Source organism: Dipodomys merriami, unplaced genomic scaffold (assembly GCF_024711535.1).
Source record: "Dipodomys merriami isolate MVZ:Mamm:240054 unplaced genomic scaffold, mDipMer1.0.p SCAF_10, whole genome shotgun sequence".
NCBI classification, from domain to species: Eukaryota; Metazoa; Chordata; class Mammalia; order Rodentia; family Heteromyidae; genus Dipodomys; species Dipodomys merriami.
Window position 1 is genome coordinate 11,584,026 of NW_027202271.1, and position 144,179 is coordinate 11,728,204.

Here is a 144,179-nt window from a genome sequence, read left to right on the forward strand (position 1 = left end):
TGATGTGACCTCAGGGTCTGGGACCCTCCTAAGTTCAGACGGGAGGCATGTGACCAGAGGTGGCCCAGGATGTGACCTAGCAGGAGAGGAAGGTGACTGCTTCCAGGTCTGCCAGTTACCTAGGTAACAGATACTGGGTGGAAACTTAGCCAAGAGGTAGGGAGGTGTCCCCGTGCAGACCTTACATTCCAGCCTTTTGATAATTATGAAAAAGGGCGAAGATTCTCTCTGGCTACTTCCTGCTGGCCAGGGGCATCGACAGTAAGGGTAAAAGGCTGAGATGTGGTCCCCTCTGGGAGAAGGCAGCAGGCAGCAGCTGTCACTTGGGCGTTGAGTCCTTAGATGAAGTCTGGAGGAGGCAAGTCTCTTGGATGAGGTCTGGAGAAATCTCATGAGGCAGAGAGGGGTTGAGCAAAAACAAACAAAAAACTAGAGAACAAACAAATAGCAAGAGGAAAGGTTTGGGACAGAAAATTACCTCCTGCATTCCAGGCTGTCCTGGAGTTGGTGGAAATGTCCCTAGCTACTTCTGACATCTGGTGACTAGGTAGAGAAGTCAGGTAACAAAGGCAAGAATATAAATTCCTGTCCAGTTAATAGGTAGACAGGTATGGACATTAGATGGGCAGGCTTCTTACTTCTATTGACTTATATTGGCTCTGGTTAATTTTGAAAGGGCAGGCACAAAGTGGCTGATGTGACATCATCTCCTCTTACTCCTTTCCATGGTCCCTTGTTCCTCAGACTGGCTGAGTCTAGGTGCTCGTTGCTGGGATGGCTTGTCCCAGTTGGTATTCAAGGAGGATTGAACTCAAGGCCTGGGCACTGTCCCTGAGCACTTCTGCTCAAGGCTAGTGCTTTGAGTTATAGTACCACTTCTAGTGTTTGCTGGTTAATTAGAGATAAGAGTCTTGAGCCATGCTTCCAGCCTGGCTCTTTGCAGGTTAGTTGGGAGATAGAGTCTTAGGGATTTTTCAGCCCAGGCTGGCTTTCAACTGCAATCTTTGCCACAAAAACCCTTTATTATTTCCAATGAAAGCAACAAGGAGACCAAGTAGAATAAGTAGCGCTTACCTGGTTCAAGAATTGACCAACTAATATTCTGAAATGACAAAATTCATTAGATGTGATGAGAATTTTAGCACAGATATCGTATTGATTTCTTTCTGGTAACCCTAACAGTGCTTAAGTTAACCAAAGTCACAGAAAGAGCCTTAGCTTTTGCAAATCCAAAGCAATCTTTCACCAGGAAATCAGCAGCAAGTGATAGAGCCAAGCGAGACTCCAGTCTACTTTTACCATGATGGAGGTAGTCAGGATGGTCTAGGCAGGAGTGAGGCTTGTGGTCCAGATTGGAAGAGATGCACTGGATCTGGACTGCATGTAGACTGGCTGGCACTGAACTACAAATCCAAACTGAACAAACTTCAGGAATCTCAGACTATTTAAGCCAAATAACTTGATTACAATGCCAGATAACAAGTTTACACACACACACACACACACACACACTGTACACATTAAGTTTTACAGCACCCCAAAATGAATGGCCATAGACTCTTGAATTCCAGCATGACATACTGAATTCCAGATGATATATTTTGCCCAATATCTAGAACCATGTGGTCAGTAGTAGAATACACACCACCAAACACAAAAGGCAAAACTCAAAACCTAAAATTTTTTGACAACAATGTTTAGACATCTTTGCTAACAAAGCACATCAGGTGGTTGGGCCTCAGTTACCAGGGCCTGTGAAGAGGTAGCAAAAAATGGGCAGAGGAGTAGTAAGCTCGTGGAAGGTTAAGGGTCAGATGAGACCAAACCCTTAACCCACCATGTGGCCAAGATGGTGAATTTCTGAAAAAGTGCAAAGAAAACCTGAGCAAATGGAAACTCTGACCATTTTCAAACCTAGAGTGGCTAGCCTTTGGGGGGAGGGTCCCCGGGACCCAGCCTGCATCGCACTCTTCAGGGCACAAGCCAAAATGTTGTACAAAAGAGAAAGAGGGAAAGTTGGACATGATTGGCAGAGAGAGAGCAAAGAGAGCCTGAAAGTCAACAGACTTCTGACCATTTACCATTGCAGTGGTAAAAACTGTCTACATCTGAGAATGGCATAAAAATGAAGCGCTCTGGCTTTCGAAGGGGGCGCAGGAGGCATTTCAAAGGGGTTTCACGGCTCAGGCGTGACTCGAAGCACCCCATTAAATGTGTACAAGAGTCAGTGTGGTGAGTGAAGGAGAGCTGACCAGGCAGAAGCCGGGTCCCGACGACACCAGAGCCCTCTAGAAAGAAATGGCCAAGCCCCCAAAACCAGAAGTGACCGGCCTTTTGGCTAAAGGCCATAAGAGCTCTCTGGCGCATGTCTGGAGCATGGACAGAGACGGAGCAACAGAGAAGCGTAGAGAGTAGTTTCACTCATCAGAATAGAGAAGTGGTGTGGACGTGGATGTAAAGTTTAGCAATGGTATTGGTGAAAAGTCTCACGTGGTGTCTCAAGGCAGTTCAGTTCACAGTAAAGGGGTGGTTAGGAAATTCTATCATTTCCATATCAAAAACCCCATCCGAGTCATGGCACCATATGTAAGGTATATTAAATAGGTAGGTTTCATTAGGTAGCTGATGAAGAGAACACCACACACTATTCATGCAGGAAAAGAAGTTTATTACCAAACTACTGCCCCCGCCGATCATGGTGGAGAGGCATGGCTGAAAAAGAAAAGGGAGCAACCCACCCCTGGGCCAGGACTTATCTAGGCCAGGGACAGGAAGAGGTGTGGCCAGGTGGGGAAAAGTTGTGGCCACACTGGGTCTGGATGTGACCTCAGGGTCTGGGACCCTCCTAAGTTCAGACGGGAGGCTTGTGACCAGAGGTGGCCCAGGATGTGACCTAGCAGGAGGGGAAGGTGACTGCTTCCAAGTCTGCCAGTTACCTAGGTAACAGATACTGGGTGGAAACTTAGTCAAGAGGTAGAGAGGTATCCCTGTGCTGACCTTACAAAAACAAAAAGAGTTGGACATGTGGCTCAAGTGGATGAGCACTTGCTTAAAAAGTGTGAGGGCCGAAGGTGAAGTCTATCAACAAAGTAAAGAGTCCTCAAAAATCAGTAAATGGCTGAGCACCAGTGGCTCATGTCTATAATCTTAGCTACTCAGGAGGCTGAGGCCTCAGGATAATGGTTCAAAGCCAGCCAAAGCAGGAAAGACTGTAAGACTCTTATTTCCAATTAACCAGCTAAATGCTGGAAATGGAGGCATGGAAACAGCTATGAATGAAAAGACTATGGTTCAAGTGATAGAGCAACAGCCTTGAACAGAAAAGCTAAGTTCAAGTCCCAGTACTGGCATACGAAGGAAGGAAGGAAGGAAGGAAGGAAGGAAGGAAGGAAGGAAGGAAGGAAGGAAGGAAGGAAGGAAGGAAGGAAGGAAGGAAGGGAGGAAGGAAGGGAGGGAGGAAGGGAGGGAGGAAGGGAGGGAGGAAGGGAGGGAGGGAGGGAGGGAGGTAAAAGTCTCTAAAAGCCGAGCTGTGAGATCCAGCTCAAGTGGTAGAGCGCTCACCTTGAGCTGACGAGCTGAGAGACAGTGCTTAGGCCCAGAGTTCAAGCCCCACGACCAACAAAAAAAAAAAAAAGAATTTCATGGGCCAAAAGGGATGGAGATTGGAAGCCATTCTCCAACAAGAACTCTGAGAATGCTGAAAGTTTCCCTGGAGGCATCAATCTATTTTGGCAGAACAGAATTTCAGATTTCTATCTGACCCCAAACTGTCTGGGACCATAAGATAAAGGATTACGCAGATTTTAAGTTGTTTACTGTTTACCTCCACTTCCTAAGATAAGGAAGTCATTTTATCACTTGTATACAAAATTGTATCCCATGTTGGTGTTTGTCACTTCAAAGATATTGATACTTTACTTTCTGCACTACTCAATTAAAAAAAAAAAAAACCTTGTTAATGGGACCTTGAGGATCTGAAGTTGGCAGATTGCTTCAGGTCTCCTAGTGCCCCCAAACCTCATTTCCATGGCTGGTTTCTGTGGTGCTTGGCCACAAGGAAGGCAGGCAGGCAGGAAGAAAAACAGGAAGGAAGGAAAGAAGGAAATAGGGAAGGAAGGGAGGGAGGGAAACAGACAAGAAACAAAAGTGGGCCTTTGGATTTTTATAAAAATTTCCCTATGCCCTACTCAATCTCTGCCCTTCAGTTAAGTCCAGCTAAGTCCTCTATTCATGGCTACATGCGTCAATCATCCTGACAAATCTTCTAGCAGTTTCTTTCCCCATTGCCAGTACCTGTGGGGCAGCACAGAGCTCTCTGCATCGACTTGTTACCTGATGGAAAGGAAGTGTGGAAAACATAGCTTGCAAATTGATTTTTCTTTAAAGGACAGCTAGTGGTTCTCCTTTGCTGATAATCAGATGTGATCATGTTGTCAATTTTTTTTTAATCACTCACAATAGCTCACAATAGCATCCAACAAAAAATAGCAAATGTAGCCCAGTGCTGGTGGCTCAAACCTGTAAACCTAGATACTCAAGAAGCTGAGATCTGAGGTATTGAAGTTTGAGGCCAGCCTGAACAGGAAAGTCCACGAGACTCTAATTTGCCAGCAAGAAGCTGGAAGTGGTGCAGGAGCTCAAGTGATAGAGCACTAGACTTGAGTGAAAAGCTAAGAGAGAGTGTTCAGGTCCTAAGTTAAAGCATCAGGAAGATTGAGGGGGAAGAGGAGGGAGAGATAGAGAGAGAGAGAAAGGGAGGGAGGGCAGGGAAGAGAGAATATTGTGGAAAGGTGATGAAGGACAATGAAGGAAGGAGTAACATTGATGAAGATGCATTGTAGTCAAAACCTGACTTGTGGAATTGAAATCCCTTGGTCCAACTACTTAATTACAGATAGACTGAAAGATTTTTTTTTTGGGGGGGGGGTCTGGTAGTGGGGCCTGAACTCTGGGCCTGGGCACTGTCCCTCAGCTCTTCAGCTCAAGGCTAGCGCTCTACCACTTGAGCCACAGCGCCACTTCCGGCTTTTTTCTTCTTGCTTATGTGGTGCTGAGGAATCAAACCCAGGGCCTTGAGCATGCAAGGCAAGCGCTCTACCACTGAACCACCTTCTCAGCCCAGATTGAAAGATTATTATGGCCATTTCTATTGATTGATATATTTCAAAGTAGCTTCCATAAAGTAGGTAAGCATTTTTTTAATTACAAGGAGCTATTGTGAGTGTGCTTCAACTGGATTCCATTCTGGAAAATCAAGTTTTATTCATTACCAGATAATTCACATTCATATATCATAAAAGCTTTGGAGATTGATTTATTGATTTTGTTTGGCAATAAAAAAAATAAAGTAACCTAAAACAAATCCAGTATTGCCTTGGTGAAATATTCTATTAATAATTCTGTTTTATTGGGAGTTGGTGGCTCATACCTCCTAGCTAGCTACTTGGAGTCTGAAATATGAGGATCACCATCCGATGCCAGCTCAGGAAGAAAGTCCCTTGGATGCTCATCTCCAACTAACCACCAGAAAGCCAGAAGTGGAAATGTGGCTCAAGCAATAGAGCACCAGCCTTAAGCAGAAAAGCCAAGCTTGAGGTTGTAAGTTTAAGCCTCAATAGTGGCACACATGCACACACGCATACACACACACACACACACACACACACACACACACACACACACACACACACACGTCAGTTTTGTAAATAATGCCACGGGAACATACCAAGCAACAAAATATTTATTAGGGTAATGGGAGGGGGAAGTTAAATCAGCCCTCAAGGCTCTCCCAGCCAGGCTTTGAAGGAAAACCTTAAGTTGGGTGTTGTGTTACAACAGTACATTTCACCTAACAAAAATGGGAGACAGTAGACAGTATGCTTGGTTATTCTACAGAACACTAAGCATAGTTGTGAATGAAAACTTCAACATAGTAGTACTTTTTTCTCATTAATAAATACAATTGCATCATTGATAGAAATATGTATGAGACTCACAATAGTTGATTTCCAAGATCTTGCACTTCAGTGAGCTGCAGGGTGAGTGGCTGCCTCGTGCATTTACACTGAAACCCAAGCTTGCAAGAACTCTGTACTTGCTCTCATGTTCTGCTCTCACTGTCTGAAGATCCTATTCCTTCCTTCCTTCCTTCCTTCCTTCCTTCCTTCCTTCCTTCTTTCCTTCCTTCCTTCCTTCCTTCCTTCCTTCCTTCCTTCCTTCCTTCCTTCCTTCCTTCCTTCCTTCCTTCCTTCCTTCTTCCCACCCTCCTCTCTCCTCTTTTCTCTCCTTCCTTCCTGAGACAGTTCTCTGATACAAACTAACACTCTGAAACAATTTTCCTTGAATGCTAACACCACCACAGCACCATGCACTCTTCTACAAATTCTCCCTCCGCCAGGCCTCAGCTTCTTTACAATGATCTCTCAGAACATAACTTGTATGACTAACATTGTTTCTGTCATGAGCGCTAGTGAAATGGCTCCTGATTTTAAATGCTGCTAAAATGCATTGATTTCATCGGGACACATTAGGCCTCTCAATGTATTAAGTCAAGTGTATTTTGGGTTATAATGACACCTCCAGATTGGCTTTTTTTTCTTTTTTCTTTTTTTAATTGCTGCTAAGGCATCTCCACAAACTAGACCCACAGGTTTGCTTTCAACAACAACAAAAATATTCATTTGTTCATTTTTCTTGGTAGAAGCAACACTCTACCGACTTTTCTTTGTGTTTGCCATTTGTAGGCAGTCAAATCACTTAAGATAACTATCCAGCATGCCTGTCACCAGTGACACAATTATTTTATACCTAATATTTGTTAGTTATATCCTTCTCTTTGATCAAAATTGCCAGAATGTATGATCTTTTCAAATAAGTTTTGGTGTTGGTCATCTCTATAGATTGTATTTTATTAACTTATCAATTTATCATTATTATTTCCTTTGTTTTACCATATTGGGTATCATTTGGGGATTTTTTTCCGCTAGATACTTGAGTTTGAAACCTAAAGGCCATTCTTTCTCTATTATAGATTTTTTTAATTTTATTTTTAATTGTTATTATAAAAGTGAGGTACAGAGGAGTTATAGTTACATAAGTCAGATAATGAGTATATTTCTTTTGGAACAATGTCATCCCTTCCTTCACTCTATTGTAGATATCTTACTATATACATATTAATGCCCACATACTGCTTTAGGTATAGTCCATTCATTTTCACAGTTGTTACTGAGCAGCAAGCAAGGACTCTTGATTCAGGGACGTGTGTGTGTGTGTGTGTGTGTGTGTGTGTGTGTGTGTGTGTGTGTGTGTGTGTGTGTGTGTGTGTGTCCATCTGTTTGAGTGTCAGCAAGGTGGGCAGTATGACTGGACCCCAGGCAGGGGATAAAGACACATATTAGTGAGACTAGGTAGGGCCAGGGAGACTATGGTAGAACATTCTTAACTATTATTTTGAGTAAAATGGGAAGATAGAGGATTTTGAGCAAAGAAAAGGCATCATCTGACTTGCTTTAATAATCACTAGATGAGTTGATCACATACACAAATGTTACAGTAAAAACTAATAAAGAGCCAGGCACTGGTGGCTCATGCCTGTAATCCTAGCTACTGAGGAGGCTAAGATATTAGGATTATAGCTCAAAGCCAGCTCAGGCGGGAAAGTCTCTAAGACTCTCCTCTCTAATTAAGCATCCAAAGGCTGGAAGTGGAGCTGTGGCTCAAGTGGTAGAGTATTAGCCCTGCACAGAAAAGCTCAGGGACCTCAGATATATACATTCAGCCCCTGGGTTCAAGTCCCAGAACCAGAGCCAAAAAAAAAAAAAAAAAAAAAAAAGAAGACTAATAAAGATAAGAGAGCAGGTGCTGGTGGTTCATGCTTGTAATCCTAGCTACTCAGGAAATTGAGATATGAAGATCACAGTTCAAAGCCAGCCTGGGCAGAAAAATCCATGGGACTTTTATTTCTAATTAACCAACCCAAAGCCAGAAGTGGATATGTGACTCAAGTGGTAGAACTCCAGCCTTGAGCAAAAGAGCTTAGGGACAGTGGCCAGACTCTGAGTTCAAACTTAAAGCTCCAGTACTAGTATCAAAAAAAGAAAAAGAAAAAAAGAAAAGGTAAAAGAAGAAATAATCTCCGTCACTTTGTCAAACAGGCCCATCATACTCTAGTAGGTCCTTTTAAAAATGGATACCTTAAGGTCTATATGTCAGGTTTTTATATAATATATGTATCGATATTAAAACTTAATGTATAAATTAAGCACAATAAAAGATCAACAATCATGACATAGAAAAATATAATAATATACTATAAGCTTTAAGAGTATCATCTATCATTCTCTTTTTTTTGGGGGGGGGTCCGGTCATGGGGCCTGAACTCTGGGCCTGGGCGCTGTCCCTCAGCTCTTCAGCTCAAGGCTAGCACTCTACCACTTGAGCCACAGCGCCACTTCTGGCTTTTTTCTTTTTGCTTATGTGGTGCTGAGGAATCGAACCCAGGGCCTCATGCTTGCAAGGCAAGCGCTCTACCACTGAGCCATCTTCCCAGCTCCATCTATCATCCTCTTTCTCTCAAAATATCTTACTGTTCTGTGCTTGACTGTCCCCTTCTTGGGGATGTGATACCATGGCAGCCAAGTGGCTCACAAATAGCCCACACAGCACAGACAAGTTGTCCTGAGCAAGAAGGAGCTGGACATAAGAGACTTCATCAAACATTTTAAGCTTATGAACTGTTTGTTTCTGGAGTGTTCTGTGACAACCTTTCAGCCTGTTGCATGATTGTGGATAACTGAAGGCATGAAGAGCAAAATATTGAATCAAAGGAGAGTAACTGAATTTTCAACATCATCTACTTCACACGTGGGCTGTCTCTCAATCTGAGGACCAGTAGTTAATCATTCAAACTAGGACACTTCTGGGAATGAAAGAAGACACTATGGCTAAGTGGGCCAGAAAAACAAGTGTGAGACTCTCATCTCCAAATACACATCAGAAAAGCTGGAAATGAAGCTGTGGCTCAAGTGGTAGAGTATTAGCCTTACACAGAAAAGCTCAGGGAGAGATTGCCCTAGGATTACAGCCTTACCTTCTCAATTGAGCAACCACTGTAGTTGGCCATGCACCACTGGACTGGGCCACAGAGCTCCCACTGAGGAGAGGAAGGGACCTTTAGCTGGGTGCTGGTGGCTGACACCTATAATCCTAGCTAATAGAGGCTGAGATCTGAGGATCATGGTTGGAAGCCAGCCTGGGAAAGACCATGAGTCTCTTTATCTCCAATAAACCACCTCCAAAAATCCAGAAGTAGAGCTATAGTTCAAGTGGCAGAGCACTGGTCTTGAGCTACAAAGGACAAGGATAGTACCCAGGTCCCAGGTTCATTGGTTTTGCTGCATATAAAACAATCTGTTTTCTTGCTGTAAAATTTACTGAAACATTATGAAGTCCGTGTTTGATTTTTTTCCCAAGTAGTTCAGTTACCTTTGGTACTTCAAGAGCATAAAAATAGTCTTGCATTCAGTGACTTGCATAGTTGGTTTCCACGAGTTCACATTGATAACTTTCTATGAGCCTCTGGATACTCGGCACATCCAGCAGCCCTTCCTTTTGTGGTAGATTAGCTTTCCAAGGACGTTTGCGCAGAGAAAAACCTTGACAAATAGAAGTGATGCTTCCCTCTGAAGCACAGACCAGGCACGTGTGCAGCAGAGGACAATACACTGACATGACTGTAATGTCTCTGTGGAGCCAGCAAGCCTACTGTGCCCATGTGAGGTAAGCATGCCTACCACCCATTTTGAAAGATTAACATCAAATTTTCGGTTTAGCTAACTCATTGTATGTTCTAGTATCATCTGCTGGAGGCTTGAAGATCTGAATATTAAATATTAACATGAACCATTTGTTTCTGACCTCCTTTGTTTCTCCTATTAGTATACATGAGGTCAGGTCAGGTCAAGCAGTTAGTTTAAAGGTAATGAAATGTCAGCCCTTTGCACCTTTGCAGTGTGTGTGTGTGTGTGTGTGTGTGTGTGTGTGTGTGTGTGTGTGTGTGTGTGTGTGTGTGTGTGTGTGTGTGTACTGGGATTTAGATCCTGGGCACTGTCCCTAAACTTTTTCAATTCAAAGGTGATGCTCTATCACTTGATCCACAGCTCCACTTCCATCTTTTAGTGGTTAACTGGAAATAGTAGTCTCACGGACTTTCCTTTCCAGGCTGGCTTCAAAGCTCGAACCTAAGATCTCAGCCTCCTGTGTAGCTAGGATTACAGGCACAAGCCACTGGTGCTGGGCAGTTCTTGACACATACATGCAACTTGTATTTGACCACTCCCAGAGGAGCTAAGGAAAGACGTATCATCCTAATAAAATTCATGGGAATCGTGGGATGCTCTTTAATTCATTTAGCTAAATTCACACTGGGAGAAATGTCTCCTATCTATTTTTTTTAATGCACAAGACCTTGGCATAAAGCCAGGAAGAAAGAAACATGTAGCAAAAAAGTCACCTTTTTATAAGGAGCTCTCTGCACATGGATCTGGAAATTTGGGGCCTTAGATTCCAATTCCAGCTCTGCAAAAGGAGCCTTGAATAAGTAATTTAGCCACACAGCAATGGAAAGAACTGTGTGTGTGTGTGTGTGTGTGTGTTGGTCCTGAGGATTGAACCCAGGGCCTGGGTATTGTTCCTGAGCATTTCTGCTCAAGGCTAATGCTCTACCATTGAGCCAAGCTCCATGACAAGCTTTTTGATTGCATGTAAGAGCCTCATCAGCTTTCCTGCTCAGACTGGCTTTGGACCACAGTTCTCAGGGCCTCAGCCTCCTGAGTAGCTAGGATTACAGGTGTGAGCCATCCACTCCCCACTTGAGTGACATAACTTTTAAGGTCCCTTACAAGTGCTGAAATCTGCGATGATAACTGTCCATCTCCATGCTCTTGGACCCCTGGCTCCCTCTCATCTCCCAACATGCATGTTCCTTGTCTGTACTGTGGTTGAGCTTGATGCTCTGTGCATCTTTGGTGGCTTATCTTTCCCCACCAGATGATAAGGTCCAAGAGCAAAGTCATGTGGTTGGTTAAACTTCTCCTAAGCAACCTCATACACAGGGCCCAGTGTGCCCCCCAAACTCCTTCTTCCTACAGCATGCATTTGAATTTACAGAATGTTTTCACTGATTTATCTCATGGTTGGTTTTGCAACTAGAAGGCCAATATTTCTGACTTTATGATACATGAATGTTTGGATGAGCTGCTGAACACTGAGCAAAGCAAATATTTCCTTTTCTGTAAGTCTTGTCAGATCACAAAGGGAAAACTGTTGTCTTTCCTTCCTAAAAAACCCTACAGGGTCCTTTTTTAAAAAGTTTTTTTTTTTAATTTTTAATTTTTTCTAATTTTTTAAAAATTTTAAATTTTATTTCTGTGTTTGCATCACAAGCCTAGTGCAATGGCATTTCCTTTCATGTGTGTTAGTACTGGGTCTTGAACTCAGAGTCTGGATGCTACCCTTTAACCTTTTGCTTAAGCCACACCTCCACTTCTGGCATTTGGGTAGTTAATTGGAGATAAGAGTCTCATAGATGTTCCAACCCAGGCTGGTTTTGACCATGGTCCTCAGATCTCAGCCTCTTGAGTAGCTGGGATTACAGGCATGAGCCACATCACCCAGCTAATTAACCTAAAGTCTTTTGTTCACTCATCCTTGCATCACAGTGCTTTGGGGAAACTCCAAGCCTGTATGTCTTACTGCTAATGGGTCTCTTTCTCTACTCCTATACCCATACTCCTGGGCACTCCTCGGGGGTAGATAGGGGAGGCAGGAAAATTACACAAATGTGTGTGGTGTTGTCTCTACCAGGAAAACCCTTGACATTCATTGCTTTCAATATATCAAAACTTCAGGACCTCCTGCTGCCTCTCCCCATTTTCCTATTGTGTTGAAAAGCTGGGTGCTCAGGGAAAGGTCCCCAACATCCAACCCTATCCTCCAAGTCCTGCCATGTCTATGTGCATCTTCTTTCTCCCAGAAAGGAAAGCTGGTCCTTTTCTTTTCCCATTGGCTCCTGCCCTTCTTCCTTCTGATTGGATAAGGCCTTTGCTTCCTTCCTTAGGCCCTGTATTTGCTTGCCCTCCTTATTCTTCTCTATTGGATTATCAGGGTTAGTGTGAGCGACGCCCAGATCTCCCAAAATCCAAGAGCCCTCTCTGTGTTCTGCTTCTCTCCTCATACTTCTGGCTCTAGCCCGTATTTCCTGGCTTCCTTCCTTCTCGTGCATTCCTCAGCCCACTGCCATCTGCCAAGGTCACCTGTTCCTAAATCTAGGGACCATGTTTCTAGGTTTGCTCTTCTTTAATCTCTCTCTGAAGTATTTGGCCCTGGTTGACATGTGATTCTCTTCTCCTGTACTTTTCCTCTTGTCTATTTTGGCTTCTCTGTGTCCAGATCCTGAGCTTCCAATTGCTTAAACATTGCTGTCTCTCTCCTCGTCTCCTCCTTTTCCCTTTCCTCCTCTCCCCTGCCCTCCTCTGCTTTGCTCCTGTTCTATGGGCATATATTCTCTGATTTATTTGACCACTCCAAGGGAATTCATTGATCAAAATCTCCATTTCTAGCTCAGCTGTTTCTTCAGAGCCTTGGAGAACTTCTTTACCTTGGTGCTAGATGTTTCTTCCTTGATGACCTATGATTTGTTCAAACTCAACATGTCCAAAAAAGGAAACTCACTTTTTCCTTTCTCTAATATACTCCCCATCTTGGAACATGGTTCCAACCGTTGCTGAATTGCCCAAGCAATGAGTCACGTGAGCCCTTTTCTGTGTTCTACCTTCGCAGGCATCTATCCTGTCACACTGAGTGTGTGATTTCCATGTATGACCCACCCTCCTCCATCTCCCACATCGCAGCTCCGGCCTTTGTGATTGCTTCTTTGATTACTTTCTCCAATTCTTTCACTCGCCTGCCTCTTTCTTCTCATCACGGAAACTCTTTCAAGATTATTCATGTAAGCCAGGCACCCGTGGCTCACACCTGTAATCTAGCTACTCAGGAGGCTGAGATCTGAGGATCACGATTCAAAGCCAGCCTGGGAAAGTCTATGAGACTCTGATCTCCAATTAGCCACCAAAAAAAAAAAAAGTTAGAAGCGGTACTGTGGCTCAAATGAGAAAGCCCTAGACCTGAGTACAAAAGCTCAGGGACAGCGCCTAGGCCCTGAGTTCAAGTCCCAAGACCCGCACACATGCACACACACACACACACACACACACACCTCAGATAATTTGCCCATCTGAAAATAGGTCTCCCTTACAGGGATGGCACACTTCTTGACAATTATTTAAGCAAAGAGGGTGGCTCTGTGCCAGGCACACAAATGAAATCTCCAGGGCCAAAAGTAATCACTCTTAGTCATTCCACAATACTGCTGCTCAGATACTAACTGGCTGTGTGTGTCCATAGTGGGACTTGAACTCAAAGACTTTCATGCTCACTTGGCTCATAGCTGTGCTCTCCACTCGAGCCACAGCTCCACTTCTGGCTCTTTGGTGGTTCGATGGAGACAAGAGTCTCACAGACTTTCCTGCGCAGGCTAGTTTCAAGCCACAATGTTCAGATCTCAGCCTCCTGTCGTGAGGAGTAGCCTGGAGCCACCAACACTTGGTGGTTGTATTTCTTAATGAAGCTAAAAGTGACAGGATCTCTCCCCAGCACAGAGTAGGATCGGGACGCCTGCATCTGGAAATAGTAAATGATGAATTCCCAATGTAGAATATTAATAATGAATCACAAGCCAGTAGGCTTTCCCCAAGAATCGCAGCGAAGCTCTTTGAAGCCAGACACACTGGGGCTCTGATCTTCATGTCCTACTTCCTCAACCACGGGGCCTTGAGTGACTAATTAATTTCTTTCTATTTTCTTGGATGCAAATTGGGCAATAGGTCTTACTTCGGTATGTCATTGTTGACAATCTTGAGATTAAAGGAAGCATCTCATGTGAATCCCAGCTCTGTTGTTTCCCAGCTGTGTAATGGTTGACCCATTGCTAAATCTCTCTGGGCTCAGTTTGCTCTAATGTAACATATCTGCAGAAATCCTTACTCAGTGTTGTTCTGAGACATACAAAGGTTAGTTCGTGGAATACATTTGAAGCAGTAGCTAGTATGTAGTAAGTGCTCAATAAATGTTAACCACTCATTGTCACTGTCATGTTATCTGTGGCTTAATTGTTAGTGGTCAGAAATTTAGAAGTCAAGAAGTGGTGGTTCACACCTGTGATCCTAGCTTCTCTAGAGGCTGAGATTTGAGGATCCTAGTTCAAAGCCAACCCAGGAAGGAAAATCCATGTGGTTCTTATCTCCATTTTCACCAGCAAAAAGCCAGAAGTGGAGGTATGACTCAAGTGGTAGAGGACCAGCCTTGTGCAGAAATAACCAAGAGAAAATTGAGACCCTGAGTTAAAGCCCAGATACCAGGCATAAAAAAATTAAAATCTAAAATTAATTTGATGAATACAATGATAATAAATGCAATATTGATGATAAATACAACGGTACTGGGATTTGAACTCAGGGCCTTGTTCTTGCCAGGCAAGTAGTCTACAGCATGAAGCACACCTCCAACCCCAAAAGTGCATTTTGTTTCTGTGCTGGTACTAGGACCTCAACTCGGGGCCTAATCACTGTCCCTTAGCTTTTCTGCTCAAAGATGATCCTATGCTACTTGAGCCATAGCTCCACTTTTGGTTTTTTTGCTGGTTAATTGAAGATTAAGAATCTCATGAACTTTCCTGCCCAGGCTGACTTTGAATCATGATCTTCAAATCTCATCCTCCTGAATAGTAAGGATTAAAGGTATGAGCTACCAGTGCCTGAGAAAAATGCATGTTTTAACAATATGGAGCATAGTTTGCTTTAAATTTTTTTAAAAAAGCCTCTCCTCCCTCTGAAGAATCTTCTACATGGACTGTTATGGAAAGCAAAGGGATGTGGAGGTGAGGGCTGGAACAGTAGCAGCTCTGTAGAACCACTTCATAGGGACAGCTACCACCTGCCACCAAAGCTGACCCCAAACTTAAGACTGCCTCTCAGTCCTTCTTTCCCATGTTGTCCCAAGGAGATAGCAGTCATGAGAGTCCCCACCCTCTTATCACACACCCCGCCCTCCACCTGGCTTCCTTCTTTCTCTAGGATAATGTAACTTTCTCCTCTGAGCTGAGAAAACACGTTGCCATGGAAGTTGCTGGAAGTTTCCACACATTGGCGGGGTGAAGGGTTAATTGGTCTGCCAGACCACACAGCCTCCTCCACAGCGGTGACCTCTGGGGGAACCATCCCCATGGCGGAGTGAACAGCAAATCTCAGCTGTTGATTCAAAGAAGCAGACAGAATCCAGCTCCTGTCAGAGCTAGATGCCAACAGACTGGCTCCAAAGGATGCAGACGGCTTATTAAATCTGTGTCAGGCCTACTTACGGCCTGACAGCATTTCAAACCCTGTCTGGATCCTACTCAGGCCCTTGACAGGCGCTAATTGGCATCATTCTGTGGGTAGAGGCTGGCAGGGGCCAGACCCGGGGCTCCCTGCGTCTCCTGCAGCCATGCTGACACTATTTCACAAACACCAAGTGGGATGCCTTAAACAAGCAGGGGACAGAGGTGCCAGCCAGACACTCAGGTGTGTTGAGAAGGTTTATTCACCCCTCAGAATGGAAGACCTATCCGTCAGCTCTTGGCGGGGGGGAGGGGAAGGGGGGCAGGGGCTGGAGGAGCATGTCACTAATAGGAGGGCAGAGCAGAAAACATGTCCCTTGGAAGTCAACCAAGCTTGGGCCTTGGGGCCTGACCTCACCTCAATGTTCACACCAGCAGGCAAGCTCACGGCTCCTAACACGCGTTCATTCCCTGATAAATAGTTATTATTCACTGGGCCCATGTTCTACTTTCAACACTGGGAATGAGAGGCAAATAAAGTGTAGAAATCCTTGCCCTTGCTGGGCACTGGTGGCTCATGCCTGTAATCCTAGCTACTCAGGAGGCTGACATTTGAGGATTACAGTTCGAAAGCAGCCCAGGTAGACAGTCTGTGAGACTCTTTATTTCTAATTAACCAGCAAAATGTCAGAAGTGGAGCTATGACTCAAGTGGTAGCACTCTAGACTTTAGTGACAAATGTTAACGGATAGCTCTAGGCCCTGAATTCAAGTTCCATTACCAACACACACACACACACACACACACACACACACACACACACACACACACACACACACACACACACACACGAAAGAAAAAGAAAGAAAGACAGAAAGAAAGACAGACAGACAGAAAGGAAGAAAGAAAGAAAGAAAGAAAGAAAGAAAGAAAGAGAGAAAGAAAGAGAGAGAGAAAGGGAGGGAGGGAGGGAGGGAAGAAGGGAGGGAGGGAGGAAAGAAGGAAGGAAGGAAGGAAGGAAGGACAAAAGAAAGAAGGAAGGAAGGAAGCTACTATTTGGCTGAGATGAGAAAGGTCATGGGAAAGATTGAGAAGGCATTTTGGGATCAACTATAACGAAACAGTTAGCAGGACTCTTGGTGAAGTGCTTAGTTGCTGGCATTTTGAAAAGGCTCACAATGCTTTGAAGAGAGAACGTGGGGTGGGCTGGAGGGCCAGGGTCTGTAGCTGAGCATCATTAAGGTAGTTTCATAACAAACAATAAGCATGAGGCAGGTGTTCCCATCATTTTTCAGAAATAAGCAGAGGAAATGAAGATAAAGCCTGCGAAAACTTCCCAGGAATATCTCTGCCTATATCTCCTCCAAAGCTTATGAACCTGTGGAAAGAGGCTTCATTGCCTGGCAGGAATCATATTCCTAAATTCAAAAAAAAAAAAAAATGTATGGAAACAGGAGCCAGTGGCTCACACCTGTAATCCTAGCTACTCAGAAGGCTGAGATCTGAGGATCAAAGCCAGAATGGGCAGGAAAGTCTCTTATTTCCAATTAACCATCAAAAAGCCAGAAGTGGAGCTAAGGCTCAAGTGATAGTGCACCAGCCCTGAGCAAAAAAGGGATTCTTGATCAAGTGGGCGGCACTCATACCTCCTCCAGTATGCAATATGTGTGTGTGGTTGTGTGTGTGTGTGTGTGTGTGTGTGTGTGTGTGTGTGTGTGTGTGTGTGTGAGAGAGAGAGAGAGAGAGAGAGAGAGGGGCGGGGCAGGGAAGAACCAGGGCTTGAACTCAGAGCCAGGACACTGTCCTTTAACGTTTTTGTTCAAGGCTGTCATTCATTCTACCACTTGAGCCACAGCTCTATTTCCAGTTTTGAGGAATGAGTAATTGGAGATGAGAGTCTTGTGGATTTGCCTTTCTGGACTGGCTTTGAATCTCAATCCTCAGATCTGAGTCTCTCAGTAACCAAGGTTACAGTCATGACTACCATTATCCTGCTCCATGTACGATACTTAAAACCAAATACTCTGAGGAACAAATAGCAGAGGTGTTGAGCATCAAGCTCATCATTAATAGTTGAGAATCCATGCTGGGCACTGGTGGCTCATACCTGTAATCCTAGCTACTCAGAAGGCTGAGATCTGAGGATCCCATTTCAAAGCCAGTCTGGGCAGGAAAGTCTGTGAGACTAATCTCTAACTAATCATAGAAAAAAGCCAGAAGTGGCACTGTGTCTCCAATGGTAGAGTACTAACCTTGAGCAAAAATAAGCTCAGGGACAGCACCTAGGCCCTGAGTTAAAGCCCCAGTACTGGGGGGGGAGGTGGGGGGGCGTTGAGAATCTCTAGAGAGCAGCAAAGAGTGACTTGGGTCTTTGCATGAAGAATCTGAGAGCCTGTACAGGGCTATAAATTATTTCATTTTCAAAAACCTGCCAAATTCTTAAATGTTGACCAATTAAATAAGAAAAAAGTGACCTATTTGTCACTCAAATCACTGTATACTATAGCTAATTAAGGTCCTATTTACAGGTGATCTAAGATAATTAATGGTAGGCCTTTCCAACCGAATCCTAAAATGAGTAAGATTTATTAACACAAAGACCTCCTGACAAACTTGGCCAAGGACCCAGCTCTCTATTTCCTCTGGGTTTGGGGAAAAGTCAAAGTTATTATAAATGATTGCCAAGGGGAGCAACTTTCTATGTTCTCCACTGAGGATTGAAGTAGGTCAGAATGAAAGCTGAGGGCCTCCCTAAGGTTGTAATTAAATATGAATATTAAAAACTTAGAATAAGTTAAAAAAAGCCACAAACAATTTCCTTTAGGTTTTCACATCACAGATACTTCATTGTGTTTCTGCCCCTGGCAAGGTATTTTCTTTGGCAAAATGGAATGCAGTTTAAAAAATTGATTTTTTTTTCAAGTGTGCAATAGCTCTACAAGATGAGACTGAAAAAGATTTGCTCAAGCACAAATTCTTTGGAGAATGTGTGTGTGTGTGTGTGTGTGTGTGTGTGTGTGTGTGTGTGTGTGTGTGTGTGTGTGTGTGTGTGTGTGTGTGTGACATATGTGTGCTGATACTGGAGTTTGAACTCCTGGCCTTGGCACTGTCCCTTGGCTTTTTTTCACTCAAGGCTGGTGCTCTACTACTTGAGCCACAGTTCCACCTCTGGCTTTGTCATGGTAAATTGCAGGTGATAGACCCACAGACTTTCCTGCTTGGGCTGGCTTTGAACCATGATTCTCAGCTCTCATCCTCCTGAGTTGCTAGGATTATAGATGTGAGCCACTGGTGCCCATCTACTTTGGAGACTATTTAGCAAGATCAAGTTTAGAAAAAATGCATCCAAATCTTTAGTATAACGTCCCATATTGTGATTCAATTCTGTCTATCAGTGTGATATTTTTCCCCTTTGGGGGAAAAGAAAATCACACATTTCTCTCTCTTTCCATCCAAATCATTCATTCTTACAAATTGGCCTAGGCAAGTCAATGTCTGGCCTAGTAATATAAATTTAATTATAGTGAGGCTTGAGTACACTTTCACTCTAAGACATTTCTTGGTCCATAGATAACTGAATTAAAGAAGGATTATTTCATCATTACTGGGCTAATAGGCACATTGCCGCACAAGATGAGCTAATATTTCTAACTCTTTTTTTTTAGCCTAACAAAAATATACTGCATTCATTTGTTTATTGAGGCCAATATTTCTTCCTTGAAGAGCCATGAAGTGGGAATAGAAGTCACATTGTCAGGGCCGGGGACAGAGGAACGAGAAATGGGGGAGTTTTACATTGGAGCACATTCAAAGGGCCCAGTTAATACAAGCCACAGCTGTGGACACCTGTTCCCTGCTGTCAGCCATGGTAGCCTGGATCCTGCTACACAATGACTGACCCCTGGTATACCTGCCTGTTGAGCTGTGCAAAGCAACAGGGCTGTTGTCAATGAACCGCCCTCCTCTGAGCCTCTGCTGTAGCATTTTTTTTTTCCAGAGGTTTGGGTTTGTTTTGTTTTGGTATGTGTGTCGATACTTGGGCTTGAACTCAGGACCTGCGTGCTATCCCTTAGCTTTTCTTTTTTTCTACTCAAGCCTGGCACTCTACCACTGAATCCCAAATTCTACTTCTGGCTTTTTTGTTACTTAATTGGAGAAAAGAGTCTCACAGTCTTTCTTCCATAGGCTGGCTCTGAAACATGATCCTAAGATCTTGGCCTCCTGAGTAGCTAGGATTACAAGTGTGAGCCACTGGTACCAGATGCAAGGATATACTTCTTGATCTCCTTATCTGAGCATTTCTATGCTAGGGTATTTTCTTTGTGATGAAACTATATTTCTGTCTCTCTTCAAATCTTGGGATCAGATTAATCATGGAGGATCTTTGGGCCAAGCCACAAGGACTGGCACAATATACTAAGTATTCAATACTGCTGGCTGAAGGAATAAATGAATGAGCGAATGACTACTATGTTCTAGGATCTGGATAAAGAAATAGAAGGCATGTATTCTCTACAAGTGGAGGGGCTACGGAGGGGGACTATAAGGAGAAGCCAAAGATTGGGAGTGTGGCTCAAGTGATAGAACAGCTGCTTAGCAAGTATATGACTCTGAGTTCAAATCCTGGTACTGAAAAACAAAGATAAAGATAAAAACAAAAAATAAAAGCCAGTACTGCTGGGAACTGGTGACTCATGCCTGTAATCCTAGCTACTCAGGGGGCTGAGCTATGAGGACTGCAGTTCAAAGCTAGCCTGGGCAGGCAAGTCCATGAGACTCTTATCTCTACTAGACTACCAAAATAAACAGAAGTGGAGTGGTGATTCAAATGGCAGAGCACCAGCCTTGAGCAAAAGAAGCTTAGGCACAGTGCCCAGGCACTAAGTTCAAGCCCCAAGCCTGGCACCAAGACAGACAGACAGACAGACAGACAGACAGACAGACAGACAGACAGATAGATAGATAGATAGATAGATAGATAGATAGATAGATATGCCAGTGCTGATTGAAAGGGCCAAAGCAGTGAGCTGCCAGGTCTGGGAAACACTATGATGACAAAGCGTAGTGTAATCCTGAAAACAAAGCCAGACTTCTGAAAGAAAGGCAGCCTCAAGCGAGATAAACGGAGAGGAAAGAGTGGACACCTAAGCAGTGCTCTCTTGTGGAAATAAGAGAACTGGGTTCTAGATCCAGACAAAAATGGGGTTCAAATCTTACCTCCTTTGCCATAGGTTCCTTTGGGACACTCATTAACTTTTTTTGTGCGTCTATACTGGTACTGTGGAGTTGAGCTCAGGGCCTGGACACTATGCTTTAGCTTTTTTTGCTCAAGGCTGACACCCTTCCACTTGAGTTACAGCTCTACTTCCAGCTTTTTGGTGATTAATTGGAGATACACGTCTCATGGACTTTCCTGCTCAGGCTAGCTTCAAACCACAATCCTCAGATCTTAGCCTCCTGAGTAGCTAGTAATTACAGACGTAAACTTCTAGTGCCCGGAAGCAAATCAACTCTTAATCACAGTTGAATTGCTTTAGGTTTGTTTGACTACTCTTTCAAGTGATCAAACTTAGGTCTATAAAAGATAGACATCATTTATGGTCTCCATAACTGTTCAATAAACTTCTTCTGACCACTTCCAGCCATTTATTACCAGACAGTAGTAGCTCTTCATCCCTTCATTCTGTAAATATACTTGAAATTTTGCTAACATATTACTTTATAATTTGAATCAAATAAGCTAGTCAGGCTTCTTTGTAGAATAATTCTAAATTACTCTGAGAAATCAAGTTTTAAATTTATTTGGAAAAATCTCCCACGAGCTTTTAATTCGCAACCAGCCTTCTGGAAATTTAAAACTGTGCTTCTAATCAACCCTAGATAAAACATTTTGCCCTGTAAATTTAGCGAATTTCTTAACTTGAAAAATATAGTAGTTCTAGCTACTCAGGAGGCTAGATCTGAGAACTGAAGTTCAAAGTCAGACTAGACAGGAAAATCTGTGAGACTTTTATCTCCAATGAGCTAACAAAAAGCCAGATGTAGAGGTGTGGCTCAAGTGGTACAGCTATGAGCAAAAAGAGCCCAGGGACAGTGCCCAGGCCTTGGGTTCAGGATCAGCACACACACACACACACACACACACACACACACACACACACATAAATTTAATTTAAACTAATCCTCACTACTCAGGAGATTGAGATCTGAGGATCATAGTTTTAAGCCAGCCAGGCAGGAAAGACTGTGAGACTCTTAGCTCCAATTAACCACCTAAAAGGTGGAAGTAGAAATGTGACTCAAGTGGTAGAGTATCAGTACTTTTTTTAAAAAAAAGGTAAGAGCTCAAGGCCCTGAGTTCAAGCCCCAGCACAAATATCTCCTACCAAAAAAAAAAAAAAAAAAATCAAGTAACAGTATTCAAATATATTGAGAAACAAAGAAATTTGGTTCTCTATAGAAGGAATCTGCCCTCAAAATCCTTAGAATACTTCCTTATCATACTATGATCTAATCAAATTTAAATATTTCAAAGTTCATTGTCATAAACCTAGCTATCCAGGAGGATGTGATCTGAGTGAGGGCCGCCATTTGAAGCCAACCCAGGCAGAAAAGTCCACATGACACTCTTATCTCCAATTAATCACTCAAAAACTGGAAGTGGAGCTACGGCTCAAAGTGGCAGAACACTAGTGTTGAGCTGAGAGAGAGAGAGAGAAACTTCAGGGACAGTACCCAGGCCCTAGGTTCAAGCCCACAATCACCAAAAAACAAAAAAATAAAAACTAAATAAACCTGATCTGTTGTAGCCACTTTCAAACTAAAAGACGAAAGAATGAGAGATGCAGTCATCTCAAAGTAACAGATTTCATAATTTAGAAAAGTACAAATCACACATTATAACCAATAATTTTCTCTGGGTTCCTTTTGTGTCAATATACCATTCTGTTTAAATGAAATAGAAAAAAAATGTAGAGAACTAAAATCCTTCTTTTCATGCATAAATCCATAAGCAAGTAAGATTGATGTACTTTGACACTGCCTCAAACTATGAAATCCTCCACAGTCCTACTTTTAGCAGGTGCTTCACCAAACAGAATCCGAAATACACGGTAAAACATCACATCTGAAGTGCCTGGCGAATTTTAGGGGCTCTGCCAAAACTTCCAGAATTCTAGTCTCTGGTTACGAGCATATGGACAGCTGGCTGGTGAAAACCCTGTTTTATCATGCCTTGGTTTTAGGCCTGCTTACTATCGGATCCCCAGGTAAATCAGATTATACTGGAAGGTAACAAATAATCTAGCAGTGGGAATGTACCGAGAAACACCTAGAATACTGGAGGATGTTGGGCTGCATTTTATTTTAGGTGTTTATGGTGGTAGTGTTGGCTTTGGGCCTTGAACTCAGGTCCTCGAGCTTCAGAGAAAGGCAAGCACTCATCACTAAGCCATACATGCCTCCAGCCCTGCATTGTGTTTCAACAGAACTTATCAAGATGATTCCAATGTCTTTTCAGAATCTGGAGTGACAGTGTATCTGACACTTCCTCTTAGGTCTCTACACACACTAAAAAAATTCACCTACATCCCTTTCTGATGAACATTTGGAAGGGGGGAATGTTTATTTACAAAAACAGAAATAATTTTTCTGTGTAAATAATTCGAACAATTACAGCTGAAACTAAATATATTGGAGTACACTTCAGCCAGCAGTTAAAGGAGTCAGGGAGAAGTTGAGCAAAAATATGAAAATCTTGCTGGGCACCATTGGCTCATACCTATAATCGGGCGGCTGAAATCTGAGAAGCATGGTTCAAAGCCAATTCAGACAGGAGCAGTTCATGAAATGCTTATCTCTAATTTACAAACAAAAAGCTGGAAGTGGAGGTATAGCTCAAGTGCAAAACCTAAGGCACAGTGTCCAAGCCCTGAGTAAAGCTCCAGTATTGTCCCAGGTAAGAAGGAAGGAAGGAAGGAAGGAAGGAAGGAAGGAAGGAAGGAAGGAAGGAAGGAAGGGAGGAAGGGAGGAAGGGAGGGAGGGAGGAAGGGAGGAAGGGAGGAAGGGAGGAAGGGAGGAAGGGAGGAAGGGAGGAAGGGAAGAAGGGAGGAAGGGAGGGAAGGGAGGGAGGGAGGGAGGGAAGGAGGGAGGGAAGTTTAGGTCATCCTTTCAGTGTAAATCTTAACTATGTAATATTAATTCCGACTCAAAATTAATTGGAGAATATGTTATAAACATACAGAAAATAGCAATCTTGGCTTCTTCCTGATGGTGGAAAAGTTCTCTAAGCCTGGGGAAATTTTGTACATGTGATCATTTCTTGATTTCTCCAATGTGTCTTCCTCCTCTCACTGCTAGGTAATAAAAAATACAGAGCGGCTTAGAACAACTCAGTTACATAAACCCAGGTTAGTGCATGGAAGTAAAATTATATAAAAGTTTAAAGTAAGAGAAATTTATAAAGCACAAACTAATTGTGGTTCCTCTATTTAAAATACGTGCAATCAGGCTCATACTAAAAATCTGATAAGAACTGAAGAATTCCAAACCATAACATTCAGTTCTGGGGCGGGGAGAGGGGGAGGGTTTCCACCATTTTTCCTTCCTGCATTTGCTCTACAATTGTATTTTGAGTATTCTCCTGTTTTGTTTTGATTTCAAGGATCTTAGTTTCTATCTCAGCTCATCCTGTCCTTTCACCAGAGTGTTTAGGACCAGCCCTGCTAAAACTACTACCTTGCCAGTGGTTCATGGCCACTGCTCCTCAAGAGGCTGAAATCTGAGGATGACGGTTCAAAGCCAGCCCAGGCAGAAAGTCTGTGAGACTACTATCTCCAATTAACCAGCAAATAAAACAGAAAAGAGCTGTGGCTTAAGGGGTCAAGCACTGGGCTTCAGCCAAAAAGCTCAAGAGACAGCATCCAGGTCGAGTTTAAGCCCCAGGATTGGCACCAAAAACAAAAGAAAACAAAACAAAAAACCCTCCTTTACTACAACCCTGAATCAACCAGTGCCTGAATTTCCCTAGCAAAGGCCATCATCATTTCCTCAGATCAAGGACTGGGAGGGCTTTTAAGATCCTATCCAGAGACGAAGCAAATCAGGGACCCCACTTAACAACCGCTTTTCTAAGACACGGTCTCAGCTCCATCACACTTCCAAAGTCATGGTGAAGGCAGCCATTCTCATTGCCCAAAAGCCTTCCTGATACAAGCTTTTCCTTGAGTCCAGAGATCCTGGGAAAATCACAGCCTCTGAGTCTGTCTATGATGACACTTCCAGAGGAGATACGAACTGCTGAGCTCTACCTCATCATGTCAATGACAGTAGCTAGGATACCATGCTTGTTAACACCTTTCTTTGGCTCTCAGGAGGATCCTGTCTAAGGGATGAGGGTCCAGGTAGAGGCAGACAATTTTATTTATGTATTTTTGTGCCGATACTGGGGTTTGGACTTGGGGCTTCATTCATGTTTGCTTGGCTTTTTTTTCCATTCACAGCCAATGCTCTACTACTTGAGTCACAACTGCCACTTCTGGCGTTTTGCTCGTTAATCCGAAATAGTCTCATGGATTTTTCTCCCCCAGCTAGCTTTGAACTGGGATCTTCAGATCTCAGCCTTCTGAGGAGCTAGGATTGCAGACCTGAGCCACCAGCACCAGATGAGTCACTTTTAACACCATACAATAAGGAAATAATCTAGGACTAGGATAAGCAATTCTGTAGCCCATTTCCTAAAAGACCATTTCTAATCATTTGGTCCAGAACCCCTTGCTGACCAGAGTCTCCCACAAAGCCCAGGGAACTCTCACCACAGAGCCACAATTTTTATTACTGACAGTGTTCCCAGCATTCAAACCAGCATTGCCAAAGTCAGTGATTTATCCTATCACTTACAATGTGTGTCACTCCCGCCATTCCCATCTTTTAAGCATCCTGCCTTCACCCCATGCAGTGCATCCTTGACTCTCCCTTGCCATTGTTTGATTACTCTTGTCTGATTACTCTTATCTGAGTACTCTGGTTCCTTCTCCGTGCCCACCTAGGCTTCTGCTAATTCTCCATAGGCCTCTTCTCCACGGCAAATATTAAACATGGGCTTTCCTTCTATCTCTGCCACTGATTGTTCTTCTTTAGCCTATCCACAACTCTCTCTGAGCCTCACTCATCGATGAGAAAGGGGAAGACACAGGGATAGGAAACATAGCAATGTCTCTTTGAGCTCTACAATGCCTGGCTCTCCTGTCTATCCTTATCCCAACCCAGGGTTGCCTCAGCAAACAACACCAATGAAGAAGTTGTAACGACTCTCAAAAGACCAGGAACACATCCATTCCAGCATGGGAAGGAACTTTAAACATTCCTGGATCTGAAACCAAGAATGTCCAGCTATTGTGCAATGACAGAAAGTTCAGTCAGTACACTGGACTTGATCAATTCCCATCAGAGACGGGAATATCTTAAGGGGTTGAAGGGCCTAATGATATCAGAGTAAAATGTGATGAAATATGAATTGTTCTAGAATAGAACAAAGCCTCCTTTCCCTCCCTCTAAAACTCTACTGTAGCAACAAGAATTTTGGAGAGGATGTAGAGCTGTGGCTCAAGTGGTAAAACACCAGCCATAAGCAAAAAAAAAAATCAAAGGCAGAGTGTGAGGACCTAAGTTCAAGTCCCCACACCAAAATGAAAGCAATAAAAAAGAATTTTGGAGATATAATTTGCTATAGTGGATGCTTGACACAAAATAGCACAATCTAATCACATAAAACATCTTAGATTTATGGATTTTTAAGTAGTCAAAACAGAACATCAAGTCACGGATAACTACAAATATTTGCATTGATTTAAATATCTAAAGCCACAATACACTTGGGTCTATTTCATAGTTCATGTAATTTAAGATTTACAAATGAACAAGTATCAGTCAGCTAGAAGTTACTAGACATTCTGATGTTGACACTTACATATCTTGACTGCAAATAATGACGACTTTGTCTTCCATGAGATATTTTGTACAAGCATACAGAGTAAAAAATAAGACAAACCCATGTACATTTCCGCATTAACACCATGAAGAACACAAAAATTATCCAATAAATTTTATCAGTGAAGTTTGTTTAAACTGGTCTGAGGAATTCCCAAATCTAACTTTAGGCTCTATAAATCATCACTGCTCAACTCTTTCTCCCTAAATCTTATAAAAATAAAATCAGGCACTACTAATACTTTTTCTTTTAAAAATAACTCCCAACTTTTGTCCTTGTAAGTTAGCAAAATCTCTATTTTAAACAACATGAATAATATGTGGATTTTTTTTCTTTTATGAGTTCTGAATAAAAGGATAGTATCAGTCACATCCCCTTCCAGGTCAGCTCTGAAATCATCAGTGATATTAAATACTAACTACTGAATTAAAACATTCAATAATGAAATAATAATAATAATAACCCTAAGCATTCAATAATGAAATAATAATAATAACCCTAAACATTCAATAATGAAATAATAATAATAATAATAATAATAATAATAATAATAATAATAATAACCCTGGTTGGGCACCAGTGCCTTACACCTGTAATTCTACCTACTCAGAAGGCTGAGATCTAAGGATACCAGTTCAAAGCCAGCCCAGGGACAAACATCTGTGAAATTCTTATCTCCAATTAACCAACAAAAAGTCAAAAATGAAAGTGTGGCTCAAGTGATAGAGTACCAGGCTTGAGAAAAAAAAAAAAAAGATAAGGGGAAATTATAAGGCCCTGAGTAAAAGACCCAGGCTGGGCACCAAAAATAAATAAAGAGAAAAATAACCTTACCTTTGTCCCACACCTAAAGAACCAAAGTAATTTACTTCATTTCATATCAACCATGTGAAGATAGCATTTGGTTTTCCTCTCAAAAACAACAACAAAAAAAAAAATAGCCAAGTGCTGGTAGTGCAAACCTGTAATCCTAGCTACTCAGGAGGCTGATACCTCAGGATCATGGTTCAAAGCCAGCCAAGGCAGGAAAAACTATGAGATACTTATCTCCAATTATGCATCAAAAAAAAAAAAAGTGGGAAGTGGAGCTGTGGCTCATGTTGGTAGAGTGCTAGCCTTGAGTGGAAAAGCTCAGGGACAAGACCCTGAGTTCAACCCCCAGGACTGCCACACACATGCACAAACACACACACACACACACACACACACACACACACACACACACACACACACACACACACACACACACACACACTCTATCCTGTGATTTATTTTTTGTTTATTTCTACGCTGCAGGACAAGTGAAATACAGATAGATTAGACTACAATGGCACACAAATACAGGCTCACAATTAATTGGCTGCCACAAAGGGTGTGTCTGAGAAAACAGAATTGACAGAATCGGAATCAGATTTCACTCTGGCTGACTTTAGGATGCCCTCGGCAGCGATCACTGTCTCACTGGGGAAGAGCCTGACTTTCCCATTCTGCCCTGCTGCAGTTTCTTTCAGCGGCTCCAAAAACACTACTCTTTTACCTGCCTTGCGATCCTCTGCCGAGTTATCACTAGCCGGACCAGGACTGAGAATAGAGGAATGAACATGGCTTTGGTTTAGCATAGCTTTCTGTCTCTTGGTTTTACAATTGCACGGACATGGTGTGAGATACAGGTACAATAGGACCAAAACAATACTGGCCACACAGGCGGCGAGAGTGGTGAATGCAGTGTTAAATGCTTCGTGAGCATGGGATCTGTTGACAGTGAAATTGCTCACGTGGATGGTGATATCCACTGTTTCGTTTAACAGGCGCTGCCTGTTCATCGCAATGCAAGAATAAACCCCAGCATCCTCCAATCGGGGGCTTTCGATCACCAGACTTCCATTGTACAACACGTGAAAGTTTTCCACCTCTTTCTGGGGCTCCAGCAATCTGTTATCCGGACTGACCCAGATGAAATCCATATGCCCATTACCAATCTTGCTGTCACAGTTGACAATCAGCCTTTCTCCGACATGAGCCTCATGAATAAAGCCAAGGACATGGAAGGAGCTATTGACGATGCTGTCAGAGCAATTCATAGTGCTCTCTTGGATCAGAAGCAGCTGGCGGGAGTGCCTGGAGTCAGACCCCAGGTGGCAGGTGTAATCGTTCTTAAAATCCATCACGGAGCTAAAGTGCCGGTGATACCAAAAGATCAGCAAAGAGTAGAGGGAGCAGTCACAGACAAATGGGTTCCCATGAAGGTAGAGGCCCCTCAGCTGTTTTCCTGGCACTCGACTTAGTTGGTGTATGGGTAGGGATGGGATCCGGTTATAAGAGACATCTAGAAACACGAGTTCTGCCAGCTTGTACCTTCCAACATACAAATCCACAGGAAACTGTGTGAGAAAGTTTCCACTTAGGTAGAGTTTTTGTAGTTGGGAGAGGCCACCGAAGGCTGAAGGATCAAGACAGGAAATGTGATTGTTGTAAAGCAGGAGCACTTCTAGAACCTTCAGTTCATGAAACACTGAGCTTTTCACCGATTCCAACTTATTGGATGATAAATCGAGACACTTCAAATTGGGAGTGGTGGCGAAACTGCCCGTGGACACGTTTGTGATGTTGTTCTGGCGTATAATTAGTGTGTTCAGCTGGATAAATGACACTGGTAGCCACTCAGAATCCAGGAGCCCAATTCTGTTATAACTCAGATCCAGTCTCTTAATCAGTCTGAAAAGGTTCCCTGGCACCTTGGAGAGGTTTTTGTTGGTGCAGCTGACAATATCTGTGGCACAAATGCAAGCAGTGGGGCACACCCATGAGGTACCCCGGCTCACCGCCAGTGTGATCACCAACAAACACAACAGCTCTCTGCACCCGGGTCTGACGGCTCCAAGAAGGGTGGGCGGTGTGTGTGACCTCACAGACATTATGGTCGCCTGGAGTCTCTTCCAGGAGCCTTCTCACCAGCTCAGCCTCCCACCAACCTGGCAAACAATATATTTAAGGGTGGAAAAGACATACATATTTAATCAGTTAACCTTTACAACTCATACCGTATTTCCCTCTTCCTCTCTCCCCAGGAACTTTTGAAATGGCTTTCACGACACCCTGTGAAGCTCCAGATTGTCGTTTTACAGCGAAAAGCATTTTGTGCGCCTAGATCACTCCTGCTCACGGACATTTAGGGTGCATTCTCTCTCTCTCTCATTAAAAAAATACATCCATAAAAAGTGGGCATCCCGCCTGGCACCAATGGCTCACACCTGTAATCCTAGCTACTCAGGAGGCTGAGATGGGAGGATTGCAGTTCGAAGCCAGCAAGCCCCAGCCAAAAAAATGTCCAACAGACTCTTCTCACCAATTAACCACCAAAAGTCTGGACGTGGAGCTGTGACTCAAGTGGTAGAGCGCCAACCTTGAGTGGGAAGGAAAACAAAAAGCTCAGGGACAGCACCCAGGTCCTAAGTTCAAGACTCGGTCCTGGCACCAGGCAAAGCAAAGGAGCAACAGAAACAAGCCAACCACAGGCGTGCGTCCGGTGCGAGCTCTCTCCAAGGAACACGAAAATAGACAAACGCATGCTATAAACAACTAAACGGAAATGCTGAAGAAGTCCTCAGTCTTAAGAACAACTCACGGAGCGGGGAGGCTCCGGGGGCTCCGGGAATGGGCGGTGGCGGCGGCGCGTCCCGCGGGTCCGTCGGTCTGTCCGGGTCCGTCCCCCCAGCTCCGGCCGCGCTCCTGTCCCCCGGGTTCCCGGCGGGCGGCAGCCTCCCGCTGCCTCTCAACTTCGGGGAGTTTCAAGCCGCCGCGGCGATCGCAGCGAGCCGGGGCGCAGCCACCCCCCTCGGCGGGCTCCCCGCGGCTCCTCGCATGGCACGGCTGAAGGTAAATCAGGGGCGCGCGGGGCGCCTGGAGCTCTCGGAGCCCAGCCCGAGGGGCGGCGAGGGTGTGTGTGTGGGGGGGGGTGCGGGCTGGTGGGTCCGAATCGGCCCCGCCTCTCTGCGATCGGGAGGCTCCGGGGTGGGGTGGGACCCCGGGGTTCCCGCGCCCGCCGTCTGCCTGGGATCCCCCGCGCTCCCCGGGGATCGGGTGCGGGCCGGGGAGGCGGGTCCCGCCCCAGCGCGTCCCCGGTCTGGTGGGCACCGCCGCGGGGAAGCAGGAGACGGGGAGGGGGCCGCGCGGCCCGGGAGGGGGCCGCTGGAGCAGCCAATCGGAGCGGCGGCCGGCACTCCCCCCCACCTCGCTCCCACCCGCCGCCTTCCTCCTTCTGCGGCAGCTGGGGTCCGCGCTCCGAGGCCCCCCCGGCCTGGCGCACAGGGCCAGGACGCATCCACCCCCTCTCCTGCCAGTCACGTCCGTTTGCCCAGCCCCAAACAGGTTGGGGGTGGGGTGGGGTGGAGATTGAAGGCTCAGGGGGTGACGCCCAGCCTGGGAGGGAGGGAGCGAGGGAGGAAGGGAGCGCACCCCTGGAGGGACCCACTTTGCATCTCTGTCCAACCCACCTACAAGCCCCCAGCCTCTCCGAGCTTGGCTTTGGCAGGGAGTGGGCCGAGGGGCTTTCTGGATGCTAAGTGCAGCTGTCCTCCAACGTTTACGAAACTAGCCCAGTGCTGCAGCCCTGTCGTCTCCGCCTACATTTGGGGAGGGGGGTAGTGGGGGAGAGGGGGAAGGGAAGTTGGGCATGATTCCTCCAGGCCTGACCAGGATCTCTGCTGGAGGGAAGGGAAGAGCAGACAAGGCCTAGTGGAGACAGCCCGTCTGGTCCCTGAAAAAGTTCTATGCCTCAAAAGGTAGAATTAGGATGGTGCACCAAGTCAAGAAGCAAAAAGTCCCAGTGCTGGTGACACATGAACACAGACACACTGACACATGAATGTTGTGATCTGAGGATCAAGGTTCAAAGCCAGACCAGGGAGGAGACACAGTGAGACTCTTATCTCCAGTTAATCAGCAAAAAGCCAGAAGTGGAGTTGTGGCTCAAGTGGTAGAGCACTAGCCTTGATCAGGAAAAAACTAAGATGGTAGCGCCCCGGGCCCTGAGTTCAAGCCCCAGTATAGGCACCAACAAAGAAGAAAGAGGAAGTAGAGGAGGAAGAGGAGGATAGGAAAGGCTAGTAGCTCATCGCTGGAATGCAAAGATAAAGTTATTCACCTTTTAGGGGTGGGAGGATGTTGGGGAGGGGGGGTCTACCCCTGGATTAAGACTAATCCCAGAAAGGGGATGTCCCCATAGGCCAGGTGGCTCCCATCTTTCAGTTGACTTTGGTCCATCAGGCACAGGAAGGTACAAGCTGGGTAAAGCCACATCAAAATGAGGGGAGCTGATGAGGTTTTCCATTAAAAATCCATTTTTTGTTTAATTCCAAGATTTAGCGATGGGGTCTGATTGCGCCAAATGACCCATTTGGCCATTATATCCGGATTAAAGAAATAAATTACTGTCCTAACAAAAGATGTGAGCCAGAGCAGAACAGATAGGGAGACGAATGAAAGCCAGACTAAATTGAGAAAAAAACAGTTGGACTCATCATTTGAAATATTACTTAATAAATAAAATGATGACAATGGCAACCAGTTCTTATCCCTCACTCTCTCTCTTTCACACACACACACACACACACACACACACACACACACACACTCAAGCAACTCTGAATTTATTTAAAGTGGATTCTAATACCGATCTATTAGACCAGGGCCTACTTTAAATGCAGCTGTGTGCACTGACAGTCTTCCAGTTGTAGAATCAATATTGCATTAAAAATGGTAAATCTGGATGATTTCAGATGAGGGCAATGGATCAGATAATTTGTGCATTCCTGCAAAGCTGAATTTGAAGCAGGGAGCTGGTGGTACATACCTGTGATCATAGCTACTCAGGAGCCTGAGATCTGAGGACCCAAGCTCTGTTCAAAGCCAGGCCAGGCAGATAAATTGAAAAGACTCTTATTTCCAATTAACCAGCAGAAAAACTGAAAGTGGATGTGTGGATCAAGTGGTAGAGAGGGAGATCAAGTGGTAGAGAGCCAGCCTTGAAAGGGAAAAAAGTCAAGCAAGAGAAAGGCCCTGAGTTCAAGCCCCACTACTGGACACACACACACACACACACACACACACACACACACACACACACACACACACACACACACTGTATATGATCATAAACATACAGTCTAAAATGATTCATGAAAACATTCCCTCCCTGGAGATAAATTTTTCTCATATTGGGCCACATCTCCTGGGATTACAAAAACGTTGGTCTCTAGGCTTTCACTCGCATGAAGGTTAACACAGCAAAACAGAATTAAAGTTACTGAGAGGAGTAGTTTTTAAATGAGTCACAAATTACCAGGTTTTTGCAGGATTTTACTAAGTAACTAGCATCCTCCTTGGAAGGAAGCCATAGAGGAAAGTGCTATTTTTTTAAATCTCAAAATACTCTTGAAAAGAAGAAGAAGAAGAAGAAGAAGAAGAAATTACTTAAAAAATAGAAGGCTAGACTATGACTCTAGTATTGGAGTATTGTCTAGAAAGGGAAAGGTCCTGAATCCTCCCCTAATCCTGCAGGAACAAAATGCCAGAAAGTTGTAACAGCAGACATATCACAAAAACGTATACAAAAATGATTATATAAATAGGTAAGCTCCATGCATTCCAAATCCAAAGATTAAGATATTTATCCATGTGCAGACCTGAGGTTTGGGTTCCCTGTATAAGGAAAGAAAGGTAAACTAGGTAAAACTACTTGCTTGGTGATGAGAAAGGTTTCTTGATTGAAATTATGGTATAAAATGTGACCTAAGTTTGTAGAAGAGCATTTTCTTCCTTCCTTCCTTCCTTCCTTCCTTCCTTCCTTCCTTCCTTCCCTCCTTCCTTTCCTTTTCCTCGTTCTTTTCTTCTGTGCTAAAGCATGAATTCAAAAGACTGGGCACTGTCCCTTAAAGGCTGGTGCTCTACCACATAAGCCATAGCTCTCCTTCTGGCTTTTGCATGGTTAATTGGAGATACGAGTCTCGCAGACTTTCCTGCCCATGCTGACTTTCAACCCTCAGATCTCAGCCTCCTGAAGTAGCTAGGATTATAGCCAGGAGCCTCCAGTACCTGGTCTCCAAGGAGAACATTTTTATCTTTCTGAAGTCCATTTAACATTCTTCATCTTCTGAAAGATCCCTTCCATATTAGTGCCATTTGTGTGGCTGTAATAAAATACTTGAGGCCTTTTACCTTATTTTTTAAAAAAAAGGCTGATTAAGTTTGAAACTTTGGAGACTGAAAGCCTTAAGACTGGGTGGTCCCATCAGTTCTGTCTCTGGTGAGGACCTCTCCTCCCTTTTGGCTGTTCAAAACATGGTGGGTGGCCCTAGGACATGAATAAGAAAAGCTGAGGTCATGTGATAGTACAGTATATCAGAGAGCATCAGAGTCCAGGCCTATTCAAGCACATGGGTCCTTCCAGAACTGCATGAATCCCTTCTCAGAGTGATCCCATCACAAACTAATTACCATATACAAAGCCTCATCTTGTGGGTTGTATGACCTGGACATTACCACATCTAGAACCCAGCTTTCAGCGCCTCAAGACATACCCAAGCCACAATACTCAATTTCCACCTGAAGGTAAATTCCACAAGGGTAGCAGTTTTGTCTGTGTTGGTCACTGCTTTATTCATGGCTCTAAAACCTTGCTTGACACTCAATAAAATTTTGATGAATGAACTGACTAGCAGGGAACCTACTCTAGGTAGCAAAGGTTTGTTTTTTCCCCCTCAAGGTCTGCTAATTATTATCTTGCCCATTATACTTTATGAAGCTTGTCTAAAAATAAAAAAATAAAATAAAACAGAACATTAAAGGGGGGTAATGGAAGAGCAGTCCTTTAAAGATCACTTAAGTCCTGGATCCAGTCATTCTTGAAAGCCACTACACATTTTTGCTTCTTTTTTCATTTGTCTGGTGGCATGGCTCAAGTGGTTGAGTGCCAGTCTAGCAAGTACAGATCTTGAGTTCAAGTCCCAGTAGTATCACTAAAAAAAAAATGTTTTAAGAAATAATATTATAATTAATGATATTCTCTTCCTGCTCCTCTCACTTTTTGCTTAAACTATTTTGAATCGTGTTTGTCATTTGTGACTGACAGAGGCCTAATACCTACAGTGTGGGATGTGTGTGCGTACATTGTTATCTGCCAGATACTGATATTTGACATGTGTTATTTCGTTTACTGTTTATCAAAGCCCTATGACTTGACCTAATGCTGTAATTCATATGGTAAACATCTGTGCACCACAGTCTTTGAAAATGGAATGCTCTAAAATGATCCAAGGGTCCGTTGGAAAGATGTAATCTAGGCAACATAAAGAAGTTCCTTCCTTGGGGCTGGGAAGGTGGCTTAGTGGTAGAGTGCTTGCCTAGCATGCATGAAGCTCTGGGTTTGATTCCTCAGTACCACATACACAGAAAAAGCCAGAAGTGGCACTGTGGTTCCAGTGATAGAGTGCTAGCCTTGAGCAAAAGAAGCTCAGGGACAATGCCCAGGCCCCAAGTTCAAGCCCCAGGACTGGAGTGGGGGTGGGAGAGAGAAGAACTGTCTTCCAGAATGGCTCCAACTTGGCATGAATACCAAAACAGATGGCTGAGTCGCCTTCTCATATAAAGTAAGACAGCGAGACGTGCCTTCAGTCCCTTCTATGAAGTGTTATCTGCTGGTATTTTTGATCATTTGATAATGACCAAAATGGGTAGAAGGAGGTAGTTTGTTCCTGGACAGGATTTTGAAGCTGGTGTGCTGAGATTAGGGTGGTCATGGGAGCATTTCTGGGTGTGAAAGCAACTCCCACGTGAGGTGGTGATTTGAGTAGCAGAGTCTCTGGACAATCATATGGCCTGCAAGTTCTAGAATCTCTTAGGTTGAATTCAAAGATGTACTATATTACCTGGGCACCAGTGGCTCATGCCTTTAATCCCATCTAATCAGGAGACTAACGTCTGAAGATTATGGCTCAAAGCTAGCCCACTCAGGAAAATTAATGAAACTCTGATCTCTAATTAATTACCCAAAAGCCCAAAGGCAAACTGTGGCCCAAGTGGTAGAGGACCAGCCTCATTGGGAAAACTCAAGGACAGCACCTAGGCCCTGAGTTCAAGCTCTAGTTTCAGCACTGTACATAAGCGTGTGCAGGTGCATTCGTACATACACACACACATACAGAGTTCAAAGCCAGCTAAGGCAGGAAGTGAGACTCTCTTATCTCCACTTAACCATCAAAAAGCTCAAGTTTCTCAAGTGGTAGAGCACTAGCCTTGAGTAAAAAAGCTTAAAGATAGCACATAGGCCCTGCATTCAAGCTCCAGTTTACGCACACATACACACACACACTCTCTCTCTAAAAATTTAAGATATTAGAACTATGAGACAATACATTGTTACAACACCATGCTGATGGTTCTGAGTCTATTTTATTAATATTTAACACTTTAGTGGCAGTTTCTACCCTAAAGAGGTTTTTCTTCAGTTTCTACATTTGACCTGAGCAAGTGTCTTGTAATCCAGTCTGACTTGAACACTGGCAGATATCTATTACTGCCTTTTATTTATTTTATTTTTTGAAACAGGACCCACTGGTGTGCTGTGGACATGGATGCATTACTGTCCTGAGTTCTGTACACAAAAACTTCTTGTGGCTAGCTCCCTGCTGGGTGGACAAAACTTTGGGTAGGGTTTTTACGTTGCGACTCTAAGCATGGGTCCACAGGAAACAGCTCTGGCCATGTCCCCAGCCTTGGAAGCCTGTCCTTCCCTTGGCCTGCTCCAGGCAGTCTTAGTATATTACCCTAGATTGGTGATGGAACCCTGGAACCACTTCTCTTAATCAGTAGGGACATGTTTTCAGGGAATCCTCAAACCTGGGGCCTTGATTCTCTGACTTTCTGGAAGTATACATCACCTGGCTTGTTTCTCTGGAATCTCCCTGTCTAGCAATGGTGAGGGTCTACCATCCCTCTCAGAAAGGGGGACCCACAGTGGAACAGTTCCAAGCAATCCCTACACCCATTTGCCTATTTATTCTCTACACTGTTGCCTTGTTGGGGTTTATTTCTATGTTTCATTTAACTGTGATAAGATACATCTAACACTAGGTGCTGGTGGTTCACGCCTGTAATCTTAGCTACTCGGGAGGCTGAGATCTGAGCATCATACTTTGAAGCCAGCCCCGGCAAGAAAGTCTGTGAGACTCTTATCTCCAGTTGACTGTCAAAAAGCTGGATGTGGCTAAAGTGGTAGAGTGCCAGCCTTGAGCAAAAAAACTCAAGGACAGTGCCCAAGATCAGCACCAAGAAAAATCCTCTAACATGATTTTAACCTTTTTAAGTGACCAATTTAGTGTGTTGTAATTACCTATCAATATTTTGGGATACTCATGTTTTGTGTAGCTGCCACCACAACCTAATCAAGTAGTCCAGTAAGTAGTCACTCCATTGTCATGCCAAATCCGTCCTCCTGACCCTGGCCACCTTTCCTGAGCTCTCTGTCTTTGGATTGGACTCCTTCTAACAGTAACAAATGAAATCACACGGTCTGTGGTATTGAGGGTATGGCTTCCTTCACTTGACTTTGTCAAAATATGGATGGACTTTTTAGCTAAGGTTTATTAAAGCAGTGGAGATCACCTGGTTGAAATCCCTTCTCGTTTCCATAGCTGCACTTGAACTTACCATGTGCCAGTGGGGCCCCAAAGTCCTAGTGACTCAGAGACTTCCATTGTAAAAGTATTAGACCATTGTGTGATTACAAAACCTACCAGGTATAATGAGGTAAGAAGATGTAAGTACTAGTCTTGATCAAAAATGCTTTTATCCCCAAGAGCTCACGGGGGGTATGTCATCTGATCATTTCTAAAGTTGCTTCTAAGTTCGAAACATTCACTTCATTTTTGGATAACTAGATGTCCTCAGCTATAAAGCCAGGGACACTGGCTGTTAGGCCTGGGTTGAGGTTTTTCATCTTGATCAGTGGTGGCAGCCCAGGCTGACTCCTCCCTTTTCTCTGCAGTGAGTGATGCAGTCCCATTCCTTCTTTAGGAAAGGCAAATTCAGGCACTTTCTCTACAGTGAAGAGATTGCCTTATCCTATTAAGTGTTCATGTGATTGGTTAAAGCACACCCATTGCAAAATCATTTTTAGCAAAAGTGAAAGGGGAGAGGGCATATTCATCCAGTGCTGGCAGCTTGTGCCTGTAATCCTAGCTGAGATACATTACAGCTTGAACTCAGCCCAGGCAGGAGCTGTGGTTCAAGTGGTAGAACACTAGCCTTAAGCAAAAAAGCTAAGGGACAGCACCCAGTTCCTGACATCAAGTCCCAGGATCAGAAAAAATAAAAAAATAAAAAAGGTGGAAAGCTATACAGAATAAAGAAAATATTAAGAGCCAGAGAATTCCATTCATGGTCTTGCTGGTAAATTATAGTTTCTGCTCAAATAATAAACCCACTGAAGTAAGAAAATTGAGATGTTTGTAAAAGGATCTTTTTTCTTTGCTATAATTATATAATGAGAGAAGACAGAAAAGCTTTTTCTTCTTTCCATTTATGTATGTATGTATGTATGTATGTATGTATTTATTTACTTGGTCAATCATGGAGTTTGAACTCTGGGCCTGGGTGTTGTCCCTGAGCTCTTCAACTCAAGGCCAGCACTTTACCACTTGAGTCACAGCACCACTTCCCATTTTCTGGTAGTTAATTGGAGGTAAGTGTCTCACAGACTTTCCTGCCTGGGCTGGCTTTGAACCTCCATCCTCAGATCTCAGCCTCCTCAGTAGCTAGGATTACAGGTGTGCGCCACTGGTACCTGGCTTCTTCTTTCCTTTTTCATTTTATGTTGTCATTGATTTTGTTGAGACAGAATTTTATTGTATAGCCCCAGATAACCTTGAACTCATAACCCTCCTTGCTTTGCCTTCCAGAGGCAAACATTATAGGTGTGAACCATCATGCATGGCCTAACCTTTTCCTTAATACTCCAAAATTCTCACCCTTCAGATTAAATGCCCAAATCAGAATTTGCTTTAAAGAAAAGAAGAAGAAGACTCAGAAGCCAGGTGCCAGTGGCTCATGCTTGTAATCCTAGCTACCCAGGAGGCTGAGATGTAAGGATCATGGTTCAAAGCAACCTGTGCAGAGAAAAGTCCTTGAGACTCTTCTCTCCAATTGACTACCAGAAAGTCAGAAGAGGAGCTGTGGATCAAAATGGTAGAAGGTAACCTTGAGCAAAGAAGCACAAGGACAGTGCCCAGGCCCTGAGTTCAAGCTTCACTTATCAATACACACATACACTCTCTCTCTCTTTCTCTCTCTCTCTCTCTCTCTCTCACACACACACACACACATCAGTAGGTTTAAAGCAGACCTTTAGCTATATGGTAAGATCTTGGTCATAAGTGGCAGGTGCTTTAATTTTCATTTTTCTCAGTATTAGCCTGAGGAGATCATCTAATTGAATTTCTAAATGCTATCATAACTCTCAAAACTGGGGTTAACTTTATCTCTCTGATAAATACAGAGAACATTTTAACAAACCTAGTTTAGAGAAACTACATTAAGCATTCAGACTCCTGTTTTATGTCCTTCGAAAATTTGATTTCCTGGAACAGTAATTAATTTATCATAGCTTTATAAAGGTAGATCTGATTATTCAAAGTAATATCTAATTTGAAACAATTCACCAATCAGCATTAACACAAAACTAAAAGAAGGCAGAATTGAGAAAGGAAAAAGCTTGCTCTATAACCAACCCGAGCACAAATCTTTCAGCAATTATTTTCAGCAAATGCAAAGCTTTTTGTGACAGATGCTGTATGGGTAATTTGCACTGGAACTTTGACCTTTCCATCTATCATAGTGAAAAGAGCGCATTCATCTAAAAGGAGGAAAGGGGGAATTCTGGAACAATCGCTGGAAGTGGCCTTGATAATTGCAAGTGGTCTGGCTGACATTGCCTTCACATTTCCTATCAGGGCCCTAAGAAGTGATTGTTAAGGTCCATATTGAAAGCCATGGGGCTCAGTGAGTCTGTGCAACTTTCTCAAGATAAGCTGTTTACTGCAAGAGCTGGATCTCTCCGTAAGGCTTCTCATTCTCCAGTTTCATGCTTAACCATTAGCTCCTAATGCTTCCCATTTAGGGAATAGTAAGGTCAGCCATAATTTAAATTCCATTCAGCAAATATTGTTAGCCTTGGCCCTACTCCCAGAGCCATAAGGTGGCTGCTCTTCTCTAGGAATTTGTAGTATGATTAGAAATAAGTATAGGATAAGACATTATAGAAATCAGTTCCAAAGTGGAAGGGCCAAAATATATGCAACAGAAGGCATGCATACTTTGGCTATTAAAAAATATATAAACAGTGTCAGGTGCTTACAGGCTTATGCTTATAATCCAAGCTATTCAGGAGGCTGAGATCTGAGCATTCAGAGTTTGAATCTGGCCCAGGTGGACAAGACAGACTTCAATCTCCACTTAACCAGCAAAAGTCTTAAGCGGAAGTGTGTCCTAAGTGGTAGCGTTCAAGCCCTACTTCTGGCACACACACACACACACACACACACACACACACACACACACACACACACACACACATCACTCAGAATGTCAAACAAGATCCTTTAGGATTATGGTAAAGTAGATCTTAGTCATAAATGGCAGGTGCTTTAATTTTCATTTTGCTCAATATTAGTCTGAGGAGATGACCTAATTGAATTCCCAAACACCTTGGGCAAAAATGTTAATCAAGAGCACAAGACTCTGAGTTCAGTGTCTGCACACACCATGCAAAATTCCAAATGCATGCAAAATTTTAGTTCTTGCTTAATTTACTGATCAAATATCTGATTCAACAGGGTGAGTTTTACACAAGAAAAGACACAATTTTGTGGAAACTATTAAGTGATCAGAGATGATATTGTTATCACTTAGACTTAAGCAGCGCTAACATGAACTATAGATTCATCTTTTCCATGGTATTCACAATGACGGATTATAAACAAGCAAAGTAGATCCTCCTGGTATACACCGATGGCCCGAAAACCCCTTTAATTAAATGCCAAATGGCAGTGTGGGGGAAAATATTGGAGATATGGTAAATAGAGTTTTAAATAATATATAATTAAATGAATAGATTTTGGTCCTTCTGTTTATTCTTTTATTTCTTTCCTTCCTTCTTTCCTTCCTTTCTTCCTTCCTTCCTTCCTTCCTTCCTTCCTTCCTTCCTTCCTTCCTTCCTTCCTTCCTTCCAACTTTCTGTACTAGGTCTTGGACTTAAGGCCTAGACATTGTTTCTTAGCTGTTTTGTTCAAGGCTGGCACTCTACTGCTTGAGCATAGCTTTACACGTGATTTTCTGATAGTTAATTGGAGAGAAGAGCCTCAAAGACTTTCCTGTCCAGGCTTGGCTTCAAACCTCAATCCACAGATCTCAGCCTCTTGAACAGATAGGATTACTGGCACGAACCACTAGTGCCCAGCTTAATCTATCTTTTTATTTGCATATTCTCTCAAACTACATACAACCATATGTATTAATGCTGGGATTTCAACTCAGGGCCTCATGCTTGCTAGGCTTGTGCTTTAATACTTGAGCCACTCTTCCGCTTGACTTCTGTTTATTTTCTGTGTGATATTCAGAAGAGAACTCTACCTTCTGGTTCTCGGCTTCTCCATTTGTAAAATGGAAATGCAGTACCAGTGTGTGGACTGTTTTACAAGGTTTGCTGAGTCAGAGGATGAAAGGGGCTTTGGGGAACTATCAGGCTATAGAAGAGCATTTCCTTATTGTCTTGGCCTTGGCCATGGCCTGATACTGCGCAGATGTTTAATAAATGTTTGTTGAAACTAATGGCTAGGTTTGTGTACAAAATAAACAGAGCTAGAGAGGTGTCTTGCCACAGTATGTTTATATTAATTATGTGTCTCCCCAGAGGCCTGCTGGACCAGAGTACAGCAGGTCCTCATTTGCTGTCCTGTCTCACCCTGCCTGCCTGGTGCTATCTCAGTTGCAACAGATGGAATGAATCTGCTGATCTGTGTGTGTGTCTTCTAAAGCCCCTTGGGACTTGAAGATGGCCTGATATGCATTTCTCAACCAGTATCTAGGTATGGTACCATGCACCTGTTATCCTAGCAAATGCACAAGCACAGTGGCTGGGTGCTCTGGCACATGCCTGTCATCCTTGTGACATTGGAAGAATGAAGATGGGCATTTTCAATATGTGCTGGATGAGTACCCGAATAAGTGCTGAACTACAAGGGGGAAAAAAAACAGAATAATAATACCACTGATCATAACAATCACACTCTGTAAAGAGCAAGGTGTTGGTTTTGTGTCTGTCCTGCGGCTTGAACTCAGGGCTTGGGTGTTGTCCTTGAGCTTCTTCTTTTTGGTCAAGACTGTACTACTTGAGTCCTATCTCCCCTTCTAGATTTTTTTGTGGTTAATTAGAGATAAGAGTGTCATGGACTTTCCTGCCTAGGCTGGCTTCAAATCATGATCCTCAGATTTCAGCCTCCTGAGAAGCTGGGATTACAGATGTGAGCCACCAGCACCTGGCTTTTAAATTTTATTTTTTAAATTATCTTTAAGTAGTTTAATAAAAGGGTTTCAATTCAACAAATCAGGTCATTAAATATAATGCATCTTGATCAATGTATCCTCTTCCATCCTTCCCATTTATATCTAGACCCTTACTTAAGATTTCCATCCCTTGTCAGGTAGTATTTATAGGAACCTTGTCTATATTAACTACCTTGATATAAAAGGATATTTGACAGTAACTGAGGATTCCTTATTTCAGAGCCATGCTTTATCTCAGCAAGACTCATATGGGGGGACAGGAAACAGAGAAGTCAGTTCCAGGACACCTCAAAGCAATATGCTTGTCCTTGACTCTCCTGCCTCCAAGACCCCTGTTTCTGTACAACCATTCCCCATCACTGGTCCAATTTTAGGCATAGCTATTGTCATTGCCATTTAGAGAGTCTATCACACATTGAAGATTGAAGAAGCATGACTCAGTAGAATAAACATTGTGTAGCTAATTAAGCTATCTTGTTTCAAAGATCTATTCATCTTTGAGATTGCTGTCACTTTATCCTTAGAACTAGCGGATGGATTGTTTTCTTAGTCAATATGTGTGCACAGTAATAGATTATAATACAATGTGTACTGCTATTCACATCAATTAATTCATCTATATTTATTTAACCTCCCCTGTATCTTGTCCTCTTTTAAACTCGTAGAGGATGAAGATAATTTTCTTTTCTTTTCTTTTTTTTGGGGGTCCGGTTGTGGGGCCTGAACTCTGGGCCTAGGCGCTGTCCCTCAGCTCTTCAGCTCAAGGCTAGCGCTCTATCACTTGAGCCACAGCGCCACTTCTGGCTTTTTTCTTTTTGCTTATGTGGTGCTGAGGAATAGCCACCTTCCCAGCCCGAAGATAATTTTCTTATACCTTGTTATTCTTTTCATCTTCTAACACAATACCTTACATAGTCTGGGCTCAACATGGATTGGATTTAATTGCAACCTCTATCCCTTGATTTAAGAAAAGGTACTATTTTAAAAATTAGACTTTTCACCAGGCATAAGGGCTCAAGCCTGTAATCCTAGCTTCTTGGGAGGCCAAGATGTGAGGATCTTCATTTGAAGTCAGCCTAGGCAAAATAAATAAATAAATAAAGTTTGCAAGACTCCATCTCAACCAGTATCTAGATATGATGCCATGCACCTGTCATCCTAGCAAATGCAGAAGCACAGTGGCTGGGTCCTCTGGCACACGCCTGCCATCCTTGTGACAAGGGAAAGCACAATAGGAGGATCACGGTCCCCGCTGACTGGGACAGTACCCAGGCCCTGAGTTTAAGCCCCAGGACTGGCACACCAAAAATCAAAAATCAAAAAAAAAAAAAAAAAAAAAAGGAAGAAAGAAACAGAAAAAAGAACAAAACCATGAGCTGCGTGCCAATGGCTCACACCTGTAATCCTAGCTACTCAAGAGGCTGATATCTGTGGATCTCAGTTCAAAGCCAGCCTGGACAAAGAAAATCACAAGACTCTTATCTCCAGCCAACCAGCAAAAATCCAAAAGTGGTGCTGTGGTTCAAGCGGTAGAGTACCATCCTTAAGCCAAAAAGCTCAGTGGAGGGCAGAGGTGGCATTGTCCAAAAAAGAAATGCACTCTTTATCTGACTTATGTAACTGTAACCTCTCTGTACATCATCTTTATAACAACAATTTTTAAAATTACCGAATAAAAGCTCAGGGACAGCATCCAAATCCCGAGTTCAAGCCCCAGCACTGACACAAAATTAATAATAATAATAATAATAATAATAACCAACACAAAAAGGACTGGTGGAGAATCTTGAATGAAAAGCACTGGTATAGTATGAGGCCCTAAAGCCAATCCCCAGTACCACAAGAAAGAAAACAAATCAGACTTTTTATTAAAATGGCATTATATTTATATATTTCTTACTTCGTTTAATAATTACCTGCTTTAAAGATGCATTTGCTTTTTAAAGAATGCTGTAATTGGTTTCTGTTACACATTTCAGAAAATAAACAGAGAACATAGCCACTTTATAAGTTAACTGTATTATTTTAAAATATATTTGAGATGAAATTTGGTTTTAAAGTTATCAAAAATGTAAGTTTGTTTAAGATAATTTTAGTACCAAGGCCAGGTCAGTAATAATGGTTTTTCAATACAGTACTGAATTTGTTCAGTCAAATGCAAACACTTTCTGCATAGTATTGTGTTGTTTTTAAAGATAGCTAATATTCAGCCTCCTGCTTTCCTTAATAACTTGATGAAGGAGGCAAAAAAAAAATACAGATAAGTAAAGGATCATCAGAGCCACTTTTTTTTTTTTTTTTTTTTTGTCGGTCGTGGGGCTTGAACTCTGGGCCTGAGCGCTGTCCCTCAGCTCTTCAGCTCAAGGCGAGCGCTCTACCACTTGAGCTACAGCGCCACTTCCGGTTTTCTGGTGGTTTATTGGAGATAGGAGTCTCACGGTCTCTCCTGCCCGGGCTGGCTTTGAACCGCGATCCTCAGATCTCAGCCTCCTGAGTAGCTAGGATTACAGGCGTGAGCCACCAGCGCCCGGCCAGAGCCACTTTTTATTGTGGAAATCAGGACTTAAACTCAAGTCCCCTGACATTTCTAGTATAAATCCTCTATCTGTAGCAACTAAAAGTATCTGAAATAACTCATACATTTATAAAGATGAATGTGCCTATAGAAAATACTTCCCTCAAAACATACAAGTTAATTACAACCTCTTTATCTGATCAGCCTCTTCCTTTTTCCTTGGGTTCCTTATCGCTAGATTTTCAAAAATCAAAACTCATATAAATATCTGCCTAGAGTAAACATAGAATTTCCTGGAAGCTTGCATTAACCCGTGGAGGAAGGGTAGGCCAGGCTGATAATGTTTTGTTTATTTTAGGCCTTCTGCTTAGGTTTTGTTTCCAAGCACTGGATTGAACTTAGCTCCCAGAGCCAGAAAAAAAAAAAAAAAAAAAAAGATATTGTTGTCTAGAACTTTAATTTATTGATACTTAGCTTTTAGAAAAATTTCAGTACAGTAGATTCCAGAAGTAGTTTTTAGGAACTTCTTACTGGTGACATTCAAATTGAGGCTCACTGGAAAGCCAAGAAGCAAGAACACAATAACACAATCGGTTAACAGACTTTGGGGATATGTAAGAGTCTAAATGTATGATGGTATAGATCCTTGCTAAAGTTAATTAAATGACATCACCAACTGTGACTGCACAATGCACCCAGAAGTTCTCTTAACTCCATTCATAGTATTGGCCTTGTCACCAGCAGCAGTGTGTGTGTGTGTGTGTGTGTGTGTGTGTGTGTGTGTGTGTGTGTGTGTGTGTGTGTGTGTGTGTGTGTGTGTGTGTGTGTGTGTGTGTGTGTGTGTGTGTGTGTGTGTGTGTGTGTGTGTGTGTGTGTGTGTGTGTGTGTGTAATAGAAGGATGAAGAACCAGACACCAAATACAAGTCCGTATTCAAAACATCTCCCTCTTTGGTTCTGTGGCTTAATAAACAGCGTCTAGGAATGCTTTGTCCCCTGTCACACTGCATTTGGCTTGGGAAAGTAGCTGATCCTCTTGGGGACATTTGTGCTACTTCAGCACCTCCCTTTTCTGAGCATTCCTGCTGTTGGCAACTCTGCTGGGAAGGATAGACCCTGTGTGGTCCAGATGCCTCCCTGAGTCCCTCCTTTCCTGTGCTGATGAGGTCAGGGGGAATCTATCAGTTTCTCTCCACAATTCTGAGCAATGTAGAGAAACTCTAGCCTGCTGTAGAAGAAAGCTAACAGCAAACCTTAAGGTTAGAGTCAGGGCAAGCCAAGGTTACATACAAAGCTGCTTGGGAGCTTTCCTAAAGTAGAAGTAATCAGGGAAGCCAAAAGGAAAATTCTTTCTTTTTCTTCCCTTCCTTCCTTCCTTCCTTCCTTCCTTCCTTCCTTCCTTCCTTCCTTCCTCTCTCTTTCTCTCTCTCTTTCTTTCCTTTCTTTTCTTTTTTTTTTTGGGGGTCCAGTTGTGGGGCCTGAACTCTGGGCCTGGGCGCTGTCCCTCACCTCTTCAGCTCAAGGCTAGCACTCATACCACTTGAGCCACAGCTTTTTTCTTTTTGCTTATGTGATGCTGAGGAATGGAACCCAGGGCCTCTGGCATGCAAGGCATGTGCTCTACCACTAAGCCACCTTCCCAGCCCCCTTCTTTTCTTTCTTTCTTTCTCTCTCTCTTTCTTTTATAGTAGTAGTAGTAGTAGTAGTAGTAGTAGTAGTAGTAGTAGTAGTAGTTCTGGGGCCTGGCAGATGTCCTTTTGCTTTTTTTGCTCAAGGCTAGGATCTAGCCCATGAACCAGAGCTCTACTTCTGGCTTTTTTTTGGTAGTTAATTGGAGATAAGAATCTCACAGGCTTACCTGCCTAGCCTGGCTTCAAATCAAAACCTCAGATCTCAGCCTCCCAAGTAGTTAGTAATACAAGCATGAACCACCAGCACCCGGCCTTGAATGCTCCCTTTTAAAACCAAATGAAACACACACACACACACCCCAAAAGAGGAAAATTTGAGTCAAAAGTAAAAGAGACAGAAAGAAACAGAGCAGAGACTAACTAATGAGTGTCTGCTCCTTTCTTCCCTTGTGTTGGTGGCTTAGAAAGTCAAGCTGGACTTTGTTTCATGCTCATGGAAGTCTGTAAAATCACTGTTTTTATCGTTACAGTGAGCTGCTCTTTTTTAATTTCAGTTTAGCGGAGTGAGATTTGATTCTTAGCAACCAACATGCTGTGACTAAGGGACTCCCGCTCTTGCCCGCACCTAGTGCTTTGTTTCAGGAAAGAATCTGAAAATGTCCACACGGTTAAGTCCCTCATTTGCTGACATGCCCAGTAGCATTCTTAAAGAATCTAACAAGGAGAAGACAATGTGAGATGCTGAGCACTATGAAGTCATGATACTTGCTTCAGGATATATTTCAGATGAAGCACAGAACACTTTTGCTTATCTCAGTAGGTTTCACTGCTCCAAAAGACCACTTGCAACTGGGCCCTGGTAGTTCATACCTGTAATCCTAATTATTCAGGAAACAGATCTGAGGATCACAGATCCAGCCAGCCCAAGCAGGAAAGTTAGTGAGACTCTTATCACCAATTAATCACCAAAGAGCTGGATTACAAAAGCCAAGTGAGGTAAGAGGCCCTAAGTTCAAGCCCCAGTACTGGCACCAAAAAAAACAAACAAACCAAAACTTACGGTCACCGTTTGACCTTTCCCTGCTCTTGACACTGTACTTGCCACATGCCCTGCAACAATTTTTATCCCTCATCAACTGCCTTAGAAACAGCCTGCTGTCTGCATTGTTTATTGTTGGATACTTAGTGTATTCCTGAGGTACCTGAGAGTGAACCATTTACTGGTGGGCTAAAGCACATCCTCTAACATGGCTATATCATATCTATAGAACTGGACTTGAATATTGTGAGAACTTTGAGCCTCATATTCAAAACCCCTTTTTCTCCATTTTGTTCTTTCTGAGCTTTGGTCTGCCCTTGAACTTTTGTGAGCTCTGTTAAGAGTGGGTTGCAGTGCATGAGGAAGGCAGGAAATCATTATTAACTTTCACTTGGAAAAATAATAATAATAATAATTAGACTTGGACCAGTGACTTTCTAAAAACTGATTAAAGGAAAGATGATCAGCCAGGGGCTGATGGTTCATGCCTGTAATCTTAGCTCCTCAGGAAGCTGAAAGCTACAGATTGGGGTTCCAAACCAGGAAAGCTTGTAAGATTTTTATCTCCAGTTAACCAACAAAAGGCCAGAAGTAGAACTGTGGCTTAAGTGGTAGAGTGCTAGCTTTGGATGAAAAGCTGAGAGACAGGGCCTAGGCCTGATTTCAAACCCCAATACCAGAAATTATCATCAACAATGGAAGGGATTTCTGAGCCAATACAACCTCCCACTTGAGCCCTACCAACCTCAGCTCTCCAGCCCTGAATCCATCATATCTTTCTGAGGAAACCATGGCGGGAAAAGAGTACCAGTGCAGGTGTGCAGCCCATTGACTCCAGAGGCCCTGGCTGTGCAATGCCTAATAACTCACTGGATACAGGACAAGAGCTCATTGCTGCCTAAGGTTAAGAAGGCTTCCTTAAAAGAAGCCCAGAGTTGAGCTGGGAAGGTGGCTCAGTGGTAGAGTGCTTGCCTCGCATGCATGTGGCTCTGGGTTCAAGTCCTTAGCACCAAATGAACAGAAAAAGCCAGAAGTGGCACTTTGGCTCAAGTGCTAGAGCGCTAGCCTTGAGCAGAAGAGCTCGGGGACAGCGCCCAGGCCCAGAGTTCAAACCCCACCACCACCACCACCAACAACAACAACAAAAAAGCCCAGAGCTATCCATAAATCCTGCTTTAGAAAAAGTTATTTTCCATTCATAAATGACTGCTTTTTCTGACATTCTCATGAACCTTTGTTTCCCTTTTCTATATGATCAGAGCCGAGAGTAATATTTACACCACTGAAAAGTCATATAGTGAAATAAAAGAAAATGATGTTCATGCCCTTGTCTTTTCTGATACAATAGTAGAATTTATTTTCCAAATATTCCAGTGTTACAGCGTGAGTCACTGTGAATGTAAAAACCAGCAGAATCACCCATCTATCAATCAATCCTCTTGTTTTCATTTTTCTACTATATACTTTTCCTTATACTGATAAAGACATTACAAGTTCTCCTATTTAAAGCACTCTTCCTTCTTCCATATTTTGTTTGCCTCACAGGTGATTCAGTAAAGCTATCATTAACCTTGTGCCAGTTCCAATACTATTTAAAATATTAGTTTGGAAGTCAGACGTCTGCAGCTCACGCCTGTAATCCTAGCTACTTAGGAGGCTGAGATCTGAGGATTATGGTTCAAAGCCAGCCTGGGCAGGAATGTCTGTGAGACTCCTATCTCCAATTAACCACCAGAAAACTGGAAATGGTGCTATGGTTCTAGTGCCTTGAGCTGAAGAACTGTGGGACAGAGTTCAGAGTTCAAGTCCTACGACTGACATTTAAAAAAAAATTAGTTTGGAAACTGGAGCTGAGAACAGTTTTCTAGTACATTGAATTCAGGGTCTTCCAGATGGGTGGCAAGCATTTAGAGAGTCTCATGATAAATCTGTAGCTTCTTTATTAAGTCTGTAAGTAAGCATCAACTTTACAAGCTATGTGAGTCAGGTACTTATCATTCTAGCTACTCAGGAGGCTGAGATCTGAGAAATATGGTTCGAAGCCAGCCTGGGCAGGAAAGTCTGTGAGAGTCTTATCTTCATTTAACTAGCAAAAAGCTGGAAGTGGTAGTATGGCTCAAGTGATAGAATGCCAGCCTTGAGCAAAAAAGCTAAGTTCAAGTCCCAGTACTGGGACACACACACACACACACACACACACACACACACACACGACTTTAGACTTGCTTTGCACTATGAATGATTAAGTGCTGCCACCAGTTATGTTTCTCTGAGCTTCAATTTCCTATTTATTAAAAATGAGATTCCTTCAATGCCTGATAGCTCATTCTAATGCACACAAACTGAAGCTCTTTCCTATTATTTATGATTTTCCCCCCAAACAAAGTATCAGTCATTCAATCAACCAATCATTCTGCATTTAACAGCCTAGTGTCCAGTAACCATTGAATATTATAAATTCAATACAATGATTATTATCAACTACCCCCCTTAATCTTTCCCATTCTATCAATGGAGAAAATGGAAGTGAAAGGGGATTGTGATTCTTATGTATGATTTCTGAAAAGAGCTCAAAATAATGTGTCTTGCATAGGAGCTTCTATCTAAAACACCCAAGGTCAAGAAACTAAATTGATCTTTCCAAGGTATCTTTTGTTATATACTTCTAGGCTACCTGCTCATCAAAATGTGGTAAGTTATTTCTTTATGTGTGCTCAGAGCCTCATGCTCTTGCTTGGCACTTTTGCTCAAGGCTGGCACTTTATCACTTGGACTACAGCTCCATTTCCAGTTTTTTTGGTGGGAAATAAGAGTCTCATAGACTCTGCCCCGGCTGACTTTGAACTTCAATCCTCAGATCTCAGCCTCTTGAGTAATTGGGATTACTGGTGTGAGCCACCAACACCTGGTTAAATGTATGTTTTGAAGCCTAAAAGGATATTTGGGCATCATTAGCTTTTAGTACTTGAAATCATTTCACTGCTTGTAAAAATAAAACAGTGTGCATGATTATATGAAGAAATATTCATACTTATGTAATTCCTCTGTATATCACCTTTATAATAACAATACAAAATGTTAGAATATATAGAAAATATCAAAACATAGATATATTAAAAAAAACCTTGGACATGCTTGGCCATTTTGGGGTGTTTGTAATAATAACATTAATTGATGTTGAGGTAATAAATTGCATTTCCATTCTTCACTCCACCCCTCACCCCATAACCAAATTCCCCAATTATCCAATCAGCATGAAGCCTGTCTGCATAGAATTTACAAGTGATACCAGAAGATTCTGAACTTCCTTTTAGGGTCAGCCCATTAAACTATTAGACTGAACCAGAAAATAGCCATTTGATGTAAGAAAAAATTGACTACTGGCAATTTTATTTGACTCGAGATAAAGAGCATGATTTGAGGGGCTGGGAAGGTGGCTCAGTGGTAGAGTGCTTGCCTTGCATACATGAGGCCCTGGGTTCGATTCCTCAGCACCACATTAGAGTACCACATAAGCAGAAAAACCTGAAAGTGGTGCTTTGGCTCAAGTGGTAGAGCGCTAGCCTTGAGCTGAAGAGTGGAGGGACAGCGCCCAGGCCCAGAGTTCAAGCCCCATGACTAGCAAAAAAAAAAAAAAAATATATATATATATATATATATATATGTGTGTTTATATATATAATTATTATATAATATATATAATATTATATATTATGTTATACATATATTATACATATAATATATATTATATATATATTTTAAAGACATGATTTGAATTCCAGCCTGGATGTTAATTGTTTGTCAGCTCAGGCAAGGTTTCTCAAGAGTTGATCTTCCTTTTTTTTTTTTTTTCTTTTCCTGTGTGGGCATAGAGACTTGAACTCAGGCCTTCCCATTCTGGTTTGTTTTTTTCGCTTAAAGATGATTCTCTACCACTTGAACCATGTTTCCACTTCTGGCTTTTTGGTGGTTGATTGGAGATGAGTCTCATGGATTTTTCTGCCTAGGCTGGCTTTGAACCAAGATCCTCAGAGCTCAACCTCCAGAATAGCTAGGATTACAGGCATGAGCCTCCAGTACCCAGCTTGAGATGGTTTGTGACTTACAGAGACCATTTATTTTGTAGAGCTGAGAGTTAGCAATGGCAGAGTGAAGAATTATGTCTAGAATAATAAGGGCCCAAGAAATAGCTCATTATACAACATTATTAGCAATATAAATAACTTAGAGGGTTCCCTTGCTTTTGTTCTAGCAATTTCTGCATATATGGTAAAGATGATGGTTACTGTAGTTGCAAGAAATAGAAAGTGTGAATCAAGTACAATCTTTAAAAACCCCATTAGCCTTTATAAGCCTTTCCATTCCTGAATTCTCTGGTATGTTCCAGAAAGGTTACAGATAAAGTATGACATACTTGGGTAGATGATCTAAATAGGAAATGTACTGAAACAAACCAAGAACAGAGTTTAAAAAAAAATCAGAGCACTGAGAAAACATTCTGACCTTTTGGCAGAGAAATAAGACTGCCTGAAACTGCATGACTCTCAAGAGTTATTAATAGTAATTCATTTTGCCATATTTTGAGTTGAGATATAGTTGTCTGTCAGGCACTATCAGTGTAGAGAGACTTTCAAGACTTGAGGGCCTTTTGAGCAATGTGTTGTCCTGGAAAAGAATGGAGCAAGAAGATGTCCTTTGTCATCTGAGGAGCTCCTTCTACCATGTGCTCATGATGAGATGCCCCAGGAGGATGGGGTACTGTGGAGATGCAGGAAACACAACTCCCTCCCATCCACTCAGACAGAAGCTGGGATGAAGTCATGAGTTACACAACAGTAGTAACACACAGCTATTTATGACAATTTAATAGCAAAGGTCTAGATTAGAAGGATATGTTTACATGCCACAAGGCAACATGACCCCGGTCACTAACATGTGGTCAAACCAATCAACTAAGCAGTTGGCTCTTGGATCTGTGATGAACAGATTAACAAATTAGTCTTTACTCTCCTAAAGCTCTTTTGCATATGAGATTAAATTGACTCCCACACCCTCCTTTCTCAGTCCTTCTTCAATGCCCTATGTCCTTTGTCAACTCAACCTCAAAATGCTCAGATATAAGCCAGGAGTGGTGGCTCATATAATCCCAGCTACTCAAGGAGGCTGAGATCTGAGGCTCATGGTTTGAAACAAGCCCAGGGCAAAAAAGTCTGTGAGACTCTTACCTCCAATTAACCAGCAAAAAGCTGACATGTAGTAAAGTGCCAGCCTTGAGTAGAAAAAAAGAAAGCCACACAAGAGCTCAGAGTCCTGAGTTCAAATCCTAATACTGGCACAAAACAACAGCAAAACAATAACAAAAAATCTCAGATGTCAGATAAATTGTTAAAAGCTCTGAAAACTTCAAGAAAGCCCACTGGTACATGTGATTCTATATTTTTAGCATGCATTTATTTTCTCATTTATGTGGCTTTGGTGAGTGACCCTGATAGCTCATTTGCATGAAGATCATTTGTCTGTTGAAACCGTCTCAGAAATTTTTGTTGATGATCATTTCCCGTCCGTCTGAAGGTCAGACTATTTCCTTTTGTTTTACTGGCTTTAATCCTCTCATTAAGGATAATGATTAATTCAACATGTGCCATTGTCATATTTCAGGTAACCAGAGGCCTTTAGATCTCAGAGGATGTCAGGAGAGACAAAGTCTACAAAGACTCTACTTCCTGCCAACATGAGGATTTCCATCTGGCCTCATGGTACGAAAGTATCAGCTATAGCTATTCTCTCTCTCTCTCTCTCTATATATATATATATATATATATATTTTTTTTTTTTTTTTTTTTTTTTTTTTTTTTTTGTCAGTCATGGGGCTTGAACTCTGGGCCTGGGTGCTGTCCCTCAGCTCTTCAGCTCAAGACTAGCACTCTACCACTTGAGCTACAGCACCACTTCCAGTTTTCTAGTGGTTTATTGGAGATAAGAGGTTCACGGACTTTCCTGCCCGGGGTTGGCTTTGAACCACAATCCTCAGATCTCAGCCTCCTGAGTAGCTAGGATTACAGGCATGAGCTACCGGCGCCCGGCTATAGCTATCCTAAAATGAAGCAAAAAATGATGCAGGTACTAGTTGGGGATGGTCTGTAGCTCACTAGCTGTGTGACATGGGGCCTGTATGACCCTCCCACAGGTTTTCTCTATTGTCCAGTGGGCATAACAGTGGTACAGCCTCTCACCAGTGCTGTAAATATCAAATGCAAGAATGAATGGATGGTCAGGCACTGGTGGTTCATGCCTGTGATTCTACCTACTCAGGAGGCTGAGATCTGAGGATTGAGGTTAAAAGACACTGAGGAAAGTCCAAGAGACTCTTCTCTCCAATTAACCACTAAAAAGCTGGAAGTGGTGCTATGGCTCAAGGAGGTAGAGCACTAGTCTTCAGTTAAAAAGCTAATGGATAGTGCCCAGGCCCTGAGTTCAACCCCAAGTACTGGCAAATTAATTTAAAAAAAAAAAAAAAAGACAATGCTTAGCACTGTGCCTACAACCCAGTCAGCAATCAATAAATATGAACTGCCTATTATCATTTCCATTATCATACAAGCCAGTACATCATCTGAGTGCTGTGGTTAACTGGCCCTCAGCCAAATACCCACCTGCACTTCACACTGATGTACCAGGATAAGGATTAAAGGTAAATTGTGATAGGCCCTAGAGAAAACTTCCATGTTTCCAGCCCATTAGGGAAGTCAACTTCTACCAAATCTCTTCCACTTACTCTCAAATGATTCATTGGAGGGTGGAGACTGTAGGAAGACCACAGCTGGTGAAGGAAGAATCCCCGCCACTGCAGCTTCCCATGCAGTATCGACAGTCCGGGTACCATGTTAGACTTCATCACCCTGCCCATCTCCCTGCCTCTCCCCAAGGCCAGCTCACCTGCACCTTCCCAGTCCTCTGCTGTGGGGACCAGTGAGGAGACCTACCTTTGTACTTTGATTCCTGATTCATCTGATGGTGTTTAGGGGACTCTTAAGCTAAGGCCACTTACAGTGGACTCAGAGGTGGGTGACGGTGACTCATGCCGGTAATCCTAGCTACTCAGGAGGCCGAGATCTGAGAATCACAGTTCAAAGCCACATCAGGTGGAAAAGCCCAAGAGACTCTTAACTCCAACTAATCACCAAAAAGCCAGAAGTGGAGCTGTGACTCCGATGGTAGAGTGCTAGTCTCCACACAAAAGTGAGGAGAGGTATAAAATAGAGTGAGTCTATGACTACTTACAAAATAGGTACTGAATCAGAACTGAATCTAAAAATTTGTTGGTTACTACTCAAAACAGTCAATCCTAGATTTTTTGTGGGAAAATATTTCACTTCTTTATAAAGTAAGTTTTAGTAAAAAGTAACTTTTAAAATGTTCCTATAGTCAAATGCTGCTAGCTCATGCCTATAATCCTAGCTACTGAGATGTAAGCACATAGGTTCGAAGCCAGCCTGGGCAAGGAAAATCTGTGATACACTTCTTTCCAATTAACCAGTAAAAAAATCAGAAGTGAAGGTGTGGTTCAAGTGGTAGCATGCCAGCATTGGGCAGAAAAAGTGAAGCTACAGTACAAGGCCCTGAGTTCTAGCCCCAGTCACAACACAAAAATAAAAAGTGTTATTATAAGAATGAAAGTCACAGGGAAAGAATGAACAGAATGTCAATGACTAAAAGTGAAGGCATCTTTCAAATAACTCAAAAGTGAATTGATGGTTGAAATGACAAGGGCAGGTTGTGTTTCCTGCTCTCATCAATATGAGAAAGTCATTTCTAGATTTCTAGATCTTCCCATAGGAAAATGCAATATTCTCATGATGCAGTTTAGCCAAGTGTATAATATTTAACTGGAGAAAAAAAAAAACCTTTATATCAGAAAACTAAATGTGGAAGATAATGTAAACATCATCCTATCATTTTCCAGGGGAATGAACATGACAGATGAGTAAAGATCTCACCCAAAAGCCACCTGGCTGATGTGTGTTGAACCCAAAGGTAAGTCCAACTTGGACTCTAGTCTAGTGCTTTTTCTGCTTGGTGACAAGACTATATCCAGAAAGACGATGTCAAAATTAGGGCTGGGAAGGTGGCTCAGTGGTAGAGTGCTTGCCTTGCATGCATGAGGCCCTGGGTTCGATTCCTCAACACCACATAAGCGAAAAGAAAAATCAAGCCGGAAGTGGTGCTGTGGCTCAAGTGGTAGAGCGCTAGTCTTGAGCTGAAGAGCTGAGGGACAGCGCCCAGGCCCAGAGTTCAGGCCCCACGACCAGATCCAAAAAAAAAACTAGAGGAGGCTGGTGTTTTCTATTTTCTCTGTCTGAAGTCAAGAACTTTTTTTGTTATTATTGGATCCTTGGTCTTGAACTCAGGGCCTGGGTGTTGTTCCTGAGGATTTTGCTCAAGGCTAGTGCTCTACCATTTTGAGCCACAGCTCCACTTCCAGTTTTCTGATGGTTCATTGGAGATAAGAGTCTCATGGGCTTTCCAGTCCAGGCTGGCTTTGAACTGCAATCTTCTTAGCTTGCTGATTAGCTAGGATTACAGGTGAGAGTCACCAGTGCCCAGCTTCAAGAACTTTTTGATTAGATTATGTTCATTGCATTTTCTCACTGCATTTTTGTTTGTTTCTAGAATAAACTGAGCTAATCTTTGTGTGAAGATAACCAGGAAGGCAAGCTGCGTAGTGTGGAGGGAAAGGATACCATATGGGAAAAGTCTACACTTCTGACAGTTCCTACAGCTTGTCCTCAAGGTCAGGTGAATTCCTGAAGCATCAGCAAAAGCTATTTCTGATCCTGTATCTAGACATAGGGAATCTCCTTGACAGGAAGGGTTCCTTGGCACTCCATTCCTGAATTTCCAAGGCGGCCTTTACCTCCATGGCATTCACAGGCCTCAGTTCCCAGTTCTGCCTCTGTGGTAGTTTAAATGAGAAATGTCCTCATAGTTCAGCTTGAGAGTTGAAAAAACACTGGTATCCTCATAGTTTGGGAGTTTCAGGAAAGTATAGGAGGCAGAGCCTCACTGGAGGAAGTAGATTGCTAGGGGGTAGGTCTCTGATCCCTTCCTGTCTTTCTACTTCCTGGCCACCATGAGGAGAACAACTTTGTTCTACCATATCCTTCCACCATGATGCTTTGCCTCACCATGGGCCCCTTGGGCCATGCAACCACCTAACCATGGACTGAAACTAGAAACCAAAAGTAAATCTTTCCTCCTTAACATTGTTTCAGGTATTTGCCATAATGCCAGAAGGTTATGTAATACACTCTCCACCAATGTTGAAAAAAGAAAAAAAAATCCATTTTGTCAAAGCACGTTTCTTTTATTTTTGTCCAACATGTATTCTTTGTTTGTTTTGTACCAGTACTGGGGCTTGAATTCAATGCCTGATGCCCTTACTCAAGGTCTCTAGCTTTTTTGTTCAAGGCTGGCATTCTATCCCTTGAGGCATGCCTCCATTTCCAGCTTTTTTTGTGGTTAATTGGAGATACGAGTCTCATCAACTTTCATGACTTTGAACTGAGCTCTTCAGATATCAGACTCTTGAGTAGCTAGAATTAGAGTTGTGAGCCACCAGGGCCCAGCTCCCAATCTGTTTCTTCTCTGTCACTTTCTGCCTTTCATCCTGATAAAAATCACTTTTCTCCCCTTTGGGCAAACACAGTTGAGTGAGTCCCTGCTTTCTCTGTCTCTAGGTCACAGCTTGCTCTCTGTAATAACTTCTCCCATACCTGTTTCTCTCCATATGGTAGGAACTCACTCTGTACAGGAGACACTTGAATACCACGCAAGGTTCTTGAAGACTCTGAAGCATCTCCGTGTCTCCATGGCCTGGCCTGACTCAAGCACAGGAAGTGCCTAAGTCAGAGGAAGTGTCAGAGCTTAATTAACAGACACTGACAGATACAATGTCAAGTATGCATAAAGCAAGAATGTGTGCAACTCAGTCATTGAAAGGCTGTAAGCTTTAGCGCAAGCCAATGAAGTGCTCAAGCAGTGTGATTTTTTCATTAGGATGCTGTTCCATTAAACTGAGGCCACTTAAAGAGATCTGTGGACTTCTAGCTGGATGGGCTACTCCCATTTTGAAATGGCATCAAATAGAAATACAGTGAACCATGGTAAATTTCCTAAGCTCACTTCTGCCCTTCATTTAATGTATGTGTTAACGCTGCAAACTTTTCCATTTTCCTCATTAGAATTTGGAGGCTTTTTCTTCCTGCCCATCTTAAGGTTTTAATGTGTAGCTTATCACTTACTTGTTGAAATTACATCTCTGCTCTGTGTGTTTCCTGGAAGGCCATGAATGACAAGTCTAGTTGAATCTTCTAATTCTCTAATTTTCTTTTCATTTCTCACAGTCTTTCTTTTACCCCCCCCTCCTCCACCCCCTCTTTCTTTTTCTTTTGGTTGGTCTCAAGGCTTAGGTGCTGTCCCTGAGATCTTTGCTCAAAGTTAAGTTAACTCTTTACCACTTTGAGTCAGAGTGCCACTTTCAGTTTTCTGGTGCTTAATTGGAGATAAGAGTCTTAGAGTGTTTCCTGCCAGGTCTGGCTTCAAACTATGATCCTCAAATCTGAGCTTTCTAAGTAGCTAGGATTACAGGGGTGAGCTACCAGTGCCTGGCCCCCAGTGTTTCTTAACTTGTAGGTGTGTGTGTGTGTGTGTGTGTGTGTGTGTGTGTGTGTGTGTGTGTGTGTGTGTGTGTGTGTGTGTGTTGAAACTGAGGTTTGAACTCAGGACCTGGGTGCGTGTGTGTGTGTGTGTGTGTGTGTGTGTGTGTGTGTGTGTGTGTGTTGAAACTGAGGTTTGAACTCAGGACCTGGGTGCTTTAGCTTTTTTTGCTCAAGACTGACGTTCTACTATTTGAATCACAGCTCCACTTCTGGCTTTTTTTCTGGTTAACTGGAGTTTAGAGTCTCACAGATTTTCTCACCCAGGCTGGTTCAATCCTCAGATCTCAACCTCCTATGTACTGTCTTACCCAGCTCCCTACAGACATCTAGGGCTGAGTTGTTCAGAATTTAGGTTCTGTTGGTTCTTCATTCAGTTACTTGCTGGGTATGTTAAATGCTGACTCTGGCAGCAGTGTTCTGAATGTTGAGAAGACTGTACTAGATAAAAGTGTTTGTGGTATCACCTCATGAATTGACATTCCAATTAAGCAGGCAACCAATGATCAAATGACAATGTAATCAACACAGAATTAATATAGTGGTAAATGTGATGAAGGAAACATACGATTAATAATTTTAAATTTTAAAATTATTTTTAAATGTTTTTCTTTTTGTTTTGTTGGTGTTTCTTCTTTTTGTGTGTGTGTGTGTGTGTGTGTGTGTGTGTTTTCTGGTGGTACCTGAGCTTTGAACTCACAGTCTCAAGGTTGTTTAACTGGCTTACTTGTGAGACTGAAGATCTACCATTTGGGTCATGCCTCCAGTTCATCTTTTCACTAGTTAGTTTGGAGATAGGACTCTAGCAAACTTCTGTTTATATTGGACTTGAATCTGAATCCTCCAGATTTTAGCCTACTAAAGAGCTAGAATTACAGGTGTGAGCCACTGACACCCAGCTTAATAAACAAATTTCTTACAATTACAGTTTTAGCTATCTGACTTCTATGGATACATATTTCATACTATTAAAAAAATGATGTATCAAGTGCCAGTGGCTCATGCCTGTAATCTGAGCTACTCAGGAGGCTGAGAACTGAGGTAGTGGTTCAAAGCCAACCCGGGCAGGAAAATCCATGAGTCTCCCATCTCCAATTAAGCAACTAAAAAGCCAGAAGTGGAGCTGTGGCTCAGTTATAGGGTGCTAGCCTTAAGCAAAAAAGCTCAGAAATAGCATCCAGGCCCTGAGTTAAGCCCCAGACCAGTATACACAAAAATGATAATGTAGGGGCTGGGAAGGTGGCTCAGTGGTAGAGCGCTTGCCTTGCATGCCTGAGGCCCTGGGTTCGATTCCTCAGTGCCACATAAGCAAAAAGAAAAAAGCCGGAAGTGGTGCTGTGGCTCAAGTGGTAGAGTGCTAGCCTTGAGCTGAAGAGCTGAGGGACAGTGCCCAGACCCAGAGTTCAGGCCCCATGACCAGACCCAAAAAACAAACAAAAAAAAAAAATGATAATGTAAGTTAAATAAAATATATGGATATTTTATAAACATTTATTAGTTAGATAAAAGTAGAAAATCTCTTTTTTTAATCTTCTACTGACAATTCCCTTCCCCTTGATTTTTCTCCTCCAACACTAAGGCCCAAGGCTTCTTTCTTACTAGGCAGATGCTCAACCATGTGAGCCACTCTGCAAACCCCTTTGGAGTTTGGTTATTTTTGAGAGTCACACTTTATGTCTGAGTCTGGGCTTCAATCTTCCTGTTTGGTCTTCCCCATGTCACTGGGATGGCAGATACATCCAGACATTATGTCCCCTATAGCTTGGGATGATAGACAAGCACCATCATGCCCAGCCATTTGTCAGACTGGAGTCTCATGAACTTTCATTGCCTGGGCTGGCCCAGAACCACAGTGCCCCTATCTCTACGTTCTAAGTAGCTAAGATTACAGGCTTGAACACACTGTGGAGCCTAGCTTCCTTCACTTTGTGCTGGTAAGAAAGCTACTTCAGGGAGAGGCCCAGGATCCAAAACAAATCCCCAGAATTTCTCTAGCAAGGCTTCTGAAAGATTGAGCTTTTCTTGGCCATGGAGTGGAACAGAGAGGGGGCTGGAATGGTTCAAGACCATTCTTCCTTCCTGCCAGCTCCTCACAGACGCCAAGCCAGCAGGCAGAGAGAGGAGAGAACAATGAAGAGAATCCCAAAGTGAGAGGAAAAATGCAGCAGACATCCTCAGGACTCTTTATTCTCCATGGCTCTTCCCATGCTTGGAGTATAAGAGATTTTAAACTCCTACATCCAGATTCAATGAATATTGAGTCCATTCTTGTCACTGCTCATAATGAGTCCATATGATTACCAACAGCAAGCACTTTTGTAACTATTTCTTAGGGCAAATTATTACACATGGCTAGGCTGCCCCAGAGTATCTTCAAATGAAGCCACTGAAGTTCTGATTTTCCCAGTTCATTTCCTTAAGGCAATTCTTTCTTATTATATCAAGTACCCATGATTCTTTATTCCAAATTGAGGACAGGAGATGTCAGCTTTGATATTCTTCAGTGTCGATTGCACATTCATGAAAGATTCTCCTGCAAGTTCTGATTGGTGAATGTCTGATCAAGTGTTAGGAGTCAAACGATGTACCTATGGCTGGTCACTGATGGCTCACACTTGTAATCCTATCTACTCAGGAGGCTGAGATCTGAGGGTCACAGTTCAAGATAGTTTTGGTAAGAAAGAGGTTCTTATCTTCAATTAACCACCAGAAAACTGGAAGTGGAGCTATGGCTCAAAGTGATAGAGCACTACTAGCCTTTAGCACAAAAGCTTATGCCCTGAGTTCAAGCCCCACAAATGACAATATAAAGAAAAGAAAAAAAAATTGTCCCTACCATACCTGTATCCAGAGGCTGGAAATGTTGGTGAGGATCAAAGTCTCTCCCTATCTTCAGGCCATTGTCTTCCTTTCAGGCAGGTCCTTGGAGCTACCACAAGAAGAAAGGGATGGCAGCCTAAGGGGCCAAATTTAAGAGGGTAAATTAGAGTAAACTTGTTCAGGTCTTCCTTATTTTCCCAGAGAATGCAAAAGGCATCATTTGTCTAAGTTGGAGCACCAAGGAAGGCCATGGCAGGGCTCCAGACACCAGTATGGACGAGATCTCTTTCTCCCCTAAATATGTGGCAGAGGGGACACAGCACCAGTTTGTCCCAGGCTGGCAGTGACCCTGGGAGGAGAGGAAGCAGAGCCTCAGAGATGAAGAGGGAGAAGCTCTGGGATTCCTGCTTTAGCGCTGCAGACACCATGACACCTGACTTAACCTCCTACTCAAGAGCCAATTCCACAGAGATCTCTTCAGAGACAGTGTATTACAGAAGAGGAACTCGGAGGCTGAGCAATATAGGCCTACCCATTCAAGAGGTTGAGATCTGAGGACTGAGATTTGAAGCCAGCATAAACAGGAAAGTCTATAAAATTCTAATCTCCAGGGCTGGGAAGGTGACTCAGTGGTAGAGCGCTTGCCTTGCATGCATAAGGCCCTGGGTTCGATTCCCCAGCACCACATAAGCAAAAAGGAAAAAAAAGCCGGAAGTGGCACTGTGGCTCAAGTGGTAGAGCGCTAGCCTTGAGCTGAAGAGCTGAGGGACAGCACCCAGGCCCAGAGTTCAAGCCCCACGACCGGACCCCCCCAAAAAAAATTCTAATCTCCAATTAACCATCAGAAAACCAGGAATGGAGCTGGAGCTCTTGTTTTAGAGACCTAGCCTTGAGTGAACAAAGCTAAGCAAGAGTATAAGACCCTGAGTTTAAGTCCCAGAACTAGTGTGCATGCATACACACATATACGCACACTCACACACACACAAAGGAAACTGGAGGAAAGGAATACTTTCAGTCCTAAATCTTCTCTTACATACAGGTGATATTCCCAAACCAGAGCCGTTATTGCCAGTTACTTGCTCAATGTGCTCAGCAGAGCCATTTGTACTTTCTGGATCTCAGTTTTCTCATGTCACATGGGGCTAGGAGTAATCATTACTCCCCAGGGTTATATGAGGACAAAGTCACAACGTAAGAAACTGAAAACCGGGCTGGGAAGGTGGCTCAGTGGTAGAGCGCTTGCCTTGCATGCATGAGGCCCTGGGTTCAATTCCTCAGCACCACATAAGCAGAAAAAAAAAAAGCTCGAAGTGGCGCTGTGGCTCAAGTGGTAGAGCACTAGCCTTGAGCTGAAGAGCTGAGGGACAGCGCCCAGGCCCAGAGTTCAGGCCCACGACTGGATTCCCCCAAAAAAAGAAAAAGAAACTCAGATCTTAGCCTCCTGAGTGTCTAGGGTTACAGGCATGGGTCACCAGCATCCAGCTCACCCTGAAGGTTTTTATTCACTGCTTATTCCTGGTATTCAGATTCTGTTTGGAAAAATGTAGTTCCCAAATGTGAACCTGATGACTCTCTTCCCTGGGTCATTGCCCAGCCTGGATGAGTGACATTTTACTTCTTGCTGAACCAATTCATTAAACTGTAGTTTAATTCTTATTTTCTTGACCACTGGTAAGACTGTCTTTTCATGTATTTATTTGTCATTGACATTTTCTTAAGGTTTCCCTTACTTAACTTTAGCAGCAGAATAGAACCATATTGAGAATATGGCCGGGTGCTAATAGTTTATAACCATAATCTAACTACTTAGGAGGCTGAGATCTGAGGATCAAAGTTTAAAACCAGTCTATACAGACAAAAAATTTACAAACTCTTATCTCCAGTTAACCAGCAAAATACCAGACAGGAGGCATGGCTCAAGTGGTCAAGTACTAGCCATGAGCAAGAGCAAAAGGCCCGGATTCAAACCTCAGTGTTTGGACAGAAAAACAAAAAGCTGTGTGAAGACATGGGTTGTGGTTCAAACAGTAGAGCTCCTGCATAGCAAGCTTAAGACCCTAGTACCAACAACAACAACAAAGGATCTGTTTGAAGCTTGCATTTATTATTGTCACCCTATTATTTCCCTTTTTTTTTTTAAACTTTTCCTCTTTAAATTTCATGCTTCTGCTTAATCTATTGAGTTTAGAATGATTCAGAGCACAGAGTGTACCTTCCTTTGGAAGATTCCTTGGCGTTGCTTTTTTCATCCTTTGGATTCATCACGATTCACATCTGGAAATAAAAACCAAAATAGTCAGGCACCAGTGGCTCATGCTTGTTTTCCTAGCTACTCAGGAAGCTGAGATCTGAGGTCTTAGTTTGAAGCCAGCCTGGACAGGAAAGTCTATGAAACTCTTACCTTCAGTTAAGCACCAAAAAAAAAAAAAGCCAGAAGTGAGGTCTTCAGATCTTCAGATCTCAGCTTCTTGAGTAGGTAAGACTACAGGCATGAGCCACAGGTACCCAGAGCACTAGATAAAGTTCCGAGAATAATACTGGAAGGCCTAAATCTCTATGGTATGAAGATACTCAGGTATATCCTTCTTGGATACCTAATGAGGATTTCAAATCCAAGAAGAAGTTTATCTCAACTTTGATTGAGAATTACCTGTTAGCCTCCTGTGTCACCATTCAGGAAGAAGTCATTGGATGGGTCTGGGACATGCTGCTTTGATCATGAAAACATGACCTTTCATCTTTAGATCAAACTAGCATCTTTCTTTCAGGTGATCATTGACTGCGCCCTTCTCTGCTTAGCCGATAACAGACACACACACAGAGGTTGGTCCACCATGGAACTTTATTTCCCAGGCCATAGATGATGGTAAAACCTGAGGTCACATCACCAAAGGTTTGTGCTCTGCAGTTCAAATACCACAGGCTAGCATGAAAGAATATTCTGGGTGCTCTTTGTGGTTTGATTTATATGACCTCACATTTCAAAGAGAAATATATTTCTCCACCCACTAAATTCAATTGCTTTAGAAGTCTGATTTCCTTAAACTCTGGTGTGATACTTTGCTTCAATTGATCGTTGTTAGAACTGAAGGGTTATGGGGAGCCCATGGCTTCTGCCTGTAATCCTAGCTACTCAGGAGGCTAAGATCTGAGGATTGTGGTTTGAAGTCACTAGGCAGGAAGGTCAGTGAGACTCTTATCTCCAAAACTACTACAAAACCAGAAGTGAAGATGTGGCTCAAGTGGTAGAGCTCTAGTCTTGAGTTAAAAAGCTTAGGGAAAGTGCCCAGGTAGTGAGTTAAAGCCCCAGAACTGGTACAAAACAAAACAAAACAAAACCTAACATTTTAATAACATTAAATGTTTTTAATACAACATTTAGATTGTGATAATAGTAAGTCCAAGGATGTTATGAATCTCATGTTTCAAGGGCCTGTGCAGAGACACAAAAACATAGAAAGTACAATATCCCCCAACCCTGGAGCAGCTATCTTTCAAGGAAAACCAATATGTACAAGAAATATGTACAGCTTAGTTTTCAGGATGCTTCAAAACGTAACTGCCCAAGCCCAGCACCCAGTGCCAGTGGCTCATGCCTATAATCCTAGTTACTCAGAAGGCTGAGAATTGCAAATCATGATTCAGTAAGACTGGGAAGAAAAGAAAAGTCTGTGAGACTCTTCCAATTAGCTACCAAAAAGCCAGAGTGTAGATATGGTTCAAGTTGTAGAGTACAATCCTTGAGCAGAAAAAGCCAAGTGAGATTATAAAGACCTGATTTCAAATCCAAGGACTAGCACACATGCTGGTTTGCACACACACACACACACACACACACACACACACACACACACACACACACACACACACACACACACACACACACACACACACACACACAGCATCTATCAGCCTTTAATGAAAGGACATCTCTGTAGTACATCTTTCTATACATATTATTTATATTTTTTAAAAAATTATGATGGAGTATACATAACCTAAACTGTACAACCTCCATCTTTTTTTTTAAACTCAGTTATGGAACTTGAACTCTGGGCCTGGCCACTATCCCAGAGCTCTTCAGCTCAGGCTAGTGCTCTACCACTTGAGCCACAGCACCACTTCCGATTTTCTGGTGGTTAACTGGAGTCTTGTGGAGTTTTCTTCCCAGGATGGCTTTGACCATGATCCTCATATCTCAGCCTCCTGAGTAATTAGGATTACAGGTGTGAGCCACCAGCACCCAGCATCCTTTAGCTTCTTTTTTTTTTTTTTTTTTTTTTGGTCGGTGGTGGGGTTTGAACTCTGGGCCTGGGCGCTGTCCCTGCGCTCTTCAGCTCAAGGCCAGAACTCTACCACTTGAGCCACAGCGCCACTTCTGATTTTCTAGTGGTTTATTGGAGATAAGAGTCTCACCAACTTTCCTGCCCAAGCTGGCTTTGAACCGTGATCCTCAGATCTCAGCCTCCTGAGTAGCTAGGATTACAGGCGTGAGCCACCGGCGCCCGGCTTCCTTTAGCTTCTTAATTCAAGGTTGGTACTCTATCACTTGAATCCCCTGACCTATTTCCGATTTTTTGCTGATTAATTGGAGATAAGAGTCTGCCTGGGCTTTGAACTTCAATTCTCAGATCTAAGTCTCCTGGGTAGGTAGGATTACAGGTGTGAGCCACGGGCACCTGGCCCATCCTAACCTAAGCACACCATTCAGGGACTATGTTCACCTTGTTTCGCTGCCATCACCACTATCCATCCACAGAGCTCTTCCTTGCCAAACAAGCTCCACATACATTAAATAGTGACTCCTAATCCTTAGCAGCTGCTTCTTCATTTCCTGTCTCTATCAATTTGACTTCTGTCCTCAAATCAGTGGAGTCTTCCTGTATTTGCCCTATTATACTTGGCTAATTTCACCCCGCATAATGTCCTCAAGTCAATTTTTGTCTGTTTATTTGTTTTGATGGTACTGACATTTGAACTCAGGACCTCATGCTTGCTATTCAGGCACTATATAGCTGAGCAACACCCCCAGCCATTTTTAGCACTGTTTTGTTTTGTTTGTGTTCAGGCCTGTGTCTAGGCCATAAGCCTCCTAGGATACATTTTCTGTAATAGCTGGAATGAAAGGTGTATGTCACCAAGCCCACCTTCTTTCACTGGGATGGAGTCCTGTGAACTTTCTCTGTTCTGGCAGAATCTGGCACAATCCTCCCGATCTCATCCTCCTGAGAAGCTAGGATGACCAGCATACGCCCAACTATTGGTTGACAAGAGATCTGTCATGTATGCCTGGTCTGTCATGAACCAAAGCCCATCAGATCTCAGCCTCCTGAGTAGCTAGGTAGATTTTATTTTATTGAAAGTAATAATTTTTAAGTGTCTCAAAGGCAACCAATTATACTTATTCAAGCCGAAGTATCTCAGTTCCTTCGTAGAGCTTGTTAGATAGAAGCAGGTTCTGGTGATAAAGGAAGATGAGATGTCTTCTTATAAGTAATTATGGGAAGCTGGCATCATTTGCTTATTTGTTTATTTTGTTGGTCATAGGGCTTGAACTCAGGGCCTGGGCGCTATTCCTAAGCTCTTTTGCTGGAGGCTAGTGCTCTTCCAGGTTGAGCCAAAGCTCCACTTCTGGCTTTCTGGTGGTTAATTAGAGATAAGAGTCTCATGGACTTTCCTGCCCTGGTTGACTTTGAACAACAATCCTTAGTCTCAGCCTCCAGAGGATTACAGGTATAAGCCACCAGCATCTGGCTAAACTGACATTACTTATCGGTGGTCTAGACCCATCCGTGGCACAGAGAGCTCTCAAAAGCACCAGCATTGTCATTTCAACACTCGGAAGGCTGAAGATGAAAAATGGAGAGTCCAAAATCAGCTTAGCCTACATAACAAAACCCTTTCTCAAACAACAGGGAACAAAAGCAATCCCCCTTCCAGCCCTCAGAACTATTTGTGGAGGCCACCAGCTACTCTACAAGAGGGCCAGCGTCAGAGAAGGCAGCCACACTGACTCAGTGCTGCCAGCCCCTGCCCACACTCGATTACTGGTGTAGATTACCATCTGGCATGTGGTTTTCAGGGTAAGAATGGGAGATGCTGCCTTTCCTGTCACATGTTGCTATTATTTTGCTTAACATGCGTTCTGTGGCCACTGTTGCATCAAGCACAGCATAAAATCTGGAATTTTTTGATCCACTGGTTGTCTCTTCCTGGAAAGTTTCTGCCCATGGCTTCAAGGTGATTTCTTCATCTCCCCAGTGCCTTACACATAGTCTTGGTGGTTTAACATATGTGCTGGAGGTTTTTTATTGTTGTTGTTGTTATAAGTAAACATCTTTATAAGCAGCTTTATACAAATTTATGTACACTGTACTAAGTTCTTTGTGGTGTGCGTGTGCGTGTGCGTGTGTGTGTGTGTGTGTGTGTGTGTGTGTGTGTGTGTAAGTGTGAGTAGTTGGTGAGGTTTGAACCCAGGGCCTCAGCCTCCTCCTTGTCTTTTTCACTCAGGCTAGCACTTTACCACTTGAATCACACCTTTACTTTCTGCTTCTTGCTGATTAAGTAGAGATACAAGTCTCATTGACTTTCCTGCCTTGAGCTAGCTTTGAACCACAATCCTCAGATCTCAGCCTCCCAAGTAGCTAGGATTACAGGCATGAGTCACTGGCATCCAGCTTCAACCATTTATTTTCTGTATTATGTGATGACATGATTATTATATATCAGATGAAAGGGTCCTTTATCTCTTGCATCTTCATATAACCTTTTATATGTAAATTTTTTTTTTTTTTTTGGTCGGCCGTGGGACTTGAACTCTGGGCCTGGGCGCTGTCCCTCAGCTCTTCAGCTCAAGGCGAGCACTCTACCATTTGAGCTACAGCGCCACTTCCATATATGTAAATTATTTATGTGTACATAAAAAATATTTGTGTGCAGCAATGTGAGCCAATGTGTTAGTCTCTAGCCTTAAGTAATTACAGAAATTGGTTTGGGGCACCAAAGAAGAATAGCGCTTTTGGTTCATATCAATAAACATTTGTTCCTTTCAATTAGCTCACAAGAAGTCTGTATTAATAAAAATAGTTAAAAGTTTAAATGTATAAGGACTATAGAAAAAGCTCTGCTTTAATTCCATGATTTCAATTGGTACATTTCACTAGTGTTTTATTTCAAAACATAAATTAATTTTATATACATTTCTATTGTTAAATGACCTTCACAATGAAGATATTGTGCTGGGTCTACATATGTCATATTTCTGGAAACAAGAAAGTTTTATAATTAAATACTTGCAGACGTATGTATGCTCAGTGTGTGGAGCCTTGACATTGTACACCAATAATTATTTGTTCCCATTTGAGAGGTACACAGACTGTCAAAACACTTGAATTACTTCTAGGCCGCAAATAAATCTAGCAGAGCAAATGCTTTTTAGGCCACAGTTTGGCAGGAGATGACATCATTACTATGAGAGGAGGGAAAGTCTAGGTTTTGATCTGTTAAAAAAAAAAAAAAGAAATAGATTTTCTTATATTTAACTCACTTTTCCAGTTCCTACACTGTATAGTTTATTTCATTTTGAGACTTTGATTTCCAAAATGCATAAACAGGAAAATAAGTTATTTTGAAATGTAAATTTTATACTAAGAAGAAGATAGTACACAACTTTAAAATGATTTAATCTTGGTATGTATAAGGCTGAGGTTTTTTGGTTGGTTGGTTGTAGGGGTTTTTTTTTTTTGGGGGGGAGGAATGTGCTGGTACTAGGAGTTTGAACTCAGGGTCTGGACACTGACACTCTACTTCTTGAGCTACAGCTCTACTTCCAGCTTTTTTGGTGGTTAATTGGAGATAAGAGTCTCCCCAACTTTCCTGCCTGGGCTGGTTTTGAACCACAGTCCTCAGATCTCAGCCTCCCAAGTAGACATGATTATAGGCATGCACTACCAGCACCCAGCTGGAAGGGGGATTCTTGTTAGGACATGTGGGATATGAGCCAGCTCAGACAGTTGTCTTGAAATTTCCTTCTGGTGTTTCCAGTGCCTGGTACCTGGCACCTCTCGACTTCTGCTGCTCTCTCCTTTCCTTCCAGTGCTTCTGATATGGTACATTATAATTCTCTTCACCTCAGGAGTTTCATTCACTGCCTTTTTTCTATCTCGTTGTTTCTTATCCCTTTTCATCTCAAGTTCAAATTCCCCACAGAGCAGATGTGTTTTTCAGAGCCAAGGGCCTCTCTGGGAAGAATTTCCATGTCAGGTCTCTGAAATACCAGATGAGGCCTTGTAGAAAGCTTTATTAGAGCAGGTGGTCCTCCTTGGTCCAAATATTTCTGGCTAGGTTGGGCAGAATCACAAGGTTCAAAGGATGGAGAAGCACCTGTTTCAGGCACAAAGTCTAAGAGGTCCCAGCAGGGGGCAGTGTAGCCAGCAAGCATGGAACATGGCCCAGCCCTACAGTGTAGCATACATTCCTTGGACATGCTGGTTATCAAATGATGAGCCAACTGGGTCATCATGAGCCGAAGCTGATGTCTCCAAACAGTGCTTGCGAATTGTTCAGTTAATCTCACTGCCTAGAAAACCTTGTTAGGCCAATGTATAAAACGTTGTAGCAGGGGCTGGGAAGGTGGCTCAGTGGTAGAGCGCTTGCCTTGCATTCTCAAGGCCCTGGGTTTGATTCCTCAGCACCACATAAGCAAAAAGAAAAAACCGGAAGTGGTGCTGTGGCTCAAATGGTAGAGCGCTAGCCTTGAGCTGAAGAGCTGAGAGACAGCATCCAGGCCCAGAGTTCAGGCCCCAAGACCGGACCCAAAACAAAACAAAAACGTTGTAGCATTGCCCCTGGTGGCAATGCTATTGTCCCCCATCAGGCCTAGCCAAGATCAGTCACTGTGGACACCACTGAACACAAAACCGAGAGGAAGAGAGGCACTGGTGGCTCATGTCTGTAATCCTAGCTACACAGGAGGCTGAGATCTGAGGATCACGGTTCAAAGCCAGCTCTGGCAAGAAAGTCCTGAGACTCTTATCTCCAACTTGCCACCAAAAAGCCAGAACTTAAGCTTTGGCTTAAGTTTGTCGGGCTCTAGCCTTGAGTGGAAAAGCTCAGAGACAGAACCCAGGCCTTGAGTTCCCTGAACCAGCAAAAGAAAAAAGAAAAGAAAAAGAAAAAGGGAGAGGGAAGAATGACTAGAGGGAATAACATGAGTGCTTTACTCTCTGGGTCATTTCTAATGTCCTGGGAGGACTGACAGTTATCATACAGGGGCTTTCACTTGGCTTTTTTTATTTTTGCCCAAGGCCTACGCTCTACTCTACCACTGGATCTAAAATTCACTTCCAGCTTTTATGATGATTAATTGAAGATAAAAAGTCTCATAAAATTTTCTCTCTGGACTAGCTTTGAACCATGATCCTCATATCTCAGCCTCCTAAGTCGCTAGGATCACAAGCCAGCACCTAGCTTGGTTCATATTTTAAAGGTGAGGAGATTGGAATGAAAGTAGATGTCCTTGGTAGCAACATGACTGGGAAAGTCATCAATGTCAAATAACAATGGTGGAAACATTGCAATTTTCCTTTTCTTTATAAACATAACAACTAGCAACCAGTATGCATAATAAGTAGTAAACTGCTCCTTTCCTTTCCATTTTTGTGAACTCTCTTATTTGCATATGAACTCCTAAACAAGTGGGTTGAGCTGGAGCTTTGATTTATTTAAGTGGCTGTGCATCAACAGAGTTATAGGGATAAAAACATTGGATTAGTTAATTTTTATTTCTATGTGTACTTAAGCCTGACAGGCCGGAGCTTTGATCTTGTTTATCTGAACTAAAAATAAGAGCTAGTATTATTTTAATAGGACTTGCTGTTCTTCCTTCTCAAGTCCAAATGACTCCCTTGCTAAACCTTCTGAGACAGCCTGCCACCTGGCTATCATTCTGAATAATAAAGAGATGTTTGAATACCTGGAAAACATCCAACTGATTCTATCTCCATGTTCCTCCCGCCCCTGAACCCTCTCTCTCTCATACCCACACTAGGACTTAACTCAAAGCTGGGCTGGCACTTTATCACTTGAGCCACACTTCCACTTCTGGCTTTTTGGTAGTTAACTGGAGGTAAGAGTCTTGGAGACTTTCCTGCCCAAGCTAGCTTTTAACTGCAATCCTCAAATCTCAACTTCCTCAGTAGCTAGGATTACAGGTGTGAGCCGCCAGTGCCCAGCTTGTTTTCTTGTTTTTGTTTTAATGAACGTCTGTGTGTGTATGTGATGGTGAATGTTATATCACAGTATAGATAGATAGATAGATAGATAGATAGATAGATAGATAGATAGATAGATAGATAGATAGATAGTCATATATGCATATTTCTATGTATATACTCATATATGTATGTGTATGTATATACACACACATTGAAATAACTATTGAATACAAAGCTATCCAAACTCATTCTGCTAGAGAGTGACTAAGAGCCCTGTCTTGAAAAGAAACATTACATTTCTGATTATATCCTTTGGTACAAGCTCCCAGAATGAAATAACTACCATATATATATAACTCTGTACTCACAAGGAATTTTGCTAATTTAATAAACGAGGTTTCAATAATGTATTGATGTTTTCTAAAAAGAACATTGCTTTGCTCCTGCTAATAGTCATGTTCACAGAAATGTAATATCTTTCAACATTGTTAATATGCATTGCAACCAAGGTTCAAAAAATTCCATAATACATTTGAAATAAGCACAGAGTTTTAAGGTACATTTGTTTATAATCCTAGTTAAAAAGTGGATTTGGAGCCAGGAGCTGGGAGCTCACACCTGTAATCCTAGCTACTCAGGAGGTTGAGATCTAGGACCATGGTTCAAAGCTAGCCTGGGCAAGAAATTCCATGAGACTTTTATCTCCAATTAATCACCAAAAAGCCAGAAGTAGAGTTGTAGCTCAAAGTGGTAGAGTGTTAGCTTTGAGTTCAGGAACAGTGCCCAGGCCCTGAGTTCATGCCCCACAACTGAAACAAAAAAAATGAAGCCCAAAGATTCATGACTTATATTATCTAGTCTCATGACCTTGGCATTTTAGGCTGTCAAAAAAAAGGTATATCAGTGTCAGGAACAGCAAAATATGTTGTCACCATCAACTCTGTTTTATGTATTAATATCTATACTTAAGCCTTCTCACCTTATTGTTAGTGATACGATAGCTTCACTCACAAAGAAAAAATAACCAGGATTAAAACACTAATATATTACTTCACAACTAAGACTTTGGTTATCTCATAAGATAATGGAAAAATATTCACATATTGGACAGAAAAACAAACAGATTTTTCCCTTCTCTATGATTGTGTTCCTTGTAAATTTGTTGTAAGGCTTAAAGTTCTAAAACAGGAAAGTCTATCTCCAATTAGCCAGCACAAAGCTGAAAGGCTTGAGTGAAAAAGCTAAGGGACTGGGCTAAGGCCCTGAGTTCAAGCCCCCAGTACTGACACCAAAATAAAAAAGCTAAGAATTTTTTTCTAGAAATCTTACTTCCTTCATGTCTAGCTGGCCAAAACTGCTCTTCTGAAATCATCTCTAGCAAAGAAAATGAAATGTTCCCCATTGGGTTAGGATAATCAAACTGCAACACTTGAAAATGAAAGTGGAACTAGCTTTCCCTAAGGCCTATGGTTATGTGGAGAAGCATTGGTATTAGAAAACTTTTTAGAAGTGGCTAAGCAGGACTTGCTATCTGATAGGCAACCAAATGGATTAGTTGTCTCCGAACACTAGGCATTGTAGCACAGCACGCAGCAGTATGGGACCTTCAGTCCTCAGTCCCAGGGCTTGTTTGTTACTTCAGTGTCCTGGAGTTAAGTCATTCCTATGTCATAGAAGTGTCTTGCAGCTGAACACCTGTGACTCACGCCTGTAATCCTAGCTTCTCAGGAGGTGGAGAGCCAAGGATCATGATTCAAAGCCAGCGAAGGCAGGGAAGTCCATGTGACTCTTGTCTCCAATTAACTACCAAAAAGCCAGAAGTGGAGCTGCGGCTCAAGTGGGGTTTTTTGCTTTGTTTTGTTTTTGTCAGTCATGGGGCTTGAACTCAGGTGTTGGGCACTATAGCCAAGCTCTTTTGCTCTACCACTTTGAGCCACAGAGCCACTTCCAAAATCTCAAGTGGTAGAATGTAAGTCTTGAACAACACCATTCAAGGACAGCATCCAGACCCTGAATGTAAGACTTGGGCTTTGTACTCATTGATTGATAACTTGGGCATGGTGCCACCCTGGCTGTTTTCATTAGTTTGAATGGGAACCCAGGGAATCATGGGACGAAGAAGCATTTGAGAAAGAACTAAAGTATTATATGCAAAAGAAACACTATGATGGGCCACGTATTATCTGGTATATTTTATGTCCAACACTTTTTAATCCCCACTGTTTAGTCCCCCTTTCAATCAAAAACAAAGGCCTTTAGAGCCATCTCTGTAAGCAACACAAACAATTCCCCCACAATTTGTCCAGCTGCTCTTTACAAAGGAAAGCACTCCATTCTAGAACAGAGCTGCACACGCTCTCTCTCTCAGTCATATTTGTCATTAGCCCAATGTGCCTATTCCTTCAGACTTAGGGACAGCTGACTTCAATGTCTCCTCTCTTCCCAGAGAGGACCAGAGAGCCTATCTCTGTTGCCTATGAGACTGTATCTCATAGGATTTTTCAAAATCAATACCGTCTGTTGTCTCCCTCTTCATCAGCCTCCCCATTTTATCTGTCCATGGTCCATAGATCTGCAGTACTGGTTCAGGCAATGCCTCTGCCAAGGGTCTTCCCCAGGATGCCCAGTGGAAGATTCCATTCATTTAATGGGATCTCTGGCTGTTTCTTGTCTTTTTAAAGAAATAAATCTTGTTGTCCCTGCCAGACACAACTGACTAGCTATTATTTCCCAGTTTAAACATCACTCGTTTTTCCTAATTCTCTACTTTGTCTCTAATTTTATTTTCCAACACTTGAATCCACATCTGACAATATCTTTACTTACCATTTATTTGTTAGTTTATTTTTGGCATCGGTTCTGGGTCTTGAACTCAAGGCCTGGGCACTGTCCCTTAGCTTTTTTGCTCAAGGCTAATGCTCTACCACTTGATCTGCAGCTCCACTTCTGGCTTTAGACTTTCCTGCCTAGGCTGGCTTCAAACCCTGATCCTCAGATCTTATCTTGTTGAGTAACTAGGATTACAAGAGTGAGCCACCAGCGCCCAGCACTTTCCTTAAGTGCCTCCATTCCCAGACCTAGCCCCATCTTCAATGGGTTGAAATGCAGAAAGAGCTCTTGAATCCTCATGCTCTGAGAGCTAATTCCATTTTGCTTCTCCCTTTTCCTTCCCTTCCTTAAGTTTCCCCAGAGAACTAACACAATAGTGACCTCACATTCTCTGCTACCTCCTCTCTACTGAGTGATTTGGGATAACTGTCTTCTTATGGGCTGACTTACCAATATTAAATGTCCTATCTGTAGATACCGATAATGCTCCTGGATACTTTTTTCAAACTGATGATGCTTTCAAAGTTGATTCTGGCCAGGTGATGGCAGCTCATGCCTGTAATCCTAGCTACTCAAGAGGCTGAGATAGGAGTATCACAGTTCCAAGCCAGCCAGGGCAGGAAAAGACTAGGGATCCTTATCTCCAAATAACCACAAAAGCCACAAGTGGTGCTGTGGCTCAGGTGGTAGAGTGCTAGCCTGGAATGGAGAAAGATAAATGAGACCATAAAGTACACACACACACTCACACACACACACACACACACACACACACACATGCATACATGCATGCACACACACAGACAAGTTGATTCTAGGGCCTGCCACCACAAAAAGGAATAAAGGACAGGGAGTAGTATTCTAATAATTCAAGAATGAGGGATGACTTATGCCTTAACTATGAGCTTATTATAAAGGCAATACTCACTGTAGAAAATTTAGAAGGAAACGGGTTTTTTTCTAGAAGCATGAGCAACTGTCAGAAAAGATTAGAAGGCAAATGTTCTACCAATCAATAGACCCCCATACCGTACTCTTGGCACACAGACACTGTATATGGATCCCTAGCAGGCATAGACTGCCAGTGCTGGCAAATGTGGCAATTTATTATCAGTTGACTCTTACCAGAAACTAAAAATCCAAGATAGTTCCTGAAAGCAAAAGGAGTCAGGTTAATTCAAGAAATTGCTTGGCCAGGCATTGGTGGCTCCTGCCTATAATCCTAGCTACTCAGGAGGCTGAGATCAGAGAATCATGGTCAAAGGTAGCCTAGGCAGAAATGTCTATGAGACTCTTATCTACAATTAGCCAGCAAAAAGACAGAAGTAAAGGTATAGCTCACATGGTAGAGTGCCAGCCTGGAGCAAAATAGCTCAGGAACAGTGTCCAGGCCCTAAATTTAAGCCCCACTACTGGCGCACGCGCGCGTGCGCGCGCACACGCACACCACACACACACACACACACACACACACACACACACACACACACACACACGTTAGACATTAATCATGAGGGAAAAAACCCATACTGAAGGACCCTTCAAAATACTAAGTTCATAGAAAATAAAGACTGAGGAATTGTTCCAGATGGATTAAACCAAAGAATCTGGAAAACTGAATGCTACTTAGATCCTGGATTAAATTTGGAACCAGAAAGAGGACAATTCAAGAAATTTGAGCCAAGCACTGGTGGCTCATGCCTGTAATCCTAAGTACTGAGCAGACTAGGTTCTGAGGATCATGGTTCAAAGCCAGCCCTGGACGGAATAGTCCTTGAGACTCTATCTCAAATTAATCAGCAAAAAGTCAGAAGTGGAGATGTAGCTCAAGTGGTAGAGTGCCAACTTTGTAGGGGGAAAAAGTTGAGTTCAAGCCTCAGTTCCAGAAAAAAAAAAAAAAAAAAGGAAAGAATTTGAAGTATGTCTAACTATTAGTACCATTATATCAGATTTTTTTTAAATCACAGTAGCTGCTAATTCATAAAAGTTATAAAGTAAATGCTAATTGCGTATAAGATTTAAATAGTATAACAGCTCTAGAAAAAATAAAACAGGAAAATACTTAAAATTTAGAAATTCCGAAATTCAAGTTGGTGAAATTCCATACTTTAATCCTAGAAGGCTGAAATATGAGGACCGGACCACAGTTCAAAGCCAGCCTGGCAGGAAAGTCAGTGAGACTCTTTTCTCCAATTAACAATCTGGAGATGGAGGTGTGGTGCAAGTATTAAAGTGCTATGGGAAAAAATAACAAAAAAACAAAAAACAAAAAACCCTCAGGAACAGAGCCCAGGCTCTGAGTTCAAGCCCAGGACCAGCACACACACACACACACACACACACACACACACACACACACACACACACACACACACACACACACACACACACACACACACACACACACACACACACACACACACACACACACACACACACACACACACTGTTCTTATCAATTTGCTATACAAAATTCCAGTTCCACTCATATTAAGCCTGGTGATTTTTTCTCTCTGTTGACCTTCTTTAAGTAAGAGGAAAAAGGAAGAATGAACTACTAGCTGTATCCAAAACAAAGGAGAGCATCCATGCATAAAAAGAAAAACATAAGGAGGCATTAAGATGGGGTGAAACCATAGAGAATTACCCCGCTCTTTCTAATCAGAGATTTAGGATCCTAACACACAGTTCACCCCAAGAGATTGACAACAAGGAAAAATACAAACAGATGCAGAATCACAAGAAAAAAAATAGCTTAAATAAAAGCTTTCCATAGCTAAAGTTTGGACCCTTGGATTGTCTTTAGAAATAAATCTTTCCAACTCTTTTCTTTTTATTCTTTTTCTGGTGGTACTAGATTTTTGAACTTGGGACCTCATGCTTGTGAAACTGGAGCTCAGCCACTTGATCCAAGCCCCCAGTAATGCTGGTTATTTTGGAGATAGAGTCTAGTGACCTTTTCTACCCAGGCCAGCCTCAAACTGAGATCCTCTAGATCTCAACTTCCTGATTAGCTAGGATTACAGGCTTGAGCCACCAGCTCCCACTACTTTTGAAATATCCAGTATTATTTTTCCCTCTGAATTTTGGAGACAATTCTCCAGGTTCTCTCACATTTGTTCACATCTGAGAGTGAAGATGGCTCCAAGCCATTTGACCTGGACTCCAATCCTGCCTGTCTCCCTTAACAGTAACAGGCTAACTTGTTGGCTTGCCCTAGGGGGGGAGGGGGGGTGTGGGGAACCTCAGCTACCAGGGAAGTACTTGGCAGTTCTTTTCCTTTACTGATCACGTGTTATGTCTAGATTCAGGAAGTTTGATCCAGCCCATAATTTAGCATCTGAAGAGAATCAGGGTTTCATTTTGTTTGGTTTTTATTTCTCCTAAAGGTCAATGTTTCCTTTAATAGGAACAAGGCCAGCATGTGTTACAGCCACCAAATATAGTTGATTCTTTTTTTGGGGGGGGAGGGGGGAGTCCGGTCGTGGGGCCTGAACTCTGGGCCTGGGCGCTGTCCCTCAGTTCTTCAGTTCAAGAATAGTGCTTGAGCCACAGCACCACTTCCGGCTTTTTTTTTTTTCTTTTTGCTTATGTGGTGCTGAGGAATCAAACCCAGGGCCTCAGGTATGCAAGGCAAGCGCTCTACCACTGAGCCACCTTCCCAGCCCCTCTTTTATTTTTTTTAACCCAGAGTTTTAGATGGGCACGAGTGGCTCACACTTGTAATCCTACCTACTCAGGAGCTGAGATCTGAGGATCATAGTATGATGCCAGACTGGGAAAGAAAGAAAGTCTATGAGATTCTTATCTCCAATCAATCAGCAAAAAGACAAAAGTGGATCTGTGGCTCAAGTGGTAGAGTGCTAGCCTTGAGAGAAAAGGCCAAGAAAGAGCAAGAGAGAGAAAGAGAGAAGGAAGGAGAGAGGGAAAGAGGGAGGGAAGAAGGAGGAAAGAAGAAAGGAAGGAAGGAAGGAAGGAAGGAAAGAAGGAAGGAAGGAAGGAAGGAAGGAAGGAAGGAAGGAAGGAAGGAAGGAAGGAAGGAAGGAAGGAGGGAAGGGAGATTTTTTGGCATTTGATATATGTTAGCACCTTTGATTCTCAGGAAAGTGCCTCCCAGCCCACTTATAATCAGATTCTGTGTGTGTGTGTGTTTGTGTGTGTGTGTGTGTGTGTGTGTGTGTGTGTGTACACGCATGCGCGTGCACCTCCTTTCCCTCACAGGTGACACCAGCACCTCTCTGGGTCCCCACCACCTGCATTCCCTTCGCATCTTCCTACTTCCTCCTCCCACAGTAAGACTGGCTCTATGATCAGCATGTTTCTACAAGCTTGAAAAATTACATTCATTACATTCTTGCCTGGTTCTATTTTAGAAGTCGCTTTGGAAATCAGAACTTAACTTCTGTTTGGTTTGGTTCTAGCAGAAACCTATGCAGCAGGGAGAAGAAGGTTGAGAAGTAGGGAGGCGGGAAGGGATGGTGAGTCCACATGAGGAGGAGGAGGAGGAATGACTGGAGGAATGGCTCTGTCAGGCCTGCTCTAAGGAAGAGATGTGTTGCTAGGTTGCAATAGTGCAGAGAATGACAGTAGTACACGGGGTATCTTATCTTCTCTGTCCGAGCTGTGGCAAATACAATTTGGCTTCTTCATTCATACGTGGGCCTATAAAATCAAACCAAAATTTCTAGCTACTGTATTTCATGTAATCTAAGGTTTCCCACCCATTGTAAGACACTGTCAATTAAGACAGAAAACTCACTACCAATTAAATTATAAAACAGTATATATGAGCCAGGTAGTGGTGGCCCATGCCTGTAATCCTAACTACTCAGGAGGCCGAGATCTGAGGATTATAGTTCAAAGACCGCCTGCCCAGGAAAAGTTCCTGAGACTCTTACTTTCAATTAATCACCAGAAAAGTAGATGTGGCAGAACACCAGGCTGGAGTGAAAAAGCTACGGGAGAGTGCCCTGGCCCTGAGTTCAAGTACCAGAACCAGCACAAAATAAACAATGACAACAAAAGTTATGTTGTAGGGGCTAGGAATGTGGGTTAGTGGTAGAGTGCTTGCCTAGCATGCATGGAGCCCTGGGTTCGATTCCTCAGTACCACAAAAACAGAAAAAGCGGGAAGTGGTGCTGTGGCTCAAGTGGTAGAGTGCTAGCCTAACTCTGGGACAGTGCCAATGCCCTGAGTTCAAGGCTCAGGACTGGCAAAAACAAATTAATAGATAAAAATAAATACACACACATATGTTGAAAGACACATCCCAGTTTCAAGGATATTCAGTTGTCACAGTATATCTTAAAACGTGAAATATGTAAATCAAGGATTGCATTTTTTTTGCGTGAATCATTTCATAGTGTTTTACAACTTGTATTAGAAATTTGAATATGGCCACAACCAAGCAATAGTCAAAAGACTATTGGCTCAAGTGGTAGAGTACTAGCCATGAGCAAAAACAGCTAAGAGAGAGCACAAAGCCTCGAGTTTAAGTCCTGGTACACACACACACACACACACACACACACACACACACACACACACACACACACACACACACACACACACACACACACACACACACACACGTGTGAAAGGAAAGGTAGGGGTTGACCACTCCCCTCCTCCCATCCTCAAAATCATTACAGGTAGCATGGGCTATGGCTTTGTGAGGCAACATCATTATTCACCTCCTGCCCAGACTACTCCTAGGAGGGAGAAAGCTCTCGACACTTTGCCTTGCTAAGGATGCTTAGCCTTTCAAGTGCCTGAAACATTACAGCTTCCAATTGTTACAGCACAGGCATAAAAGTATTCCTAGAACATCATTTAAAATCTATTCTTTCTTTTTCTTTTAAGTCTTCCCCCTAGTCAAGAATTTTAACTGAAGGCAATGTATGTGTGTATGTGTGTGTATGTAGTCCTAAGGTAATGTTTTATCACTATTTATTATTGTAGCCAAAGAAAAGACCTTGACGAGGGTTGACTGCAGCTTGGTTGCCATGGCAGTAATCAGTCAAACAGGGATGGAAGTCCTTTTCAAACCAGCTTAACCCTTTTCCTTACCCCACAGTGCAGAACTGAAAGAATGCTATTGATTTTATAGAATGCCAGTGGGTGAGACAATGCATCTCTGTGATGGGCCCAAAATGGCTTGTGGCTCTCTAGATCCATGGGCTCCTTCTGGCTTCCCTGAGCCACCCATGCTGGACCAGCTGCATTCCTTAAATGTGCCATTCTCATGGTCCTCTGAGTACAGGCATAGGGGGCTGTTTCTGCCTAGCAAGTGCTATGTGCTAGCCCTAACTCCTGTTCATGTTCAATTCCTGGAGGATACAACCTCCTTTAGGAAGCCCTCCATATTTTCTAAGTGTGTGTGTGTTTGTGTGTGTGTGTGTGTGTGTGTGTGTGTGTGTGTGTGTGTGTGTGTGTGTGTGTGTGTGTGTGTGTGTGTGTGTGCCCTTACTGAGGCTTGAACTCAAGACCTTTAGCTCTTGCCTAGCTTTTTCAACTCAAGGCTGGAGTTCTACCACTTAAGCCATACCTTCACTTTCCAGATTCTTGCTGGTTAACTGGAGATGACAATCTTTCAGATTTGTCTGCCAGGGCTGGCTTCAAACCTCAATCCTCAAATCTCAGCCTCCTCAGTAGCTAGAATATCCTTGCTCAGAGAAACAGACAGACCTAGAACAAATCCTGTGAAGCAAGCCAATCTCAGAGAGACCAATGGCACATTTTTTCTCTCATATGTGGAAGATACATCTAAAACACAACTGGACAAGATAACCTAAGGGGGCTTTATGCATTTGCACATGAACAGACTAAAGGAGGATACAGTGAAGGGAGGAACACAAAGACGTAACTCCGTTGAACATCTAAAATACTAGTTATCAAAACAAATTTCAGGAAATGGAAATACATAGTTTTTGTTGGTGGTGGTGGTAGTGGTGGTGATGGTATTGTTTGTTTGTTGTTGCTATCTTTTGGGGGGGCAAAAAGAGGGTACAGGAATGGAGGGTGAAAGAGTGAAAAGTGCAGTCATGGTATTCAATATACACTGTGTAAAATATGAACGGGGCAACTTGTGGTCAGGGATGGGGGAGGGGGAATGGGAGAAAATAAAGGAAGGGGTGACATTGTCCAGGAAACACTGTACTCATTTGATTTATGGAGTCATAACCTCTTTGTACAACTCCTTAATAATAGCAATAAAAACAATAGAAGATAAATGCTTTCCATGAAAGAGAGAAAGAAAGAAAGAGAGAGAAAGAAAGAGAGAAAGAAAGAAAGAAAGAAAAAAAGAAAGAAAGAAAGAAAGAAAGAAGAAAGAAAGAAAAGGAAAGGAAAGAAATTGAAAGGAAAGGAAAGAAATTGAAAGGAAAGGAAAGGAAGAAAAGGAGAGGAGAGGAAATCAAAGAGAGAAAAAAAAAACAGAAAAAAGGTATCTTTGTTCAGCTCTCCAAGCACTCTAATTATTTGGTCAAGTAATCAAAGTCAGAGGGAAAGAATATCTTTTCCTTCTACTTTTTTCCCCCCTTTTACTAGCCATTATACCTTCGGTGGGAGTAAAAGGTCAAAGCAAAGAAAGTAGTTTCTGTGCTTTGCTTTCTTTTTTGGTGCCAGTCCTGGGGCCCAGGCACTGTCCCTGAGCTGCTGTGCTCAAAGCTAGAGTTCTACCACTTGAGCCACAGTTCCACATCCAGGTTTTTGGTGGGTAATTGGAAATAAGAATCTCTTAGACTTTCTTGCCCAGGCTGGCTTCATACTGTGATCCTCAGATCTCAGCCTCCTGAGTAGCTAGGATTACAGGTGTGAGCCACTGGCGCCTGGCTTTGCTTCTTGCTCTTAATCAAGCTTAATAACAGCATTCATCTCAGAATTTCCTGGCTGCTATTTTCCATGCGTCATTTTCTTAGGTCTCTCTTGCCTCAAATGGAGTCAGAACAAGAATAGAGTCAATGCTATTTGACAGACTGGCATGTTGGGCTAATGGTGAGCCTTCCTTTGAGAGAAGGAGTTCCCAATATAAGCAAGGGCACTGGGACACTGGGAAGGGGGCGCTAGGTCCCCCCCTTGAGGAGATAGTGTGCTGCCAGGAAATTGCACTGTCTGATAAGGCCAAGCTACATTGTCAGGCAGTAAACAAGTTAGATACTGCACACAGTTTTTGCCACCATTTCAAAAATTAACGGAGAAGGTTATGGTGGCTCACAACTATTAATCCTAGCTACTCAGGAGGCTGAGATCTGAGGATCATGGTTCAAAGCCAGCCCAGACAGGAAAGTCTGTGAGACTCTTACCTCCAATAAACCACTCAGAAAGCTGGAAGTGGCATTGTGGCTCAAGTGGTAGAGCTCTATACTTGAGCTGAAGAGCTCAGGGATAGTGGCCAAGCTCAGTGTTCAAGCCCCATGATTGACCACCTCGCCCCACCAAAAAAAGATTGTCTTCATGCTGATGATATAAAAATGTACGCGCACACACACACACACACACACACACACACACACACACACATACTGGTTCTGGGGCTTGAACTCAGGGCTTAGATGCTATTCCTGAGTTTCTTTTGCTCAAGGCTAGTGCTCTACCACAGATCCACTTTAGCCTTTTGATGGTTAATTTCACAGACTTTCCTGCCTGGGTTGGCTTCAAACCTCAAACCTCAGATCTCAGCCTCCTGATAGCTAGGATTACAGGTGTTAGCCATCTGGTTGTCTTTTTTTTTTTTTTTTCAAAGAAGGCTTTAATTATATGTATTTGTATCTAGATGACATAATTTAGAAATAGAAGCATTGTTGTATCTTGTTTTGTGAAGTGCCTAAGTACCTATCAAGCAAGAAGCTGCAGCAGCAGTGTAGAGCAAAATAATTTTATCTTCTGTCTTTGTCTCTCTCTTTCTCTCTCTCTGTAGCTCTGTGTGTGTCTGGTTTTTCTCTATCTCTCTCTCTTCCTCTCTGTATGTCTCTCTGTCAGTCTCTCATGTGTGTATATATATATATATATATATATATATATATATATATATATCCATATATATCCTATAATTACATTAATTACATGTGAGACTAAACAATATCATATATATATACACCTAAACTATTTAAGTCATGCTTTCAGGAAGCTGAGGGTTCAGGGTAATAAACATCTGTAGTTTCTGAATTGGATACATTGAGATAGAAAAGCCATATACAGAGCTGGTGGTTCACACCTGAAATCCCAGCTACTCGGGAGGCTGAGATATAAAAATCATTGTTCAAAGCCAACCCAGGCACAAAAGTCTGTAAGATTCTTATCCCCAATTAACCACCAAAAAAACCAGAAGTGGTGCTGTGGCTCAAAGTGGTAGAGTGCTAGCCTTGAGCAAAATTGCTCAGGGACAGTGCTCAGGCACCAAGTTCAAGCCCCACAACTAACAAAAGCTCTATGTATCAGAAAGAATGTTATATCTCCAATTTTTTATAAATCAAGAATATTTTTTTCTCAGTCTAACTTACCTCCTCTACTAGAAAAAAAAACAAAAATAAAAGAGAATTTTAAAAAAAACATTAAAAGGAAACCAGCTCAGTTCTTTGTTTTGTGAGTGCTGAGCATAGGACGTTAGCAACCACTGCCGCCTTCTGTCACAAAAATATCTTGTCATTTTCCCCCTGGGAACCAGAGCTAAATCCAACAAGATTGGTGCAGAACTGGGTGCTAATAATAGTCCACTCCTACTGATAATGGAAAGATTGAAGTTTTCATAAACCTTTAGAAAGAACAGATTAATGTAATCTTTATTTATTTTATTTATATATGTTTATTATTTTATTTTATTTTTGTGCTAGTCCTGGGGCCTGCACTCAGGGCCTGGGTGCCATCCTTGAGCTTTATTGCTCAAATGGAGCCATAGCTTCCACTTCTAAATTTTTACTGGTTAATCAGAGACAAGGGTCTCACAAACTTTCCTGCCTGGGCTGGCATCCAACCTCCATCCTCAGATCTCAGCCTCCTGAGTAGCTAGGATTACAGGTGCGAGCCATTGACACCCAGCTAGATTGATGTCATTGTGAAGTCACAATTTTATTTCTCCAAACCAACTGTGCTCAGTTAGATATATCCATCCACTGAAGATGGCCAAGAAAACTTGAAGATCATTCAGGAGAGAATGACTAAGATGAGTGAAAGCCTGGGAGATGATTGGTCTTGGTCAGTTTTCCCTTGCTATGATATGTATTTGGGGAAAACAGCTTGGGAAAGATTTGTTTGAATGAATAGTTTCAAAGGCTTCAGTCCATCCTGGCAGAGAGCTCAGGGCAGATCAAAGCAGTTCCTAGAATGGTGGTCAAGGGATGGTGCCACCCATATTCAAGGCAGGCCTCCCCCCCCCTTCCCACCCCTCCCCTTACTTGTTTCCCTGGAAACACGCTCACAAACACACCCAGAGGCATGCTTCACTAATCTCTGCATTTCTCAATTCAATCAAGTGGACAACCAAAATTAACCACCACTTCCTCTCAGTTAGATGATGGAGGAACCAAGTTTATTTGTCTGAATCAGTAAGAAAAAAGGATTTAGATTTTCAATTGTTGCCTCCTCCTTGATAAGAAATGTACTCTTTACCTTGCCCATGTAATTGTAACCCCTCTGTACGGTATTTTCACAATAAAAAACAAAGAAGAAGAAGATTTTCAATGTGCAGAAACAGCCACTGTCAGCAAGAAACCCACCGTACTGTTATAGAAGACATAAACTGGTGTCTCATGCCTGTAATCTTAGCTATTCCAGAGACTGAGATCTGAGGATCAGGGTTTGAAACCAGCCTGGGGAAGGAAAGTCCATGAGACTCTTATTTCCAATAAACCACCAAAAGAAAAAATAAAAGCTAGAAGTAGAGCTGTAGCTCAAGTGGTAGAGCACTAGCCTTGAACAAAAGAAGCTCAAGGATAGTGCTCAGGCCCTGAGTTCAAACCCCAGGATTAGAATGACATCAAAAAAGATATATGAAGTTATAATAATATTACCTTGTAGGTAGGTGCTGGTGGCTCACACCTGAAATCTTAGATACTCAAGAGATTGGGATATGAGGATCAAGGTTCAAAGCTAGCTGGGGAAGAAAAGTCCATGGGATTATCTTCAATTAACCAGCAAAAAGCTGCAAGTGGAGCTGTGACTCAAGTGGTAAAGCCCAGCCTTGAGCAAAATAGTTAAGTGAGAGCATGAGGCCTTGAATTCAAGCCCCAGTACTGATGTATGTGTATGCATGTACACATATGCATGGAGACACACACACACACACACACACAATTGCATTTGGCCTGCATCTATCATTTGTCTGTGATTCTTTTTCCCCCAGTGTTGTTATTTTGACCCCATTGTTTTGCTCATTCTCACGGCTGGGCCCAGCTCTGGACTTGTCCTTACTTAGCTGCAGTGCTGGTCTTCTGCCTCCCTGCCTTGACTTTGGGTAAATATCACATGCATCTGAAGTGCTTTGGCTGTGCTCTGTTCAACACAACACATGGTTATGTAGTGTAGATGTCCCTGCAGGTCTGGCCAATTGTTCCTGGCAGCCAGCATCCTTTCCTGTAACTTCCCTGCAGGTCTCTTTTAATTTTTAATTAAAAGGAAAACAAAAGTTGGAATAAAAATAATTTCAGCATATATAATGGGCCAAAAGGTTAATGCATTTTAATATATGATAAGCCTTACATAAAAACAAATAGTAAGATTCCTTTTCACAGGCTAAGTGTATTTATAGGGACCGTGTGTGTGTGTGTGTGTGTGTGGTGTGTGTGTGTGTGTGTGTGTGTGTGTGTGTGTGTGTGTGTGTGTGTGTGTGTGTGTGTGTGTGTGTGTGTGTGTGTGTGTGTGTGTGTGTGTGTGTGTGTGTGTGTGTGTGTGCGCGCGCGCGCGAGGCCTGAGGCTTGAACTCAGGGGCCTAGGTGCTGTCCTTCAGCTTTTTTTGTTGTTATCCATTGTGGGTCCTGAACTCTGTGACTAGGCACTGTCCCTGAGCTCTTCAGCTCAAGGCTCTACCACAGCACCACTACTGGTTTTCTGGTGGTTTATTGGAGATAAAGAGTCTCACAGGCTTTCCTGCCCAGGCAGGCTTAGAACTGCAATCCTCAGATCTCAGCCTGCTGATTAGCTAGGATTACAGGCATGAGCTACCGGTGCCCAGCAGTTCCTCAGCTTTTGTTTTGCTTAAGTATATATATATATATATTTGGAGATAAAAATCTTACAGTCTTTCCTGCCGAGGCTGGCTTCAAACCACAATCCTTGGGTCGCAGCCTCCTGAGTTAGCTAGGATTACAAATGTGAACCACAGCTGTCTGGGCATAGGGATCATTATATAGGACAAAACCACAAGTGTCCCCCAGATAGCTACTTATTACAAACAAACACAAGAGAAACTTCTTCAAAGCAAAGGAAACTGATCATATTTGCAGATTGCTTAGAGTCAACAATGAAGCTTGTCAGAATATTAAGATTTCCTGCCTTCTAGGAACCCTGGATCAAAGTGCTCTATTTAAAATTCTCAGATGGCCAGGTGCTGGTAGCTTATGCTTGTAATCCCACCTACTCAGGAGGCTGAGATCTGAGGGTCATGGTTCAAAGCCAGCCCAAGCAGGAAAGTCTGTGAGACTTATCTCCAATAAACCATTAGAAAAGCAGAAGTGGTAGAGCTCAAGTGGTAGAGCACTCACCTTGAGCTGAAGAGCTCAGGGACAGCGGCCAGGCCCAGAGTTCAAGCCCCATGACTGACCAAAAAAATAAATAAATAAATCTCAGATGACCTGCCAAGAAGGTATCCCTGTTAATTCATCCATGAGTTAGTTATTTAAATAACAGAACTTACTGCTGGGAATCAGTGGCTCACACCAAGAATCTTAGCTACTCAGGAGGCTGAGATCTGAGGATCATGGTTCAAAGCCACCCTTGGGTGAGAAAGTCCCTGAGACTTTTATCTCTAATTAACAAGCAAGAAGCCAGAAGTGGAGATGTGGCTCAAGTGGTTGAGCATCCAGCAGATCCCAGGTCCTGAGTACTGGCACAAAAGAAGCAGAAATGTATGGCCAGACAGATGTGAAGATGTGGAAGGCGGCACGGTGCAGAATAAGAGAATGTTTGTGGCAAGGTGCAGAAAAAGAGAATGTTTGTGGTATATAGAAACAAAACTGGCTGTTTACTCTGTTTCCTAATTCCACTTAAAGGTATTGTATTCATTCTGATGGTGGTGAATTATTTATTAGCATTCTATATTTAACTTGTTAAATGAAGAAATGGGTTCCTGTAAAGGAGGAGGGAGAAGGCTTTTTGCAGATAGTTTTTAGAAATATTTCTGAAAGTTAGAGCTATGTCCCAAGAGAAGAAGAAATTGGGAGAAAATGAAACTTCTCCCTATATTAGTTAAATTTATAATTCACTCCTTCTAATAGTAGCTGTACATTTATCCTTTTTCTTTTATCTACCCTCTTTCTTCTCCTGAATGTCTATTTCTTTATTTTGGTGTCCATTGCTGGAGTTTGAACATAGGGCCTGAGCATTGTCTCTTAGGTTTTTCACTCAAGGCTGGCACTCTACCACTTTAACCATAGCTTCACTTCCTTTTTTTTTGGGGGGGGGGTGTTTTTCTGGTAAATTGGAAATAGGAGTTTTTGATTTCTTTGATGGACTTCGATGCCCAGGCTGGCTTCAAACTCAATCCTCAGATCTTAGCCCCCTCGGTAGCAGAGGGTAGCTCATATTTCTTTCTAATTTAATAATCAATGTTCTCTGCTCACTGATTCATTGCATAACAGTGTCTGAAACACTGTAGCTCAAGTACATTGCTCATCATTTCATTTTCATTGGTACTGAAGTCATGTGTAGATGCTGTACCATAAACTTACCTACACATGTGTTATAAAAAAGGGAAAAGAAATGAAGGGAAGAAGGAAGGAGAAAAAGGAAAAAGGATCATGACAAGCACTTAATGGATGCAGACCCTAATATTGTCTCTAGCTGGCATTGTACCTAGTGAGTTTTTCTCCATTTCTCACTCCTTGGTTATTCCTCAGTCTTATAGGCATGAAGCAAAATTCTCTCTCACTTTCTTCAGCCCCTTGATTTTAACTGATCATTTAAAAAGAAAAAAAGAAGAGGCTTTTCAATGGCCAATCTTGTATATTAGAAATGAAACTTAGGGGTCTGGGAAGGTGGCTCAGTGGTAGAGCGCTTGCCTTGCATGCCTGAGGCCCTGGGTTCGATTCCTCAGCACCACATAAGCAAAAAAGAAAAAAGCCAGAAGTGGTGCTGTGGCTCAAGTGGTAGAGCGCTAGCCTTGAGCTGAAGAGCTGAGGGACAGCGCCCAGGCCCAGAATGCAGGCCCCACGACCGGACCCAAAAAAAAAAAGAAAAAGAAAAAAATGAAACTGAGGAGCTGGTCATGGTGGCTCATGCCTGTAATCCTAGCTACTCAGGAAGCTAAGATCTGAGGGTTGTGGATGGAAGCCAGTTCAGGCAAAAAAGTCCGTAAGACTCTTCAATGAATCACAGAAAAAGCCAGAAATAGTGCTGTGGTTCAAGTAGTAGACTGCTAGCCTTGAGCAAAAGGAGCCCAGGGACAATGCCCAGGCCCCGAGTTCAAGCCCCAGGACCAGCAAAAAGAAAGAAGAAAGAGAAAGAAAGAAAAGAAAGGAAAGGAAGGAAGAAGGAAGGAAGGAAGGAAGGAAGGAAGGAAGGAAAGATAGAAGGGAGGGAGGGAGGGAGGGAGAGAGAAAAAGAAAAAAGAAAGAAATGAAACTGAAGAGTCCTCAGCTACTGTTCCCTGTGAGGGAACAGGAAATGCTCCTCTTTCATTTTCTATTTCTCTCTACTTTAACTGTTATACTAAAATAAGCTTGGCCAAAACATTTTCTTGTGTTTGTGCTGGTACTGGGGCTTGAACTCGGGGCCTCACAATCTCACTTGGCTTTTTTGTTCAAGGCTAGTACTCTACCACTAGAGCCAGTTTCAGGTCAAGCTTTTCGGTGGTTAATTGGAGATAAAACTAACACAGATTTCCTTGACTGGGGTGTAAGGGCTGCCGAAAGGAGACCACGCGATACAGGCAGAAGAGAGTTTATTAGGAGAACCAAATGGCCAGCCTGCACCAGATACAGGTGTGCAGAGCAGAGAGCTAATGGTAGAGAGAGCGAGTATATAGGGAAAGGCTAGGAGGCAGTGTGGCTGCAGTGGATGTGGGGAAGTGACCTCAGAGGATGAGATCCTTTTGCTGACTCACAGTCAAGTGGTTGACAGTCAGGTTACTAACAGTTACAGGTGATTTCTGGTAAGGCTACATGCTGTCTTTCAGGAAGAAGAGGGCGAGAAAGGGGGCTATTCTCCTTGGCAGACCTCACATGGGGTTGGCTTCAAACTGGGATCCTCAGATCTCAGCCTCCTGTGTAGCTAAAATCCTTGCAAAACTTTTGAGAAAGAGGAGAGAGAGAGAGAGAGAGAGAGAGAGAGAGAGAGAGAGAGAGAGAGAGAGAGAGAGAGAGAGAGAGAGGAAGAAAGAGAAAGAAAGAAAGAAAGAAAGAAAGAAAGAAAGAAAGAAAGAAAGAAAGAAAGGAAGGAAGGAAGGAAGGAAGGAAGGAAGGAAGGAAGGAAGGAAGGCAGGCAGGAAGGCAGGAAGGAAGGAAGAAAAAGAAAAAAAGAGAGGAAGGAAGGAAGGAAGAGACAAAAAATAAATATAGCCTATTTCTACTTTCTACTTTGCAGGCCCAAATCCCTCCACCCCAAACCACATAAATGATGATGAGAGGCTTAGCCTACCCCCAAGTAACCTGGCTCTGAATAGAAAACCAAAACTGGTCCCAACTTCCCTGTCTCACTGCCCTGCTGGGAAAGGGGCTTTGAATCGGCGGTTAGCAAACCCAGAGCTCCAAAGCTCACTGGGAGCTGGGCACTGGTGGCTTATCCCTGTAGTCCTAGCTACAGAGGGAGGTTGAAATATGAGGATCACAGTTCAAAGCTAACCCAGGCAGGAAAGCCATTAGACTCTTATCTGCAATTAACCAGCAAAGAGCTGAAAGTGAAGATGTAGCTCAAAGGGTAGATCACAGGAACAGCACCCAAGCCCCAAGTCAAGCCCCAAGTTTAAGTTTCAGTAGCAGAACACACACACACACACACACACACACACACACACACACACACACACACACACACACACACACACACACACACACACACACACACACAGAGAGAGAGAGAGAGAGAGAGAGAGAGAGAGAGAGAGAGAGAGAGAGAGAGAGTCTCATTAAGAAAGAAGTATGTAGAATTACCCTGGTGGCTAACTCTGAAGGATCTAGATGAAAGCCATGGTTTTCTAGGGAGAAAACAAAGGATCCTTGGCCCACAGGTGACAGGCTAAGGGCCAGAATAGTGTAGGGCTTTGTTCCAAATGTGTAAAAACAAATTACTAAGACAAATCAACGTTTTGGGTTTGGGTAGCCTGTTGGATTAGTTTAGAGGAAGTACAAAGCTGGCATCTGTACCCTTGTAGAAGCCAAAGAAGAGCCGGGATTGTAGTAACTAGCTCTATAAAAGAGGAAGCCCTGACCACTGCCCTACAGCAGTCCGCGGTCACTGGGCCATGCCCTCCAGCTGCGCCACCTCAGCAAGCTGAGGGGAGTGCTTTCTCTCTCCTGATGGGACAAGAATGCCTCAGCCAATGAGCACATGACCAGCCAGAGCTTTCAACCAGCTACCTTTAACTTCTCTAAGCCTAAGTGAGACACGCCCACAGACCTCCCTTTACCTCCTCTTTTCTTCCACTCTGTACCCAACAAGAACAAAACCTGACAACAGGAAATCTGCCTTGCACAGGGGTGTGAATATGCAGCTTTGCTCACCAGCTAAAGGCCCATACCTATAATTCCAGTTATTCAAGAGGCTGAGGTCTGAGGGCCAGAGTTCAAAGCCAGCCCAGGCAACAAATCTAAGAGACCCTTTCTTCCAGTTAAACAACAACAAATTAGAAGTGGAGTTGTGGCTCAAGTGGTAGAGCATCAGCCTTGAACAGAACAAGCTAAGGGAGAGAGCTCAGGCTCTGAGTTCAAGCTCTTGTAAGCACAAAAAAAGAAATGAAAAGAAGTCAGGCACTGAAGTATCCCAACTTCCCGGGGCCGATGGGACTTGTACCCATCATTGGCGAAAGGAGTCACCAACACTCAAGTCAATCAGGCTAGGAACCTTTATTAGCCAGGGTGACTACCCTGCATTATACAAATAGTGAAAAACAGCTGCCAAGCTCTCTTGGGGCAGGGTTTTTTTTTTTGGTTTTCTTTTGGGTCCGGTTGTGGGGCCTGAACTCTGGACCTGGGCGCTGTCCCTCAGCTCTTCAGCTCAAGGCTAGCGCTATACCACCTGAGCCACAGCGCCACTTCCGGCTTTTTGCTTATGTGGTGCTGAGGAATCGAACCCAGGGCCTCATGCATGCAAGGCAAGCACTCTACCATTGAGCCACCTTCCCAGCCCCCTGGGGCAGGGTTTTAAAGGGGCAAGCAGGTCACACACAGGTGGCAGTGTACGTGATAGCAAGCAGGTTGACAGAAGCAAAACTAGCAGTTAGTGATCGTAAATAACAATTACAATTTCAATAAACAAAGCCATAAGTCATCAAGGTAAAAGTTACATTTCCAGACTCCCCCTTTGTTTCATTCCTGATAAGGGTTTAGCTGACATTTACCCAAACACATTCCAAACTTCTTACTTATCACATCCAAAATCAAACTACCTTCCAGGTTTCCTGGCTGTTTCTGAGTTTCACTGTTATTTACCACACTTAACTTGTCTAACTCCCTAATTTTCTGAGTCTTTACTTCTAAGAAGTTCCTTTAATAATTAACCTGGAGTTTCTCTCTACAGAGAGGTCCTGCCTTTAGTGCTTGCCCTATCCTTACAGTATATGTGTTGGCAGTTCAAATGGAATGTGACTAGAATAGATTTACAAAATGATGGATGATATTAATTGGGGTACACTTGGAAGCTTGCAGACTTACAGGCTACTGAGTTCTGGAATCATGAACTCCTCTTCTCCCAAGAGTAAGGGAAGAGATTAAGTTCAAGAGGGACTGTGGCCAGACAGCAGGAAGGACTTCCTGTCAGTGAACAGTAGCTCAGATGCCCTAATTTTGGTGTGTGTGTGGTAGGGGGAGCGGGGGGAGTAGGTCATCTCTGGCACTAGTGGCTCATGCCTGTAATCCTAGCTACTTACTACTCAGGAGGCTAAGATCTGAGGATCTCAGTTCAAAGCCAGCCAGCACAGGAAAGTCCATGACTCTTATTTCCAATTAACTACCAGAAAACCAGAAATGGCACTGTGGCTCAAGCAGTAGAGTACTCACCTTGAGCTGAAAAGCTCAGGGACAGCACCCAGGCCCAGAATTCAAGCCCCAGACTGACAAAAAAAGAAAAAAGGAAGGGAGGAAGGGAGGGAGGGAGGGATGGAAGGAAGGAAGGTAGAGAAAGAAAGAAAGAAAGAAAGAAAGAAAGAAAGAAAGAAAGAAAGAAAGAAAGAAAGAAAGAAAGAAAGAAAAGAAAGAAAGAAAGGAAGGAAGAAAGAAAGAAAAGAAAGAAAGGAAGGAAGGAAGGAAAAGAAAGGAAAGAAAGGAAAAAAGCGAGCCAGCAACATTTGGACGCTATTTCCTTCTAAATTTTTCACTTAAAGAAATAATAAGTTCCCCTCACTTTTTTTTTTTTTAAACAGGCTAAACACAAGACAAGCTAGGCTTGCAGATTTTTCTGAGCCTATTTCCTCCTAAAATGTCAGTCTGTGGTTAACCTAGCGCTGGATGAGTTTCTCCTTCAGACTTTGTGGGCTAACAGCTGTCTGAACCCCTACAATTGTTTAAGGTGTTTTGTTTTATGTTTTTATCTGTTGAGAAGTATAAGCAATACAAATAAAACTTTAAAGAAATGAGGTATAAAAAGTTTTCCTAGCATCCACTAAATTTTCAAGGCCTCCCTGAGCTTCCCTAGACACCTGTCTGTAGAAACTGAACCAGACACAGGCTGTTGACCTGGCATTAGCCCCAGTAGTCCTCCAAATAAGAAGCCAAAAAAGCTTGCTTGACTTAGTGGCAATGTTTTAATTTCTGAAGACGTCACCACTGTGGGAGTGGTTGTGGGTGCCTGTCTACTTGTCTGGGAGGTACTGATTGGGTGTAGGAGATGGGCAAAGAGTGTGGCAGGCAGAGATAGGTTGATCCAGTCCTTGGTACTTCCTAGCTGATTGGAGTGAGGCAAACCCAGACCTTACAGAAATGTTGTTCCTCCTCTCATGTACTTCCTGGAGACAGTGACAACTACGGTGACTTCCAAGGTAATGAATGAATGAATGGATGGATGGATGGATGGTGCCTGGGATAGAAAGGAGACTCAATGAATAGCAGCAATAATTATTATTACAGATGTTGTTAAAAAAGAAGTTATTTCACCTAAAATTGTCAGAACAGTAGGTATCTGGAGTTTTGGCTACTGCTTACAGGGAGTCCTGTGGCCTGGGATCCTCAGTCTTAAGAGTTCCAGCTCTTGGTGTTTGGCTGGTGTTCCTGATTAGGGCAGAAAGGCTGCTATCTTCAAAAGCATTTGGACATTGTCTAGATGGTCACATTCCTCCTTGTGAAGGCTAAAATGGTAAGAGGTGTATCTTTGAAAGAGAAAAGGAGATGGACAGGAGGAGGAAAAGGACGTGTAGGATATTGAGTTAAAGGAAGTCACAGAAGGATTCTAGATATGAATTAAGGTGGAGGCTGTGGGAAAGGAAGTGGACAGGCCACAATATCTACCATTCTTGTGACAGATGATGGGGCAGAAGGAGCCACAGAGCTCTTGAGATTTCTGTTGTAGGGAAGATCCCGTGGATACAGTTTCCTTATTGAGAACATCCCTATTGAGCATCATTTGTTTAGAATTTATTTTAAATTGGATCCTTTTTACAGAGTCAATTCTATTGGCAGTAAAGAGTCAGTTTCTTTACTGTTTGATATTTTTGTCATGAATTATTTATTTATGTACTTACCTATTTCATTTATTTATTTATTCCTTGTGCCAGTACGGGTGCTTGATCTCCTTCACTCTTGTACTCTACCTTAGCTTTTTCACTCAAGGCTGGTGCTCTACCACTTGAACCAATGCTCCAATTATTTTTTTTTATTTTTGGTGGTTAATTGGAGATAAGAGTCTCACAGACATAGACTTTTTCTACTTAGGCTGGCTTCAAACCCTGATCCTCAGATCTCAGCCTCCTGAATAGCTAGGATTGCAGATGTGAGCCAGCCAGATTCCAGCTTGTCATGAATTTTAAAACACTGGGTATAAAGCCCTGAGGCTGGCTGGGAGAATCCCAAGATGAATGTTTCATCCAAACGATAGAGTTATTTCTAGTGTCCTAGACAAAACAATTTCATGTTCAGGAATCTAGCTCCTTATAGTATTTTCAAGGTTAGAGCTTTTTCCTTATATATGTAGCATGACCAAATTTCACACTGTTTTCAAAACTGAGGAAATCATTGCATCCGAAATCCCACCATAAAGTAAATGGTTATTGCTTTAGTTTTAGCAGAGATAAAGTTGCCACTGTTAATCTATCATCCCACTTAAAAGAATGAATTTTTTGAACACCCAATTCTTTTCCCTCCTCCTTCACAGACAACGTTTCACTATGTAATCTAGGCTGGCCTTGGAGTCACTATGTAGGCCAGGTTAGTCTCAAACTCTTGAGTCTTCTGATCAAGCCTCCTAAGTGCTGGGATTATAGGTGTGCACTATCTTGTCTGGCTGAACATACAAATGTTTTATGATTATTTGTTTGTTTATACCCGTTCGGGGGCTTGAACTCAGGGCCTGGGCACTGTCTCTTAGCTTTTTCTATACATCTAACACCACCATTTAAGCCACTTCTCCATTTCCAACTTTTTGATGAGTTAACTGGAGATAAAGAGTTTTACAAACTTGGGGCTGAGAAGGTGGCTCAGTGGTAGAGCGCTTGCCTTGCATGCTCAAGGCCCTGGGTTCGATTCCTCAGCACCACATAAGAAAAAAGAAAAAAGCCAGAAGTGGCGCTGTGGCTCAAGTGGTAGAGCGCTAGCCTTGAGCTGAAGAGCTGAGGGACAGCGCCCAGGCCCAGAGTTCAGGCCCCACGACCAGACCTCCCCCCCCAAAAAAAAAAAAGAGTTTTATAAACTTTTCTGCCTAGGTTGGCTTTGAATAATGATCTTCAGGTCGCAGACTACTGAGTAGCTAGGATTACAGATGAGAGCCACTGGCAACCGGCCCCCATGCAGATGTTTTAAGTTGACAATATTTCCATAAACCCCCAAGTATCAAAGTTAAAAATGAAAGTATTCAAAAGAGAACATTTTTAAAGTGTCCATCACAAGTGTGAAGTGTCACAGAAGATTTTCTCCCTGTTGCTACTGAGCGTCACGGCATCCTAGTATTGTTTTCAGGTGTAAGGATAGAGCTTCTTTATGGGCATAGTTTGTGCTGGCATGGATGGAAGAAAGTAAAATTGTTGCAACTAATAAATAGATGTAATATGACTGGGAACATCAAGCTTCTGGCATGGAGTATCTAAGAGTTACTAGCCTGGGGTTTCACAAAGCTGTGTGCTAAAAGATAAGGTAGCCAGATGAACCGAAGACAAAGAGTGGTGGAACAGAAAATTATCAGAAGTTGAGGGGAGGCAGGAGGATGCTGTTTATTAGTAGAGTTTCAGATTTACAAGATTTAAAAAGAACTAGGCACCAGTAGCTCACATTTATAATCCTAGCTACTCAGGAGGCTTAGATCTGAGGATCACTGGGGTTCAAAGCCAGCCAGGACAGGAAAGTCACCCTGAGACTCTTATCTCCAATTAACTACTCAACAACAGCAAAAAGTGGCACAGTGGCTCAAAGTGATAGAGCACTAGCCTTGAGCAAAAGAGTTCAGGGACAGCCGGGCGCTGGTGGCTCACGCCTGTAATCCTAGCTACTCAGGAGGCTGAGATCTGAGGATCGCGGTTCAAAGCCAGCCCGGGCAGGAGAGACCATGAGACTCCTATCTCCAATAAACCACCAGAAAACCGGAAGTGGTGCTGTAGCTCAAATGGTAGAGCGCTTGTCTTGAGCTGAAGAGCTGAGGGACAGCGCCCAGGCCCAGAGTTCAAGCCCCACGACCGACAAAAAAAAAAAAAAAAGAGTTCAGGGACAGTACTCAGGCCCTTAGTTCAAGCCCCATGATTGACACCCCCCCCCCACACACACACACCAAAAAAAAAAAAAAAGTCAAATTGAGAGCCAGGCACTGGTGGCTCATACCTATAATCCTACCTAGTCAGGAGGCAGAGATCTGAGGATCTTGGGTTGAAGGCAGCCTGTGGAAGGAAAGTCTTGGGGGGAAAAGACAGGGGAAAAAAATATATAAAAGTTGAGGCGGGGGGGGGGGGGGGCGCGGGCGGGGGGGGGGTGTAGTTGTGGAGATGGGAGGGAAGGGAGGGTTGGGGAAAAACAAAGGAGGAGGCAACAATGCTTGATAAGAAATGTATTCATGGGCTGGGAAGTTGGCTCAGTGGTAGAGCGCTTGCCTTGCATGCCTGAGGTGCTGGGTTCGATTCCTCAGCACCACATAAGCAAAAAGAAAAAACCCGGAAGTGGAGCTGTGACTCAAGTGGTAAAGTGCTAGCCTTGAGCTGAAGAGCTGAAGGACAGTGCCTAGGCCCAGAGTTCAGGCCCCACAACCAGACAAAAAAAAGAAAAAAGAAAGAAAAGAAATGTACTCATTACCTTGCTCATATAATTGTAACCCCTCTGTACAGTATTTTCACAATAAAAAAAACTTATTTAAAAAATAAATAAATAAAAATAAAAGTTAAATTGAAATGGTCCAATTGGTAGAAGACAGAGAGGAAGGGAGAGAGGGAGGAGAGAAGAAAGAAGGGAGGGAGAGGGTAAGGGAAGGGAGAGAAAGCACAGGGAGTACTAGAATCAGAAAATTAAGTCAGAGGTTTGGAATTTTCTCATAAAATTTAATATATTTAGAGATAAGGGACATCGCAACATAATATAAAGCCCAATTGCTCATGGTATTAAATGATTCTTTATGGAAAAAGCTTTACAAGCTGAAATAATAACAAACTGTAGATGTGAGACTCTGGGGCCCGGAACTGGCATGTTTGGGGTAGAGCCCCAACTCAGTGTTGATGCTGTGTGACAGAGATATGTCTCCCTGAGCCTTGACTGAGCCCCAGGAGGAGATTCTGCTTTCTCCTGCAGAGTTGGGGTCCCACTAACCTACACAGCCTGGCTAAAAAGGGTACTTGCCAGTGTTTGTGGGGCTTTTTTTTTTGGGGGGGGGGTCCGGTCATGGGGCCTGAACTCTGGGCCTGGGCGCTGTCCCTCAGCTCTTCAGCTCAAGGCTAGCGCTCTACCACTTGAGCCACAGCGCCACTTCCGGCTTTTTTCTTTTTTCTTATGTGGTGCTGAGGAATCGAACCCAGGGCCTTGAGCATGCAAGGCAAGCGCTCTACCACTGAGCCACCTCCCCAGCCCCGCAGTGTTTGTGTTTTATTCCATGATTAGTCATTTGAAGTATTACTTTCTATTATTAAATCCTAGGTATGGGGCTGGAAGGTGGCTTAATGGTGGAGTGCTTGCCTTTCATGCATGAAGCCCTGGGTTGGATTCCTCAGTACCACATAAACAGAAAAAGCCAGAAGTGGTACTGTAGCTCAAGTGGTAGAGCACTAGCCTTGAGTACAAAATGGCTCAGGTACAGGGTCCAGGCCCTGAGTTCAAGCCTAGGACCGGCATATATACATACATACATACATACATACATACATACATACATACATACATACATACATACATACATACATACATAAAGTAAATAAGTCCTGGGTGTGCATATACCATTCAGGGCCCAAGAGACCTTAAAAAGAGACAAAATGGATCCAGAATGCATGGAATCCAATTTGGATTATTGGAAATTTAAGGACAGAGGGACTGTCTTGGATAGCAGTGAAAGAGGATCCATGCACCCCAAAGTGAGTAGAGGGGTGGGGGTGTTCTCCTCTAAACTGAATAAAGGTAGAGTGTGCTCAACTGGAATGTGCCTAACTTTTCTCAAAACATGAGTAAAAAAAAAAAATCCATCCTGGGCGTCAGCGGCCGGGCACGCCATGCTCCATGCTTGGCTGATCAGCCTAACAGCTTTGTTTGGAATGTGTGCTTGGGTCATGTGATGACAAAATGTTGATTATGATCAAGATGAGTGTGGCCAGACCCAACGAGATGCTTCCACATAGAAATTTCCACAATGAACTGACCATTTACTGAATCCCAAGCACTATACTTAGCTCTTGGTATATTCAATCTCTGAAACTGATATGGGACAAGAAGAATTAGGTTTTAAGTCACCAAGTCACCAAGCATGCAGGGTTTTGTTGTTTCTTCCTTTCTTGTTGTTGTTGTAGTGGTGGTGGTACTGGGCGTAAACTCAGGACCTGGGCACTGACCCATAGCTTTTTTTTGCTCAAGGCTGGACCTTATCACTTAAGCCACAGACAATTTAAGGGGATTTTGGGTGATTAATTGTAGATGGAGTCTCATTGATTTTTCTGTGCTAACTGGCTTCAAACTCAGCTCCTCAGAATTTCAGTCTTCTGAGTAGCTAAGATTACAGATTCATATAATCCTTAACCCAACTTCATCAAGCAAAATTGAGTCTCTAGCACAGGATGCAGACCTTACATAAAACATAAGAATTCTATGAGAGTTTGTACAAAGAGCTTAGGAATCCTGACCTAGCAAAGGGTCTTACATAAATTCACTTTTCTTGTTCCATGTGGAACTGTCACCAGGTGAAGGTTTCTGAAGTTTCCCTTTAAAAGTAGGGACTTTTCACTTAGGGTTCTTGGCTCTGATTGCAGAATAAGAATTTCTGGACAAGTCACAATGGTAAAAAAAAAAAAAAACTTGGAAGAGCTTTATTGGGTAAGAAAGCAAACAGGCAAGCAGACAAAAAGCAGACAAGCAGAAAAGCAGGGGCACACTCTTAACAGATTATGGGTGTTCTCAAAGGGAGACACACACATACACACACATATGCACACAACTCCTCAACTGTTAGGGGTAAAGGCAGGGGGTCTGACTTTAAAGTTATGGAAAGCTAGGTATGTTATCTTTGCTCTGCTTACTGCTGGTGTTACACTTTCTGAGTTTCTGGATGTTTGGGGCATTTCTTCCAGGTAAGAACACATCCTGCCATACAACAGATGCTTATCCTTGAGATAAGGAAGGTATCCTGTTATCTGCATTTTGGGTAGGAGGTTTTGGGGGAGCATTTCTCTCATGAAGGCATATGTCCTGCCAAACAAATGTTAATTCTTGGGGTGAGAAACGCATCTCTAAGGGAAGAATGCATCTTTAGAGCATAGATGGTGCTTCTATGTTTCTAAATACCATGTTTCTGAGTTGCCTTCACCAGGCCTCATTTTCTTGGATTTATCTGCCTGTCTCTCCCCTAAAATGACTTTGGTCCCTTGATTTTAAGGGAAGTAGATGAATGAAAATCTCCTGTATTTGCTGTAAGCTTACCATGCCTCATTCCCTCTAATCTAGCCTGCCTCAGAACAACTGTTTGGACTCTATTTCAACCCTGACTTCCCAAGCCCTACCACTTCTAACTGTGCACACCAAAAATCTGCATGTACTGACTAGGACAAATTTTTTTTTTTTTTTTTTTGTCGGTCGTGGGGCTTGAACTCTGGGCCTGGGCGTTGTCCCTTAGCTCTTCAGCTCAAGGCGAGCACTCTACCACTTGAGCTACAGCGCCACTTCTGGTTTTCTGGTGGTTTATTGGAGATAGGAGTCTCACGGTCTCTCCTGCCTGGGCTGGCTTTGAACCGCGATCCTCAGATCTCAGCCTCCTGAGTAGCTAGGATTACAGGCGTGAGCCACCAGCGCCCGGCTTGACTAGGACAAATTTTACTTCCATGGAATATTGTCATTCATGAACCTGAAATTCCTAATATGCTGTTAGAAAAGACTATGTGTCCCCAAAATAAATTATTCATTATTCATATGTATCTGAGAATGCTAATAGTCTTCCTTCCTTCTTTCCTTTCTTTCTTTCTTTTTCTTCCTTCCTTCCTTCCTTTCTTCCTTCCTTCCTTCCTTCCTTCCTTCCTTCCTTCCTTCCTTCCTTCCTTCCTTCCTTCCTTCCTTCCTTCCTCTTTCTTTCTGCATTAATGGGTCTTGAAGTCTGAGTCTCACATTCTTAGTATTTTCCCCTCAAGACTGTAGGTGTACCACCTGAGCCACACTTCCACTTCCAACTTTTTGATAGTTAATAGATCAAAAAAAATCTCATAGACAGCCAGTGGCTCATGCCTGTATTCCTAGCTACTCAGGAGGCTGAGATCTGAGGATCATGGTTCAAAAACAGCCCAGGCAGGAAAGTCTTATCTCCAAGTAACCACCAGAACACCGGAAATGGCACTGTGGCTCAAGTGATAGAACACTAGCCTTGAGCTGACGAACTCAGGTACAACACCCAGGCCCAGAGTTCAAGTTCCCATGACTGACAAAAAAAAAAAAAATCTCACAGACTAGGCATGAGCCACTAGCACCTGGCTAAAATGATCACTGTAAATGCTTCAAAGATAAATTATTGGGGCTGGGAAGGTGGCTCAGTGGTAGAGTGCTTGCCTTGCATGCATGAGGCCCTGGGTTCGATTCCTTAGTACCACATAAGCAGAAAAAGCTGGAAGTGGCGCTGTGGCTCAAGTAGTAGAGTGCTAGCCTTGAGGTGAAGAGCTGAGGGACAGCGCCCAGGCCCAGTGTTCAGGCCCCACAACCAACAAAAAAAAAAAGAAAGAAAGAAAGCATGTTGGTTGTTGAAGTCATACAGACAAAGAAAAACCATATTGTGTTGTACTTTGCCAAATCTGGCCATTTTTTTTCTTTTAAGAGCCAAGTATAGATTTGAATATATATACTAGCTGGCTCAGATAAATGCATCTATAAGTACATAATGAATGAGCTAGTTTCTGGCCCACTTAAAGCACTCCATTCCAAGAAAGTAAGAAAAATAGCTTCCTTAAGCTAGAAAATGTGAATAAAATGAGCTTGATCTGTGACTAGGACTATTAGAGTTATTAAAGTGTGAGCCTATATTCCTAGCTATTCAGGAGGCTGAGATCTGAGGTTTGTGGTTCAAAGCTAACCCAGGCAGGAAAGTCCATTAAACTCTTATCTCCAAGTAACCACCAGAAAACCAGAAGTGATGCTGTGGCTCAAAGTGGTAGAGTGCTAGCCTTGAACAAAAAGCTCATAAATAGCACCCAGGACCTGAGTTCAAGTCCCACGGCCAACAAAAAAAATAAAGTCAGAAGTGGAGCTGTGGCTCAAGTGGTAGAGCACCAGCCTTGAGCAAATAATCTAAGGGACAGCACTTAGGTTATGAGTTCAAGCCCTAGTACCATTGTACGCATGCACACACACACACACACACACACACACACACACACCCCACTCACTCACTCACACACACACCACTCACTCACTCACATACAAAGGGCCAAGTGGGCTTGGTAAGAAAACCAGATAGCTAACCAAGTTTTGGAACATGATCCTGAGCCAGAATGGCAATAGTGGTTATCTACATATATCTTTTTTTTTTTGTCAGTTGTGGTCTTGAACTTTGGGCCTGAGTGCTGGCTCTTCAGCTCAAGGCTAGCACTCCACCACTTGAGCCACAGCACCACTTCTGGTTTTCTGGTGGTTTATTGGAGATAAGACTTTCTTTCGGGCTGGGAAGGTAGCTCAATGGTAGAACGTTTGACTTGCATGCATGAGGCCCTGGGTTCAACAATTCCTCAGCACCACATAAGCAAAAAAGAAAAAAACTGGAAGTGGCACTGTGGCTCAAGTAGTAGAGCACTAGCCTTGAACTGAAGAGCTGAGGGACAGCGTCCAGGCCCCACGAACAGACCAAAAAAAAAAAAAAAGACTTTCTTTCATGGACTTTCCTGCCCAGACTGGCTTTGAACCACAATCCTGAGAACTCAGCCTCCAGTGTAGCTAGGATTACAGGCGTAAGCCACCAGTACCCAGTTTACACATATCTTTTTAAATTCTTGGAAGGAAGAAAAATCTGTTGGGTGATCTCTTTTAAATTTAGAGTGTAAGCCAGATAGTCATTTGCATTATCACAACTCTTCTTCTGTTCTCTGGGCTTGTGATGTTTGCTGATAGTCATCTTCCCAGGTGTGTTCGTTCACTTTTCAAAGCAAAACAAGCAAACAAGCTGGAATCTAAAACACTGGGACAATTTGTAACTCAAATCCTTCCTCTGTTGCCACTTAAATTTCTCCACTGCTAAAATCAAATGATGGAAGAATTTCTAAGCTATGGAATGAACTTTGCTGAATGTTAAAATTCTAACATTATTAGCAAGGTTCTAGATTGAAGCTATCTGGAGACTTCTACTGACCTTATTAAAATGCATGGGAAAAGCCCGGTGCTAGTGGATTATGACTGAATTCCTAGGTACTCAGGAGGCTGAGATCTGAGGATTCAAGTTTGAAGCCAGCATAGGCAGGAAAATCCAGTGGACTCTCATCTCCCACTAATCACCAAAAAGTCAGGAGTGGAGCTGTGACTCAAGTGGTAGAGCACTAGCCTTGAGTGAAATAGCTGAAGGACAGTACCTAGGCCATTGTCAGAAAAGAAGGAAGGAAAGAAGGAAGGAAGGAAGGAAGGAAGGAAGGAAGGAAGGAAGGAAGGAAGGAAGGAAGGAAGGAAGGAAGGAAGGGAGGGAGGGAGGGAGGAAGGAAGGAAAGGAGGGAGGGAGGGAGGGGGGGAGAGAGAGAAGGAAAGAAAGAAACAAGGGAGAAATGTTCTAGTCTCAGTATTTAAGATATTTTTTCCTTCTATTTTCTGACCTGTTTCCTTCCCTTCCATCTTAATAGTGTAGGGGAAGTGATCATGTTTCATCCTAAATCAGACCATTCCAAACAAAAGACACTGTGCTCATATATTCCATCAGAGGCATCCATTTCCTTCCAAGTATTTGTCCTCCTGAAGTTGAGGGCTGTTTTCCTGAAAACCAGCAGGGAAGGAGCAGGGACTGGCTCAACTGCTTGGCAATGTTTACCTGGAGCCATATGTATCTGGCCTGTAGCTTAGCTTTACAGCCTCAGGCTTGTAAGTTCCTTAACTGTGGATAAGGTTCTTTTTCCCTAGTGAGAGTCAAGTGAAACAATTTGAAATCCCACTACACTGAAGTATCCCAACTTCCTGGGGCCAGTGGGACTTGAACCCACAATTGGTGAAAGGAGTCACCAGTGCTCAATCAATCTGGCTGAAAGCCCTTTATTAGCCACATGGTGAAGGTCCCCACCTCACAGAGCTTCAGAGAACAGCTTCAGTTGCTTCTCATGAGGATTTTTATAGGAAGGAGTTACACATAGGTGATGTTTGCCAAAGCAAGCAAGCAAACAAGGTTACAGAAGCAAAACATAGCCTTGACTAGCAAAAAGCATAGGCAAAACATAATCTTGACTCGGTCAGCATGACGGATACTATCAACGCTATTGATACTTGATTACAAAAGTCAAAACATAACCTTGGGTAGGGGCAGTCTATTTTACAGAAATTATTTTTATTTATTTTTATTTATTTTTATGGGCCTGAACTCTGGGCCTAGGCACTGTCCCTCAGCTCTTCAGCTCAAGGCTAGCGCTCTACCACTTGAGCCACAGCGCCACTTCTGGCTTTTTTCTTTTTGCTTATATGGTGCTGAGGAATCGAACCCAGGGCCTCAGGCATGCAAGGCAAGCACTCTACCACTGAGCCACCTTCCCAGCCCCTACAGAAATGATTTTTATTATAAGCTTCTGACTAATACAGCAACTCAGTATAGCTGGTGATAAGCCTCAAGATTGTCAGTGGCCTTCAGCAAAGTTTGTGATAAACTGCAAAGCTGCCAGCTAGGTAAACTTGAGTGAGAGAGAGATGTTCTTTTGCTTTTTAGCAAGAATAGAAAAGGCTTAGGCTGACTACTGGCCACTTGACCTGGAATTTCCATATTTGTCCCCATTTTTAATAACCAATAATTTTGTTCTGTTTCTGATTTCATGTTACACAAACAATAACAGGATCACTGCAACTATTAACTAGAAGAGGGATCAATAGTTCTATTTTTTCTTAATATTGAACTATTTTTCTTTTCCCATTTCCTTTTCCCCCTAAGGCCTTGAACATACATAGTTGTTAGAATAATAAAAACCGAGGAACTCAATCATTAACATTTTTTAAAAAGCTCATGCCTGTAATCCTAACGACTCTGGAGGCTGGGATGTGAGGACCACAGTGAGACTCTTATTTCTGATTAACCACCAAAAAGCTGTATGTGGAGCTGTGGTTTAAGTGGCAGAGTACTAGCCTTGAGCAAAAAAGCTCTTGGACAGCTCCCATGCCCTGGGTTCAAACCTTGGGACTGGCACAAAGGAAGGAAGGAAGGAAGGAAGGGAGGGAGGGAGGGAGGGAGAAAGAAAGAAAGAAAGAAAGAAAGAAAGAAAGAAAGAAAGAAAGAAAGAAAGAAAGAAAGAAAGAAGGAAGGAAAGAAGGAAAGAAGGAAAGAAGGAAAGAAAGAAACAGAGAGGAGGGGAAGGAAGGAAGGAAGGAAGGAAGGAAGGAAGGAAGGAAGGAAGGAAGGAAGGAAGGATTAGGAAAGTGAGTTGTGAGTGTTAGATCAAGTGGACTAACAGAGAGAAAGAAGGCAGAGACCTCAGCAGACCAGAGAAGGCTTTGATCATGGCTGCAGAAGGACTCCATGTAACACTGAGCAGGGACAGAAAAACAAAGAGGGGAAAGGGGGGAGGAGGAGTTAAGGGTGAGATTGTCTTTGGAATTTCTTTGTCCTGTCCTGTCCTGTCCTGTTGAGGATTTATGGTATGAACTGTCCTGTTTGGGATTTACAGTGCAAACAGTCCTGTTTGGAGTTTTACGGTAGGGGTATCCTGATGCCCACAGTCCTGCACTTTCAGATAAGGCCAGGGGTGAGAACCAGGAGGGGTCCCCAGGGAAGAGTGATCAGTGGACCATGGGAGCAGTGTAGAGTTCTGAGAACAAAGTAGATTCCCATCAGGAAGGAAGGAAGGAAGGAAGGAAGGAAGGAAGGAAGGAAGGAAGGAAGGAAGGAAGGAAGGAAGGAAGGAAGGAAGGAAGGAAGGAAGAAAGGAAGGAGGGAGGGAGGGAGGGAGGGAGGGAGGGAGGGAGGGAGGGAAGGGAAGGGAAGGAAGGAAGATAAAGACAGGAAGGAAGAAAAAGTCAAGAGAAGGGGCTGAGAATGTGGCTTAGTGGTAGAATGCTTGCCTAGCATGTATGAAGCCCTGGGTTCAACTCAGTACTACATACACAGAAAAGGCCAGACTTGACTCAAATGGTAGAGTACAAGAAGCCTTGAGCGAAAGAAGCTCAGGGACAGTACCCAGAGGCTGAGTTCAAGCCCCAGGACTGGCAAATTAAAAAAAAAATTTTTTTTTCAAGAGAAGTTACATTCTCATTCCTGAGCAAGGATTCTGGGGAGGGTCTATCTTCTGTAATTACTTCCCACTACATATTTATATGTACATCAGTGCTGGAACTTCCCACATTGTTCTTTCACTTCCTAAAGTAAGAGAGTCGATGCTGACTTGGGTCCTTTGCCCCAGATACTACCAGAAAAGGCATCACTCTGCTCCTCCAGTCCTACAGTATATTTTCTTTCTTTCTTTTTTTCCTTTTTGATGCTGATTCTGGAGCTTAAGCTCAGGGCCTGGGAGCTATCACTAAACTTTTGTGCTCAAGGCTAGCTTTCTACCCCTTGAGTCCTAGTCGCACTTCCAGCTTTTTGCTGGGGAACTTGAGATGAGTCTTATGAACTTTCCTGACAGGGCTGGCTTTGAACCACCATCCTCAAATCACAGCCTCTGGAGTAGGTAGGATTACAGGTGTAGGCCAACATTGTTATACAGGAATTCGATCAGCCAGATACAGAGAAGCTACATTTTGAGAGGTTGAATCAGGGTTTTTATTAGAGCTAGCAACTGGGAACGGACACATGTCCCCAAAATGCTTACAGCCTTGAATATACCTAACATTGTTAGCAAACTGAGCCATGAGGTTAGTAAAGCAAAGAAAGGGGGGGAAAAACAATCTCAACAAACCTGATCATCTCTAATCGACAGCTGAAGAGGGACACCAAAGGGAGACGTGAAGCATGGTGCAAAATGGTGGCTGGGCTGAGGTAGGGGTGGGGGTGGGGCAAGGCTAAATACTAAATACCATCATGGTCAGGAGGCGGGGTCACAGGGGGCTTGAGAGTCTCACAAGTTCTTGGCACCAGACTGGCAGGTAGTCTATCGTCCACATCCCCACCCCGGCCTCTAGGAATTAAGGCATGCCCATCACCTGGGGGTGGGACTTCAACTTCATCAAGAAGACAAGATGGTACCCATTAGACCCAGTATCTTTATTTCAACATCACCCAACTACTTTCTTTTCTCTCTTCTTCCTTTTTCTTTCTTCTTGTATTGTTACTAGAGCTTGAACTCTGGATATTGTTGTATTGCTTGGCTCTTTCACTCAAGGCTGGTGCTCTACCACTTGAACCACATCTCCACTTCTCTCTTTTTGGTGGCTAATTAGAAATGAGAGTTTCCCAGATTTTTCTGTACTGGCATGAGCCACCAGTGCTCGCTATAAAGCATATTTTCAAAATACACATGCACATAACATACGTATGTGTGTATATATAATATTAAATATCATTTAAAGATGTTGATGTCTCAGAATAGGAGAAACACTGGAAACTAAAAATAACCTGACTTGCTGGGCACAGGTGGCTCATACCTGGAATCCTAATCAGGAGTCTGAGATTTGAGGATTGTGGTTCAAAGACACCTGTGACACTCTTATCTTCAATTAATCACACACACACACACGTAGAGCTGTGGCTGCAATGTAAAACACTGGCCTAGAGCAATAAAACTCAAGATAGGACCCAGTCCTTGAGTTTAAGCCCCAGAACTGGTATAAAAGGAAAAAAGAAGGTAATTTGGCCCAAGCTTCTAAGGTGCAGTCTAGTCTCACCCAGTTATACATACTCCAATCCGTACTTTGTTTTGAGTGGTGGTGGGAATTGAACACTGATCCTCTTGTATGCTAGGCAAGCCATTAAGCCACACACCCCCAGCCCTGGACTTTCAAGCAAAATGATTGGGCAGTGTGGTGAAAATACACATGAAAATAACCCACCTACCTTAACCCACATCATCAATATTTATCTTCAAGGAGACACACTGTTCAAAGGTCACCAGCGAATTGTCTTAGGAATTTGCCAGATTAGGGTGAAAAGATAAATGTATGTCTGCAAAGACTTTGGAAGCCAGGGAAGAAACAAAGATTATTATCCCTTACACTCTGCCCCCCTTACCTCCCCCGGTACTTTCCCTCTCACCCCCAAAAGAACTATATTCTAGCCACCAGAACGTGTGGAACTTCAGGGACAGGTCTGGGCTGGAGACAGAGATAATAGCTGAATTCATTGAGCATTTAAAAATGTGGCAGTATCATGCTAATGACTTTGCAAATGTTGGCCTTAACCCCTGCTGGTGTAGATCCTTTATAATAGTCCACTCTCTCCCAGCTGGAGGATTCCTGAGCCAGGGGGCTGCGGGCAGGTAAGCAATGTGAATGAAGCCAGATCTAAACCAAGGGGGTTTACTCTGGGAGCTAGGGGGGGAGGAAGTGGTGGGGGTGGGGGTGGGGGTGGTGGCTTCCCTTCAGCCAAGGGGCTTCACAGGACTGGTGGCTCATTGTCTCCACCCAACCTGAGGTTTCTGATAAGGTCGGGGAGGAGTGCCATTAATAATTACTTAAGAGAGGCCAGGCTCAGGAGGCTGAGATCTGAGAATGGTGATTTGAAGAGTGAAGGCAGTAAGGCCCTAAAGACTCTTACCTCCAATAAACCACCAAAAAGCCAGTTATCTTATTGTTGTTGTTGTTGTTGTTGTTGTTATACTGGGGAAACTGGAACCCCTGGCAAGCAAAGAGGGTTTCCTATGAACATCGGAGAAGAGCGGAGGTAAGAGGAGTGAGCCTTGAGAAAGATTAACATTTGAGGAATTTCCAGGGATGGAGACACCTCCCCCCTCCCACCAAATAAATAAATAAATAAAGGCACTGGGTAAGGACTGGGGATCGGGTTGTCCCCAAGCCTTGTTGCTGAGTTGTTTACAAGGTAGCAGTTAACAAGACCCCCCCCAGCCCCAAGAACTGGGCAAGGACCAAGAAGTGGCCATTGATGGATGGAAGCAAAAAGAAATGAAGTGCTGACTTTCTGGCCAAACATCTCCGGTTCGGTGATGTGGGAAAGCAGATGAAAAGTAAGAGGAGGAGCGCGTGGGAGGTGAGCTGGACATGGCCAGCGCCAACAGCCCTTTAAAAATGTGGCCTTGAATCACAGGCCGGAGAGAGATAGGATTGTCTCGGAGGTGGAGTCAAAGAAGTTTCCTTGCTTTTTTTCTTGAAGTAAGAAATGAGACTGGAAGGAGACAGCCAGAGGAAGAGTGAATAAAAGGTGGAACTCCTAGCTCTACCCTTTGGGGAGAATGTCCTAGAGTATAGTCCGGAGGCCTTGGGAGGACCTGAACCCACCGGCAGGGATTCACTTTCTGCCTAAGGAGGTGAGGGGCTGAGGGACTTCTGCCTTTGCCCTTGGTGGGATCTGGGCCGTGGGGCTGAAGGTTTGAAGGGAATCTGATCAACATCTGTCTGCAGGCTTGTGTTTCTTTTCAAATCCAAGCGGGACTGAGATGCTTCTAGAGCCATAATTTGTCTGGCTGGCACTTTAAGTAAGCCTTTGATACACAGGATTTCTTTTTTCTTTTTCTTTTTTGTGTCGGCTGTGGAGCTTGAACTCAAGGGCCTGGGCGCTGACCCTGAGCTCTTTTGCTTAAGACTATTTATTGCTCCACCACTTTGAGCCACAGCACCACTTCCAGTTTTTGAGTGGTTAATAGGAAGCAAGAGTCTCACAGGGACTTTTTTTTTTTTTTGCCTGGGCTGGCATCGAACTGCGGACCCCAGATCTTAGCCTCCTGAGATAGCTGCTCTATTAGCCTCCTAATCCTAGTTACTTAAGCTAGGATGACAGGCATGAGCCACCGGCACTGGCTGATACACAGGATTTCTTTCTTTTTTTAAAAATGCTGGTATTCTGGGGCTTGAACACAGGCTCTGTCACTTGACTTTTTCTCTCTAGGCTAGGGCTGTGTCACTTGAGCCACAGCTCTACTTCAGGCTTTTTACTTGTTAATTGAAGGTAATAGTCTCACTTTCCTGCCTGTACTGGCTTTGAACCGCAATCCTCAGATCTCAGCCTTCTGAGAAGCAAGTATTACAGGCATGAGCTACCAGTGCTTGACTGCAATTCTTTTCTTGCTATTATCTGGTGTCGCCAGTAATATTCCTGTTTTACTGATTGGGAAGCAGAGGCTCAGAACACTAGGCATCAACCTGAGCCTAATCTGGCTTGTCTTTTAAAGATGGAAACTTGGCTACCCCTTTCAGGTCATTTTCCTTCATGCTCTAGCGAAGTTAAAAAGTTAGCAAATGTAGGGGCTGGGAAGGTGGCTCAGTGGTAGAGCGCTTGCCTTGCATGCATGAGGCCCTGGGTTCGATTCCTCAGCACCACATAAGCAGAATTAAAAAAGCTGGAAGTGGCGCTGTAGCTCAAGTGGTAGAGCGCTAGCCTTGAGCTAAAGAGCTGAGGGACAGCGCCCAGGCCCAGAGTTTAGGCCCCACGACCAGACCAAAAAAAAAAAAAAAAAATTTAAAAAAAAAAAAAAGTTAGCAAATGTAGTTTAAATAATTGCTTGCAGTCCGAATGCAGAAGTTTGCCAAAGACCGTTTAAGATGGAAATCGAATTTTTGTTTTTAGGGAGCTTTTTTATAGTAAAAACAAGTTTGTTGTATTTATTTAGTGAGGCCTGGCGCAGGTAGCTCACTTCTCTAATCCTAGCTACTCAGGAAGCTGAGATCTGGGAATCCAAAGCCTGCCCTGGTAGGAAAGTCTGTGGAACTCTTGCTGCCAAGTAACCACTAAAAGAAGTGGGAGTGAAGATGTGACTGAAGTGGTAAAGCACTAGCTTTGAGAAAAAAAAAAAAAAAAAAAAAAATCTCAGGGACAGTGCCCAAGCCTGAAATTCCCAGGACTAGCACAAAAGGAAAAAAAAAAAAAAAAGATGCCATTTGAATAAGTGGTACACAGCCTGTATTTTGGTTTTACTTCCTTTTTTTGGGATGATCTTTTTCTTTCTATGGTGTAGCAAGTTTTGTTTTTGGTTTTTTTTTTACTATTACTATGGAGGAAACATCGTGTTTTAAGAGCTAGGAGGACACAGAATAAGTGGGGAATGGAACAACATACAGCAAAGATGACCATCAGCTGCACTGGACATAGATGAAAATGAACTAAGCAACCCAAAGACAGTGATGGGAAGGGAGGAATGGGAGGGAAAGAGGGAACAACTTTCACTAAGCAAAAGGAAAGAAATGTAAATATCACACTTTATAGACCATGATAATGACAATTTGCCTTGTGAAGGTTAAAAAAAATTTTTGAAGGTCTAGGTCAGATCCAAACTGTTTGAAATTCTTCCAGTGATATTTATTGTAGAAGAGTCACAAATTTAAGATCGTGGCATGGCTGGGTAAAATAGGAATAAGAATAGGTCTACTGTGCTTCCAGCCGTGGAACCCAGTTTGAGAATTGATGAGGTAGTTAGGATTTTCGATGAGTGTTACCCATGTCTGAGAACTTCTGTATGTTTAAAGTCTACCTGAATAGTCCAGTGAGAAATGTGAAGCTTTATGTTGGTAGAAGATTGACAGCTGTTGTTGGGAGGGGGCGGGACACTCCATTTTACCAGTGATAGCTGTCTGAACCTGTTTGGAAAGATGTGACTAGATGTTAACTTAACTTGTCTCACTTCAAAAGGTAAAATCAAGGCTGGGATTGTGGTTTAGAGATAGAGTGCTTGCCTTGCATGTGTGAAGCCCTAGGTTCAACTCCTCAGTACCACATAAACAGGAAATGCTGGGAGTGGCGCTGTGGCTAAGTGGGAGAGTTCTAGGCTTGAGCAAAAAGAAGCTCAAGGACAATGCCCAGGTCCTAAATTCAGGCCCCAGGACTAGCCAAAGAAAGAAAAGAAACATGAAACCAGGTGCTGGTGCTGGTGGCTCATGCCTGTAATACTAGCTACTCAGGAGATTGAAATCTGAAGAATGTAGTTCAAAGTCAGCTGAGGAAGGAAAGCCAGTGAGACACTCATCTCCAATTTGTCAGCAAAAAGTCAAAAATGGAGGTGTGGCTCAAGTATTAGAGTGCCAGCCAGCTATTAGCAGAAAAAGGCCAAGGGCTCTCAGTTTAAGCCCCAGTATCAACACACGATTTCGGACAAATTCTCAAACATGATACAGAAATACAAATAAAAATCCAGCTAAAAGCAAATGATCAATATGTGCACTGAGATGGTTAGTAATCCGCAGGGAAGTTTTAAACTATTTACAAGTACTAGAAGTAATCCAAGCAGCATCTTAATTGTTAATAATGGCCTTTGTGATTTCAGACTTCTCTGCCCTACCTCCACCCAGTCCCTGGAGCACCAGGTCTATAACATCTAACATCGCCACTCTTCCGAAAAATTAATAGAATTACAACTAAGCACTGATTAATGAAAAATAAATGTTCCATATTTGGTTTGGGATCGTTAAAAACCAATAGTCAATGATTTATAATTCATGGCTTATGAAGCTACTAAATTTTTAATTATTGCCCAAATAGTAAGACACCCGCAAGTTGCTTGAAGGTAATGTTTTATAGCAGTACCCATGATTAATGCATGCTTCTGCGACCACTTTAGGCTAAGCCCAAGTTTTACTTTGCAAACATAAGAACATGGAACTTCTTATTAGTACAATTTGAGAAATCATCGTGAAATCTCTTGTTTTTTAATCCTGTTTCAATTTAAAGTTGGAATCACAGAGTATAATGGTGTGCTCCTCCCATCCCCTTACATGCTTTACCCATATATGTCCTATCATTCATTCATTCATTCACATATGTCCTCCTTTGACATATGGCCTGATATTTCCATTTTACCATAGCCTGCTCTTTCCCATAGTATGGGTACTGATGGTGACTCATTTTGCTGATCCTCTTGGAGTTATTAGTGCTCCTTATAGAAATACCAAGATGCCAGGCACAGGTGGCTCCTGCCTATAATCCTAGCTACTCAGGAGGGTGAGATCTGAAGGTGATATTTCAAAAGCCAGCCTAGACAGGAAGGTCCATGAGATTCTTATCTCCAATTAGCCAGGGAAAAGCTGGAGCTGGAGCTGTGGCTCAAATGGCAGAGCACTAGCCTTGAGTGACAAAGCCTAGCAAAAGCATGAAGCCCCAGGTTCAAGTTCCAGTCAGTACCTGCACCAAGTAGTAAACATTCCATAATTCTGCTTGCTTGCTTATTTATTTATTTATTTAGCCGGTCCTGGGGCTTGAACTCAGGGCCTGGGCACAGTCCCTTAGCTTCTTTTTTTGCTCAAGGCTAGGACTGTACCACTTGAGCCACAGTATCATGTCTGCCTTTTTCTGTGTATGTGGAATTGAACCCAGGGCCTTATGCATGCGAGGCAAGCGCTTTACCACTGAGCCACGTTCCCAGCCCCCCTAGCCCCGTAATTCTTTACTCACTAGAATGCTGCTGCCAAGGCTTTCCCTTCTCCTCTCTTTTAGTCATGTCTGTTCCTCTCACTGGAGAAGGACCATGGGCAATTTTTAGATGCATGCTTGGGCCTGATTGAGGCCTGAGCCTGTTGGGTGAGTTAGGACAGACTGACAGCCTCAACACTAAAGCTGGAATGGCAGAATTGTGTTTGAACTATTCTAATACTTGAGTCTTTGTCTTTGATTAACCTGCCTGCCATTTTGCTTGTTCAGCAATCAATAACTCTTTTCAGTACTTAACTGCTGGCCTGGCATTGTCTGGAACAGTCTCCTTGTTTTTTAGGGTTTTGTTTCTTTTGTTTTGTGCTAGTATTAGGGCTTGAACTCAGGACCTGGGCACTAGTCCTTCATTTATATGTATTTATTTTTGTCAGTTATGGGGCTTGAACTCAGGGTCTGGGCATTGTTCCTGAGCTCTTTTGGTCTAGGCTAATGCTCTACCACTTTGAGCCACCGTACTCCATCTGGCTTTTCTGGTGGTTTATTGGTGATAAGAGTCTCACAGACTTTGGCATTGCCTGGCTTTGAACTGTGATCATCAGATCTCAGTCTTTTGAGTAGCTGGGATTACAGGCATGAGTTACCACACCCAACCTCCTTAGCTTTTTCATTCAAGGCTAAAGCTGTACCAATTGTGCCATAGTTCTACTTTCAGCTTTTTGATAGTTCCTTAGAGATAACAGATTCATGATTGGAAGTGGAGCTGTGGCTCAAAGTGGTAGAGTGCTAGCTTTGAACAAAAGAGTTCAGGCTATATTGAAACAACTTGGGGGGAGGGAAGGAAGAGTTGGAGAGGTGGAGAGGGAAAAACAAAGGAGTGGGCAACAATGCTCGACAGGAAATGTAGTCATTACCTTATTCATGTAACTATAACCCCTCTGTACATTATCTTTACAATAAAAATAAAGTTTAAAAAAGAGGTCAGGGACAGTGTCCAGGCCTTGAGTTCAAGCCCCATAACTGACAAAAACAAAACAAAACAAGAGTTTCATGGTTTTTTTTCTGCCCAGGCTGGCTTCAAACAAGGATTCTCAGATCTCAGCCTTCTGAGCAGCTAGGATTACAGGTATGAGTCACTGGTAGGTGCCTAGCATGTTTACTTGTTTTTGAGGCAGTTCCATTTTGTAGGAAGGTTGATCTTGAACCCAGCACTCAGACGGAATGCTAGAATTACAGGTCTTCTGTGTTACTGTGTTTAACCCTCACATTAGATCTGTGAAGTAGGTACTAACAGTCCTGTTTCATGATGAGTAAAATTAAGGCAGAGAAAAGCTAAACAACTTACATACAGTCAAAGCACTAGGAAGTATATGGACTTCCCATCCAGGTTGCATGGCTTTAAAAGCTCAGTTTCCTTTAGTTTTTAAATAGTGGGGTTAAACTTGCATCTGTCCAAATGTAGGACACTTCATACTCAAAGAATGCATTAGGCCATTTAATAAGTGGACCATTGAAGTAGGGACTAGGTTATTGTACCTACTAATGTTGAGGAAGAGAACATAAACAGAAGAGAACAATGTTAACTAACCCCAGAAGGCTGGACACTGTGTGTTTAGGCTGTTGGCCCAGGCAGAACACACATAAATAACCGGAGTTGGAGTGGCCTGAGAGTCCTGCAAACACAATGCAAAAGGTTTTATCCTTCACATTTTGGACTTGGAGGACTTGGATCTGAAGTGGACAAGAATATTTCACTGTCACAACTCATGGCCCTTAGCTCTTACTGATGTGTATTGCACTTAAGAGTATTTCTTCTGACAAGGGAAAACTATGGCTGAGTGCTGGTCGATTATGCCTGTAATCCTAGCAATTCTAGAAGCTGAGATCTGAAAACTGTGTTCAAAGTCAGCAAGGACAGGAAAGTCTATGGTATTTATTTATGTTTTTATTTATGGCCTTTACTACCCAGGCTGGCTTTGAATCATGATCCTCAGATCTCAGACTCCTAAGTAGCTAGGATGACAAGCATGATCCACAAGTTCCTGGCAAGATTTTTTTTTTTTAATTTTACTTTATTCCCATCCTGGGGCTTGAACTGGCCTTTGCTGGCCAATTAAAGATGAGTCCCACTGACTTTTCCTGCTAGTTTCAAAGGGTAATCCTCAGATCTCAGCCTCATGAGTCGCTAGGATTACAGGCAGGAGCCACTGACACAATCTTTAGTCTAATCTCCAATTAATCACTAAAAAGTGGGAAGTGGAGCTGTGGCTCAATTTGTAGAGCCACAGCATTGAGTGAAAAAGCTAAAGGAAAGTCTGAGGTCAGATGCCAGGAACAGCATGGGCACGAATGCACACTCATATACACACACAGAGCAACCACATAATGGGCACTTGATAAATGTATTAGATGAATAAATGAATCTTTACAAAGACATTCCTGATACTGAAGGGGATTAGAGTTTACTCTTTTATTTTGGTCAGTCATGGGGCTTGAACTCTGGGCCTGGGCACTGTCCCTCAGCTCTTCAGCTCAAGGCAACTGCTCTACCACTTGAGCCACAGAGCCACTTCCTGCATTTTCTGCTTGTGTGGTGCTAAGGAATCGAACCCAGGGCCTTAAGCATGCTAGGCAAGCACTCTACCACTGAGCCACCTTCCCAGCCCCTGGGGTTTATACTCTTATTTTGTTGTACCACAAGCTTCTTAAAAAGTTTTTCTAGCAAAATTTCTCATGATGGAGGAAGATAAGTGAATGTTTTCAACTGTTCTCTTATGAAAACTCTTTAAGCTATAGTCATTTGGAGGCACAAAGTAGAACTTTTAAAAATTGAGTATATGAGCTAGGCACACTTCAAACTCTGCTTGGACTATATATATAGATCTACCTATCTATCTATCTATCTATCTATCTATCTATCTATCTATCTATATACCTATAGATATATCTATATCTATATCTATCTATCTATCTATACATACATACATATATATATATATATATATATATATATATATATATATATATATATATATATATATCACAAGAACCCAGACTGTGACTGTCATCCCTGCTATGAGGGAAGAATAAATAGAAGGATCATGGTCCAGGCTAGCCTAGGAAAGAATTCAAGAACACAATTCTCAGATCTGTCTCTTGAGCACTCCAAACCTTTTTGTCTTTCTTTTTTCTTTTCTTTTCTTTTTTTTTTGTAGTTTGTGGGGTTTGAGCTCTGGCCTGGGCACTCTCCCTGAGCTTCCTTTGCTCAAAGCTAGCACTCTACCACTAGAGCCACAGTGCTACTTCCAGCTTTTCTCATGTTTGTAGTACTGAGGAGTCGAACCCAGGGTTTCATGGATGCTTGGCAAGCACTCTACCACTACCACATTCCCTGCCCTGCCCCTTAGCTTTTTCTATCAAGGATGGTGCTCTACTGCTTGCACCACAGCACCCCTATCTGACTTTTTTTTGTCGGTCATGGGGCTTGAACTCTGGGCCTGGGTGCTGTCCTCAGCTCTTCAGCTTAAAGCCAGCACTCTACCACTTGAGCCACAGCGCTATTTCTGGTGGTTTATTGGAGATAAGAGTCTCACGGACTTTCCTGCTGGGGCTGGCTTCAAGCCATGATCCTCAGATCTCAGCCTCCGGAGTAGCTAGGATTTATTTACAGGCACGAGCCACCAGCACCCCAACTTACATAATGTGCTTCGTAAGCATTTCAACGACAGGGACACAAGAGCTAGAACTGAACTCCTCCACGTGAATCAAACATTTTTGCGTGTGATTACTTCATCTCAGGCCTCTCAATTCAACCACGGGCCTAACCATTCTGTGCACTGTGTTTTTACCTCCAGCGCCAGCGGCGGGAAGGTTAGAGTTGACCCCTCCTCCCTGGGTGGAGCCTTCAAGAAGGCAGAGGTCCAATTCTAGGCCCGGGATTGCAGCCCTTGCTGGGGAGGGTCTGTCCCCCAACTTCCCGCGGTCTTTCCCACTCTCTTAGGCCAGGCTCGGTGGAGATCTGCAAGGCGGGCGCCCAGGCGCAATCCCTTCGGGCTAGCTCTGAGGTCTACCACCCTGGGCCCTCCTTTCACCCTTCTGGCCCGCCCACGGGTGAGCTCCTCCCAGCGATCTCTCTCTCTCTCTCTCTCTCTCTCTCTCTCTCTCTCTCTCTGTGTCCTAGCGTTTAGTGACCCACCAGGAGCAAAGCCAGGAGCTAAAGCCGCGCGGCCATTGGCGCCTCACCGGGGCATCATGGTCCAATTGCTGGCATCGGAAGTTCAGCAGCTTCTTCACAACAAGTTTGTGCTCATCCTGGGGGACTCGGTGCAGAGGGCCGTGTACAAGGACCTGGTGCTGCTGTTGCAGAAGGATTGCCTGCTGTCTCCCAGCCAGCTCAAGGCCAGGGGTGAGCTGAGCTTCGAACAGGATGAGCTCGTGGCCGGAGGCCAGTGGGGCCGCATGCACAACGGGACCCACTACCGCGAGGTCCGCCAGTTCTGCTCCGATCACCACCTGGTGCGTTTCTACTTCCTCACGCGCGTGTATTCCGAGTATCTGGAGGACATCCTGCAGGAGCTGCAAGGCGGCGAGCACGCGCCCGACGTGGTCATCATGAACTCTTGCCTCTGGGACATCTCCAGGTACGGGCCTCACTTCTGGCGCAGCTACCAGCAGAACCTGGAGAGCCTGTTCAGTCGCCTGGATCAGGTGTTGCCCAAGTCGTGCCTTCTCGTGTGGAATACAGCCATGCCTGTGGGTAAGAAAATCAAGGCGGGCTTCCTGCCCCGGAAGGGCCCTCCGGCTCCCAAAACTCAGGACGTGTTGGCGGCCAACTTCTACAGCTCCCAGGCGGCCCGCAAACACCATTTCGACGTGCTAGACTTATTCTTCCACTTCTGCCGCTTCAAAAAGTACCTGCAGGGTGACGGGGTGCACTGGAACGAGCACGCGCACCGCCACGTCTCCCATCTGCTGCTGGCCCACGTGGCCGACGCCTGGGGCGTAGATCTGCCCGACCGTGGCCCCAAAGGCTGCGCCATCCACTACAGCCCGGCGCTCAGCCAATCACCGTCCCCGCCCCGGGAGAACCTGGATCCGCCCACCTTCTCGCCCTGCGGGCCTCGCCCTCCTCCTCCTCTTCCTCCTCCTCCTCCTCCTCCTCCCAGACCCCGGGCCTTGCTGCCGTCCCCACCCGCCTGCCCCCGCCCGCCGCTGCTCCCCCTCCCACCCCCCCCACCCCACTCCCCCCATCTGCCCCCGGTCAGGCCTCCCTTTGCGCCCTATCCCCACGATTCCTACTTCTCCTCCGACCACATTTTCCAGTCCGATCAGTTTTATTTCCATTCGGATGCCCCTTCATCCCCTCCAATGGAGTTTGCCTTTGACAATGACTATGCCTTTGGTGCCCAGCCTCCCATGCCCCGGCTCCCCCGACACTGTTTTCGACAATCGAACCCCATGGTGTACAGAGGGTTCCCCAGGTATGTGGCTCAGGCACCCTACAGGCCCTGGAGAGGGAAGCCCAGGAGACCACGGAGGCGGCCGGCCTACTCAGAATCCAGGCGACAGTAGACAGACTGACTGACAGCAGCCACTTGGCTCCTGATGGCTGCAGGCCACAGGGACTGACCACTGACTTTGCCACCGTAAGCCTTCATCTTTCACATGTGGACTTGGGTTTTTTGGTTTTGGTGGTGATGGTTGTTTGGGGTTGGTTTGTATTCTCCCATCCAGGGAGACGTGAGCAAGTCAGACCTTATTGATGTCAAGCGACTCTTGGAAGTGAGCAGGTCTATTCCTGCCTCCTCACTCCCTATTCTTTTTGCAAAAAAATAAAATAAAACAGCATTATAGAATTTGGTTTGCACAAGTCATTGTGGGATTTGTGTGCCCATGTGTAATGCGTGACCTCTAGGGGTTATACCATTAGCTTTGTGCAAGGGCATTATCAACTGAATAAATAATCATGGCACCTACAGAGTCGTCTGTTTAAATTTTCTGGCTGGGCCTAGTGGTGCACACCTTTAATGCCAACATGTGGGAGGCTGAAAGAGGAGGACAAGGAGTGTGTCCTTTCTGGGCTACATGTATTTAAAAAAAAAAAAAGACTTTAAATGCAAGGCTCTTTGTCATACAGGACTAATAAAATGTCAGTACTTAGCTAAAACAAGATAAAGGATGTGACTAAAGTCTCTTGAATCATAGGATTTATTTACTTGTTTGTTTTGGTACCAATGCTGGGGCTTGAATTCAAGGCCTGTCCCTTAGCTTTTTCTGTTCAAAGCTGGTGTTCTACCAGTTGAATCATACCTCCACTTGAAGCTTTTTTTTTTTTTGGCCAGTCCAGGGACTTTTTTTGGCCAATCCTGGGCACTATTCCTAAGCCTTTTTATGATCAAAGCTAGTGCTGTACTATTTGAGCCACAGTACCACCTCTGGCTTTTTCTGAGTAGTTTATTGGAAATGGGAGTCTCATAGACTTTCCTGCCTAGGCTGGCTTCAAACAGCAATCCTCAGATCTCAGCCTCCTGAGTAGCTAGGATTACAGGAGTGAGACACCAGCACCCAGCTTACTTGCAGCTTATTTTGGTGTTTACTTGGAGAAAAGAGTTCCACAGAATTTCCTGCTGAAGCTGGCTTTAAACTTGAATCTCACAGCCATGCTCTGGTGGCTCATGCCTGTAATCCTAGCTATTCAGGAGGCTGAGATCTGAAGATCATGGTTCAAAGCCAGCCCAGGCAGCAAAGTCTATGAGACTCTTATCTCCAATAATCACTAGAAAACTGGAAGTGGCGCTGTGGCTCAAATAATAGAACACTAGCCTTGAGCTGAAGATCTGAGGGGCAGCATCCAAGCCCAGAGTTCAAGCGCTATGACCCACAAAAAAAAACCAACCAAACAAACAAAAACTTGGATCCTCACATCTCAGCCTCCAGAGTACTTAAGATTAAAGGTGGAGCCAAGAGCACCTGGCTTACTGAGTAAAGATTTGACTTGTATGTAAGTTCCCAATAAACCATCCCTGAGTTCAACAAGGTTAAGGGAAATAGTATTCTACAAAAATGAAGTTCCTGCAATCAGCAGAAATAGATGAGATAGCTTTTGAAGAAAGATACAGGAGCATTTGAAATAAACTAGGATTCCTAGAGAAGAAGGCCTTCTTTTGTCTTATTTACCTGGGTGTCTGTGATGCTAGCATTGCTGAGCACCTGCTGTCCAGTATTGCTCCCATGAGTCTCCTATAAGGCCCTCATTGGTGGCCTGTAATCCTAGCAACTCAGGAGGCTGAGATCTGAGGATCATCATTTGAAGCCAGCCACAAAAGGAAAGTCTGTGAGACTCTTATCTCTAAATAACCACCAAAAAGCTGGAAGTAGAGCTGTGGCTCAAATGGTATCATGCCAGCCTTGAGTAGAAAAGCCAATGGACAATGCCAGAGTTCAAGTGTCCCAGTCCTAGTACAATCAATCAATAGATAGATAGATAGATGTAAACACACACATTTGTGTATTTGTATTTTTTTGTCAACCATGGGATTTGAACTCTGGGCCTGGGCACTGCTGTCTCTGAGCTTTTTTACTCAAGGCTGGTGCTCTACCACTTTGAGCCACGTTACCACTGCCAATTTTCTAGTGGTTAATTGGAAATAAGAGTCTCACAGACTTTCCTGAGTGAGCTGGCTCTGAACCATGATCCTCAGATCTCAACTTCTTTTTTTTTTTTTTTTTGTCAGTCGTGGGGCTTGAACTCTGGGCCTGGGCACTGTCCCTCAGCTCTTCAGCTCAAGGCGAGCGCTCTACCACTTGAGCTACAGTGCCACTTCCAGTTTTCTGGTGGTTTATTGGAGATAGGAGTCTCACCGTCTCTCCTGCCCGGGCTGGCTTTGAATCGCGATCCTCAGCTCTCAGCCTCCTGAGTAGCTAGGATTACAGGCTTGAGCCACCAGCACCCCGCAGATCTCAACTTCTTGAGTAGCTAGGATTACAGGTATGAGCCACCAGCACCTGGCTTATTGGTATTTTTAATTGAGTAGACAATAAATAGACAATGAGTATTTATACTTGTGTTAATTGAGTAGACAATTGGATAATGTATTATTTTGTTATTCATTATATTATTTAATATATGTTGATATTAATATATTAGCTATATTATATATTACTATATCATATCATTAATATGTGTGGATTAAATATAGCATTAAATAGTTATATATGATAAATATGTTATGCATATGGGTTTTTTGTGTTTTGTTTTTGGTCCGGTCGTGGGGCCTGAACTCTGGGCCTAGGCGCTGTCCCTCAGCTCTTCAGCTCAAGGCTAGCACTCTACCACTTGAGCCACAGGGCCACTTCCAGCTTTTTTCTTTTTGCTTATGTGGTGCTGAGGAATTGAACCCAGGGCCTCATGCATGCAAGGCAAGCGGTCTACCACTGAGCCACCTTCCCAGCCCCATGTTATGCATATGTTAAATATATGTAATCTATATTATCTACTCAAGAGTTCAATTGTACTAAAAATGAGCAGCATTTGATTCCTTTTGTTAGGCAAGGTCTATAGAACGCTTAACAATTTTACCCAAATCATCCTGGGTGGCTTCCCCTCCCTGGCCTCATCTCTGGGGCTTGCAGCCCAGAGCACATTCAGGGATTGTTGTGTGTTTAATTTTATGCATATCCTGGCCTTTATCTTCCAGCCTAGGACTTTCTTCATTGCTCATTTTGCTATTGTCGCCTTGCTCTTCAAACCAGGAAATTTACCATTGCAATCAAGCTATTTATTGTCTGGTTTCAAAAAAAGAAAAACTGCCAGAATCACTCCGCATTTATGAGAAAAATTATTTCTCTCTTGTTATGACTTAGAATGCAGGGTTCATTTGGTCTGTTCTCCATCCTCAAGAAAGTTAACCTTTTCATACTTCACTGTTGTCTAAAGTTTTCTGGAAAAAGAAAACAGAAAAGGGGAAAATGCTGAGGTGCTTGACATCTAAGCAGTGTGTGTCTCACAATATTCTATATGTGTTACACTGAAGATTTAAACTTGAAAAGCTGTTAGGTATATTTTTTATCCATGAGCATAAAGAAAGCAAGGCTCAACATTTGAAAACAAATGGAATCTGACATCTGCTGTAGAAGCATCATCTACCCCCTCTAAGAGTCACCTCCAGACTCCCAGTCAGGAGGCCACTCAAGGCTCATGTTATACAAATGGTAGCTCTATCTTGTACATTCATGAATTCTGCATAAATAAGATGTTTCAAAACCAGATCATGAACACTATCTGAGCCTGGTATGCTAGCACATATCTGTATTCCCAGTTACTGTAGAAGCTGAGACAGAAGAATCACTTGAACCATGCATTTGAGATCAGCCTGGGCAATACAATGAGACCATACTTGAAAAAAATTTTTTTGCTATGTAACTTGAGGGTAGAGACAGGAAGATGAAAATGGGGGAGAATGAAGGAAGGAATGGCTTTGACCAAGAAGCACTGTACTCATAATATGGCTTATGGAATTGTAGCCCCCTTTGTACAAATAATAACAATGGCTGACAAAATAATTGTTTAAAAAAATTTTTAAAAGCCAAGAGCAGGTGACTCACACTTGTAATCCTAGCTACTCAAGAGGCTGAGATCTGAAGATCAAGCTTTAAAGCCATGTTGAGCAGTCTACCAAAAAGCCAGACGTGGAGCTGTAGCTCCAGTGGTAGAGCGCTAGCTATGAGTGAAAAAGCTAAAGACAGCACCCTGAGTCCAAGCCTCACTACTGGCACAAAAAGAAAAAAAAAAAGATGTAGCCCTTCCCTAAATAATTCTAATCCAGTAGAAAATACAATATGGACAGACAGACGGAAGACAGCTAAAAGATGGACAGGGTTTACCTCTGCTGGCATTCTTCTGGGGGAAATTACAAGCAAAGATCCAGAAGTAGAAAAGGATGCTTAGTATATTGCATTAACCCTTTTCTGGGGGGTGGAGTGGGGAGCTGTTATTGTTATTAGCAACCAGTTACCACAGACTTGGTAACTCATAGGAGAAATAGATTCATTTTGGCCTGTGATTCTGGCTCAAGGGCCTGGCACCTTATCTAGTCATGGCCTTTAGTGCTGGTTGTGTCCTGAAACAGCACAGGGCATCACATGGCAGTTGGAGAGCATGTGTACTGTACCAGTCCTGGACTGGTACAGTCAAGGCCTGGGCACTGACCATGAGCTTTTTTTTTTTTTTTTGGTTGGTCATGGGGCCTGAACTCTGGGCCTAGGCACTGTCCCTCAGCTCTTCAGCTAAGGCTAGTGCTCTATTATTTGAGCCACAGTGCCACTCCCAACTTTTCTGCTTATGTGGTGCTGAGGAATCGAACCCAGAGCCTCATGCATGCAAGGCAAATCACTTTCCCAGCCCTGGACCCTGAGCTTTTATGCTCAAGGTTAGTGCTCTATCACTTGAACCATACTTCCATTACTGACTTTTTGCTAGTTACTTGGAAACAGGAATCTCTCCTATTTGTCTTCCCAGACTGGGTTTGTACCTGGATCCTCAGATCTAAGTTTCCTGATTAGCTAGGATTATAGGCATAAGGCTTGTGCACCAGCAAGCTCAAATATTTCTAGCTGATATGGTAATTCAGTGGCATTCATTAGCATATATTAGTACAGGCAGAGATGCAACATTTCTATATGTATGCACAATGTTTCCCTATCACCTGTACCCCCACTCCCATCATTTTCCCATTCATCTCCCCTTTCTTTTTTTTTTTTTTTTTTTTTTTTTAAATTGTATTTTATTTTATTTGAGAACATACTGTACAGGGGGGCTACAATTACATGGGCAGGATAATGCATACATTTCTTACCAAGCATTGCAGCCTCCTCCTTTGTTTACCCTTCACTTCCCTTCCCGGCCTCCCCCCTCCCCCCACCCAATTTTACCCCCCTCCCCCCACCCAATTATACCCCCCTCCCCCCCCCCCACACCGACATTGTAAAGCTGGTTTTGACATGACATTTTGTTCTTCTCATTGTTGCAACAGGTCCACCTGTATCCTTAAACGACTTGTTTGTCCCCATCTCCTCCACATGTTATACTGACATCAAATATAGTGAAAGCGGGGGTTACACTGTGGGGGAGGGACATACAAAGCAACAAAGAAATAATCTTATAAATGCGTTAGAAACACATGCATGAAAGAAACGAAAACATTAAAATACATATTTAAGGGTTCATTTTCCTAACATCACATTATCTGACCTTTTCCGCTTGACTCATACCTATACTAGATATTGCAAATAAGGGAAACCATGGGACCAATGCTTCTTTGGGCCTGGCTTACTTCACTTAATATAATTTTTTCCAAACCTTTCCATTTCCTAACAAATGGGGAAATGTCATTCTTTCTGATGGAGGCATAGAATTCCATTGTGTATATATACCACATTTTCTTGATCCATTCATCTACTGAGGGGCATCTGGGTTGGTTCCATATCTTAGCTATGGTAAATAATGCTGCAATAAACATAGTTGTGCTGGTAGCTTTAGTGTGGTCTTGTTTGTAAACATTTGGGTAAATGCCCAAAAGTGGGATTGCTGGATCATAGGGGAGATCTATGTGAAGTCTTCTGAGGAACCTCCATACTGCTTTCCAAAGTGGTTGAACAAGTTTACATTCCCACCAACAATGAAGTAAGGTTCCTTTCTGTCCACATCATCTCCCCTTTCTAAAGACAGATCCCAAACAGGTTTTCATGTTCTATTTTCAACATGCAAATAAACTACTAAGACCATATTCATCCTCTTTCATCCTCTTCTTGATCCTTTCCCACTGATTGATTGTTGTGGTTGGCAGTTATAGATGGCTTTGATAAATAAACAATGGAGAAATCAGTTAAATATTGATAGGTGCAGTTTGTCATGTTCGGCTTTTCAGAAACACTGAGCCATTCAGGACAGGGAACAAATCTTAAAAAACAGATGTCTGTATTGGGAAGTACTGCCTGAAATAAATTGAAGGTCTCATGGCTTCTTCTCCAGCATGCCCGTGTGCCATTTTTTCTCTATTGGTCACAGATTTCTAGGGTTGGAAGTTGAAATCTTTGAAAAAGATTTAAAAGGAAAAAAAAAAAACTGATTTGGCAAATGCATTTCATCTTCCAACTTATTTAGGATTTGATCAATAATTCATGCCTTGCATCTGTCTCTTAAAAACCACTTTGTCTGCTGTCTTTATGGATGGCAAATCAGGATGTTGAAAACATAAAATACATTCTCTTTCAAGCACACAGCATCTTACAGAAGAAAAGCCCAGATTTATAGCATGAAGACCAGAAAAAAAAAAACAAAAGACTTAAAAACTGTAGAACAGAAGAAATCATCTGAAATGTCTAGAAGTATATCGAAGAGACGGAGAGAGAGGATGAGTGAGAAAGCAAAAAACTCATCTGGATGAAGGCAATCAGCTTTTCAGGTGGTCTTTATTTTCTCAGCCAATTTGGAGATTCTCCCCCTTAAAATATCATTTACACCTCCTGCTGGTGGCTCCAGATTGTAATCCTAGCTACTTAGGAGGCTGAGATCTGAGGATCCCAGTTTGAAGCCAACCCCAGTAGAAAAGTCCACAAGATTCTTACCTCCAATTAACCAGCCAAACAAAAAAAAAAACCTGGAAGTAAAATTGTGGCTCACCAGCCTTGAGTTAAAAAGTCAAGCAAGCAGGGCACTGATGGCTCACGCCTGTAATGCTAGCTACTCAGGAGGCTGAGATCTGAGGATCTCAGTTCAAAGCCAGCCCACACAGGAAAGTCTGTGATACTCTTATCTCCAATTAACCACCAGAAAACCAGAAATGATACTGTGGCTCAAGAGGTAGAGTACCCACCTTGACCTGAAGAGCTGAGGGACAGCACCCAGGCCCAGAGTTCAAGCCCCATGACCAACAACAACAAAAAAAGTCAGGCAAGAACTTGATGCTCTGAGTTCAAGCCCCAGTACTGGCTCACACAAAACAGTCTGCCCTGTAGCTTTTCAATGTATCTCTGCTAAGACTTCTTGAGCTTTACTTTGTGCTAGGCATAATATAGAACTAATAACCCCATACTCCATGAACCATGCACTGTGAAAAAAAATCTTACATTTGGTAAGGAAACTGAGGCTTAATGAGGTTAATTCCCTTGCTTGAAAAAGCAAAGGAAAACAATCTTGCCTGTAAACCTAGCAACTTCAAAGGTTGAGATCTAAGGAACGTGACTTGAGGCCAGCACAGGCAGAAAATTCCAGGAGATTCTTATCTCCAATTTACCAGCAAAAAGCTCAAAATGAGTGGTGCTCACTAGACACTATATTGAAAATGAATCTTACAATTTACAGGTGGGGATGGGAGGGAAAAACTGGGAGTAAGAGAAGGGATGACATTGTCCAAAAAGAAATGTACTGTTTACCTGACATATAACTGTAACCCCTAGAACATCACCTTTATAATAATATTTTTAAATTAAATAAAAAAAGAAGTGGACTTATGGCTCAAGTGGTAGAGTGCCAGCCTTGAGCTGAAAAGCTAAAGGAAAGCACCCAGGCCCTGAGTTCAAGCTCCAGTACTCACATACAGACATACCACAGACAGATACACACATACCACAAAACAAACTCATAAAGTAGTTTCTTCATTCTTCTTCATAGAGCCATTGTCTCTTCATACCATCTCCTATATCTCCATCCTAGGTTCACAACTAAGTAATCTGGCCACATAGTGCCATTGTCTAGAATCCACCCAAGCTGGCTTAAAAATAACAATGTTAAGGATGTCAACAGATTACATTGTGCTGACTACATGACCTGTGCCCACACTCCCATCCCCAGCCTGTGATCCTTAGCAATGAAGGAAGAATAGGTATGAGGATCAAAGTCCAAGGCTGGTCCTTGGCCAAAGTGTCAAACCCCATCTGAAAAATAATTAAAAGAAAAAGAAAAGATTCTCATATATATAAATATATATATTCATTTATATGATATGTATCACATGAATATGATATATATGTATATATCACAGATGATATATAATGTGTATGCATAATTTTTAATCTGATTTGTTCTGATCAAATTAAAAAACACAAAATTTGAAAGCCAGGATTATAGGCTGAGCCACTGGCACCCAGCACAATCACATTTCCTGAATCACTGACCTGTGCTCTCCCATCTTTTCTTAACTCCTCACAAGATCTAAAAGCCTCAGAACCTAGGCAACCCAAAGATCCTAGTTTTTTCTTCTGTCCCAAAAGTCTCTGACATTGTTATCTATCTTTCCCTTCATTTCCTCATCCAGGATCTCACAGGGACAAGACAAAGGCTCCTTCCTTTTGAGTGCTTGGAGACCATTTGGACACATCCTGATATTCTCACTACCCTTTACCCTCTTCCCCATTCTCTTATTTTCTAAAGATTAATGGCTCCCTCTTCCCAGGAACTTATGGGGAAAAAAAAAAAAAGGCAACCTAGTCCAGTGAAATAAAAAGTTAAAATTAATGGGAGCCAAATCATGGTTTCACATCTAGTGGTTTTATGACTTGAGATCATTGAGAACCCTCTCAGTGTCTCTTCCCTGCTTTGTAAAACAGGAATAATAACAGCGAACAGAGCTGCAGGGAGGTGGAAATTAATGTAGTGCAAAGCTGAGCAAGTCAGTAGGCATTTGATAAGCACTTGATAAATAGTAGTTGTCATGATCATTTTCCCAGCATCCTTTCCTCCATAATCATATACCTTTCATTTTGTTTCTCAGTTGTCCCTTCTCTGTCTACCATATACACCAGGGCAGCCAGGGGCCATTGGTCACACCTATAATCCTAGCAACTGGGGAGGCTTAGATCTGAGAATTGCTGTTTGAGCCAGCAAAGGAAGTCCAAGAGACTCATATCTCCAATCAACCACCAAAAATGCAGAAGTGGAGCTGTGGCTTCAGTGATAGAGAGCCAGCCTGAACAAAAAAGCTTATGGACAGCGCTCAGGTCCTAATTCAAGCCCCTGAACTGGCACAGAGAGAGATTAAGAGGGAGAGAGAGAGAAGAAAGAGAGAGAGGGAGAGAGAGAGAGGAGAGAGAAGAGAGAGAAGGAGAGAGAAAGAGAGAAGATATGGAGGAAGAAAAGGAGAGGGGATGGAAATAATCATGCAAACAATATGTGGCTGAAAGGGATGTCTAAGACATAATGAAGATTTGTCAGCTTTCTTGTAGAGGGTATATGTTAATGTCTCAAATATTATGGGCTTCTGTGTATTTTTGTAGGGAATATACAGTGTCTTTTCTAACACTGAGATGCTCGAAATGGGGTTATTTCCCTTTCAAATGAAAATCAATTAAATAAATTATATATTTTTTCTTGGTGCTTACAGAGCGTGGGAGTTGTCACCAAACATTACTGAATGTTCTAATTTAGTCATAAATGGGCTGAAAGAACGTGGCATAATTGTAAGTCCAAAGTAAGTTGTGCTAAATATTTTATCATGTTCAGCATATGCTGTTAACAAAAAAAAAAACACTCAAACTATAATTGTCAACATTCAATTCACAAAAAGTAAATAACAGCTGAGTGTAAAGAATCCTTCCATAATTCTCAACATATGGCAAAAGAGCCAGTCATTTTAGAAAGGGGAGGCAATCACATTTATCACCTGAGATAAATATGTGTGTGTGTGTGTGTGTGTGTGTGCGCGCGCGCATACACCCCCGTGCGTGCTGGTACTGGGGCTTGAATTCAGGGGGCTTGAACTCAAGGCCTGTTTGCTCTCCCTTAGTTTTTTTCACTCAAGGCTAGCATTCTACCACTTGAATAGTAGTTCTACTTTTGGCTTTTTTGGACGATTAATTGGAGATAAGAGTTTCAGGGACTTTCCTGCTTAGGCCTGAGTCATTACTGCCTAGCAGATTCCAGGGTTTCAGAGAGAAAGAACTGTAATTAAAATTGCTTCCCAGTTTACAGCCGGTCAGCTTAGGTGGCCCCCAGGGTGATAAAATGTCACTCGATGAATTTATTTATTTATTTATTATTTTAATTTTTTCATCTGTCTAAGGAGTAATGACAGAGTTCCTTCCAGGCTAGGGTTTGTCCACAAATAAGTTCTAAAACAGTAGCAGATTCATTTATCTGGTAACACTATGCCTTAGAGGCCAAATATAAAGAATTCTACAGCACTTCCGTTCATCCTAGTCCCAGTAACTGTGCCCTAAGGGCTGGTTTTAGGGAAGAACTAGTCCAGAGCTAGTCTTGGTAGCCACCTTGGAATCCAGGAAGGACCAGACCACCTACCAGGCATCAATGATCCTTTTTGTTAACAAGAAAGCACCTGAGAAATGTTGACTGACAGGTGCCTCTTCTGAACCAAGGGGGATTTATGCATTCTCCTCCCATCCCCACCTGCCCTTTTTTTTCTTACCAGTCCTGGGGCTTGAACTCAGGGCCTGGACACTGTCCCTGAGCTTCTTTTGTTCAAGGCCAGCACTCTACCATTTGAGCCACAGCACCACTTCCGGCTTTTTTCTGTTATGTGGTACTGAGGAATCAAACCCAGGCTTCATGCATGCTAGACAAGCACTCTACCACTAAGCCACCTTCCCAACCCTGCATTTCTTTTCATGCCTTGGCCTAAATCCTCCCATGTAACCTGAATCTTTCAGGTCTGGATGGCTGCATTCCCCTGCTCCTGGATCTGAAGTACTGTCTTGCCATGTTGTTGTTGTTGTTGTTGTTTATGGGACTTGAACTCTGGGCCTGGGTGCTGTCCCTGAGCTCTTCAGCTCAAGGCTAGTGCTCTACCACTTGGAACCACAGCTCCACTTCCAGTTTTCTGGTGGTTCATTAGAGTTAAGAGTCTCATGGAGTTTCCTGCCTGGGCTGGCTTCAAACACCTGGGTAGATAGGATGTCAAGCATGAGCCACCATCACCTGACAGTCTCTGCCATATTTCTTGTAAGATATGTGACGTGAACAGCAGATCTAAGTCACGGTACTAAAATATGTAACCATTCAATGAACCCAAGTCAGAAAAGACATACCATAAAGTTTGAGGAAAGGAGACCATCAGATGGTTCAGGCAGAAAAGAGTTTTATGCACAGAGAGCGTACTGTTGGCCTGCCCGAGACAGAGGCTTGCAGAGAGAGAAAAGGAAGAGAGAAGAAGAGGAAGAAGGGAGGGAGAGAGAGAGAGAGAGAGAGAGAGAGAGAGAGAGAGATTGAACTGCTACAAACCAGATTTCTAAGCAGATAAGTTTCTTTTGAGTTTAGATCTGGTTTCAAGTCCAGAACAGCTAGCCTCTCAGAGGGAACCTGGGGGTGGGGGTGGGGGGGAAGTCCCCTGGCACTCAGCCTGCAATGCACTCTCAAGGGCCCGAGCCAAAAGCGTTTGGCCCTTGAGACTGATTGTCTAGTCTATAAGGTGCTTTGGCTTTATGGAGTAGTCTGGTGAGAACATAGAAATCTGATAAGGACATAGAAGGGGGTTCACAAGGAGTTCACAGGAGTATCCACTTCCCAGCCAGTGCACCAAATACATCATAAGGCAAAATGCATTGCCAAATACATTTGAAACAGCTAAGTTGACCTCAGTGACTCAGTCACCTCTTGTGACTGGCAAGAGAGAAGAATTCAGGCAAGATGCGCACAAAAGTTAAGCTGAATCAAAAGTTTATTGGAAGAGAAATGTGAGTAGGGCCCCAGCTCACTTCTCCAATCCTAGCTACTCTGGAGGCTGAGATCTGAGGATTACAGCTCAAAGCTACCCCACGCAGGAAAGTCTGTATGATTCTGTTGGAGAATTAACCTCCAAAAAGCTGGAAGTGGAGCTATGACGTGTAATAGAGTGCCAAACTTGAGCAAAAAAGCTAAGGGGGCTGGACGCTAGTGGTTCATGCCTAACTACTCAGAAGGCTGAGATGTAAGAATTGCAATTTGAAGTCAGCCCAGGCAGAAAAGTCCATGAAACTCTTAGCTCCAATTAACTACCAAAAAAGCTGGAAGTGGTGCTGTGGCTCAAGTGGTTAGAGAGCTAGCCTTGAGCAAAAGAAGCTCAGGGACAGAGCCCAGGCCCTGAGTTCAAGACACATGGTACATGTACATACATGCATAAAAATTATAGTATATAAGCTTGCTGATTTTTTAGCTTTGTTATTATATTAATTAGTTAATATTAACATGTAGCTGTACTGGGGCTTGAACACAGAGCCTCGTGCTCTTTTGGCTCAATGCTGGTGCTCTACCTGCTCTTCTGGCTTTATGCTGATAAATTAGAGATAAGAGTCTCTCAGATTTATCTACCCTGGGCTGGTTTTGAACGTCAATCCTCAAATCTTACTCCTGAGTAGCTAGAATTTATAGATGTGAGCCACTGGTGCCCAGCTGTCTTTATTTTCAGTAGAAAGGTCCAAGCAGATAAGTAAGAAGAACTAGATTCTCAAGAACAATGTATGTTTGTATGTCTCTGAAATTTATATTTTAAGGGTAACCATAATTATAATACTACCATAAATTTGTTCACACAGTCACACTCTCCCTCTGTATAGCAATATTTACAGGTGCTTTCTAATTCCTGAAAGATTCAGAGCAGCTACTAAGTCATCCATGCACCAGTATTTCATGAGTCCTGTTGGCAATTCCTGGATGGAAACTCCGGCCAGTCTGCATTGAAGGCTGTTTCCAGCTCAACTTCTGTTATGTGGGGATGCCTGAATGACTGAATTAGTTATCTTGATTTTAACAATGACACAGAGATCACCTTAGTAATGTCTATTCCTCTAGAAAGGAGGGAGCCATGATCTGAGCCAAGTGGCAGGCAGCTTAAGAAAGGAAAGACATCAGACTTCAAGAAAGTAGGACTGGTGTAAGAGCCAGACCCTGGGGAGACTAGACTGGAAAAGTAGGTCCAATGTCCAGTTATTGAATTCTGAGACTGAGAGAGAAAGGAGAATTGTTAGGGAGGTAGGCATAAAAAGTGGCAGACACCTATATGTTCCTTAAGGAAAATTCAAAGATTATCCAAGTCTGCCTCAACACTTGAGCCTTGTTTCCAACCCTTCTCCTTCTCTAGAGAACATGCCACATGTGTGTGTGTGTGTGTGTGTGTGTGTGTGTGTGTGTGTGTGTGTGTGTGTGTGTGTGTGTGTATGCTTGGGTACAGTTCCATTTTATAGCTTTGTGTGGCTTTATTTTGAGACAGGATCACTCTGTAGCCCAAGTTGGCCTCCAACTCAAGAACCTCCTGGAGACTCTGCCTGCCTCTGGAGTATAAGGATTTCCCTTAGTGCAGGATTCCAGAAGTATACTACCACACTCAGTTGTTTTATAGTCTTAAGTAAATGGGATTTAGATTCAATATACTGCACCCTTAAATCATTTTAACCAAAGTAGGTAGTTGAGGATTTTCACCTCTCAGAAGTACTTGTTTTGTTTGTTTTTTTAAACCAATCTTTACTCCGTTTCACAGAAAAGAATAAAAATGTACGAGAATTGACTGCCCAAGACAGAAGAGGACAGGAAACAAAAGAAAAGAACAAATCTAGGACTCACAAAGTTCAATTCACGAGGGACTTTCAGGCAGAAGTGTTCCTTGGGTGGCAGCCAGAGCAGAAAGTGCTCTTACTCCATGGCCAGATGAAGGGTATTGTTTGTGAAGACACACAAAGGCAGCTCACAGGCAAATGGAATATACCCCCGCTTCTCAAAAACGATGAAAATGTCAAATATCAGTGAAGAAACAGTCTCAGCTGGGCACCAGTGGTTCACGCCTGTAATTCTAGCTACTCAGGAGGCTGAGATCTGAGGATCATGGTTCAAAGCCAGCCTGGGTAGGAAAGTCCATGAAATTCTTTTTTTTTTTTTTTTTTTTGTCGGTCGTGGGGCTTGAACTCTGGGCCTGGGTGCTGTCCCTTAGCTCTTCAGCTCAAGGCGAGCGCTCTACCACTTGAGCTACAAGCCACTTCCGGTTTTCTGGTGGTTTTATTGGAGATAGGAGTCTCACGGTCTCTCCTGCCCGGGCTGGCTTTGAACCGTGATCCTCAGATCTCAGCCTCCTGAGTAGCTAGGATTACAGGCGTGAGCCACCAGCGCCCGGCTCCATGAAATTCTTATCTCCAATAAACCACCAGAAAACCAGAAGTAGTGCTGTGGGAGGGAGAAAGAGATGGGGTGGGGAGAAAACCAGTTGGGAGGACTGGAGGTATGGCTCTAGCAGTAGAGTGTCAACTTAGGAAGCTAGAGGCCCTGAGTTAAAAAAAACTTGTATCGGGAGGGAGGGAGGGAGGGAGGGAGGAAGGGAAGGAGGGAGGGAGGGAAGGAGGGAGGGAGGGAGAAAGGGGAATGAAATCATCTTGCCATCAGCATGAAACATTCTTGGTTTGCAGGCACAATGGCAGCTCTTGCCAAGATGGCTATGATCAGTCAGGTGAAGCTGGATCTCTAAGTACTCACAAATTCTGGATGCTCACAATTGCTGAACAATTAAAACAACAGATTCCAAGTACGCAAAGCCCAAAGTGATTTTTTAATCTAAGAATTAAAAAAAAAAAAAAGCAGACCATAGACATGTGTCCCCAAAAACAGACACAGTGGGTGGCCTGACTCCTCCCAGGTTTGGTGCTGCAAATTGCACACATTCATCTCATAAATAGTAGCTGAACTGAACCAGTGCAGAATTCAGGAACAGCTGGTAAAAATGGAATTGTTGTCACTACAAATAAAATGTCCTATAGAGAGGTAATGGGAGGAGAGGACCCAAACAAAAATTTATTTGACCTTCCTCCCTTTTCACAAAATAGTCATTATTTTGTTGTGTGTATGTATATGTGTGTGTATATATCTGTGTGACAGTACTGGGACTTGAACTCAGAGTCTGGACACTATCGCTTAGCTTAGTTCTTTTGCTCAAGGTTAGTATTCTACCACTTGAGCCTTTTCCCTGGTTAACTGGAGATGAGAGTCTCAGGGACTTCCTTGCCTAGGCTGGCTTTGATCTGCGATCCTCAGATCTTAGCCTCCTGAGTAGCTAGGGTTATAGGCATGAGCCACTGGTGCCCAGTTTCTTCATCTTCATCATCATCATCATCATCATCATCATCATCATCATCATCATCATCATCATCATTGTGTCCACACTATCCCTGAACTTCTTTTGCTCAGGGCTAGCATTCTACCACTTGAGCCACAGTGCCACTTCTGGCCTTTTCTGTTTATGTGGTACTGGGGAATCAAGCTCAGGGCTTCTTGTGTGCCGGACAAGCACTCTACCACTAAGTCACATTCCCAGCCCTCCTTCTAGGTTTTTAGTGATTAATTTGAGGGAGATAAGAGTCTCATGGACTTTCCTGGCTGGGCTAGCTTTAAACCATAATCCTCAGATCTCAACCTCCTGAGTATCTAGGATTACATGTATGAGCCACTGGTATTCAGATGTAGTATTTCTTAAAAGCATTAATTGTAGGGCTGGGAAGGTGGCTCAGTGGTAGAGTGCTTGCCTTGCATGCATGAGGCCCTGGGTTCAATTCCAAAGCACCATATAAGCAGAAAAAAAGCTGGAAAAGCCTAAGTCCTATAAGCCTTTTCTCACGCTCTCTCCTATTAACACATACTCTCTCTCCCCCCCCCCCCCCCCCCCCCCCCCCCCCCCGTGAGTCATAAACTCAACACTTACAGAGTTGTTCCTGCTGGCCTGCTGCAGGGCAGTGATTCAGGTGAAAGTTCATCCTGTTAAAGGTAAAGAGAAATAATGGTAGGAAGAGGCAAGTAGATGATGAGCTTGAGTGTGAAGTTGGGCTCTGTATTCAGGCTATAGAAAGGAAACTTATTTCCAGCCACCTAGGAAATTGTATATTGGAAAACTGATCTGATAGAGTGCTAATATGGGGGGAGAGCTCAGTTACCTGAGCTATTTGTTGCTTGCCTTTCCTGCCCCCTATGAAAGAGTTGAGGTAGCAGGTGAGTGACTGCATGATTTGCATATTAAGACTTCTGCCTCTTGTTTTTGCCTTGTTTTTTTTTTGTTTTTTGTTTTTTGTTTTTTTTTTTGGTCGGACGTGGAGCTTAAACTCGGGGCCTAGGTGCTGTCCCTGAGATCTTTCACTGAAGGCTGGTCCCTCTACCACTTTGAGACACAGTGTCACTTTTAGTTTTTTGGTGATCTGTTGGAGATAAGAATCTCATGAACTTTCCTGCCCAGGCTGGCTTTGCAGCCTCCTGAGTAGCTAGGATGACAAGTGTGAGCCATGTGTGCCCAGCAACACTCTTGTTTTTAATGCACTAGCTGCCCAGTCCCCCAGTTTCCTCCATTTGGTATAATACTAGAAAAATGCAATCATCTACTGGCTTAAAAACATAAATCACCTAATGTGAAAATTCTGATGAGAAACTTGATTAATATAAAAATTTATTCTATAGGCTTGAATGGATTCTTTGTTGTTGCTGTTGTTGTTGTGGGGCTTGAATGCTGGGCCTGGGCACTAGCTCAAGGCCAGTGCTCTACCACTTGAGCCACAGCACCACTTCCGGTTTTCTGGTGGTTAACTGTGGTAAGAATCTATTGGGCTTTCCTGCCTGGGCTGGCTTTGAACCATATCCTCAGATCTCAGCCTCCTGAGTAACTAAGATTATAGATGTGGGCCACCTGTGCCCGGCTTTTGAACTGATTTTTAACATCCCATGAAGCTAGCCTAGAGGGCAGCATCTTAACAGCTGAGTTTTTCCAACAATATGCAGTCTCCTGATCTTATAGCTTCCCACAGCTCACAGAGAAAGCTCCAGGATGGGCCTTCCACCTCAAGAATTGCTGCGACTCCCAGAGATCTAGAGGAAAAAGATAGTTATGAAAACCTGCTGCATGGCGAAAAGCAGAACTGGTTTACATTGGACTTTGGAGCTAGGATTTCCCAAAAGAGATCAGTATTCAAAGGCAAATGACTGCTCCAAGAGGAGATTGTGAAGAAAAGCTTTGGGAAGAACAGGACAAAAATGTGTGCAAAGGTACACGGAGGGTAAGGGATCTGGAAGTCTGTGTGGTCCATTCTTTCTAATTGTTTTGGGTTGTGTGTCTAAAACACTTTGACCTTCTAGACTGTCTCCCCCCTCCCCCCTCGCTTTTCTCTTCTAGGAGCTTTGCTGGATGGAAGGGTGATGTGGGGTGATTTCTCAGTAGGGTGTGAATGTTGAGTGCCAAGGAAAGAGCGGCACACTTGACTAAAATACACTATGGTCTTTGTTTTACATTTAAATGAAACATTTGGGTCCCCAAGAAATTCGGATGACACATTAAGAGCAATTTCCTCAGCGTGATTCCAAGGGCTGATTAGAGACTTCAAGCCTCCTGGAGTACTCTGATTGTGTTAACTGATTGGCTAAGGGCTGTGTCCCGGGTTGAGTTCCATTTTCCCTGGGAGAACTGAAGAGCTGGGGTCTTTTCAGGAACAGCCATACAACTCTTCAAAAAACCCAAGCCTGGAGTGAAGCTCTGAGCTCTGTTCTTGCCTGCCTCAGAAGGAAAGAAATACCAGTTAGCTGTTAACCTTCTTCAAAGGTGACCCTCCCTTTTTCTTGGCTGCTAGTGGATTATCTTTAGGGTCTGCCTTTGCGGGGGGGGGGGGGGGGGGGGTGAGTCTTGGGTCTTAGGGAGGGGACTGGACTCTCCCAGATAGTCTAAAGGATAGGGCAAGCCTCTCCGGAAAGACTTAGACTATGGATGGGGCCTTTGGGTCTACTCTGTGGCTGGAGACTAATATCATCTAGATAGGTAATCAGTCAGTCACACCTGTAGGAAGGAACACCAATATAAATTGCATTCAGAGGCTTAAGTGAGCTTTCTTGGCTGGCAAGACTGATATCAAGATGTGTTCTGGCTCCTTACGGAAAAGACAGGTGAGGGCCAGCATTTGAAAGCCTCAGGGACTCTGCCCTTGGTGTCTTTTCCTTTGGCTGATCTTAGTCTGCTGTCCTGTTCCTGTGCTACATCATACTGGGTACTGTGACTACTATCAGGAGTCCTTGAATCTGCCTAGATAATACCTGTTAGGAAAATGGAGGGGGACGGACAAGGTATAGGCCAGACTCGATCATCAACAGGCAAGGAGTGTTTATTGAGGAACAGCAAGACTTTCTCTTGAGTTGTACCTGAGAGAGTTGGGACAGGAGCTGGGTTTTTATAGGAGGTGGGGGCCTTTCAGTTGGACCCACAATGGGATGTTTACAGCTGGGCTTAGGTGGATTGCCTACACTTCAAACAAGTTCACACATACCTGGGATTTTGCTGGGCTGTATGGGCCTGGGACAATAGGGTGGGGGTCAATCCTCCATATTCCATCTTTAGATACATAAAATGATAGGGCTAAGAAGGGAGAGGCAAGTCCTTCAATACCAAACCAAGTCTGGTTGTGGAAGGTGGAGGATGTGAGCGAATGTCTTCCATGACCCATGGAAGCCTAACAAATTAATCTATCAACATCTTCAGCCATCTAGAAACATCCAGTGGAACTTTGGTGGATTTTAAGATGTAGAGAGACCACTGTGTAGAGGAAAGGAAGAACAACAGAAAAAGCAGACCAAGCTCAGGTTCAACCTACAAGTTGAGCTACAAGTCTCCTGGGCTCAGTTTCCCTATCTGTCAAATGGGAATGACAGTCCCCAGGCTGATCACATCTAAAAGGTTATTGGAAGGAGCATATGAAATAATGAATGTGAAAAAATTTACCCAGTTGGGTGCTGGTGGCTCACTCCTGTAATCCTTGCTACTTAGGAAACTGAGATCTGAAAATCGTGGTTCAAAGCCAGCCCAGACAGGAAAGTCTATGACACTCTTATCTCCAATTAACCCCCAGAAAAATAAGAAGTGGTGCTGTGGCTCCAAGTGGTAGAGTGAATAAAAATAACCCAGGGATAGATCCAAGGCCCTGGCTGGGCTATATGCCCAGCAATGAGGTGGTATTTATAGAAATGACCTTTGAAGGTCTCATTGATCATCCATAAAACCTAGATGGGTATTTTACAATGTTTTCTTATAAAACATGCTTTTATATTTTTCATAAAATTGCTGTAAATTGGGATTTATCTGGGGGGAGGGGTGTTGGTCCTGGGGTTTGAATTAAGGATGTAGGCATTGACCTTGAGGTTTTACTGTTCAAGGCTAGTGTGCTACCACTTGAATCGCAACTCTACTTCTGTTTGTTTGATAGATAACTGGGGATAAGTGTTAGGAAAATGGAGGAGAATGGAAAAGGAATCAGCCGAACTCGATCATCAACAGGCAAGAATTGTTTATTGAGGAACAGGCAAGAATTGTTTATTGAGGAACAGCGAAGCGAAGGACACAGACCTTCCCGTGGGTTTGGAGGTTGTGCCCGAGAGTTGGGACAGGAGCTGGGTTTTTATAGGAGGTCCAAGCAAGGAGGCAGAGGTGAATGAAAAAGCCACCAGGTCAAGGAAGGTGGGGGCCTTTCAATTGGGCCCACAATGGGATGTTTACAGCTGGGCTTTGGTGGATTGCTCTGCCTGCACTTCAAAGGAGTTCACACATACCTGGGATTTTGCCTGGAGTCTGTCTGGGCCTGGGACAACGGGGGGGGGGGGGGGGGGGTCAATCCTCCATATTCCATCTTTAGATACATAAAATGATCGGGCCAAGAGGGGAGAGGCAAGTTCTTCCTATAGGATCGTTGGGTACATAAAAAGAATTGGGCTGAGAGGGGAGTAGCATAGAGTTATGAGAACAAAGCAGATTCCCATCATTTGGAACCCTGAAGGAGTATAAAAGGTGGAGGGATGTCATGGTCTTTTCTGGCTACTTCCTGCTGACATGGGGGTGTGGAGGAGTCACTGGAGCTGGGGTCTTCAGGTCTAGGTCTGTGCTGGGTCCAGGGCAATGTAAGCAAAGCCTCTGGTTGGTTGCCTGCAGTAATAGGATGGCCTTGACTTGGTCCCAGGTCCTGAGTGAGGGCTGTTATCCTGTTAGAGAGAAACTTGAAAATGCTGAGATCAGACAAAAGGTTGACAAGGTGGCAGGACTGGTTGATATGAGTGACACAGGAAAACACACCCTGGGCACAAGCAAGAAAAGTTCCATTTGGATCATGAGCCCATAGCCAGTCAGAAGCTAGGGCTGGATTGGAATAGTTAAGGGCCTGGTGAGAGACCTTGTTCATTTCCTATAAATAGCCGGTAACAAAGGCAAGAATGGAAATTCCTGTCCAGTTCAAAGTTAGACAGATATGGACATTAGATGGACAAGCTTCTCAACTTGTTTCTATTGACCGGCTCTGGTTAATTTTGAAAGGCACAAAGTGGCTGATGTGACATCATCTCCTCTTACTCTTTTCCACCTTGTCCTGGGGGTCTAGGTGCTTGTGGCAGGGATATGGGCTTTGAACTCAAGGCCTGAGCACTTTCCCTGAGCACTTCTGCTCGAGGCTAGCATCATACCACTTTGAGTCACAGGGCCACTTTTAGCATTTGGCTGTTTAATTTTTTTGTTGTTTTTTTTTTTTCCCGGTCATTGGGCCTAAACTCTGGGCCTGGGTGCTGTCCCTCAGCTCTTCAGCTCAAGGCTAGGACTCTACCCCTTGAGCAATAGCGCCACTTCTGGCTTTTTCTGCTTATGTGGTGCTGAGGAATCGAACCCAGAGCCTCATGCATGCAAGGCAAGCACTCTACCACTGAGCTACCTTCCCAGCCCCTGGCTGTTTAATTTTTGAGCCAGCTCCCAGCCTGGCTCTTTGCTGGTTAATTGGGAGATAGAGTCTTGCAGAGATTTTTCTGCCCAGGCTGGTTTTGAACTGCAATCTTTGCCACAAAAACCCTTTATTATTTCCAATTAAAGCAACAAGGAGATCAATGGGAACAAGTAGAGCTTACATGCACCCTGTCAAGAATTGATCAACAAATACTTGCCAGAACTCTGCAATAACAAAACTCAATAGATGGGATGAGGGTTTGAGCATTGCTTGGCTGCCTGGAAAACCTGATAACCAAAGTTTACAAGAGGCTCTCCTGGCCTACACATGTTTCAATAGCATAACAACATAGCTAGCTTTTTCCAGGTCCAGTTGGGTAAGGTTTACAGAGAGTGTCCCACAAGAGTCTTAGTTTGTGTAAATCTAAAGCAGTCTTCCATGAAGAACCAGCTGCATGTGATGGAATCAGGCAGGAGTCCAGTCTACCATGGTGGAGGTAGGATGATCCAGGCAGGATCTGGACTAGACTGCCTCCCTCGGATGAATTGTCAAATCTCCTGCTTAGTTGCTTACAAATTTATACACAGACTGGTTAAAAACACTTCACTTTAGATGGACATGAAGAACGACATGCTAGTTTTAATGTAAATCACAGCCAACAATTACATACCACCTTTACTCAAACCATCTGCTACATACTCGAACTTTCTGAGGACAGAAACAAATATGTGGAACAAACATTTTAAGACAATTTTTATCTCCTTACTGGTGTTTTTCATCACAGCTGGCTAAAAGCTGAGCTGGGTCTCATTCCTTTTACTACTACCCTTGATAAAGATGTTTCCTTTTTAACAATCAGCACCTTTGATAGGAAATATCAGTATCAAGAAATCGAAGAAGATAACTTTTTACACAGTTTTTATGTATTATAATTATATATTATTGTAAGATCCGCTCCTGGATGGTGAGCAGACTCCACCCTCCTCGCAGCAAAGTCTCCACCCTGTACCTGTGTTACCTAGGCAACTGGCACACCTGGAAGAGGTCACATCTGCATCTGCTGAGGTCACATCTGAATTTGATGTGGCCACACCTTTCCCGGCCCATACCCTAGATAAGGCCTAGCCCAGGCCCAGACTCTTTCCCAGCTCTTTCCTTCTCAGCTCTTTCCCTTCTTCTTAGCGCTTTTCCCCAGCTTTTTCTCTTTCTCTCTCTTTCCCAGCTCTCTCTTTCCTACCTCTCTTTCCCAGCTCTTTTTCAGCTCTTTCCCAGGCCTTTCCCAACCGCATGGAGGGCCAAGATGGCCTGGTGCCAGCCAGAACGTTGAATAAACCTACCCCTTACCTGAATACCACGTGTGTGGTACTGTTCTTACTTGGCTACCTCTTTTTAAAAACCTAACAATTATGTTGAACATGTTCACACACACATATACACATATATACATACATATATACATGTATACACACGTATACACACACACTTAAAAGTTTTAAGGCACGCTTAGGTTTAAAAAAAAAAAGGTCTGGGAAGGTGGCTCAGTGGTAGAGCGCTTGCCTTGCATGCATGAAGCCCTGGGCTCGATTCCCCAGCACCACATAAGCAAAAAGAAAAAAGCCAGAAGTGGCGCTGTGGTTCAAGTGGTAGAGCGCTAGCCTTAAGCTGAAGAGCTGAGGGACAGCGCCCAGGCCCAGAGTTCAGGCCCCACAACCAGACCCCCCCCCCCAAAAAAAAGAAAATCAGCCGTAAGTTTTTTGGAATTCCAGTGGCAAAGTGATATTGTTTTGCCCAATATGATAAAACCACATGGTCAATGTCAGAAAAGTAGGCAATACCAAACAAAATGCAAGGCAACTTTTGACAAACAGAATTTCCACCTTTAAACAAACATTGATAACAAGAGAAGAAAAACCTTTAAATCAATTTTGGTGATGAGATGGATTAGTATATGAATTGAATATTTTAATCCCTAGAAGAGTAAAAAGGACTAAGCTTGGTGGAAGAGTGGGGGTTGTAGAAAGACCCAGCATGTGGCCTTTATCTCTTCCTAGGTGTCAGCTTCCAGGGCCTGTAGAGAGAATTGGGGTTGGGGGTGGCTGCACAGGTTTGTAAGGGGAAAAGGTAGCACTTTTAACCTGAAGACATTTAAAGGGAGGATGTGGCATAATGAAGGTACTGAAAAGTGAATGTTTGAGGAATTGGATAGAGTTATTGGAAGAGGTGAGAGGGAGGGATTTCTCTTCTGCAGTCTCCTAGAGAAGAAATAAAGAATATAGATTTTGAAATGAGTGGACTCAGGAAAGAGAAAAGGATTGGATTATTGTCTGCATCCCAAAAGAAAAAGGACTGGTTTGTTTTTATTATGGGATTTTTGGGTGGGAAAGGGAGAAAGCAGTAGAAGAATTAGAGGCTGTCCTCAGTGTATTTGCTAGCCAGTCACTGTCAGTACAGATTAACCAAAGGTCCAGAGCAGAGGCCCATTTATTTAGGGTCTGGAAGGGAAGAAGGAGTATTAGCCATAGAAGGGGGTTGAGAAATGTCTAAGTTTGGAGGGGTTTGTTTAGAGTTTAAGCAGGGCCATTAGCTTGCTGTTTTACCTTTGGAGGCCTATGCCCACCCTTACCTTGTGTCAGCTACACAGGCTGGCAGACTGGCAGGCACAGGGACAGGGGTCAGCAGAAGGAGTTTGCTTGAAGCAGACAGACAGTTTTAGCCTGGAGAATCTGGACCAACTGCAAATTGCAAGAATGTAGTTGTTAGGTTTTTAAAAAGAGGAAGCCGAGTAAGAACTGCACCAGCACGCACGTGGTATTCAGATAAGTGGTAGGTTTATTCAGTAGACCTGCTTGGACCAGGCAAGGGTGGCACTCCACGTGGCTGGGAAAGGCCTGGGAATGAGAGAGAGCTGGGAAGAGAGGAAAGAGAGAGAAAAGAGCAGAGAGAGGGGTAAGAACAGTAGCACTCACGTGGTATTCAGGTAAGGGGTAGACCTGCTGGGACCAGGCAAGGTTGGCACTCCACGTGGCTGGGAAAGAGAGAGAGCAAGAGAGCAAGAAAAGAGCAGCAAGAGCTAGAAACGAACAGAGAGAGAAAAAAGGGGGCAGCAAGAGAGCAAGAGAAGAGCAGCAAGAGCTAGAAACGAACAGAGAGAGAAAAAAGGGGGCAGCAAGAGAGCAAGAGAAGAGCAGCAAGAGCTAGAAACGAACAAAGAGAGAAAAAAGGGAGAGAGAGTCTGGGCCTGGGCTAGCCCTTATGTAGGGTATGGGTGGGGAAAGGTGTGGCCACATCAAATTCAGATGTGACCTCAGCAGATGCAGACGTGACCTCTTCCAGGTGTCCCAGTTGCCTAGGTAACGCAGGTACTGGGTGGAGACTTTGCTGCGAGGAGGGTGGAGTCTGCTCGCCATCCAGGAGAGGACCTTACATTCCAGCCTTTTAATAATCATGAAATAGGGCGAGGATTCTCTCTGGCTACTTCCTGCTGACAAGGGGCGTCGACAATAGGGGTAAAAGGCTGGAATTTGGTCTCCTCCCAGAGAAGGCAGTGAGCAGCAGCTGTCCCTTGGTGGCGTGAGTCCTTAGATGAAATCTGGAGAAGTCTCATGAGCATTGAGGGGCTGGAAAAAAAATACTAGAGAGCAAATAAATGGCAAGAGGAAGGACTTGGGGCTGAAAATGTTGGTAGAAATGTCCCTAGTTACTTCTGACATCTGGCGACTAGGTAGAGAAGTCAGGTGACAAAGGCAAGAATATAAATTCCTGTTCAGTTAATAGGTAGACAGGTATAGACATTGGATGGGCAGGCTTCTTACTTCTACTGACCTCCCGGCTCAGGTTAATTTTGAAAGGGCAGGCACAAAGTAGCTGATGTGACATCATCTCCTCTTACTCCTTTCAACGTTCCCTTGTTCCCTAGACTGGCTGAGTCTAGGTGCTCATTGCTGGGATGGCTTGTCCCAGTTGGTATTCAAGATTTGAACTCAAGGCCTGGGCACTGTCCCTGAGCGCTTCCGCTCAAGGCTAGCACTGAACCACTTTGAGTTATAGTACCACTAGTATTTAAGGAGGTTTGAACTCAAGGCCTGGGCACTGTCCCTGAGCACTTCTGCTCAAGGCTAGCACTCTGCCACACTGAGTTATAGTATCACTTGCAGAGTTTAGCTGGGAGACAGAGTCTTAGCGATTTTTTAGCCCGAGCTGGCTTTGAACTGAAATCTTTGCCACAAAAGCCCTTTATTATTTTCAATTAAAGCAACAAGGAGATCAAGTAGAATAAGTAGAGCTTACCTGGTTCTTATCAAGAATTGCCAACAAATATTCTGAAATGACAAAACTCATTAGATGTGATGAAAATTTTAGCATAAATATGCCCAGTATTTTAGAACCATGTAGTCAGTAGTGGAATACACAACACAAAACAAAAAAGGCAAAACTCAAAACCTAAAATTTTGACAACATTTAGACATCTTTGCTAACAAAGCACATCAGATGGTTGGGCCTCAGTTACTAGGGCCTGTGAAAACAGCAACTTGTTAGCAAGGCACCTTAGAATAGATGGAGTAGTAAACTTAGTGGAAGGTTAAGGGTCAGATGGGGCCAATCCCTTAACCCACCACGTGGCCAAGATGGCGGATTCAAGATGGCGAATTTCTGAAAGAATGCAAAGAAAGCCTGAATAGATTAAGCCTACATTGGCTAGCCTTTGAGAGGGAACCTAGAGGGGGGTCCCTGGGACCCAGCCTGCGTCGCACTCTTCAAGGCACAAGCCAAAAAGTTGTAGAAAAAAAGGGTAGAAAGTTGCCCATGAATGGCAGAGAGAGCAAAGAGCCTGAAATTAAACTTCTGACCATTTACCATTGCAGTAGCAAAAACTGTGCTTCTGAGAATGGCATAAAAATGAGGCTCTCTGGCTTTCCAGGGAGC

At 43.3% G+C, this 144,179-nt stretch overlaps 2 protein-coding genes across 14 annotated transcripts; one reads left to right on the forward strand and one right to left on the reverse strand.

Moving 5' to 3' along the window:
- Positions 1 to 26,309: 26,309 nt before the first annotated feature.
- On the reverse strand, positions 26,310 to 30,132 carry Amigo2 (adhesion molecule with Ig like domain 2). Of its 2 annotated transcripts, none has more exons than XM_070039453.1 (2): positions 30,046 to 30,132; positions 26,310 to 29,392 (listed from the first exon to the last, which is right to left on the reverse strand). In XM_070039453.1, exon 2 carries the CDS (start codon positions 29,333 to 29,335, stop codon positions 27,773 to 27,775), a length of 1,563 nt encoding a protein of 520 aa, XP_069895554.1. In that variant the 5' UTR covers positions 29,336 to 29,392; positions 30,046 to 30,132; the 3' UTR covers positions 26,310 to 27,772. The 2 variants fall into 2 exon arrangements, with proteins under 2 accessions (XP_069895554.1, XP_069895562.1); XM_070039461.1 differs by lacking the exon at positions 30,046 to 30,132 and adding an exon at positions 29,767 to 29,884.
- An 80-nt stretch (positions 30,133 to 30,212) lies between these two features.
- Positions 30,213 to 118,428, forward strand: Pced1b (PC-esterase domain containing 1B). 12 transcript variants are annotated; one of them, XM_070039489.1, is made up of 4 exons: positions 30,213 to 30,296; positions 52,877 to 52,974; positions 55,182 to 55,252; positions 116,758 to 118,428. In XM_070039489.1, the coding sequence occupies exons 3-4, from the start codon at positions 55,234 to 55,236 to the stop codon at positions 118,146 to 118,148; spliced, it is 1,410 nt and encodes a 469-aa protein (XP_069895590.1). In that variant the 5' UTR covers positions 30,213 to 30,296; positions 52,877 to 52,974; positions 55,182 to 55,233; the 3' UTR covers positions 118,149 to 118,428. The 12 variants fall into 12 exon arrangements, with proteins under 12 accessions (XP_069895590.1, XP_069895583.1, XP_069895574.1 ...); XM_070039482.1 differs by lacking the exon at positions 30,213 to 30,296 and adding an exon at positions 55,889 to 56,009 and having other exon boundaries at positions 52,958 to 52,974; positions 116,765 to 118,428; XM_070039473.1 differs by lacking the exons at positions 30,213 to 30,296; positions 52,877 to 52,974; positions 55,182 to 55,252 and adding exons at positions 55,909 to 56,009; positions 57,013 to 57,381.
- Positions 118,429 to 144,179: the final 25,751 nt, after the last annotated feature.

Coding starts and splice junctions, on each gene's coding strand:
- Amigo2 (XM_070039453.1), bottom strand. CDS start 29,335: ATGTCTGTGAGGTCACACACACCGCCCACCCTTCTTGGAGCCGTCAGA.
- Pced1b (XM_070039473.1), top strand. CDS start 57,330: ATGGGCTACTCCCATTTTGAAATGGCATCAAATAGAAATACAGTGAAC. Junction 57,382..116,757: donor TAGAAATACAGTGAACCATG/GTAAATTTCCTA, acceptor TCTGTGTCCTAG/CGTTTAGTGACCCACCAGGA.